The sequence below is a fragment of the Lichenostomus cassidix genome, chromosome 14, assembly GCF_008360975.1.
Source record: "Lichenostomus cassidix isolate B80296 chromosome 14, HeHo_3.0, whole genome shotgun sequence".
In the NCBI taxonomy this organism is placed as follows: domain Eukaryota; kingdom Metazoa; phylum Chordata; class Aves; order Passeriformes; family Meliphagidae; genus Lichenostomus; species Lichenostomus cassidix.
Window position 1 is genome coordinate 5899075 of NC_139495.1, and position 144179 is coordinate 6043253.

The window sequence follows — 144179 nt, forward strand, 5'->3', positions numbered from 1 at the left end:
CAGGTTTCTATTCCATGGCAGTGTGGTGATCATGCTGCTTTCTTGTGGCTGTGGATGGTGATGGGAAAAATAATTCGATAAGTCTGCAGAATGTTTTTATTGTCATGTCAACAAAATATTTTCTGCCTCCACAGACTGTGGAAGTACTTAGCATGCAGCATCCATCCAGTTTTGGAAAACACTTGAAAACCACTGACAGAATCTCACTATTCCTTTTTTTAGCTCTGTAATGAAAAAGCAAACAAGAAATATGCTGATTCCCAAAATGAACTAATTTTTTTTTTCTGAAGCAATTTAATTTTTTAGCTTTGATCTGATACCAGAACCCAAAGGACTTACTTGCTATTTCTAAATAATGAGTCTAATGTTTATGCTCTGAGCCTGAACTTTTCTGGTTTTGGAAAAAATGTGACTTTACATAAAAGTCCTTTGATTAAGAGATCTGCAGTCAGAGGAGTTTTCGATACAATAATGAAAAGGCCTTTCAGATCGCTCACTCGAACACTGCTCAGCACGATATTACTCAAGAAGGGAAGAAGCCGACAGAACAATCACACTATTAGTCTTTGCTTTGCCAAGTGTTGTGTTAGTCATATTCCTATGGTAAAATCTCCCAGAAGTGGCTCAGAGCAGTCCTACCCTGCATGGAGCAATGCATGCCTGCAAACGCACCCTGACCTGGGTGGTCTCTCACCCTGCCTCTCTCCTTTGATTGTTTTTTGACCCTGTCTCAGTGAGGCTTTAGGAGCTGATTGCTGTACAGAGGGGAAGTGTTTGGAGGAGAAACAGAGGCTATTTCCTCCTGCTAGGGGCCAAATTCCCCTGCAGCAGAGATGGTACCTCCAGCAGGCTGCAGCAGGCTTTTGTTCCCAGCAAGATCACAGCTCAAAGCCCAGCTCTCCCCTGCCTGATCCCATTCCCTGCAGTGCACCCACCTCTCCTGGGTGCCAGGAGCACCCAGTCCCGGGTTGAGCACCCAGGGGCTCATCCAGCCTCCTGTGAAGGTCACCCTGCTGTCCTGGTCCTGCTTCCCGAGACGTGGGATGGAAAGAGTGCCCCTGGCACTTGCTAAGTAGGTTGGAGTTTGGAAGCAGAATGCCTGTGTTATTTATGCAGAACTGACATGTCTCTTTGTCCTGAGCCATGTGGCCCAGATTCCAGCCCTTGTATCTACAAAACATTACTCATGTGAGCTCCTCTTTCAAGTCCTTGATTCCAGCGGGATTACTCACATGTGCACGCACACCCAGGGCTCTGCAGAGCAGGGGCAAACCCTGCTGCCTCCAGCTGCTTTACACCACAGCTCTGCAGATCAAAATCTGACACGGGAGCAGCTCAGTGGGAAAAGGAAAATTAGCCTGATACCTCCTTGGTGTTCTCCTTCCACATTCCCACCTCCACTGCTGGGGCAGCCTGCAGGAAGATCTGCTCCCCTCTACCATCAGGGCATTGCTGCATGCTAGGGGTTAAAATGAGAAAGCCCTTTGGTTTTGGAGATTTATTGCTTTCCTCCTGCTATATTTGTAAAGCTCATCATTAAGGTCAGCCATCCCCACCCCTGCAGCTGTCTGTAGATTTTTTTCTCTGGTTCTAGAGTTGTACTTTACTGAGGAAATCATAATTATTAAAACACACCAGGTCACGCTCTAGATGAACTTGGAAACAGTTCAAATATGTTTCAGGTTTGAAACTATGTAGCAGCTATGGCCAAGTGGTGAGTTCATAACAAAAGAATGGTTAATTTCACACTTCAGATAACATTTCCCCCCGGAAAGTGGTAAAGCATATTGGGACAGGAATTATTAAAGGTCGAGAACACTGGAGACACATAATCACTCATTAGTCCTGATAATTAGATATTAAAGGTAGGCTCAGGGAGTAGGCAGAGTGGTTCTGCCTGAATGAGTGTGTGTCCCTTACCTTTAAATAACTCTTTTTAAGTTTTTCATCTTCAGAAAGGCACCATGACTTTGTGGGCTCAGCGTGGGACATTTGAGAGCTAACCCTCAAGTGGCTCTCCACCTGCTGCAGGTCACAATTCTGGCTGTATGTCATCAGACAACACCATCAGGCCATCACTAGAAATAAAATTTACAAACTGTACTCTGAAATAGCAGCAAAGAAAACATGCACATCCCTCTCTCCCTGAGTCACCTCCCCCTGTGCCTTGGGATGGTGGGAGGAAAGCAGTGGCAGATGTTTCCTAGAAATCTACATCAAAGCTAATCACTGCTGAAAACTGCAAAAGAGATTTTGATACAACAGGCTTTGAAAGACCAAACCTCCTCTGCACAGACAGCAGCCTCAAATGGCCCTCTGTGAGCCTCTGTGAGTTTTGTGGCTAAACCAGGTTGATCTTTATTGGTTTTCTTCCAAAACTGAGCTCTGCCATGCAAACCTCCCCTACTCCATTAACCTGGATTTCAGTGTTGAGGCTTATCAGCAGTGCTTAAAAAAAATGACTTAAAATAATGTTTCTGTTGAACAAAAAACCCACCCCAAATCCCCCAAACTATCTCTGCCTTCCTGGACACTGACATCCAAAAATGCTGGATGTTCCAAACCCTCCCTCAGCAGCTTTTCCCTGGAAACAGCCCCAGCCCAGCCCAGGCTGCCCACACATCCTCCAGGTCTCCAGTATCACCCGGGACCAGGGGAGAACACACAGTGCAACTCAACTTGTGCAGCTGGGGCTGTGAAAGTCTACTCAAGGGGAAAATCAGGAGGTGTCTCACTTTAGGAGCACATCTCAGAGGTACATGCTACTGTCACCCTCATGTCCCACTGCCGGGGCTGGGGGGTGACACTGGGCTCCAGTCTGGGGCTTTGGGGAAATCAGTGGCACCCCCAGCTGCTGGGGTGGAGGGGAAAGGTGATGCTTTATCTGGGTTATTGCCCTAGCTGAGGGTCTTTTATTTTCTCAGCTGTGCACGGCCATGGACATGCCCACAGTCTGTCTTGGAATCGTGTCCCAGTGGTGGCTGTTCAGCTGCACAGCAATGAGGTCAAGAGGCTGAGCCTTACCTCTGAATTTTCCTTCTTTTCCAGGTATCATATTTTATTTATAATTTAGAAAGAACTTGCTCATGCCTTTGTGGGAAAAAAAAAGAAAAAAAAAGGAATGGTAGTGAGCATTCAACACCAGTTTCATTTTTCATCACCATTATCAAGGCTTGGATTTTAACTTAGGAATGTCCTTATCTAAAATGAAATCAAATAAGCACTTTGTGGCAGGGGGTCCTGCACTCCCTCCTCACTTCAGGGAGCTTGTGCAATGTGCAGGGTTTGCCTCTCTGCTGCAGGCTTGGATCAGCTCCCCAGAGCTGCCACATGTGCACACATCTGCCTGCAGGAGTGCCACTTGCACATCTGGCTGGTCACATGCATTATCCATGCTCCAAGGTTCACACCTGGGCAGGCTGCCCAGCCTCTGGGCACTGATAAGGACAGATGTGGCTGCTCTCAAACTCGTGGACAAATAGCCAGACAAAGAGGAAAACATGTAAATGCATATTTTAGTGACCCTAGGGAGGCCCATGGCTGGACACAAGGGCTGGGTGACCTGTAGGTGGACAGAGCCCATTGTATAAGCAGGCCATCCAGAGGAGATGTGTGTTTGTGTGCCACAGAGTGGACATTGTCAAGCTGGAGCTGGACAGCAGCCTTGGGTCTGGGCTTCCTTGGAAATTTAGGTGCAGACACCTGATTTTCTGCCAATCCCTTTGCTATTGTGAAAGCTTGCAAAAAACAGCGAGTGATCCCTGCCTCTGCTTCCACCACATGGGGGATGGACAGAATGAGCCCAAACATTATGTCATCTCATTTCTGAGGGGTGGGGAAAGCTCAGCTGAGTCCCACGCTTGGATTTGGGAGGACTGGCAGCCTTCAGACTTCTCAGCAGCTTCCAGGCTTTCTTTCCATCCTGAACCTAATGTGTGAATGGCAGCAGGATTTTCAAATGAGCTCAGAGGAGCTTGCTCATGAGAATTTGAATCCCTGGCAAATAGCCCACAAGAGCTGATATTCTTCCAGTTTATGGGGGAGAGTGTTTTCTAGTTATGCATATTTTTTCAACTCCCATAACCAACACTTTATTTTAATGCTAATTCCTCTGCCTCCCCTTTGGAACCATGTGCACTAAACAGGCTGCACAAGTGGAGCTGCCACAGGCTGGCAAAAAGGAAGGGTGGAACCTCCAAAACGTGGGTTAGTGACACATTGAAATGTAACAGTTGAAGGACCTGACACACCAAATGAAAAAAAGAATAAAAGCAAGAAGTGAGAGGAGGGAGAGGAGCTCAAAGGCAGGTTCCTTTCAGATGTGTTGCCTGAGCTGTCCTGAGCAGTTTGCTGTAAGCTGCAGTGAAGCCACTGCCCATCTGCATCCCCACCTCAGGACCTGCATGTTGCTGTCTGAGTAAATCCTGCTTCTCTTGTCTTTTATAAACATTATAATCTGCAATATTCTACCTTCGTGTCACGGAAGAAGAATGTTCTGAAAATGAACCATTGAAAACTACAGGCTTTATAAATACCATGGCCCAAAAGTCATCTTAAGTAAATCCATTGCCTTGGATAAAGTTGCTGCAAGGGTGATTCTCCCTCACTCTATCTTAATCAGGACCATTTTACTCTAATTTCTGTTATAGTTTGGAAGTAATGCTGGGAAAATCTCTAGCTGTTTTTTTTCCTTTCTTTTATTTTAAACAGGGATTCAGCTACATGAAAACGCCTTGTGAATTTGCCTCATTTTCTGCAGAATTGTTCACGCTGAAGCAAACAAACATTCAGAAAAAGCACCCTTCAAACCAGAATGTTTTGATTTTCCAATGAGCAAAAATATCTTAACTCTTGCCACTACCCTTAATGCCAGTTAAAAAAAAAAAAAAGAAATTTCTCAAACTTGAAGGCAAGCATAACATTTTGTCCCAAACAAGCTATTCTGTTGGTCTCAGTGCTAACTATAAATTTATTTGCTTTTCATCTTGTTAAAATATGTAAATCTTTTGTTTTCTGGGTTGATCCATTAATATTGTTTTATGAACTTGTCAGAGGCACTAACCAAGAATTAACAAGCAAACAAACAGTGAGGTTGTCTGGCCTTGCATGGAAAGCTGGAAAGAGCACGAATGAGTGAACTGAGTGGAGATGTTGACTTGCAGCACTCCAAACCCAGGGTGCAAGAGGGATGGGAAAATGGGACCATCTGGCCCAAAGAAGAGCTTCAGCAATGGGCTGACTTGACAATGCTGCTGCAGCTTCCAGGATGCTCCAGATGTGAAAAGGATCACAATTCACCAGTGCTGTTTGAATATATTGATTTTCAATCTGTGAAATGTGCTCCGAATCCACCACGTTATTTCATTCCAGCAGCAAGCAGGATTGTGTCAGTACAGCAACACAACTGCTGCAATCAAGGTAGATACCTAAAATAACCCTGGGGCAGTCATCTCTCTTCAAAAATCCTGGCTGCAAATTCAGCAGCAGTCTCTTGGTTTGGGAAAGGTGGGTTTTTGTTGGATTTCCCTGCATGCCAGGAGCCAACGTGAAAGCCAAGACCTCACCCTGACTGTCACACACAGGCTGCTTTGTTAGACAATATCAAAGTTTCACTCCATTGCTTCTCCTTCCGGAAGCAATGAACCGACTGCTCAAAGAGGAAAAGTTGTACAAACTTGTACTGACACACAATTTGCAGCACAATTTGCAAAGCTTTCCTTCAAACCGAGGATTTCCCCAGTCACTTGCACCAGGGCTCCTTTCATATCCCTTCCCTGCTCCATATCTTTGGCAATTCCCGTCAGTACAATGATGGTGAGGAATTTTCAATGTGTTCAGTTGGTGGTTCACAAGATTGGTTTTTTTCTTTTTAATTTTTTGTTTCTGCATATTTTTTGTCATCTTAAGTTCCCAAACTCATCTGTTGAAAATGTGCATTTTTGTTTCATGATCACCTTTGGTGGATCCCTTCAGGAGACTGGAAACCCAAGGAAAAGAGGAAAAATGGATGTATCTGGATAGAAGCACAGATTTGAAGGGGAATGTTGCCCCACTGCCTGCCCTTTATACAGCACTGCCCTCTTCAAAGAGCATCCCAGTCCCTTTGCAGCTTAAATTAACAACTGTACCTTGAGCTGCACCAGTGATGTGACACAAATCTGGTCTTGCTTACATTGCTGAGAGCATGACCCTCTATTCTCTATAAATTGAAATTAAACCATTACAAAAACCATTGAAAAGGAGAAGGTACTCTAAGCCTGTCTATTTTGATCAGGGCTGAAAATACCATTAATCTGTAAAATGTTGGGCAACTGTCTGCTTTTAGAAGACCACCTGGGTTTCCAGCTGGGCAGGTAAAATGTTGGTCAAGTTGCAAGGACAATACACTCCCATGACAGCTTCCTTCATTATTTCCTAGTTTCACACTCACTGGAAGAGCAAGAGAAAAGTATGGCAAAGAGAAAATGTCTCTGAAGACCAAACTCCAACACAACTTGACATAACTCTACCATTTCTCTATGGTCAGTTTTGCATCAGAACAAAATGAGTCGATTTAACTCATTGAAGAGGTGCTGCTTGACATGTGGGACTAATTCAGGATCCAAGGCAGGGAGTTACTTGCTTGCTGTGAGAAAGTAAAGCTCCATTTAAGTTAATGGAGTTACACTAATTTACCTCCATGGGGATTTGCTCCTGTTCTCAGAAGTATCAGCTCACAGTAGTTAATGGGTGCTTTGGCATGGATTTAGGAAAGCCTGGGTATTGTCCCAGTTAGTAGGTGGTGATCTTAAAAATAAAGCCAGGATAACATTGAACAGGGAAGCCATGATTTTAGTATTATTTAAGACATGCCATCTACAAGACAATTAGTCTATTAAAAATATACTAGACCTGGATATTCCAGGTACAGTCTGTGTTGTGTCAGCCTGATGACATCTAAGTGGGTTATGCACTTCATGGCTTGTCAATCCATAATCATTCTGCTGCTATAAACCTCTAAAATTGATCCAGTTAACTTGATCATTATCTAAAGAAAGAACCTGAGTGGCTGAACAAAGTGCTCTGAACTCCAAGGCTCCATCCATCATCTCGTCCTCAGGACCTTCCTCTCCCTCTCTTGCTCTCTTGGAACTGGCTGTTGTTCAGAGAGAGATTAAGCAGCATCTTCAAAAGCAAGATAAAAAGCAGAACTATAGGCTGTGCTTGGCTTTGTTCAGCAGCTTCCACCTCCTTTGAATGAAGGAGGAATGGCTGGAGAGCTTGGGTTCTGCAGCTGGGCAAGGCAAGGGGAAGAAGAAGCCAGAGCATTGCAGAGAGCAGGGTGTGCTGGTGTGCACTCACTTATAACTGTGCTAAAAGGTGCATGTTGTCCAGGGGAAACATGGGAATCAGGTTGATCTGCTCACTGTCCCTGGTTAGGTGTCCCAGCCATGTCCCTTATCCCTGTAGGAATTGGCTGAGCCACCACCTGCTGGCAGAGGGAATAACCTTTGTGAACACCTGTGCTCCTGGTGTCAGCCTGACCTTCCTCTGCTCTTTATCACTGTTAGCTAAACACATTTACTGTAAGGGAGTTCTAATACATCCAAACACTTCCTGCTGCCTGAAATACTTTCTGTCAAGTACAGCTGAGACAAGTGCAAAACTAAGAGAAAAGCCCGCAGAAATCAGGAATTTCTAATGGTCTGAGGGATGGTCAGCCAGATAAGGTGTTCAGTAAGGTCTTGCATACTGGGAAGGGATGCAACACTGAATTCTGGATATTGCTTAACACTGATGTGTGAAAAGGGAAATCTTTCGTAAAGGGTCACTTCTGTCTGCTGAAAGAACAGCAGTAACATTTATAAAGCAAACTGACAGCACAGTTAATGATGGATATTCACCAGTAAATCATATGATGGGCCTGATTTTAAATGGCACTCAGTTCAATGGTGCTGCTGAGGACAGCCCCAGGTGTGGGTTGTGTGAGACTGTGTGATCCTCATCACCTTTCCATCATGAAAGTTGGTGCCCTGGTGGGTTCTGGACAGACTGTACAGCAAATATTCCAGACATATACAGGCTCTGCTGTTCCTACATATCAGTTCAAGGCATAGTACATGTCAATGCATTTAAAATTAAAAAAAAAAAAAAGGAAAGAAAAAAAGAAAAAAGAAGAAGAAATAAGTAAATACAGAAGCTTAACTGTAATTTCTTCCTAACTATAAAATTTGGGACGTTGAAGTTTACCCAGCCCTCCCTGAGACAGGGTGAGGCAGGTCCTGCTATGTCTGCCTGGTAAGCCACTCTGTCTATGAACTGCATTGCAGCTGCTGACTGGTTTTCTCTTTGATTGATTTATATGGGCTCCTACAGTAATGATTAGTGTGTCTAAGCAGAAAATTAGGATGAGGTCTGTATCTTCCTTGAATGTGTTTTGCAGTTAGCTAAATGACAAATAGACCTTCAGACACCTGTTAAATGGTGATATAAGTCAATAGCCCACTAAATTGCCTTACTGATTTCTTCTGCTGTTTGAACACCTTCCATTTAGGCTCTCCAGGATATCTACAGCCCTTGAGAAATAAAGAATTCATTTAAAAGCACCAATACTAGACCAAGGGCACACAGAAAAGATGTGCCTGAGGAATGTGTTTTGTCCTGAGCAAGGACAAAAGACTCCAAAGTCCTGAAGTAAATGATGTCTCCACGGATGTCCAAGTCCACTAATATCTTTCCTCTCCTTATCCAAAAAACAACCATGAAACCCTGGGAGCATACCCCAGAGTTTCAGCTATTACACATTATTTTCATATGTGATTATTGTTAACCTGGCTACATGAGGCAGTTTCAATAGGCAAACCCAGCACTGTTTCTCTCTGCTCCTCTCTGAGCGATTTATGTTAATTGTTTAGGAAAACCAATATAAAAATACTGGTCCCTCGAGACCTTGGGCTTTGTGGCAGTCTCAGGCAGAGTACAAATAATGAGTTGTGCATGGTTTAGCAGTGGGCATGCACTCTTATGCAATTCAAGTGTCCAGGAGCAGAGTATTTTACTCTTTCAGCTTAGGGCATCTGTCCAGGAATTACATGTTAAAGGGTTGAGAAATGAAATCCACTGGAGTAACTGACGTGCTGTTTTTGTTGGACTCACAGGGAAAGATTTCATCCAAGATTTCTCCTCAGACACAGAGATCAATTTTACTGATGGCTCCCTTCTTGGAATCCTCTTCCATCGAACATTTGAACTGCAAACAGCTTTGTTCCTGAGGCAGAACCACACGGTGGCCTGAGCAGCACACACCTGTGGCACAGCCACGGCTGGGAAAGCTTCCTGCCAGCCCTGCATGCTTGGAATAAATGCTCTGCTGAGGTAAAATGGCAAAGAACCCCTTGTTTCAGTGATGCAATTTCAATTTCCAGTGGCTGTTTGACTTCTTCGGGGCTGTCAGGGGGAGGAAGGGCAGAGCATGGGATTTGGGAGAGAATGGATGGTCACAGGGGAGTGATGTGTGGGGAGCTGTCCCAGATGATGCAGTGTGGGCTGCTTTGGGGTGATTCTAAGCAAAGGCAGCAGTGGTTGTTAGCACTGACAGACCATCCTGCACCCTCTTCTAAGTGGTGTGGGTTTTATTCAAGGGCCGTTTTTAAAAGCCTGACTCAGGTGACATCTGATTTCACCCCAGCAGCTTGATCACCTCCTGAAGGTGTAAAAACATATCCTGCCAGCCAGGATGGATGTGGCTACCACTGAAGCAGTGGCAAAAGTCTGGCAGCTGCCAGGTGGTCCCAAGTGACACAGTGGAGTGTTAACTGTGCACTGGACCCTCCCTGGCAATGTGAATGGGTGACCAAAGGGTTAAAGCACTTTCCTGGGGCCTTTCCTGCTCAACCTGCACCTGTCTGCTTGCACATACCTCCACGAGTGCCTGGGACATGGAAATAAACTGCTTCCTGCAGGTCAGCCCAGATGGTGGAGGATGGTATGTTTTTATATCATTCCAACCAGTCCTGGAGATATGAGCTGATCTAATGGCTGGAGATAAGCAACATCAGGTCTGGTCAGTATGGAGATGAGAGACCTCCAAGAAAAACACAGGTGCTCCAGGAAATGCCTCTGCTGATCCAGCACTGCAGACAGAGCTGCTTGGGGCTCCTGGAGCACTGCTGGAACAGCAGAAAATCCCCTGGGAGAGCCAGAAATCCCTGGGACTTCTCAGGGGAATGGGGTGTTAACTCTTGTGAGTGTGCTGTCATGTTGAAATTCCACATGGGAGAGAGCTCCTGCTCTGTGCTTCTTCTCATCCCCACCCAACGCCTTGGTGTGACTGTGATGCCCTTGGAGCCCAACACCATCACTGTAGGGTGCTTGTAAGGGGCACAGGCCTATCAGACAAACCATAATATGCATATTTATTTGATTCCCGAAAATACAACCTGCATCCTGTTGTTCCTTGTGGCTGGTTTCCTCGCCTGCTGAAAGGGTGCACACTGTGCCAGGCACAAACCAGCCAACCTGCTCCACCCTGGAGGTGGGTGAACATCAGCCCTGAGTTTGTATTTCTGCAGAAGGAAAGATGATGGGAGTTTATTATTACCTCTAGAAATGATGTTGCAATATTGGTCAGTCACCACTAGCAACTGAAGTTGTAATGAAGTCATACTTCAGCTCCAAAGTACTGCTTTTTAATACTGCTGGCTGGTTGGGGTTTTTTATTATGATTTGTTTTGTTTTGTGAGGGTTTTTTTCTATTTTTTTTTTCCTTCTGCTGGCAGCTAATCTGGTATACAAATATCTGACCTTACCGGAACATTTGGGCAACTTATGTGTTATGAAGTCTCTCATTTGCTAAAGAAATGAATGTCGCAATTTTCCTGGTTCTGAGAATACATCCTTCTGTGAATTAACACTTCACAGAAGCTGCACTTATGTGTTTTGGAGGAGGAAAATATAGGAGGGAAAAAAAAGAAGTGAAGAAGACATTAAAAAAAAATCTCATAAATTGTCCATAGTCCTTACCAGACGTGTGAGTGAAAATGCACATAGTTTTGAATAAGGGAGATGTGACAGTTGATTTCTCCACACACACAAAAAATAGAGCTATATTATGCCACAAGGTAGACTGAACAGCAGCCCAGTTTATAGTTTAAATTACTTGGGAGCTTCCAGAAAAATCTTTTGCATCAATCCTTTACTACTATTGCCACCATGTGGTGAAATTCGACTAAAGGCACCATTAGCTGCCACACAATTTATTTTTTCATGATGATTTATTTCATATCAATGCATTTGGAGAGATTTAGAGGCCACTACATTTTTCAATAGTGTCAGGAGTTAAAGTTTATATCTTGCCTAGTCAGAGAAATGATGCAGAAAGTTCTGCCATGAGTCTGCAGTGAAGTTCCCAAGATGAGTTGGCATTTTCAGCTGGACTCAAACTCTGGGGATGAGGAACCCTCCAGCTTCCCTGCTATATTCCCCGACCCTTCCTAATTGTCTCAGGCTGTTGAAAATCCCCCTCTAACCAGCCATGGCAACAATAAAATCCATTTCCACTCGGGAGAGCTGCCCTAACCTCCCTCGGGTGAGGATGCAGATGGACACCCTGAGCAGCCCCTCCTCTGCCCACCCCCAGCACCTGGCTTGGGCACTTCTAACCAGGCTGGAGCTTTTGGCTGCTGGGAGAATCCTCACCACGAGTGACACCTTTTGTGCTGCTGGGGTGACAAGTGGTTGGATGAGAGGTGACCTGACAGAGGTGACAAAATGCAGGGCAGCTCTGGCAGCTGCCTTTGGAGCTTTAATTTGCTTCCCCTAAAATATGTCTCATAGAGATTTTTCAGAAAGAAGGCTAGTGAGATGCCTTATTACTGATGCAAAACTACCTTTTATTTTTTTTTTCCCCTAGGGTCACAAAGCCTGTATTTTGGTCATTTCAGCAGCTTGCCCAGTGTTTTAACCAGTGCATTGGGGAGTCTTCCTACAATGAATGTTCCAGTTGGATTATCATTTCTGTTTCCCCTCAGATCTCGTTCCTCCACTGTTATTAAGCACATTTTAGCAGACAAAACAGTTACCAAGCAGATAAAACAGTTACCAAGCATTTAATCCATACCTATCCAAATGCCATTTTTCTTTCCATTTAATCTTGTCCTCTGCCCTTCTCCCTTTTTTTTTTCCTTAGTCATTGGAGCCAGCCTGGTTTCAAACATTTAAACCATAGTACCAGTTTTGCCTTTGTCCCTTTGTGTGGCTGAGGGCCTGTCCTGATGGCAAGGATGAGAGCAGGGATTGTGGCCATGCCAGGACTTTTCTGTGCCCTGGGTTAGGTCTGAGAGCACAACAATCATCCAGCATTTCCCATCCCAACAGGTGGTCCAAGGCATCTCCTGCTTGCCTCATTCACTGGGCAGATTTATTGAAGCCTGTTTTTAATTCAGGCTGTTTAATGGATCCTTTTTTTGTGGTGTGAGAGCTGAGTTCACCCAGTTCAGTGACTCCATTCAGCCACCCTCAATCCCCTGTCAAAGTCCACTTATAGAAATGAGCACTTATAGGACTAAATTCAGCTGACCTGGCTGAGAAAGCTGAACCAACACACACAAGCCATGCTTAGGAGTGTCCTGGCTGGGTCTGGCATGGCACAGAAGGACCCAGAGGGCAATCCATGTGACACCACAGAGGTGCATATATCACTATATATATTGATATATTTGCATACAGTTCACTGCAATGAATTTCCAGACAGCATTCTCCCCTCTCCTTGCTGAGAAATGTCACTGGAAATCTTGTCTGCTTCAACTTTGGTTTCACTCAGCCTCCTGAACACAGAGCTCCTCCAGGCACCACCCAGGGGTGTCTCCTGAGCTGCCACATTGCTGCCCACCCTGGGAACAATGTCCCCTCACACCTTCATCAGAAGGGTGGCAGAGAACCCCCTGATGGACTGACATGGGTGTGAAAGACCTGAGGTGGTTCCAAAGCCAAACTGGAAAAAAAACCCCACACAAATCTGGGAGAAATTTGGTTGAAGTGAAAGAGGCTTGTGGAAATTTTTGAATGAAGTGAAGTAAGACACACACCCTCTTGCCCCCAGTTTTTCATTGTGGTTCCAGGCATGGTTTTGTTTGACTGAAAACTCAGTGTTGTCTTTAATTTTCAGGCTATTTATCCTTCTTGAAGCTTGTGAAGTGATTTTTACGAAAAGAAAACCACTGTTTGCAAAACAATTCAAAGGGTTGAACTTTGGGAAGCATCAGAATATGAACTGGGAAGTTTTTTCAGAACAAGACATTTCCTATACGGATAATTGAAAAAACCTATTTTGAAATACATGAAAATTATTCCCTTGCTGTTATTTTTTTTTTTTTTTTTTTTTTTTTTTTAACTGACTGGAAGAATTTCGGAACAACTTTTCAGCTGTATTTTGTTTTTCACTCATTCAAAAAAAAAATAGTGTTTAAAGAATGACCAGATTGGGTTTGTCTAAACCCTCCCATCCCTTCAAAAGGCAGGCATCTGTGTTATAGGTGCAAATGGAGCAAAAGGATGGGCTCAGGGGAAATAAAACCTCTCTGTATCTCTATTTACCTGCCCAAACCTCATCCTCAAGCCCAAAATTTGGGGTGGGGGTTGAATGTTTTTTGTTTTCTATTATCAAATGTATCCATGGAACCCTCAGAGTGCTGGTAACAACCACACAGCCCCATCCATTTACTACAAGAGCTTTCCCCGAGTCTCCTCAGAAGATAATGGAGCTTTAATCACAGCAAGACTCACCCTTTTGAACTGTGCTCTTGAGCAAAAAAGTACGAGGCAAACACAGCCTTTGGCACATCTACATGGAAAATCTTCATAGTGCTCCTCGGCTTGGCCTCCTGAGAGGGAGTCTGAGCTCTTGCTCTGTCAGTCAGATGGGATTTTTACTACTTTTTTTTTTTTGTTGTTGTTCTGTTGTTGGGAGAGAGAGGATCTCTAGCTGCCAGATACCAAACTGTGTATGATCTCCTCAGTGAAAAAAACATATTTAATTCCCTTTCTATAAATGGCTATGAGACAACTGTGGCTTTCTCCAGGGTTTAGTCTTCTTTAGGCTGGTGTTAGATAGGTTGTAATGACAGTCATTGAGGTTCATGATGGAAACTCAGGTCCAGGTTCTCAGCTCGAAAAAAGTTCCTTGCAATTAATGTCAAATTTACTCCAGAATCTCAGAAGCATTAACCAGGCTAAAGATGCTGTCCACAGCAAGGAAAGCCGCTAGTAATGAATTTAGCAGCTATTCCAGCTGAAATAACATCTGGGCTCTCTTTTTCCCTCTTTACGAGCTGAACTTCTGCAGTGGGACTCCAGCATCTTTCTCTTCCACTGTACTTCAGCCTGTTTTTTCTGTAAATATCTGTACATGTTAACATCACAGACAGAAGGTATGATAAACCCCTTAAGGGTTCAATGCCAGTAAATGAGGGGAAAAAAGCACTGAAATGATTATTTGACTTAAAATTCCCTGTTTGGCTCTGGCAGGGCGCCAAGGGACATGATCGCCAAGGTCACACACTTTGATGAAATTCCCTGGCACAGTGGGAGAGTTAAAATACTGTATTGTAGTTCCTTTTGCCGCGGGGAAATCTTACAAACGTTGTTTATTTGGTATCTTTCCTGCCTCCAGTTATTCCCTTCTGCAGACGGGGAAGGAATTAGCTCTCATGAAGTAAACAGGGTCAGAGCTGGTGGGGTGTTGGGATGGGAACTGGGTGAATGTTTGTGGCCAAATATTTCATTAGAAGAAAAGGAAAAAATGTGGATGAGAGTCCTCCTGACAGGCTTGCAAATTAAATCATGTTTCTCAGGTGCTAGAGCCAAGAGAAGATGATAACTAAGAGTAATTCAGAATAGTAATTCATTATGCTCTAATCTCACAGTGTTCTCAGGATGAAGCTTTGCTTTGCTTTCCTTTGATTCCAACATTTTTGTTGGAACTTTTGTTTAGAGATGGAGCTAAACGTGTTTGTGCTTCAAGGAGAGAGGACTAATGGAAACTAAATATTTCATAGTTGGTTTCTGCCTGAGTGAAATTTAAGGTGTTTTTTTTCCAGTCTCTGATTGTGTATGTTAAAAAGTCAGGTGGAACTCCCTGATTCCTGCTGTTCAAAGATAAAAATGAGGTGCTCTTTCCTGGGAGATATTCACCCCCTGGTCCTTCTTCAGGAAGCAACCAAGGACCAATGTTGGCTGTGACATCCTCAGACCTTCCAGATCTTTGGGTTTCAATGCAAATCTCATTGTATTTGATGTATAAAATGCCTCATCTCCTGGGGCTGATTCCTCATGTGACATTTTCAGCTCTTCATTAGGAGAACTTCAACACTCTGGATTTATGGGGAGCAAAACTTGCTTAATGTGTCCCAAGCCACTCCTCATTCTCGAAAGGTAAGCTTCAAATGGATAAAACCCAAAATGCAGAGAGGGTGTTGACCTGGGAGGAAGGGTTTAAGCAAAATTTCAGGTATTTTAACCAGTTTAGGGGTTTGATTCTTGAAGTGTTGGGTGCACTGAGGCAAGCAACTCCATCCTTCCCCTGGCTGTCCCCCAAATGTTGCAGACTACCCCTAAAGAGATGCTGGTTTCTTATCTGGAAGCATCTGCCTTGTATCAGCCTTTCCTGATTTTCCAGTTTGTTGGAAGGTGCTAGGATGTACCTTAGCACTGTTAATTTATATTTGTTATTGTCTCTCACGGTAACTTTATTTATAGTTGATTGAAGCCCTTGGTTAGAGAGGCTGCAGTCATACAAGCAGCTCTTGGCTGCTCTACATTCAAGCCAGGCCAATATTTATGGAAAACAGAATATGGCAGAAAACTTAGGGGTTTGTGGTTACTACAGAATGTCCCCATTGTTTTCTTTTCTGGTGCTCTGCCCTCGCTGCTTGCCTTCAATGGCCAGGTTTGCTTTTGTTTCTTCACAGAATGCCTTGCCAAATCCACTGTTTTCTGATTCAAATCACAGTCTGACAGCACTTTGGATGGATAGATGGAAGAGATCTTCTCCTGCTTCTTGAAAAGAAAACAATATTTCTCCTCATGCTCATCTCTTTTACAAGAATGGAGCAGCAAAACATCCATCTTTACATACAGTCAAAATCAAACCTGAGAGCCTGGGAGGAATAAGGAGCTTTCAGAAAAACTATGTACCCTCAAACCTAAATATTTCCCAGCTGGAGCACTGTCTTTATTTGCATTTTGCGTGCAGAGCTGTGGAGGAGCTGGAGATGTCCCAGATAGGGGGGATCATGGAGGAGGTGGTGCCTCTGAGGTGTCCCTTGCTCTTTGGGGACTTCAGTCACACCTGAGGCTTCTGTGAGTGAGTCAAGAACATGGTGGATGTCATGAGTGTCCCTCTCTGGAGGTACTTGCCTTCCAGGACCATGGTTTGCCCCATTTCCTGCCCCACAGATCCCTCCAGGCTGCCTCAGCCCGCAAATCAGCAACCAGAGCCCAAACTGGGGGCTCTGCTTTTAATTAGAGGATTAGTCTGAAGGAGGAGGAGGCATCCTTGCAGCTCTTCTAATTTTAACCATAGTTAGCGCCTAATTAATGAAACATTTAACTTGTCTGGGACATGGGCTCGGTGGGGGGAGAGATACACCCCAGGCCAATCAGCACTGATGTATTCTGTTTCCCTTCCACTGAGGCAGAGCATTTCCAAGTGATGTGTGTGTGATTGCTTCCAGATTTACGATTATTTCCATCCTTTTAATGCTGAATTAAAAAAAAAAAAAAATACTCCAAAGAAGTTGGTTTGGCATAATCTAATTTTCTCATGTGAAACAGTTTGTAGGCCAGATGACCCCAAACAATGGAGGAGTTTGTCTGAGCCTGGCTGCTCTTGCTGCAGGCAGCTTTCCTCTGGGCTGCCCTCCTGTCCCCAAATGTGACAATGTCCCTGATTTACACTCCTCAGGTCACCTCGGGGACTTCAGGTCTGCTGCCTTGGCCAGGCTGAGTGCCTGGCAAGTGCTGAGCACCTCACAGCAGGTGAGGCTGGATGTGTGTCCTGACAAGGATGGCCTCAGCCAGACTGAGACAGATCTTTTTCCCACAAACTAGCAGATTTTGGGAATTCTCTGTGAAGTTAGACAGGGTTTAAGGGATAAGGCCCTGGGCTGGTTAGGATACAGATGAGCTCAAGAGCTTTCAGAACCCATCTGACTGAACTCTGTTTTAAATATCTCAATTCATATAAGCTTCCCTCAGCTGGAAAACTGCATTTCACCCTAGGAGCTGCTGAGAGGCTTCTTGGCTGGCAAGGCAAGGAAGGTCTTCAGCACTTCAGGCTTTCATGTGGGGAAAGCAAGAGGAATTGGAAAGCTCCAGAAAACTCTGCTCACAGCAAAGACAATCTCCTCTGCAGGGTGTGACTCTACCAGTATATGGGAATTAGATTAAAAGGGAAACAAAAGAATTTATAGTGCTGAAGAACTGCATACCTGCCCTGCCCCCTCCTTTTATTTGCTCCACATATTAATTGTGTATTCCTTGGTTTTCATGCAGCAGCTCTGCCATCTAAAACTAGGCATGAACCTTGCTCCCTGCAATAAATCCAGACATGGAGGGAGGGACTGGACCTCAGTGCTGGTCTGGTTATGGTGCTGTAGATACCATAAGCTACTGAAGGGAAATAATAGCTCAGAGAACTAGAAAATAGAAAGAAAAAAGGATCCAAGTAATTTTTAATTCCTAATTAATAATTTAGATCCAGTTCCACTCTTCTGTGATCAGGGTATAAAAGAGAAACAGGGAATTAATGGTTTTCCCTCTCTGACCTCTCTGTGTGCTCTGTTTGCTTTCCTTCATGTAAAAAACATGGTGGCTTTTATTTCTTTGCTAATTGATTTATTTAATATATTAAATTAATTCAGCTAGACAGAGGAATTAATGGCTTATTCTAAAGTGAAAATATTCTGGATATTTGTATTCAAGCACCCCAGGATGGCAGCAGCAGGGCAAACCCCGGGGTTACTCTTTTTCCATGTTGCTGATGCTGGTATTACCACACCACAGACAGCTTCAGATGGGGAGGTCTGCACATAATTAAATGGGGTAAATTAAACACCAGAGCAGGCCCAGCGAAGCAGGAGGTGTCACTCCTGGTGTCTAATGTGAGACTGAGGGGAGGACTAGCTCATGGATGACTGAATGTTCTTGGATAGTCTATTGTATTGTATTTTTTCCTGCAAGAGGTCAGAAGCAAGCAATGAGCAGGGTACAGATCCTCACAGAAGGAATCTGTGCTTTCTAGTCCTGAGCTGGCAAATCCCAGGCTTTGAATCAGTGCCAGGGAAATCAAGGAAGCAATTTTCCAAAAATTTAAGAAGGAGGAAAAAAAAAACCCAAAACAAGGAAAATAAAAAATCCAGTGACATTTAACTTGGAAAATCTCACTGCAGTGATCAGAATGTTTTGTCTGAGATCATCCAGGGGTGAAGGCGGAGCAGGGAGGTATGCTCACCTTGAGCTGACTGCTTTGAAAGTCTGATACCTCCTGCCTGTCCAATCAACCCCATCCCCATGGGGGAGATGCCCAGCAGGGCACTCCTCTCCTACAAGGGGACCTCCACCTCTGCAGATTTTCCAGCCCTGTTTGTGTTACCCTTGCCATTTCTTCTGGCCCATGGGACAAGGCCATGGCCTTGGTTGCTGATAAAATAGTTTCCCTCTCTAGCTGCACTGTAGGAAGAACTCCCAAAAGTTGGTGGCTCCAGAGGTTCCCCTCCATCCAACACTGTTATTCATGTCCTTGAGATTTACTCTAGCCACGCATCTTTTTCTGCTTGCCTTTGTAGTTTATTTTGCAATTCTTCCAATTAGCATACAAGCGAATGACATTGCGAATATTAATATGATTTCCATGTATTTCCAGAGACAATAGCCATATGACTCAGCAAGGCTCCACTAATCTACGCTGAAGATTTCAGTGTTGTTGAAGCTGGTTTAAAAGGCATGGGGACTCATGGAGCAGCTCATTATGCACTCATTACAATTCCATCCTTGGAGGTGAGGAGCACTGAACATTTGATTAGAGTGCTGTTATAAATAAAAGCAAACGTATCTGAAAAGTCTGTGAATTGGTAATCTCACGTTGAGAGAAAAAGCCAATAATGAAAAAAGCCCCAGACAGTGCATGGACAGAGATTATTAGCCCAGAGATTTGCTCTTCTCAGCCAAATACACTGCAGTGTTTATCAGATGCCTTCCTGCAGTGGACCTGGGGCTCACGTTAGACTGCATTGCTTTGGATTACAAAGACGTTTTTCTGCTTCCTTCCAAGGACAAAACGCAGAGCTGTGGGAGCTGTCTGGAGGTCAGGGTGGTCTTAATCTCCTTCTGCATCTTTCCTTCTCTGCCTTGCTCTGAGGACCTAATTTGGGCAGGCTGTCCCCAGGGCTGAGTGCCCACCGAGGGACAAGAGAGAGTGACTTTGAAATGAGAGATGGTAGATTAGATTGGACACAAGGAAGAAATTCTTTGTTTTGAGGGTGGGGAGGTCCTGGCACAGGTTGCCCAGAGGATCTGTGGGTGGCCCATCCATCCCTAGAAGTGTTCAAGGACAGCCTGGATGGAGCACTGAGCAAACTTCTCTGGAAAGTTCCCTGCCTGTGGCAGGGGGGTTAGAATAAGATCATCTTTAGGGTCCCATCCAGTCCAAGTAATTCTCAGTCCATGATTTTGTGATTCACATTTGCCCTGCAATGTTCCTCCTAAAATTTCATATACAGGACAAGATAGATCTGTTAGAGGCAACTGAAACATTTCTGAAACGTCTCATCACAGTCATGAGACATTTGCAAGCAAATACAAAAATTAGGTAAGTAAGGACTGCATTTTCTCTCATCATAATATGTGTGCAGAGGCAGACAGACAATAAAATCTCCTTTTTAATGCTGATCAGGCAGTGGCTCAGAGCTTAAAGGCATAAAGATTTAAGATTTATCCACATGGGAAGGTGCTGCTTGCCCATCTCCATTGCTGACACACTCTGCCACTGCTGAGCTTTGAATGAAGAACCTTTGGACTTTTTTAAATGGACCAGGTCTTGTGTCCTTACACATCCTAATCTCACTAGAAGCATTCTGGATACCTGTTTGGATCAATGCCCTTCAGGAATTTGTGGAAAAACATTCCCAGCTGTTGGATCTGCTAAATTAAGCAGAAGAAAATGACTGTGATCTACCTGCCTGCCTTTAAAATACAACTCCCAAGGACTTCTCACAGCGATTACCTGCTGCACTGTTGTGTTTGTGATTCTCTCCAGGAAAGAAATAGGACATGAAGATTAAGCCAAGGATTCTGCAGTGGTTGGAAGCACAGAGTACTCCCAGCTTTGGCAGGCTCAGCACTCTGCCCACCCAAGCAGCAGCTGGAAGAAAAGCTCAGTAGCTCCCATTTTTTGGCTAATAGTGACCTGGGAGTGATGCTCCTCTTTTTGGGGACTTTTGGCAATTTCCTTGGACAGGTAAAGCTCCAAATGTTGGTTTGATTTGTTTATACTCTGAGCTCTGGTGACCTAATTCTCAATTTCACCAAGTGAAGAATTCAGTGGCCTCACATTTCTTTCATGGAGAGAAGTGGAAGGAAACATTTCCATGGGTGACTGTAATGATCTTTTTCTTGCTGTTTTGGCATCAGCAATTGTATTCCATTCTGATCTAATTTGTGGCATTTCCTCCTCATATTTGTTGTTTTATACTATATATTGAAATATGATGTATCCATAATATAGAAAATATGTTCTATATTTCTGAGCGCATTTATACAAAGGCTAATTCTTATGCTGTAATTTGAAAAACATGAATCAAACCCAAAAATTAAAAGGAAAATCTGCCTTAAACATACTTAAGGTAATGGCATAGTTTCAGGAAAAACAAGAATATATTCATTTATATACACCAAGTCAAATGTACCCTGGAAGAAGATCTGGATTATTAATGTTCACTTATTTTAAAATTGGTGCTATATTGTAACTTGAACAGGAAGAGGTAATCAATCTTTACATGGTTACATAAATAAAGCAAACTACTTAATTTGTTATAAGTTACAAAGACCTGGAATCCTAACAGGAATTGAGTGGATTTATGAATTTGTGTAACAAACATATCACTACCAACACCAAATTACATCTCAATCAATGTTAAAAGGCATCTGACATTTCCCTTTGATTTATGGATTAACCTTTACAGTTAATACAGTCTAGCATTTATTGTTTTCATCAGTTTGTGGTTTGGTAGCAACCCCACAGTTCATTGCTGGGAATTGACTAAATTAATAGCTTTTCCCACCATGATCAACCAGCTAATGAAAAAAGGTCTGTTTTGCACAGCTGCTGGATGCTAATATTTAAACAAACAAAACAAACCTTTAGGAAAGACAAATGAGTCTTGGGTCTTGATTCTGCCAGTCAAGTTACTTATCTCAGGAAACCAAGGTGCACCTATTGACTGGGGTTAAGCCTGGCTAAAATGTAATATATTAAACCCAAAGTGACATGAAGGCAGTCCCAAAGCAGCAGCCAGAAGAACACATATTATTTCAGGATCAATTTGCAGGCAAAAAAATTAGAAAGTTTGCATTCCTCGTTGTCTGAGATGTTCTCTCTTTGGCATGGAAAATATTGGGGAAAAAAAAATGTACAGGTAGCTTTGCCAAGTTCTGCTCCCATTAATACTGTTCAGATGCTGAGGGATTATGTATTAGAATGACAAAGCATTAAGCAATTATCTGCATCACTTTGTGGAAATAATTCAAATACAAAAGAGTTTTCTTGAATGAAGCGTAACACTGCCTTAAAATAACCCAGCTAACCTTCCAAATTGCTCCGATTGAGGACTAATTATCTTAGCAAGAAAAACATTCTGCAACTTGAACTGATCTCTTAGTGATGACAAGTCAGCTTACTGGGGACTTTTCACTTCAAGCATCACTTTGCACACATTTAATCAGCGTGGAATTCCCATTAACTTGGGCATTGCAGGCAAAAGGAGATCAGCTCCTGGTTCAGTGGGACACAGTCTGGCTCCACACAAGCCATGGAGGAGATAAACCAGGTTTGCCCTACTGCCAGATCCACTCCTATTCCACTTCATTGTCATCATCAAACCACGATGGTGAGCTTTGAGAAAATCCACAGGTTTGGTTATATTTTAACAGCTCTTCTCAACTTGTCTTATTTTTTTCCCTAGACACCTCATAGTAGCAGTGAAATTTCCACTCTGTCCCATTTGCAGGGAGAAGAAGTTCAGTAGTAAAAGTCACTTTCACAGCGTTTTGGCACGTCTGCTTCCTCAAGCTCTTAAATATTCATTTTTCTTAAGGTTCACTGAAGGTTTCCAAGCCTTAAAAGTCAGGGTTCATTAGAGCTAAGCTTTTGTTTGAATTGCAAACATCTGGCAGTGCAAGGAGACAGCAAGTGCTGCTCTGCATCCTTGCTGCAGCTCACTATGGCCCCAGCAGATGCTGCCTTGCACCTTCAGCAGTGGCTGCAGGTGGAAAATCTCTGTAATTACAGGCAGATTGATCTGTTTTATCCACACTCACAGCTAAGTTTTGTCGTGGCTTAGTCCTACATGCAAAGCTCCAGGGATTTCTGAAGTACAGAGGGGGGCAGAGCTCATTAATAAAAGTTTTTTTTCTCACAGGTCACACATGCAAATAGGAAAAAAAAAACCAAACCAGCAACCCAAACAACTTTCCCACTTCTGCTGAACTTTTCCTCTGAAAAGGTTGGCCTGCTGAGGAGCCATGATCCATGAAAATCCACTTTTCCTCCGTGTGGCAGCTGGCCACGGATCATTACCTCAGCATGGCACTAGGGCTACTTCTGCAGCAAGGGGAATGAGCTCAGTTTGGCCTGGGAAACTTCTCTGAAGGCAAAATCAGAGCTCTGGAGCCTGGATAGTTGTGATATTGCATTCTACTCCTGTTTGGAATAGCGTGGGGAATGTCACAAGAGCCAAGCGGGATTCTCCAGGAGATTTTGCATACTGTGGCAAAATTATTTTAGGTTTCTGCATGGATTCTTTGGATTTGAACACTTATCCTGGCATTATAGAGATCCTGTGAAGAGAGTGGTTCAGTAACTCTCTGCAACGCCCTTGTTGCCAGTGCCAGGGACTCCTCTTGAAATTACAGATGAGGTGCTCTCTGCTCATTTCTACTGCCAGTAGAAGGGGTTTTTGCAGGCAATCTCTTGAAAGAAATGCCTGTAAAATGCTCCTACTTGCTGTAAGAGCACAATGTTTGCTGGAGCAGTTGGCAGTGTGAGTTAGTATGTGACAGAAAGTTTCTTTCATTTAACTGGGGACAGGGATTCGGTTTACCTCAGCTTAAAAACCAGGAAAAAGAAGACTATTTTTTAAAAGTAACAACATTTCCAAGCCTTGCAACCTGATCCCAGTTCTCTTTATAGCTTCACATGTTTCTTAAACGTCCTGCTCCTGGAGTTACAGGAAATCAGAGAGCTGTTCTTACACAATTAGGCACCACTAGTGGTCACCAAAACTGATCTGTGGCACCTGGTCAGTGGCAGGGTGGACAAGATGTTCAAGCATTAGGGAAGATTAAAGCAGAGACAGGAAAGGTGACAGCAAATGGAGAGAATGTAGAAGGTCCAGAACATCAGTGTGCAGATCCAGCAGGTTTCTAACAAAACTCTTTGCAAAGGTGAATTCCCTCTGCTGCCTGGAGGAGACACAGAGATATAAAATGAGTTGCCCCAAGGCACTGCCCATGTTGGAGACAAAATAAACTGAATCTCTGAGGCCACAAGGTTTCAGGCTATTCCAGGGAAAAGGATGAAATACAGAAGAAAACAGAAATGTTTTCTTGGCTGTAATTTAAAAAAGAAAAATAGAATTTCCTGCTAACTCGAGTAAGTGCATTATAATCAGAGAATGGGTAAATCTAATATAGGAGTCTGTGTTTGCCACCACCAGCAATACTTCTTTTGTAATTGCCTCCAGCTATTGCTACTAGTAGTTCTGATTGCAATTTCCTTGTACCTTATGTCAATATTACTGGGTCACAAGCGAGGAAACAGGAAGCCTGATAATCAATTTCAGTAGCTGTACAGTCATTTAGCTCAGGAGTTTGGTGGTTGGAAAAATTTAGACTTCAGCTCCAGTAATTGCAGCCCTGAATTAAGACAGAGGTATCAATTTCATATGTGCTGTGCACATGCCCAGTTGGCTGTACAGCCAGGACACAGAAAACTCACTTGTGCTGGTTGGAATATTCCTTACAGGAAAAAAAGTTCTGTTGGGGTTTCAGCTCAAGTATTGTCTTCCCCCTCCAAATTCAGCTTATGGCGTTGTCATGGCAGAAATGATTCAAATTCAGGCAGGCTTAGAAGTAAAGCAAAAAGTTCATATCTATTCAGGTATACTAATTTTTCTCCCTGTCTGTTGTTAAGCAACAGGCCACAGCTTTATGATGCTTCAGCCCAGCCTTGACACAGTTACTCATTTTTATTTGGAAAATATCCACTAATTAAGACCTGAGCCTCCTCTCAGATAAACCTCTGTCAAACAAGGAGTGTTTCAGCTGAGAGGGCTTTGTTACAGACCCTTCTGTGCCCAGGAGTGCTGGTGGCCCTGCTGGTGGCACCCTGGTGCCTGTCCCTAACCCTGGGGATGCTCTGCTCCTTCCCATCACCCCATCACCCTGTACTCCTTGGGCTGTCACCTCATGGGTAGGGGCAGGGCAAAGAACAAGGTGCTGGGAGCTGAGATGGCTCAGGAGCACTTCCTGTGGCTTGTCCCATCCATCCAGCACTGGCAGATAATCCAGGTGACACCAGGCCAAGGGAAGGTCCTTGAGGCACACATGTCCCACGTGGCAGAGATTGACCAAAGAGTCTTCACAAAACAACACAGGAGACCATGCCTGTGGAAAATAGGTGTTTTCCACCCCAAATATGATGTTGCCTTAAAGGCAAGTGGGATCTTTTCTGGAAAACAGCTTCCCTTCTGCCTTGCCAAGGTAAATGTGCATCAGCAGAGGACAGACTCTCTGCCATCAGTCCTTGGTGTGGTTTTGTGGGGCTGAGGCTGGAAATCAGGCTGCTCCCCCTCAGTCTGCCCCTGGGGCTCCTTGCCCTCCCAGTGCAGCCAGCCTGGATCTCAGCTCTTCCCCCAGCAGGGCTGAGGCAGCAGTGGGAGCAGAACCTCCATCATCCTCCCCTCTTGGCCTGACCCCACCCTGCTCTGCCTGAGAACAGGGAACAGGCTGCTGCTGCCTTGGGGACATTTCTCCTCTGGGTGACAAGAAATCTGCCTCCTCTTCTCCCACCCCAGCTAACCTGCCTGGAAGTGAATGCCTGGCTGTTTCCTCCCAGGACAGCCTTGTCTTGGTTTCATGCACTGGGAAGCAGAAAGAGCAAAGCTTCCTTTTGATTTCAGGATCAGAACTTAAAACAGATTAAAATGTTGCTGCTTGAATTTTAAAATGTTGTTTTTCATGACATGATTATGTGACCTACCTTTGTTTATTATAAAACTAATACCACAAGTTACAGTTCAATGAATTCACATTTTATTTGAAATTTTTGTCTGAAGTAGCCTAAAGCTCTTCAAGAAACAATTGCACAAAACCATATGAGAGCTGCTAATTTACAATCTGCAGCATCACAGCACAACTGGCTTTTCATTTGGCTAAAAGGAAATGGTTACTTAGAACAACAAAGCAAACCATGTGTCCATAGTTTATATTAAATGCCCTTGGTATTTATTAGGGATACACAATGTATCATCTTGAAAATATTTATTTTCCTGTAATTTCAACAACAGCAAAACAAAATGGAAAGTAATACAGTGTTATATCTTTGCCAAACTGTAGCAGATCTTGGGACAGTTTCCTGTTGAAAGAAAATTTGAGATCCTGAGTCTGGGTATGAGCTTAGTGTGACTTGTTTATTCGAGTGTGTACAGCAGCCCCAGAACAGAGGTGCTCTCAAGGAACACACAAACATCTTTGCACCAGGAATCTCACCCCAGATGCCAACATCTGGTTCTGCTGTGTTCAGCCCTTGGGCTTTGGGGAACTTATTCCTCATTTGGACACACTTCCCATTGAATTAAGGAAGTATTTTGTCTGGCTGGAAGACAGAGCCGAAGAAACCTGTGGAAGCAAGCTGCTATTTTGTCTTGAGAAGACACCAAGTGACTGCTAGGAGGTATTTAATTTTCTCTGCAGTCCACATGGCCTTTAATCTGATTAATCTCTGGCCCTGGCAGTAGAAGATGAAGTTTTGATCCCCTGAACCCAATGGCAAAACTCTCATTCATTTCACGAGAGTCAGGATTCGAGCCATGTAGCCAATCCCAGATGCTCCAATGCAGAAAAATGTTATGGGCTGATTAGTGCTGAAGTGCCTCCCAGGGTTTGATAATTGCTCATACAGCTCTCAGCCTCGGAAAAGCTTGAGACAGATTAATCATGAAACACAGCTCATTGCACCTGTTATTTTCCACATCCACTTTTATGGGAAATGCTGCTTCTCTTCCCCAGTCTCAGAGAGGCTGTGCTGGAAGGAGGGGATGGCAGCAGAGGATGCTGGATGCAGGCAGCACCAGCAGAGTGTGATGCCTCAAGGCAAAGAGAGGAAGATGGGGAGCAGTTTTACTGTAGGGTTAAATATCTGTGACACAAATCCTCCAAAAGCATTTTCAGCTAGGGCAGCTCTTGCTTGAGACAGATGGCTAATGGTCAGCAGAGCCTTTGGGCCCAAGGGGGAAGTTGGTTCCATCCTAATTTTTTGTCCCACACAAGGAGAACATGAGAGTGTTTGACCATCAGCAGCTGTGGAAAGTGCAGCTTTGGGGGCAGTTGGATCAGACATGGGGCTGCTGGGGCCAGAGCTGGGGCTGACAAAGGGGTTTAATGACTGCCTGCTCTTTACTGAGCAAAGTAATTTTTTTTTTCAGGAAGCCTAGTTTGGTTTTGGTTGTTTTTTAAATTAGAACCACTGATACCAGCATGAAAACTGAACAACTTCCCAAGCCTATTAATTCTTTATCATGTCTCCAGTAAAGACCTAAGAGGGAGCAGCTTTTTGTGCAGAACATTTAGTCTGTGGAGCTGCAGCACTGAGAGAGCTGCACTGAGCTGCACCACACAGGCTGACAGCCAAAGAGCATTTCTGTTCCTCATCTTCAGCCTGCTCAGAGCAAGACAAGGTGCTTTGTGCCCAATGTAGGTGCTGATGATGGAGACCAGCAGCTCAACTTTGCACTGCAAAATATTTTTTTCTGGAATACTCTGGCTGAAGAACCACTCCAAAAGATGAAAGGGGGCTCCTGTTGCTGTCACAGCAGGGTTCACTGCCACCCCCTGCTACAAAGGGACAGCAAACCCACACAGAAACATGACAAAAAGAAGGTTGGTTTGGGCTTACTGCAACTTCTAGTTTCCTTCCCTGTCAGTGCTCTGCAAGGGCTATTTTCAGTTCCATAGTTATGGTGAGAAACATGGTGTATTTTGATTCCTAATTTAGCTTGTTTATCCTGAGAGATTCCAGGATCTTCATTTGAAAGATAAATTCAAACCTTCTTTTTTCCCTTTGCAGCCCACATTCCATAACAAAAACATTGCATGCCATACTTCATTACAGGGCTTGGAAGACCTTCATGACCATAAATTTAGGGACTTGTGGAACACAATGGACTTTAGGATGGAAACAAGCCAGTTGGCCTATCTGGTCAGGTCCATCCCTTCTGTTTGAATTAACAGCTGGATTTCACAGTGGGAGAAATCCGGCAGTTCTTTCTCAGGCAAAATTCTCACAGTTGGATTTGCCTCCAACCACTGCAGCAAGGGTGGGAGGGAGCACAACTTACTTTGTTATTTTATGTTAGCTCTCCGGGTAAAAAAGATTCCAGTGCAAGTTCCATAGGACTTGGACCTACCCTGCTCTTTAATTTAATGACCCTAAGTGCAAAAAGAAAGACATTCCCAGCAAAACAGAGGCAGAGGCTAGGTTCTTTGTGCAGAGCAGTGCAGATGGTACCCACGTTCTGGAGAAAGCAATTCAAAGATGGATGCTGAGGCAAAATAAAGAGGCAGCACCATTTGCTGCCCTGAGAATTCTACCTAGGAGAGGAGAATTCTACCTAGGCACAGTTTTGCAGACTGTGTGAGGAGAGATGTTGGGTATAATGTGCAAAGGTCTGTCTCACATGTGCTGCTTCAATACCAAAGGTAATTATGCCAAAGTTAATGGATTTGCAAGGATTTACACCCTCCCAGCAGGGAGGAGAACATGGCCCAGAGGAGCCAGAGAGGGGAGAGGCCAGCTGGAATGAGCAGCACAGGATTTCCATGTCTTGTCTTTGTGATCTGAAGGGCTGATCACAGACAGGGATTTGTGTTACTCTGCCAGAGCTGGAGGTTCAGGTCCCTGTGTGCTCAGGGGCATGTGGTCGAGGTTTCCTCTTTTCCCTGAGCTTGAGTGCAGCTGGACTTGGGGTATTGCTGCCCTCAGTTTACAGCAGGGACTTGAAACACAGCCCCAGGAGCCCTGGAGATGCACCACCAGCTCTGAACCACTGGAAGATGTGTAGCAGAGTTTTCTCCCCAAGGCTTGTCCCTCCTTTCCCTCTCAGTGTGTCTTCTCTGTTGGAAGAGAGTGGAAAGGACTCACAGGATTTGGATCTCAACAGGCAAGTGGTGCCCAAAAGGAAAAACCTTTGAGACCAGAAAACAGGGCAGAAATCTTGATTTGGTTTTTGAGGGAGAAACCAAAGCACAGCCATGGGGAGAGCCAGCTCTCCAGTGTGGTTTGACCTTCAAATGCTCCTCGAGCACAGCTTCTCTTCATACGAGGAGTTAATGGGTCTCAACTAATAAGATCTCTCTGACTGGCAGAAAAATAGGGGAACTTGGCTTTACTGACAAGGAGGAGGTTTGTTTTCAGCTCTCCTAGTCTACATTCATGCTGCCATAATGTGCAGGAGGTTCTGCTGAGGGAGAGGTCCCTGTGAGGGAGGTCAACTACTGGCCAGCCTTGGGTGTTTTCTGGTTTCTCTCCACTGGTTGTGGGGAGAAAAAAGTGCTGCATCCTTGCCCAAATACTTTGAACTTCATTCTGAGGCCGATCATAATTTTGCTGTGCAAAACCCACTTCTGTGACACCAATGGCAAAAGCCTAAGAAATTAAAACAGTGGAAGTGAAATCTCTGCATAACAACCTGGCGTGGCTCCATCAAGATCTTTGTTTGATCACGGGAAGCCTTCCTTTAGAAGGATAAATAAACAAGCCCCCTCCAGGGTCCCTCGGTGAGGCCAAGCCTTGCCTCTCCCCAGGAAGAAACCTTTCATGTTCCATTTGCAAAGGTATTTACGACCCTAAAGGGAGAGGTCTGAAGCCTTGTTCCCCCTCGCTGTGCCCCCAGCCCAGCAGGCAGGAGCTGCTGTCCCCCACCCTGCTCTGCCTCACCCCAGCCTGGGGACAATGCCAGCCCCAAGGGAGGCAGCTCTGCTGGGCTGAGGAAACCCATGGCTCATTCTGGGTCTCTCTCTGCCCTCAGGAATGTTCCACGAGATGAGCAATTGAGCCAAACACCTCTGCCCAGCCTGCCCAGCCTGCAGGTGGTGTTGGAGGGTGCAGAGCCTTGCCCTGCACTGCTCAGCCCTGATTTCAGCTCAGCTTTGAACCCCAAATGGGAGAATATTCACCTGCTTCAACACAGGGATGCTCCTGTGAGATTTTCTTCTTTTCTTTCATTATGGATTTATGCAAGTGGCTGGCAGGCTGTGATGGAGCTGAAGAAATAGCTCTGGATTCAGACAAGAAAGAAACCCAGACTTTTTCCCCCCTTTCCCTGAGAAAAAGTAATTTACGTAAATTTATCCACGACCGGCATATGGCAATAGCTCACAACTTTGTTAATGGAAACCTGGTGATCCATAACACTTGTGTGGGAGACATTTGCTCGGGGGTAATACAATATTAATGTTAATATCAATGATCGATCAGAGGATTTGCAAGAAAGGCATAAAGTATTTAATTATAATTACATTGGGAATGGCTTTGTAATGGCTACGACATTTGAATAAGGTCACGTCTAGCCCTCACCCCTGTTATGTTGTTCTATATTAAATGCCATTCACTTTAACTGCTGGAAACCTTTCTGGAGTCGTCAGAATATAATATACTGGGTAAATTGAAATATGTCCCTTCATTTTGCGAAATATGATTGATATCCTTTGCAAAACAAATGTTAACACCTATTTGTACACAAATTTCTTTGATTATATGTTAGGGAAACTAAGGTATGACAGTCTCTCCTAGCAGGCACTTTCCTGTGAGAGAAGGACATGGCTATTTGTGAATATTAATTCATCTTACTGAAAATGGCTTCGGATCTCTGCTGTAAATCCACTTGGGTGTATTTCTGCCTTTCCTAATGCATTAATTCTACATTGATTATTAGCCATAAACTGAATCTCCATCAGTCTCAGCAGCCCACAGTGTTCACCTTGCCCAGGTGTTGCTCAGGAGGAGCTTTTGCTGTCGCTGAGTTCTCTCTGGCTAACAGCACCAACCAAGAACACATAGTAACAATCATATTTGCATCTTTCACAGCGGAAAATATGTATTTCAAATATACTGCAGGTGTGCACTGTAACTATCAGCCCAACAGCAGCATTTAAAACAATCAGGAGAAAGATCCGTGATTTAAGCACAAATATTTATCTGTAGGCAGGATCCCCCAGGTGCACAAGTACCAACCCACACGGGAGTGCATGCAAACACTGAAGCACTAAATGAGGACTAAATGCTCTTCCCACACCTATTTACTACCGAGCATAAACACTAAAGGAGCAAATCCCCATCCCTCTTCAAATGAGAATCCATCTGTCCAGTCCCCCCAGAGGTTCTCTTGTTTTTCTAACATCAGTGTACACAGCAGATCAATCAGGTCTAAAGAGTTGAATTTTGCTTTCAGATAATCACCCAGAATAACAGCTGATTCACAGAGAATTGAAAGCTCTCATTTGAAGGCAGAATTTGGTCTCAAGAAATCATCCCTTCAAAGTTTGGAAGACATACAGTGATGTAATTGACATGATTTTCCATTTTCTCTTTTCTGAAGAAGAAGCAAAGACTTTTTGCATGCTGTAGAAGTGCCTGAAGATAACAAGTTTTATAGTTTTCCAAAAAATGAGCATTTATTACCAATCAGTGTGAAATACCACTGATGGTAAATTTTAAGTATATGGCAGGAGTTTCAGCATCACGACAACATACATCATGCATTTTTACAACATATAAGTGCAGTGATATTGCTCCCTTTCTCAATAACAATATATAAGAATATATAGTATAAATGTACAGTATATATTAGACACAATGTAAAATAACTTAGTGAAATGTCAAAGCTTCTGCATAAAAATTCAAGTCATGCCTGAGCATACCTCTATGCTGAATCTTATCTAATATACCTTCATTTACCTTTAGTTCATGTTGAAAAGATAATTTTATCTCTGCATTTAATTGCTTAAAACCATCAGAATTATTGTCTTTTTTCCTTTTATCTGCAGTAGGTGAAGGTTGTGGTATCCAAGGCAAAGCCAAGATTTTGTGGAGCTTTTACTAACACTGTTTATGTTCTGGGAAGCAATTCATTGTGAACAAGTTGTATAAAAGCAAGTTCTTAAAAGCTCGTTACACTTCATCATTGTCCATCAGGTTCTGTTCCAAAATCTCCCAGTGCATGTAAATGGTAATGAAGTGGCTTTCTCAGAAATGGAGCTCATGAGCTAACATTGATATCTGGAAATTATAAATCTCACCAGTTCAGATGAAATCGTATCAAGCACCACTTTGGTAATTGCTTGCGAGAAGGATCAATAAAAATCTATTTAATGGGAATATACAACTTGTCTCAGAGCAGGTAGGGGGAATTTTAGCTTTGCTCAACACTTGACACAGCTTCCTGCAATGTCGGGTTTCCCTTCACACTTGCTGAATGAAATATGGTCAAGGATTTTCTGCAGCATCTCAGGAAGATTTCTGATACCACAGGGGAAGAAGTGTTAGTTTTGTTTTATTTTTTTTTAACCAAGGCATTAAGAGACTCTGTGACTGCCCCATTTCCTATAAAAGTCTACTGGAATTCAGCAAACTTGCAATTAGGTCTCTTGGAATTATTTTGAATACAACTTCACTTCAACAATTTAAACAATCCTGCTCTGAATATAAACAAAAATATACTTGAAATACTTTTCAAGAACCACATTTTATAATGAATGATGAATTAAAGCTGCAAAACAGTTTGAAACATGAGGTTAAAAGAAAATATAAGGGAAGACAGGGTGATTTTCTGTGATTCCTTTTAAGAAACAAATTCCCACCCCTCTGCTCCCCCCACATTCCCAGCCAGTGTAAGTCGACAGAATTACACTGTTTTAGATCAGCTTAAGTTCTGACCTATATACTCCAGTGGAGTTAATCCTAATTTCCACCACTGAAAGTGGGATCAAATTCACTTTGTCTTTAATAAAGCAGTGGATGATAAGCAAGTCTCTTCTCCGTCGGATTCTGCTCGAGAAAGGAAATTCTTTGTGGTGCTAAATGATGTCCAAGACAGTTTACAAAATAAAGCTAGAATTTCATAAATTCCAGCATGGTGAAAACCAATATTGGTAACTGTTATTTATGCTTTAATCTTAGCAAAGTTCTTTGGGTACAGACAGAGCATCAGCTGGTGAGTCTGTAACCCTCTCTGAGCACTGGGGAGCAGAGCAAGGAGGCAGGCAGCTGATTTTCAGTGACAGGAGGCTGCTGAACACACTGGCACTCAGACTTCGTTACCACCAATAAATAACATCACATTGTCCAGAACTGCAGGTTGATATGCGGGGCCTCCCGTAGGTGATATTTATTTTCCTGCATGTTGTGTTGAGATCTCAGGACAGGCAGAGGGTCAGGGGCTGAAAGGATGTAATCGATGCTAAATTTGATTTCAGAATCCGATTTTGCTAAGGAGGAATTGCTTAGGCTCTGCCTGTTGGTCACGCTGTTTGGAGCAAACCCACACGGCTCCAGAAGTTTTGGGCTCGATTCAATTCTTTCGTGTTTACTTTCGGAAGAGGAAATGCTGTTCAAAGCAGAGTCCACAGAGATGCTGGGGGATGAAGGACTTTTCACTCTGCTTGGTCTCTGCTCCTTCTGTTCCCTTTTCACATTCCTCCTCCTCCGTCTTCGCCTGTAATTCCCATTTTCAAAGAGATCCAGCATGGATTCGCATCCTGTTGCAAAGCTCCAATAGTTTCCTTTCCCCTTCTCATTCCCTTCTGTTCTGGGAACCTGTATTTATTTAAAGGCAGTTCAGTATTTGTATGTGTTACAGATGCTGCTGTTTAGCATCTGCATTCGTTTACATTCAAGAATGGTGTAAACACATTTGACAAGACTTTTAAGCCTATTCTCTGTCATTAAATGAGTAAGATGTAAACCCCATCCTCTTCAATTTGTTATCTATTAGCACACATCAGACAAGGATATATTCCTTATCTCTGTAATTGACAGCTTAGAGAGGTTTTAAGTGATTTGCAGCTCAGCTGTTTGTTTCCCTTCTTTCCTAGTGATGAGATTATTGCTGCATATATTTTTTTAGCCATGCACAGTGTGTGTGTAAATACTCAGTAACTGATCTTACCTTCACAAAACAACTGTTAAGCGATAAGTTATGTCGGATGGAGTTCTGCCAGGCTCTTTGATTTGATCTGTAGTAAGGAAATTTCTTCATTATAAAGTCATAAATGCCAGAGAGGGTGACTTTATTTGAAGGGCTTTGCTGGATGGCCATTGCAATTAAGGCAATATAGCTGGAAAAAGGAAAACTTGCTGTTACACCATCGCCCTACTCACAGACTCACTTTTTTAGGACCACATGGGTACATGTGTGCCTATATCCTGCTTCCAAAATTCTCCCCGTGGATCTGCACCCTGACCCGAGGTGTCCCGGGGAGAAGTTCTGAGTGTGGTCACTCCCTGTCCTCCACCAGAGCCAGGTGACACAGAGGGGATCCAGCCAGGCTCTAAACCCCCAGGCTGCCTGCCCTGGCACTCAGTGCAGAGATAGGGGCATTGCAGAAACATCACACACCTCTCCAACTCCGGCTGAAAAGTTTCCCTGAGTGGGAAAGCTGCAGGGAGGCAGACCAGGCTCAGAGTCACTGTCACTGGAGACCAACCCTGCTGGTGGAGAGAACCTTGGATGTCCCTGTGAACATCTACACTGCGCCTGTTCCCACCACACTGGGATTTTCTGCATCCCATTCACCCACTGAAACATTTAATTCCCCTCTCCCAGGGGTCCTGGAGGTTGGGGACTGTCTGAGATCTGGAGGCTTAAGGGCATGCCAGAGTTGCTGTGACCCCTCATGGGAGGAAACAAATAATGAACACTTCACACACAGAAAGGGGGGAAATCTACTTGCACTGGGGACAGACCCTCTGCACACACCTGGCCCCACGCTCCCCTGAGAGCTCTGATCCCACCAGCCCTGAGCTCAGAAACCCCACCAGGGATAGGGGGACTTGGAAAAACTTCACCTTACCTGTACGCTGGTCTGGTGAATTTTTTCTCCTCGTCAGAACTACAGGTAGGATAATCATCCCCATCATAATTGAAGCAGTTATAGGGGTACTGCGTGTTGTCAAACATCGTCCTGCTCCTTGCTCAGCTCCTGTGGACTGAGAGAGATGGAGTGATGTTTCTCAGAGCTTGGACTCCCTCCTCCCTTCTTCCCTCCCCTCTGTCTGTCTCATTCCCTCTCTCCCCCCTCCCCACACTCCCTCTCCTCCTGCACACACACTCTCCGTGATGGGGTGGGGATTGTTTTTGCAATTCTCGCATCCCAGACAGCCCGTCTGTTCGGATATTATTTTTTTTTTTGAGGGGTTTATTGCTGTTCCTGCTGTTGCCCCCACCGGGGTGGCACAGGCAGGCTGTGGGGATGGTGGAGCTGGGGAATTGGGGTTTGGGGTGACCCTTTAGGGGTGTGCAGTGCCAGTAGCTGTGCTCAGCTCGCTGGGTGGTCCGGGCTGGAGAGGGGCCAGCGCTCCCCCCGCCACATCACAACGTGACAAAAGCAAACAGCATGATGCTAATAAATCATGCTTCAAGGTCTCCACTTGGAAATTAAACTTTGAGAAGGGAGAGCAGCTCCCCACGGCCCCCGAGTGCTCCCCCTCCGTGTTTTTCTCTCCCCAGCGGAGCAGGGTGGCTTTCTTATTTATTTATTTTTAGAAAACCGACGTACAATAAACAGACGTTCCAGGCAGTAATGCACGCTTGTCCTGATCTGCAATCTATAATACAGTATAATAGACATAAATTATATTTCCATGACTAAAGGAAAATCTGTATGTTCAAAGAAAGTAGAACAGAGGGATATGAGGGACTACTGTCAAGCAGGAAAGTAAAAGGAAAATAGCTGTAGGCAGGAGAGCTGCCTGTGTGGGCTTTGATCTGAAGGATGAATTAGACTAATAGCCCTGTGTGTTGGCATCCAATACTGTAACAATTTAATAGTTTTTCAATGCTTTGGAGTATTTTCCAACAAGTGATGTAAACCAAAGGCAGCACGCACCATTTCAGGGGGGACTTAAAAGGTGTGTGCCACATGATAATTAAATTATTTGAAGACAGCTCTGTCCCAGGAACTAGCCCCAGGAGGAAATGGGTTTTGGAAAAGAGAAAGCAAATTGGTGTGCAGAGAGTTTCCCTGGATGAAAATATAAAAGCAGAACCACTAGCAATGCAACTTTTGTTTTCTGTAGTATCTTTCATACAAAGTATGTCCCCAAACCCCTTTTGGAGTTAAAGGATACAATTAGGGGGAAATTCATCGGAGTGATAAAGAGCCCTTTCAAATGATGCTTTAGTGGCTCCTAGAGTTCTGACAACGATGGACATAAGAAGGCTTTTCCTGTGGAATATGTGACATTATAGCAGGACACAGGGGGATATACACAGCATGAAAAAAACCCTATACATGAGGTGTTTTCTTGGGAATATGAAACCGGAGCAGACATCCAAAATAAAGATTATCTCCACTCTAAAATACATCAATAGGCATATGCATGAGGCATCCACTGCAGAGGAGGTGTTAATTCAAAGGGTCAGCTACTGCTGCCTAAAGCGTCAGCAGGGCTTTAATATTGAGTTAGATAGAGCAGATTCAGTGGCAGAAAATGAAATATATGATGTCTGATCATCATTCAGACTCTGTCCAGCTGGACTATAAGGTTTAAAGTAAAGCAGAAGCTGTGTCCCAGATTTGGGAAGATTCTCCCTCACTAAAATCCATCATCATTGAGACACAAGTAGATGTCCACTTTGATTTTTAGCAGTGATTCTTCTCTTTGGAGATGTTTTACCTCACTGAAATTCCAGGAACTCAAACTAAAGGCTAAAAAAGGTCTTGCTTCTGATTAATAACAATTTCAAAAAGCAGAACTGGGCTGATTGACTGATTTTACCCAATCTGTAAGCACCTTTTTTTTCAGTTCTTCATATTCTATTTATGAAAACTGGCTTGCTAAGAAAGTCAGACAACACACCCTGACCAAAATCCTCACGTATTTACTGACAGTATATAATAGGTGAACTTTTCTGTAATGGGAATTGGAACAAATGACTGTAGTGTCATGTTTGTAGTAATGTTAATTATCTATTCCTGTATTTTCTTGCAGTGGTAAGTGTAACCTTGTCTAGCACTGCTGCAATGTGCATTACAGCTCATGGCCACTGCATTCCTCACCCATTTCAGTGGGGAATGGGTTAAATTTCCATCTCAGCAGTTGGTTTGTCAGACTAAACTGAGCATTAGGAGTTGGGCCACCCCAGCCAGTGTTGGTGTCCTTGGGCAGCACCTCAGGAGTGAGTAGGACCATGGGTGGATGGTGCAGGGGAGCTTGGCAAGACCCAGGAGACTCCTGCCATGGTCATTTGTGTCACACATCATCTGGGAACAGAGATTATCACTTCCTGAGAGCTGCAGGATTTGGTTTCTGACTCTGCAGATATCACTACATTCACCTGCTGCAAATTCATACAGACCCTGAGAAGAACACAGACTTTTTTTGAGTCCTACAAAATCAGAACCAAATTATATATGGTCTCTCATAAACTCGCTTCTGAAATCCATATACGCAAAACCGGCGGAATATTTCTCAAGGTAATATCGAAAGCCTTCATGCTGATATTTTATCCCCAAATGAATGTTTATGGTCTAATTACAATCCTTGAAGATGATATTCATGAAGGAATGCTACCATGCTCTTGTATGTACCATGGTGGAGGGAGCAGGTGCCATGCTTATGGTGGCACAACATGGTGAACAATAGCTTTTTCCCAGCATCTGTGCAGCCATTACAGTTTAACTAGAGCAACTATAACTCACCCCTGTCATTATCATAAAAGCATAATTTTGCCAGGCCTAGTGTTTTCTTATGCTGTATATTTTCGGAACACCGAGTTGTAAACCATTTGATTTGAGATAGTAAATAGGCAGTAAAAATGCCATGAAAGATTTGACTAATTTTTTAAACATTGATATTAAAAAGTTATTTGCCATTTTTGTAATTATGACAGAGATTATGAAAGTTGTACACGAAATTCAGACGAGTCATAAATCCAAACAGGGCTGAATTACTGCTCATTATGGGATAACAGAATAACAGGGAGCACCTCAGTGTTTAGGACTGAATGCTAGCATCCCAGTCTTCTTACTGGTGTAGACTGGTGTCTCCCAGCAGCACAACTCCTCCTGCTGTCTCTCAGACTTGGTTGCACTTTAGGACTTAATTCCAAACCTTTAAAATTATTCCAAACCTTTTAAATTCGCCATGTAGTCATAGAATTATTTGGAATGGAGAGGACATTTTTAAGATCATCTAGTTCCAACTCCCTTCCAACACCTTCCACTATCCCAGGTTGCTCCAAGCCCCATCCAACCTGGAATGGCACTCACCACCCTCACAGGGAAGAATTTCTTTCTTACATTCAATCTAAATCTACTCTCTTTCAGTTTTAATCAGTGGAGACCAGTGGTGGCCTTCAGCAGGCTTTGAATCCCTCAACAACCACCTCCACCTCCAGTAAACTGCTTTCTTTTTAGAACATTTTAGTACAAGAGCTGTAGCTCTGGCAAAGAAGAGAATAGGGAAATGCAGCTTCTTATGCAATTTTTCTCCTGATTACTTTGATATAGGATGAGGAGAAGGAAGTTTTCCCAAACTTGGATGTGTATTAGGCTCTCCCTGTGAGAGATTGTATGGCATTCAACTTAGTGACCCTAATTCCTAGGAAAGGGATGTGGCTTGCCACACTGCCCACCTGAATTTCACCCTAAATTTCTCTCTGCTTCACCCACATCCATCAGCCAAATTGCTTTGCCTTCTGCATCTCCTTTGTGTACACATGTAGAACTTCATGGAAATAAAATTTGCGCCACAATTTGTGGTTTTCTGCTGGAGTTTGGTGGGAATTGTTTATATTTCCTAGCTAGGGGGCTATTTGGAGAAGCATTCCTCATCTGCATGCCTTCTAGCTGCAGCAGTGTAAAACTCATGCATGAAATACAGCCTGTGCTTCTATTAAAACAGGAACATGGACAAGAAACCTTCAGTAAATTAATTCCTCTAGAGGTGGTAAATGAGTGAGCAACTATAGAAAATAGCTCAGACATATCATGTCTACCCTAGCTGGGTAAGGAGATTCACAAGGCACATGTGAAAATCTGTTTCTGGAGACTCTCAGTTGTGTTTTGGTAGTGGAAAACAGGAAAAGGAGGATTCCCAGGGTGAAAAGTCAGTTCTCCTACCTACTCTTTTGTTGTGACTCATTTGCTGTCACGAAGTCATGACTTCAAAGACTGTGTAGGGAGAATGTGGATAAGTCTCTAGCTTTTAGACACTTATTAAGTGAATTTCCAGAATTTTTTTAAACATATTTTCTACTCAAACCAGAATGTAATGGAAAGATGTCTTAAAAGCTTTATAAATAATCAGAGAAAAAAAAAATTGCTTTTGGTTGGACAAAATTGTTTGGGTTCACCCAAAAGGGCAATTAAAATTTTATATTCTGTCCTTGGCTGACCCAGCACCTTTCTGCTGGAAGGATGTTGGTGGTTAAAAGTACACATCCTCATCCCTGTCTTTGATGTGGATACATGAGGCAGAGGTTCAGAGTTTGGGTGTTTGTGATTTGATTTTCTCCTTAGCAGCACGAAATGAGATCCCTCTCTCTGAGTTTGCAGATAGAAACACAGGAGGGATGTGCAAGTTTGCACCAGAGACCTGCCCTGGAATCACAGAATGGTTTGGGTTGAAAAGGACCTTAAAATTCATCTCATTCCAGCCCTCAGGGACACCTTCCACTATTCCAGGCTGCTCCATCCCCTGTCCAGCCTGGCCTTGGACACTTCCAGGGATGGGACAGCCACAGCTTCTCTGGGCAACCTGTGCCAGGGCATCACCACCCTCACAAAAAGAATTCTTCTTAATATGCAGTCTATCCTTTATATTAGTGGGATTTTTCCTGCCTCAGCTGTGAAAGCCTCTGAAATCCTGACCCATGAGGCTTTTGGAGTCAAGCAGGAAGAGCTGGAGGGTTTGCAGTGAGGCTAAGTTGGGAGATGATGCCCATTCCTCACCACACAGAGCAGCTCCTGGGCTGCCACAACAACCACAGCCCAACTCAGTGTAGACTTCGTTTACCAGAAATGGACACAGCCCTGGCACAGCTGCTTCACCTCGTCCTTCTTTGGTCATTTCTCATCCCAGCTGTACAGAATCATTTGGCCATAGGCCTCCCTTCATACATTGTTTGAATTCTACACCAGGCACAGCTCATAACTCGGGCCAGGAAACTTGTTCCAGATGTTAATTAACTCCCTCTGCATTAACTGGAATCACACAATTAAGGCCTGATTATTTATAAAACCATTTTGTCAAGAGAATTAGGAGAATTAGAAACATCCTGGCTCACACTTTCACACAAATGTCCATGTGCTGTTAAATTGTGGAAACTGGCATGAACTGTCCCACACATTTATTTTCAGCCATCATCATTATTCCAGAGGAGAAAGGGCAAGAGTCAGCCAGGCGTGGAGGAGCAACACTGGAGCAGAGGAACAGATTCCCAGCTGAGCAAAGGTCTGCTCTTGTGGTGCCACCATCCCTCAGAGATCCCTATCAACTATCCCAGTGTCTCTCTAGGGCCATAAAGCTCAGTGATGAGCAGCCTCATGTTGCACAGCCACAAATTGCAATGTTTAGGAGTTTGGTAGCTGCTCAGAGGCTGGAGGGGCAGAGCAGTATCTGTGGTGCTTTGCTAGCTCTCTAGCACATATCCATTGGTTTAAGGGATTTTTCTGGGGTTCACACAAGCACCTGATAGATCCACAACATGGAGAACTTGGACTAATTCAAACCTGTCCCTCCCATCTGCCTTGCACACATCTCAGGGGATCTGGGAGGTTTTATTATCTGGTATGGATGAAAGGGACAAATCCAAGGCTGCAAGGAGCACAGGTTTTGCCAAGCTGGCTGGACACAAGTGGTCCTACACATGCAAAGGTCACTGTCCCAGGGGGATGCAGTTTCCCAGCTCCTGGATGAACAGGGAGGGTGCTCTGAGCAGCTGGAGACTATGCACAGCTTTTCTGCAGTGTCAGTGTCTCCAGCCACCAGAGATGGTCCCTGGGAACAGCTGTGACCCTCCAGGGACTGTTAGAGTCAAGGCTGAGTGGTCTGTTTGGATCAAGGACCCCCTGATGCCTCTCTTGGCCAAGCCTGGGAGGTTCAGGGTTGCATGCTGGCCCAGCAGCAGCAGGGCAAACTGAGCCATGGGTGGCAACTCTCTGCCCCTTTCTGTACCCTGCTGTCACCTCCACTGCTACAAACCCTGCACCTCAGGGAACGGGAGGGATGGGGAGAGGCAGCACTCTTGTGTTCTGCTGCTTTTATTTTCATCTGAAAGTAGTAATTCATTCCAGTTCACTTACTCATAGCTCTCTCCCACGCAGAAGTTTTGTGGGAGCTGCATGAACAATCTCAAAACAATGCAGATCAAACTGGCTGGGCAAAAGCAACTGGAAATTGGCCCCTAAGCAAGTGCTGTTATTTGTTTAGAGGAGGGGGATGGCAGGCAGGAGCAGCACCTTCCTTAGAGCTGAGCTGCAGGATTACCTCTCCCCGGGTTCTCGATGTACTGGTTTCTCTTTAGGTATAATCCCTTCTGATTTCTCACCAGAGGTGCAACCTGTGGCTGCACAAACCTCCTGGGATAGTTTTCCACAATACCCATCTTTATAATAGGATCACATTTTGTAATCTATTTCCCAACTCTTTATTACCAAGTGATAATAATATTTCACCATTACAAATATGATTTCTTTTTTCTTTTGCATAACTCGCCCCTCTTCACTCATAATTCTGATTTGATGTGTTTCTCCCTGTAAGTAAGTTCAATTATCAAGGGTTTTCTTAATTCTGAAAAAAAAAGAGTTCATGTTTTGATAATGCCAGTTAAACGACTCAACTTCCAGGATAAACACTTGCTGGTTAATGTGTCAGGGCCATGTGATTACATTTTCCTCAATGCCAGACATAAGCTGCCTTCTCTTCCTCTGAATTAGAGTGATCATTCCCAGTTCATCATTTATCATCCTGCAAGTATTTGGCTTTCTATCCCATGACAGCAGCAGAGCACCAGAGCTAACATTGTGTTCTGAGGTTATTGCTGAGAGCTCCTTTAAGAGGTGTAAGCTCCCTCCTTGATTTTCCCATCCTTTTCATCTTACGAGAGCCTTTCTGATGCACACAGCACAGGCTGAAGTGAAATAAGCTTTGATCTCTGCCACCTCAAGTGCATCCTCACCATCAGTAGTTCCAGGTGAAAATATTTGTGGTGCAATGCTAATCCTCAGTGTGGCTGTCTTCAGCAAGCTTGAGAGCTTTGCTGTGTGTCTATTTGTGAAGTCATGGTTTATGTTCGAGCTGGTTAAGTGTAATAAAAATTCTCCATATAAATATAAACCAGCTTTGTTTCTGCTTCTTCTCGTTAAGTTTTGACTTTAGATTATTTTTCTTCATCAGCTATTCAGTGTGAAATGTCTTTGGGATTTAGAAGTGGCTGAAGCCAAGCTGTAGCACTAAAAGTTTCTCATTTTCAGTGTCTTTTAGGCAGCTGAATTTAACAAAGTGGGACTTTCAAGAAGCTGAGTATTTTAATGGAAGCTCAGCTTCTTCCCATTAATCTGCTGTACAGTGCTTTTAGGAATATATAGGTAAGTTCTCAGTAAACCACATGTCTTGATTAAGAGTAGATATCCTTATTTGAGAGTCAAATCCTGTTTTTTTTCTGACTAACCTGTTTCTGCAACAGCTTGTTTGGTGTGCAAGCAAAGGATGTGTTATTCACAAGCACATCTCTCTGTAAATGAGTATTTGTGAGAGTAGTTTATTTTTCTCTAGTATCTTCCTTATTTTCCAAGTTGTTCCTCAATTCATATGAATAATTCTCAGGACTTAAGAATTCAGAAATTATGATCCTAATTCTTGAGTTCTGGATAGAATACTTTTAGGTAAATAAGAGAAGATGATTTGTAAGTATTTAACTACTGGTGTGAATTTCCAGGCAAACAGCAATTTATGAAACTTCAAGGATTCAGGGACTCTGTATTTGGCTGTGTGTGATCCAAAGCTAAAATATAGGATCTGGGAAATCACAGGGCAGCCAAGTCAGCACTTTTACCAGGGGAAAGATATTCCTAAATCCATCATCTTCTGTGCTCACCTGCTCCTGTAGAGGTGAGTAACCCCAAATTGAAGAAAGCCCAACATCTCTCCTTAGAGCTGCAACCCAGCTGTGTGGTGAAATTGGTATTTCATGAGGCACTTTGCAGTGTGAAGCTTCAAAAGCCACAGAGCCATTTTGTGCCCCTTCTGCTGCCCAGAACAAAGTGTGCAGCCACAGCTCCAAAGGCACCCAAAGAGCCCAAAGCTGGAAAATTGAGAAAAAATTCCACAAAGGACTGGAATCAATTGGCACCATGGCAGCTGCTGGGGCTGAGGGGAGCAGAGCAGGAGTTGTGTGGGTGGTGACAAAGGCAGTGACATGACCCAGGAAACAACAAGGAATGGATCTGCATTTAATTGCAGATCCTGTTGTTAATGATAGCCTGAAGGAGGAACTTCAGGGGTACCATGGGTAGGCTGGTCCTCAGCAGAGAGATCAGAGGGTGGAGGTGAGAAACTGGGATTATTTCAACCATTATTTCTTTAAAGCTGCTTGGGAGCCTTGACAAACTGTCCTTTATTTTTGTTTGTTTTTTATTCTTCAATACCAGTCAATTTGGAAAAAAAAAAAATTATAAAAAGGAATTTTAAAAGCTCAGGCACTGATGAGGAAGGTGCTGATCCTCCAAATCATGGATTGCCACTGCCCAACACCCAGCATCCACTGCAAGGAAGCAATGGCACAGGACAGTTCTGGTCATTTTGCCTCATGTCCCTAGTTTTATTGCACCCAAACAACACTGCCTATCCTGAATGATCAGCAGTGATCTGCAGCAGAAGTGACTCTGCTCTGCAAACTGCCTATTCCAACAGGATCCCCCAGCAGAGCTCTGGGCTGCCTCACCTGGGCTCCCTGGCTCTGGTGGGAATTACTCAGCAAGCTTGGGAAAACTCAAAGCAGCCTCTCTGCTCCCTGCTGGAGGCTGCTAAAGGTCATTTATGCTGTGGCAGCAGCCTACAGACAGAACCAATCTTGAAAATTGCTCATTGCATTGGTGCTGACAAAGGACACTGGGGTGGGAAAAGGGTTTCTAGAAAGCAGGATGCAAAGAAGACGAATTTTCACTTAAAATAAGCAGAGAATCCTATTCTGGCATGTGCTGCTGAGAGATCTGCTGGCAGTGCATCACTGTGCCCTGGTAGCTGAGAAAATTGGAGCATGGGAATTTTATGGGTCATGCAATGCACTTTGAGCTATTCTGCACTAACTGAGCTTGGGAGGAAACAGACCTTTTTGTTCATTTTGTCTAATAAGTAAAAAATGAGGCATGAGGATGAGAAGGTTGTAGAAGGGCTATCTGAATCATGAACTCTTATTTGCATTTTGAAAGAGAACTCAGTAGAAATCTTGGATCCCAAAAACTTCTAAATTTGGAGCATGCAGAATTCATCTCTTCTTTTTTTGTGGTTAATGGCCTATATATCTCTATCTTTTGTGGAGAAAACTTCTTCGAAAAAAGAAGGCATTGCAACTATTTCTGTTTGTTTGGTACAGGGCTGAACAGCATCAAGCACAGCGCCAGGGATGTATTTGAATTCATTCCCCTGGAATATGGGTGGGCATGGACATGTTCTTAATTAAATCTTGGAGTTTAGAGGATTGTTTCCCAAGGTTATTTTTGGTTGCTGAAGTCTGGATCTGAAGCTCATTGCCTGGCTCCGACCCCAGTGCATTCATATCTGATTTGGGCAGTTTAGAACTTAATCTTTGTTTGGAAGCAAAGAAGAGCAGCCATTCCCCAATTTCAAGGGATGTCCCCAGTTTTCTTCAGGACAGTGTAGAGCAGTTTGAGCCATCTGAGCCTTACAAGCCTCTCCATCTCACAGCAATCTGAGTCCTACAAACATCTCTATCCTGCACCTTGTCAGTGTATTTTGAGGGGTAGATCGGAAAACCTCTGAATTTCCTGGAGGTGTCTAAGGAAAGGACAACACCTTTGTGGAAGAGAACTCAGCTGAAAAGCTTTCTCATCCTGTTCCCCTACTCTGGCATCAGCCATGGTGTTCACATGGCAGGAACTGAGCTGTGCTGTGAGAAGTGATGGGAGGGGAAATGTTGGAATGGGAATGGCACCCTAATAAATAACCCCTGATCATCCATTTGGGGTTGACATGGTTCAAAGGGGCTGAACTGCTGTAAATGCTGAAGAGAGGAGAAGGATCAAGGTCCTGCAAGGTCGAGGATGATGCTAAAAATTATTGACCTGCAAAGTGAAGGTAATCAGCACTGTTCTAGCCATTTATTTTTCCATTTTCCTTCTACTCTCCCAGCCATTCACTGCTGGCCTGGGTACATTAGAAATGAGAACTGCATGCAGACATGGACTATCTGTGCTCCAGGAAGTTTCTTTCCTCTGTCTCTAGGCTTATTTCAAACAGTTCTTGCAGTAGTTGAGAATGTTATTGAATTAATATTATTAATGATTTCTTCATTAGCAGATGGGGAAGCTGAATTTGGACAAGTTGCTCACTGGATGTCTGAGACATCTATTTTTGCTGTCCAGTGAATAGCAAAGCTCTGCAAATCCACCAATCTCTGCCTCCAAAATGCAGGACCTAGTACTGAGCCATGGTAATATGTGCTAATAACCTACTAATAAACTGATTAATGGTTCGATATATTGGTTTTCACACTGCAGTGCAGGAAATACTTCCCTTGCCAAATAAGAGGTCGTTGTCAAGCTTAATGTGAATTTAATAAGAGCACCACACAGCTGCTGGCTCCAGATGGTGGCCCACGGGTCAGGGTCATGTCCTTTGCTCACCTTGACAGCAATTCACACAAAGACAGGAAAATCTTTTCAGCAGCATGAGTTTCTGCAGAGCTGCACTGGTTATAGCAGGGATATGGGAATATTTGCTGTGCAGGGGGACAGAGCAATGTCTCCATCCCTGGTACCTTCCTGAGCTGGGTGCTGCTGCTGCTGCCCTCTAGATGGTGCAGTCTGATTAAAAATTTGAGAAAAGACGGGAATTTGCTTTGACTTTTTTTTTTCTTTTTTTTTTTTTCTTTTTCTTTTTTTTTTTTTTAACTGGGTAGAGGTTTTTAAATTGCATTTACAGGAGGACAATTGCCAATGGCTGGGAACTGGAACACCAAACTGCTGGTAATTCCCAGGGGTGGGAGCTTGATCCACCTGGTTTATGCATATTTTGTAAAACACAGTGCACTGTACTGTATTGCACATTTCTACCTACACCATTCTACAGGATTTTTTTTTTCTTTAAACCAGGAGTCTGTGTCAGGAAATGCACCTCATTTTGGAGGTCAAGCTGGGAAATATCACAGACCCAAGTAAGAAACCTTGTTTAATTGTTTTGGGTATTTGCAGCTCAGAACCACAGGTTGCTGACTGCAAATTTTCGGTGAACAAACCCAGTAATGTATGTTGTGCTGCAAAGGAGATATTCCAATAAGCTGGTCACTATCAAGTGGAACTGATTGGAAAACAGAAAAAAAAATAAGGGGAAAGAAAATAGGAACAGGAATATGCCAATTCTTGAAATGCAAAATCTCCACCTCAGAGAGAAGACAGCAATTTGAGGTGAAATCTTGCTTTTGATTAAGTGATGAAATACATTCACCAGCTGGAGTGAAAAAAGCAACATACACCACATGGGACAGTGTGTGTGGAGGGATGGGCAGCAGCCAGCTCAAAGTGGAAGCCATCTGGTACAGAAAATGCATGTCAGGTGGAGATATATATCCAAAAACCCAGAGCAGGAAGGGTTAAGGAAAAAAAAAGAAGATATTTGTTTTCAAGAAAAAACATATCCTAGCAACATCACTGGCCTAATATTAAGTGGAGATACTGAAGCTGATGCAGCCATGAGAAAGGGAGAGGTAGCCAAAAGATACTTTCTGTATTTGGAAAAGCAATCTCTTCTCACAAACTTGGCTGGTGGCTCCTGGTCCATCCAGCTAGGGAAACATTAGGCATCATCTGCTAGAGGAAAAAGCAGATTTAATTATTCTCACCACTAAGCATCTCAGAGGAAGTGGCCAAGGAAGTCTCTGGCCCATGAGGAATCATTTTTGGGTAGATTGAACACAGTAAAGTCCAGGATTATTGGGATGCTACTGCTATATCAGTATTAGAACAGAGCCAGCCATTCCTTCTCGTGGGATTTTTTGTCATGCAAGAGGTGAACAGTGAATCCTATGAAGATAAAATGCATGGACAAGACTATAATTAATGCCAACCAATTAGAATTTTCTAGATAAGGCCTAAATTTACAAAGTTGCTAATTTCCCAGATGGGATCTGACTGGAGAAGAGGTAGACAGGAGAAGGTTTTCTTTTGATAAGTACCTGTGATGGGACTGTTCATGCATGGAGCGGTTTGGGAGGGCTGACAGGAGCTCAGGAGAGACTGGCACTGCCCAGCTGAAAAAGCTGAGCTGGAGGGAAAGTTTTAAGGGGCTGTGAGTGCAGAATGGGGGATGGAGAACTGCCAAGGGGAGCAAATCACTTTGTCATTTCCTTGTGGCTTCAAATCAGGTGTAGTTGCCTTTCAGGTAACTGCTTTGATCATGTCATTCCTGGGTCAGTCTGGGGATATTGGGTGAAATGTGGACAGAAGGAACATCAGCTTTACATCTAGTCTGAGGTCCCCCATGGCCATTAACTCTGGAGTGATGAAAATAATCTCTGAAGATTCATAAAGACAGTGCATGAGAAGAAGGGAAAAGCTGAAAGTTTTCTTCTTCCCCATGTTCACATAACTTGAATTTTCTTGCTTCTTATCTCAAGGTTGGTGGGGCTTGGGTATGTCCTCACCAAAAACCATCCTGCCCAGCAATGAATCAAAATAAAGCTGAAAATTTGTCTGAATTCTTTTTTGCGAGGTCTTAATTTTTTATTTCGAAATCTTTACATTTTCTTCTCAGTGTGCAATTGCTGTTTCCAACAAATTCTCCCTCCCCTGCCCTTTGAAGTGACTTTTGGTCAGTCCTGCATGTCTCTTCTGCTGGTTGCAAGGGGGACAGCAGGACTGGAGCAGCTGGGACTCCTTCAGACCAGGGTGGCAAAGAATCTGGATGGTTTTTGCAATAGAATGGAAGCTCCAGTCCAGTGGGTTTTTAAAAGTATTATCAGAAGTGAAAGGCTACATTTAAAAATGTATAAGCAGGGACTTTCAGCACTGCATGCCTTCATTCATAATTCACCAGTGCTCGTTTCTAAAGAAGATTTGATATTTTTACAAGGTAAATGTACTTTAAAACCTTTCTTTACTTTGCAGTGAATGTGCAATTAAGTGAACTTACTGAAAAGGAGAGGGAAGCAAGGTTTAGAATAGAGTCGCCTCGATAGCTGTGAAATTATTGTAATTTTCATGTAATTCAGCTTCGAAATGTTGCTGTACTGCCATGTTTGGGGCTGGTGGAGCAACTTTTCTGACAAGATCTCCAAATCTGTGGCTGGTAACTATTATTACCTACACCTTTATGCCTGCAGATCCATGGTGGAGATGACATGATTTTCAACTCACGTCTCCAGTTCAGCAGACTGGTCTGGCCTGGGAGCTGCACCAGTGTGTCCCAAAACCCAAAATTGTTGATAATTGTAGTGTTTGCCCAGAGCTGAGCTGGGGGAAGGCCTGAGATGTTTACTCTAAGCAGAGATCCCCACTGTTCCAGGCTCCACAGTAATTATGGGGGGCAAAGCACTTTCCAAGCACCTTCCCTGCACCTTGTACATGGGCACAGTGTGAGGTGCAGCCATTAATCAGACAAGCTGCTGGAGAGAACTGCTAATTGAGAGCTCCCTGAAGTTCCCTCCCTCTTTCCATCCATGCTGAAAGACATCATTTCTATTCCAGTTCTGCAAAAAGGGAAAAGTGGGTGGCTGATGGGAAGAAATTGGAGAATTTCCATGGACATTTGGATTGCAAATGGGTGGCCACCAGCATAAAAAGTGTTTCCAGCTGGTGTCAGGAAACTCGGCAAGGCTGTGTTGCAATGCCCTTTACTTCAGTGTAAGGAGATTTTTTGTTTTGCACTAAAAAATCCTCTTAAAGCCAGAGAGGCAGGTGGGGGAAAGTGCTGCTGAGCAGCAGAGCTCCAGAGCAGGACTTGCTGAGTCAACACAGAGAAATGAGGAAAAAAACTCTAATCACAAGTCTATCTGGATAAATTAAGTGGAAAATTCATGGAAAACACTGAAGTTCCAGCACAGTAAAACCAGAGTAAAAGGAATCAGCCAGGCTCTGTGTCCCAGATGTGCTACACCACACTCAGCAATCTCCAGACAAGGTCACTCCTACCTCAAACACCGTGAAACAGCACCTGCTGCTTCCAGCCAAAATCAACATTTTCACCCTCATCCTCACTTTCTGCTGATGGACACATTGTCCCCCAAGAAGATCATGAACAAAAGGTGTTATTAAAAACCACATTAAGTCAGGATTAACCCCAAGCCTTCTCTTTGGTGCTGGCTGGGGTGCTAACTCAGTTATTGGAAGGGAAGACTTTCCAGGGAAAATGTAGGGGAAAGTGTCCCGAATGAGGCCATTTGGGGACAGTGTCTGTCTAAGCTCTCTGTCTAAGCTTCTTCCCACGTAACTCTCAACTAGATCTGTGGTTTTTTTCTTCACTGCTCTGTTCTTCATCCTTTCAGAGCTGCCCAGGACTCAGGGATGAAAGCTTTCCTCGCTCCCTCAAAGGATCAAATCCATCAGGCCTGTTTTCCGACTTGATTGATGTTTATATCTATTAATTGTTTTCCCTCTCATTTTCTGATTTCCCACTGATATCACAGAAAACCCTGAAAAAAACAATCTTTGATGGAGAATAACATATTTCAGAAGACAACTTCCCACCTCCAGTGTTTGTGGATAATTAGAAGACTGAATATAAATGGCTTGCAAAGCTGCTTATTAACGTGTTTTTCTTACCATTACCTAAAATAATCCATTTCTCTGTGCATTTTGGACATCCCAGGACCTTTTCCATGCAAAAGGCAAAGGTCACTCCCTCTCTGCCTGCTGTCCACATTCTGCCAGCTGTGACTTTAAGCAATATCATATTTTTAGCATCTACTGTGAGGTGACTCCTGGTTTTTACGTGCTGCTTTATCCTCCACGTGCATTAGCAAGGAATAACTCCTGATTCTTCCCAAGGCATGTGGGTGCTGCCAGTTTCCAGAGGGGGACAGATGGAGGTGAAGAAAACCCACTGACACCATGAGATGACAGGAGAAATTGAGATGAACTCTGGAAATGGAGATTTTCCTCCCCAGTAACACTTGGCTCCTGATGAAGGGATGCATTAATGATGGGATGTGACCTTTTCTAAGCCAGGTTAAGGATTTTGACTTTGAACAAAGGCCAAGCTGGGAATTCAATGGAAAAATCTTTTGAGTCATAATACATGGCAAATTCATATTCAGAACAGATGGTATTTTCTAAAAGTAGCTGTTTACTCCTAGAATTACTCTTCTTCCTTCCTGTGGCATTTTTTCCCCATTCTGTGGTTCTTCTGCCCACAAACTTGTCTTTTTCAGTATATTTCTAGTGACAATTTTAACAATCTCTTTAAAAACCCAGCTATAAAAAACCTCCCTCCCTGTCAATGTCTTCTTACCTTCATGATCCTCTGGGGCAATATCCTGCCCTAATTATGGATAAAAGTACAATATTTAGCTATTTTGGAAAATGCCTTTTGTCATCATACAGGAGGTGTAATTAGAAGTTTAGCTCATCTTGCTTTTTGTCCAGCTAAATGCCACACTCTCTATTTGTGTTGCTGCTGCTTCCGACTAATAAAGGAAATCAAGAACAGATTGGAAAAAAAGATTAAAAAAATCTAACTTGGTGTTATTTTATTTTAGAAAACTGATTTCTGACAAATCCCCTCTGGATTTATGCTCAGCTGCAAATCAAGACAGAGCAGGATTTGGCCCAGCAGCCCCAGCAGGAACCAAGCACAGGACTTGGCCCAAACCATCAGGCACCTTATGGGGCAGAGCTAGACCCAATTAAATACCTTGAAGCTGCAGTCTGTGTCAGCTCACAGTCCTGTGACAGGGCTTGGCTTTTGTATTTCCTAGGCACAGTCGTGAACATTAGATTTTCTGTTATTTAAGCCATATTTTCTTTCAGTTTGGACGACGGCGGCTTTCCACTGGCACCATGTTCATTAAAAGGTCTCTAAGTCCACAGCAGTATTCAAAAGTGTTGCTCATTAAACCTTGGAAAGCAGACAACCTTCCTCTTGTGTGATGGAGAGGATGAAAGATCTTGTAAAAGTCTTCTTTATAGAAATAAAAATAGTCCCAGAAGAACAGCTATATTTTTATTCCTATTCCACACAGGTTTCTCTGTTAACAATTGCAGCTAATTTTGTCTCCTGTTATTTCTGGATGTATTTACGATAACCTCAGAATAATCTAACAGAGATTCTTCTCTTCATATAACTAGCCAGAATTCTCACAGTAGTGTCTCACTGGTACCCATCACCCTGGTTTCAACATTCATTTGAGATATAAAATTAGAGACACAGATGCTGAGTTTTGTACTATTCGCAATGCTACATTTTTTTTTGGTCTGCTTTTTTCTTTTAACTTTGCACTTCTTGTTAAATGAAAGACATCCCAACTCTCAAATTATGGAGCTGAACTTATTTTAGGGATAATGAACGGCAAATGTAGTTATTAACTTGTTTGCTTGAGAGAGAGAGAGAGAGAAAAGGTAAGAGAATTATTGTTGGTACAGCAAAAGAAATAGGAGAAAAAATCGCTGGCTTCAGATTACATAGAATTTGTGACTGAAAAAATGGAGCCAAGTGGGAGCCTGAAACACCAAACTGCAATTAATCCTGGCTCAGCACAGCTTGAAAATTTTCAGCTTGAAGATTTTCAGCTGATATGTGTTACCCAGCACCTTGATCAGGCAGGCAGCAGCTCCATTCCTCTGGCAGAATAGTCTGCAAGAGAGCAGAACTGATCTGTGCAGGAGACAGAGCTCTGGAGGTCACTCTGGGCTGTGGGAAGCCAGGCTGGTGGTGGCTTTGATCCTGACATGGCAGAGCTGCTTCTGAGGCTCTGCCTGCTCCACTGGGATTGGGGTGATGGGAGCAGTTAAACGGGGAAAAAAAGATAAAATCCACAGAGAAAATCCACACTTTGCTCAGCGCATAGTGCAGGGTGGGATAGGGGATCAGATGTCAGTGATGCAGGGCAGTGCCAGAGGGAACCCAAACACCCCAGCAGGGCAGCAGCACTGCCAGGGCACCACAGCTGGGCAGGAATGAACAGAATTTCCAGTTAAAACATTGCAAGGCCACGTTTTAGGAAAGAGTTGTGTTAATGAGCATTTTCAGCATCATCTTCTTGTCCTTATTAATTTTTCCCCTGTGAAAGAAGAGCTCTTTTCCTTACTGTTCATTTGACTTTTAGTCTTTGGAGCCCTGTTTTTTCATAACTATGTTGTTTAAGTTTAAAAAAAAAAATGGTTAGGCCTTTCCAGATAATGTAGGGATTGGGATTTAGGCAAAAAAATCCTACTTTTACTGTTAATTTAAAAAACTCAAATTATAGGATAACTCCTGAGGCTAAATTTCCATGGAAGAATTTGTCCATCTTCCTTGCCTGGCTGGGTGCATTCTCCAGCTCTCTTCCCAATGTCCCTGTTTGGGTTTGGTCTCATATTTCCACCTCTGCTTTGTGTCTCTGAAGTTGAATCATGTAGAGAAACTGCCTCAGACCCAGTCAGGCTTTCCCCATCAGAGCCTTTCCATAAATCAGGGCATGCAGAACTCCAGCAATCTTCAGTGCTGCTGTAGGGGTGGGAAGGAGCAGCTCCTTTCACTCACAAGCACATTTCTGCAGTCAGGCACAGAGCGATGGCCTCATGAGCAACACTTATTTCCACTGTTGCTCTGCTCATGCCAAAGATTAATCTCTTTGCCCCCAGCAGGCTCCTTGTGTGATTGATTTGTGTGTGTGAAAGGGACCCTGCCCTGGGCTCTGGCTCTGGGCAGTCATGGCAAGGACATCCAATTATCAGTTCATCATTTTATTTTGATTAAATGATGGTTCTGATGAGCAGCCTCACTGGGATTGTGTCCTCTGCTCTTTTGTGAGGCTGTTAACACATACCCAGCACTGGCTGCACAAGAAACCAGGCCTTGCCTGCATGCAAAGCCAGCTGGACTCAAAAAGAGCCTTTATTGTGACTTCAGACAACCTGGGAGGCAGCCTCTGATGTGAAGTATCACAAGCTGGTAGTCATAATAATTTGCTTTTTCAATCACAGGAAACTCCATGCTTCTAGATGCAACCAGCTCAAACAAATACATATTCAAATGAGAACACACCATAGGTGGGAAGAGAAATATAATTGCACCCAATTTTGCATCTTGCACTTGTCCTCCAGGAGCTAAAATGGGATTTTTTAATATACTTATTTTGAATATGTGCATCTGCTCTGTCATTTTTGCATAATGAGCACATTCCTGATACTTAAAGAATTAGCTTTCCCTCTTGCTAAGATATAGGCAAAATGAGGCATGCTGTTATTCATGTATTTATTTATTCATTCTTTTTTTTTTCTTTTTTTTTGTGTGTGAAGCATACTGGGCAATCCATCTTGTTCCCAGGAAAACCCCAGGGGACATGGAGAAGGCTCAGCATTCAGCTCTGAACTCAATTATCACAAATCTCATCCTATAAATTAGAACATGTTGCAGAGAGAGAAGAAAATGCAGCTCCCCTCAGTACATTCCCTGAAAGAAAGAAAGAGGGAAAAACGCTTTTGGACAGCTGCTTTGAGAAATGCAGGGGGGAGAGCTTATCCAGTCTCCCCCAGATCCATGCTGCAGGAAGGGAAGGGCCATTAGCTGTTCTTCCAAATATGTTTTGCCATGTCATGGTTTCCCAGACCGAGCAAAGTCCAAAGCACAGCAGTAGACATGGGCAACCTACACCAGCCTTGACTCCAGGATGTGTCCAGAGCTCAGACATGATCCTTCCCTCAAAGGAAAACAAGTTTTCTTGCTCAAGTGAACCAAATAATGAGCTTTTATTTCCTCCTTTAATGACTCAGGGGATAGCTCTAAAAATATGTAATTTCCCAGAGTAATTCAGATGGTAGAAACCCACCAGGAGAGCACCTACAGGGTATTCCTGCAGCAGGACTTAGTGACCCATGTAACTCCCACAGACCTGCCCCACAGCTGCAGGATGTGCACCAACGCCTCCAAATGCTGAGGTGAAGAGGATTCCAGAAAAAATATCACCAATCTCTTGAGTTTTGACATGTTTGCACCACCAGCCTTGCTAACAGGTTGACAGAGACGTTATTTTCCTTCAAGTGACGCTCGTAAGAAGATGTGATTCATAACCAGAATAATTGCTGTAGTCCTTTGGATGACTTCACTTCCAGCCAGAGCTGGACACCCACATGTGCCTGGAAAGAGGGGAGAAGGGTGTGCCAAGTGTGCAGGAGCTGCTCTTTAAAAATCACTGATATTGCTGCATTGCTGACTTTATTTACATAGTGGCCCTATTTAAACATGTTGCCTTGTTTTGCATAACTTTTAAAACTTATTTGGGTTCTGAATTATCCTGGGCATAGCCTTTGTGTCAGTGGGAGAGCACTGCTCCTGGTGTCCAGCTTTGCACTGAGGGTGGAAAACTGAGCAGTGGCCCTCAGGTGGCCAAGTGGCACAGATAACCTCCAGCTCCATGTTGTGCTGGTTTACTTGAAATACTGCAAAGTGGTTTGAAGGCTGATGAATGAATAAGAACCTTATTGTCTGGCTGAAGCAGTGTCTAACCAGTCAGTTCACCATCATTTCTAGCAACAGAGGAGACAGTAACCTGCTCTCAGGCTGCTGGGATGCTGATAGCTAGGAAACATCCCTGCAAATTGCCAGCACTCAACATTGGAATCATTCAGTCTGGGGTGCAAAGTGTGGAGACCTGGTAAAAAAGTGTCTGAACCTCTCAAAATGCTAACCAGCCATCACAGGCTTGAGGTAGGGTGCTCTAATAAGGGTAAAGATGTGTGAGATGCTCTCATAAATATGCAGCAGCCTGCCAGCTGGTTTGCAGACTGTACAGGATGGTGCAGTCCATGTATTTTAGTTCTGACTTCTTACCCTCCCTGCTCGGTAGGGAAGCTCTGTTTTCACCTGTTGTGAAACTGAACCCCAGGCAAACAGCTAAGGGGTTACTCTTTAATCAGAAAGCACATATACCACCACCAGGCCAAATAAAACACTTGCACAACTCTTTTAATTTTTAACATCCCTATTTCCAGGGTGTTTCTCAGAAGCTCAGGTGAGCAGCTCTCTGTCTCTGCAGCTGCTCTAGGTTGGATCCAAAGGAAATTGAAACAGCTGGGAAGTTTTCCATTAACTTCACCAGACTGAGTCCTGTAACAGGAAATATTCCTAATTTCAGGGTTCATGGGATGGCTCTGCCATTGCCTCTTTCAGAGGTGAAAAAATGCAACGTGGGGACTGCACATCCTGAACCTTACAACAATTTTTCCACTAGAGCTATAGAATCACAGGAATGTTTAGTTTGTAAAAGACCTCAGATCATCGAGGCCAACCATTAATCCAGCACTGCCAACACCACTAAACCATGTCCCTCAGAGCCACATCATTAAATCCCTCCAGAGATTTAGACTCAACCGCTGCCCTGGACAGCCTGTTCCAGTGCTTGACTGTCACTGAAATACGAGTTCCAAAAATTTTCTAACCTCATCTGAGCTTCTCCAGAAAGAAGAGCTTCCTTCCTCTTCCTGCATCAAAACTGAAGACTACCAGCAGGTTCCTTGTGCTTACCCTGCTCTAATCAGCTGCTGGAGCCTCCAGGGCAGCAAGGAATCAGAGGGAGCAGAGGGAACACCCCACAGACACACTCTGGTGTTTGAGCAAGGCTGGGAGCTCAAAACACCAGGTTCAGCACAAGTGCCAAGATAACAGCTGCAGTCAGGAAGGTCTGCAGGCACTGAGTCAATGAGATTGAGTTCTTTTCTTACACCAGACAAGGGGGTTGCTGGTGCCAGCAACATTTACAGTCCCTCCTGATAAATTTAAGGAGGAATAAGTAATTTCACAGGAGCTACAGAATTCTAGAATCGTTTGGGTTGGAAGGGAACGCCAAGATAATCTTGTTCCAGCCTCCCTAGACCACCTTCCCCTGACCAGATTTCTAAAGTTCCATTCAACCCTGCCTGGAACACCTGCAGGGATTTTCACACAAACTCCTATTTCAGTCTAGCACGTCACAAAGTGAGGGCTCTGTGGGCACAACCATTGTAAGGAAACTTTCTGCACACAGGAGAGACTAAAGTTCACTGCCAGCATTTGAAAGCAGCTCTAATTACAATGCAAAGAGTTGGCTATAGATGCCTCAAGTTATAAATAATGAATGTTGGTGTTTATTCAGGCAAAACCCACAACCATTAAAAATGGAAATCCAGTGCAAATCAGTGATGCAAACATCTAGAAATATGGAGAAAAGATAAACAATAATAATAAATTATTAAAGCTTATAACTAAGAAAGCCATGGGAACGTCAGGGAGACCATTCATCTGTAATTGGGGCAGTGAAAGAAGAAAATGCACCTTCATTCTGCATCTGTAAAACTCTCACTGACTTCACTGATTAGGAAGGAGTTGCTTAAAAATCAGCAGAAAGGGTTCTGATTTGCTCTAGAAAACAATGCAAACACCACTCAGTGGATGAACCAGAAATGGCTTTTATCATTGCTATTTATAAATGCTGCCCGTGGCAAAGATTCCTGGTGCTCCTCTTCAAGGCTGCACAAATTGTTATGGTGAAGGGCTACCAGGAAAAGCTACCAGGAATGCTGCTTGCAATTTTGGATAACCTGATTTGCTTAGTTCACAAATCAGATTTGTCCTCCATCTCCAAAGCTCAGCCTGTGATCAGAGCAATAAGTGCTGCTCCTGGCTTAGGTATTGGTGTTTATAAGAATGGATTTGACCATCAACTTGCCTCTGCCATTTTTGGATTGTTTCTTTCCCCCAACCTGGGCTTCCTCAGCTGCACTGCTTACATTTTGCTGATAGCTTTAGCTCTCATTTCTCATTTCCGTGTGCATGAGGGTTCAGGGGATGCAGGCAGACTGCAGTCCTGCCTTGATTTATGGCACTTTCAGAGTCACCCAGGTGCTCCAGGAAGCACAGCAGGTGCACAGGGATCACTGTGTGCCAACACCACCTCTGCAGTGACACACAGCTGGTGTTAGCACTGCCCCAGCAGCTGGGGGGTTCAGATTTCAAACTGTCTTAAGTCGCCCTGAGATGTATTTTAAAGTTGTGTTGAGGTCACCTAGCACATGGTGTAGGTGGTTTTGTGCATGTGCCTGTCAGTCAGCACCTTTCCAGAAGAAGCATCAGAGGAATTTATGATGAGACCCTAATGCTATTCATTGCTGTGGCCAAGGCACAACGTGACCCAGATTCCCACATCCAGAGAAGTGGAGAGTGCTCTGATCTGACATCTCCAATTTTGAGATGTCCTGATTTGGTTCCAGCTGCCAATTCCATCTGCAAGCTGCTGGGTTTGGGCCCCACCTGAGCAAGATTTGAGGCATAATGTGAGTTACTTGTGACAGGGGACAGGGCTGATGGTGACTGAGGTCATTTGAAAGAGAGGAGCTGATCTCCCAGCACATAAATCCTCATACAGCAGATTGGAGACAAATGTGAGCATTCCCCCCATCCTGCTCAGAACCCCCTTAGCTGGACATCATAATTACATCAGAGTTGCACAAATGGAAAACCTTGGAAAGTGTTTAATATATCTAAAAACATGGAGCAGCAGCTCTTTTCTAGACACAAATCTTTGCCCTGCCCTTGTGGTGGAGGAAGAGGAATTGGTAATGCCAAATCAACAGCCTCCTTTTTGCTTGTGCTTCATTTCTAACCATGGCCAGAACTGGTCTGACCTCAATTCTCAGGTCTTTTGATCCACCAAATTGAATTGCTTTTAATGTTTTTGCTAGCCAGCCCCCAAAAGCATTGAAGTGGTACTTTACTGATGCAAATGTAGAAGGGAGCAGATAATTGAGTTTGATCTGGTCAGACAGAGTTCTGGCTGGAGGCTACCTATGAATGACTAATAGTATAAAAATATTATTCTGAAGAAATCCAGCAGCTTCCAACTGGTAATAACTTGAAATTCCATGTGAAAACTTGTCCTACAACACTCAAACTTTCCTCCAAACACTCAATTTAGTTTCAGAAAAATGTTCCTTGTGGACACTAATTTGTGAGCATTGAGCCCCAAATACTTTTGCAAACAACCACCAGCAAGAAACTCCATAGAAACAACTGCTAGCTGGAATAATTTCTGGAAAATGAACTTTGTGGTTATGCATTCAGTACTAGAAGAAACGTTTGCTCCATCAGGATTCAAATTATCAAGGCTCTCATGTGTGTCCAGCTCCGAGCTGGAAAATCAGCCCTTTCAGGCTGGGGTCACACCAGCATTGATGACAGTCATTGGGTTGAGTCTGGATGTGCCAGGGGGACGAAGGGGACAATGCCACTGCTGCAGGGGAAGGTAGCAGGACATCCCCTTTGGACCCACACCACATCCAGGCCCACTAGGTGGAACCAGAACATCCTCTGGATGCTCCTGCCTGTGACACCTACGTGAGACAAGTTCACTTGCAGTTCAGTGCCCCAGGGCAGCAGCCAGGCTGAAATCCCAGTTTGCCTCCTCCTACACAACATCTTGCTGCTGCTTACATTGCAATCTGCTTCAGGCTGCCAGGCTGTGTGTGCAGCACGGGCTCTGCTGATCACAGCAGTGATACCTACCTCAAACAATCAGAGCTTTTTGCCTTTAATTTTCCTTTGATGCTTAAATAACAGAAAAACCACAAAAACAAATGAGGCTCTCCTCTGAATTACTCAGGAGAATACAGTAAGCTATTCCACGCTGTCATATACAGTTGTAATTAGGTGCTTTTAGAAATATATGATCTATTTTTATCTGTTATTTATTGTGCTGAATGCACTGTGCCCCTGACAGACTACTGCAGGTTTCTCAGTGTGTTAATTGCCTGGGCCCTGCTGCTACACCCACTTTTGAGATCCAGAGACAAACCAGTGGAATTCTGACATTTATTTATCTTCCTAGAGAGAATCTTTTGGCCTGGTAAACATGTAGGGCTCCTGAAGAGATGTTACATCACATCATACTAACCCTCCTCAGCTCCTGGATTACTGACCAAACACACAGTGACATCCCATGGGCTTGCATGGCAACATCCTTTGACAAAAGACATCCTAAAAACAAACCCATGAGGTTTTCAGAAGGAATCCAGACCAGCTGTGTCTTGGGGCAATGCAGATGCACCCCAAAAGTGGGAGTTTGCCCCTGCCTGGGCTGTACAGAGCCATCAGGGCTGTGTTACCCCAAGAACTGAAAGCAGAGCCCCAAGTTCACTCCCTGGCTCCAGTTTCCCATCTCTCACCCACTCACCCCTGCCCACATCAAAAAGAAATAGTGGAACAAGGCAATAATTCTTCTCCCTTCCCAAAACCCCAGCAAATGAACATGAGGCAAAGCTCCAGCTGCCTGGCAGCAGGAATGCAAACACTCCAGAGCTTCCTGGTAGATCCTGAGCAGCAGCTCCACAGGCTGTTTAATTAATCACCCCTTGAGCCCTGCAGCATCCTCCAGATCAGCCGTGTCCTCAGCTGCCCTGACCACAGGTGGGGCCTGAATTTAGCCCTTGCCATTCATCTCCTGAGCACCCTGCAGTGGATTGAGGCTTGCATGGCCCAGGTAAGATTAATTCAGCCCAATTTCTCACCAGAGACACCGAGGGAAGGAAATCTCTCCAGCATCTCCCTTCTTCCAAGGTAATTGCATGTCTCATGCCAAAGAAAAGCCTCCCCTTCAGCTTCTCTGTATGCCTGACTTAAGACTGGAAATTAGAAAGCATTTTTATAAGTCTAGAATGCTGTAGCACAGAGCTTACAAGGGGAAGGATCAAAGTCCAGGAGAGGAAGGAAACTGGAGACCCTCAGAACTCTTTACAGTGTTGTGAGGATTAACAACCTTCAGTTCTTTATACAAACACTACTTGTTCCATACTAAAAACCACTTAATCTACAAAAACACCATTAATTTTTCTTATAGAAATTTCAAATCAGATCCATAACAGGAAGTTCATATCCCTGACAGCACCAGGCAGCCTTCTGCAGAGACCTTCAACTTGAACCACCCTGCCAGGAGCTCCTGACCTCCACCAAAATTCTCAAGAGTCAAGACCTTCCCTGTATCTGCTCCCCTCTGAGCTAAGAGGCTGCCAAGTGCTACTTTCCAAAAACAAACCAGGTTTGCTGAGCTGACTCCAGAAGCAGAAAGCAGAGCTGCCCTGGGAAGGTGATTTTATAGCTCCTCTGCTGTCCTGGCACAACTTCATTGTGAGAAAAAGCTGCACCTGCAGGAAAACCACAGCCAGGCATTGAACATAGACCAAGGATAATATCACCCATTCCACCTTTTTACAATCTCATGTTTTGTTTTGTTTTTTTTTTTTTGTGATGGGGAGGGAGGACTGCAGTTCCAGAGGAATCCTTGTTATCATAGGTGGGTCTTCAAAAGTGAAAAAAAGTCATGGGATAACACAGAAATAGTTCATGCTCAGTTGTACAATTTGAGATATTCTGTTGTCTTTGTATGCCATCTATGTGAGAGCCATGGGAATTTGAAATGGGCCATAAAATATAAAAGACATGTTTTTTTAGTGATAATATATTAACCTAGGAAGTGAATGAGCCCATACAGCACCTTTTTCTCTCATCCATTATTTTAAAATGCTGAAATCCCTACATTTTACTCTACCTGCCTTTTAAAGTATATGGTTATGAATCCCTGAGAAGAAAGACATCAAATGAAACAAATGGCAGCTTTGAATTACAGTTGTGATGAACATTGTCATAATAAATTCTCTCCTCACCCAGAGGAGTGATGAGGCATTCCTGCTGTACCACACCATGTTTTCACAAGTCAAATACAGCCCCGTGGTCAATTTATAGCTCACTTTTGGGCTGAAAGTCTCCACACATCTTAAATGAATGCAGCTGAGCGTGATTCAGAACGATTTGGACAAGAATACCATGTTTCCAGCTAATTTAGGCTGAGATTTTCTGGGTTGTGCAAGGGCTTTTTGCCCAAGTCAGAGGCACTGGTGTTTCTAAATCCTCTGGGCAGCATGTCAAGGCATAATCTTGGAGAGGTGTTGCTCTACAGCTCTAATTGCAAGGAGAAGGGAGGCTGAAATGACAGTCAAAACAATGTTTTCATAGGAAAGATTAGCCTTTTCCAACACCCCAGCCCTTATCAGAGTTTCAGTGCGTATTAATCACCAATCCCCTGCTCCAGCTCCATTTGCTGCTGCCACAAAAGGGGATGACAATTTAAACAACCAACTTCTGGGACACTTGGCTGGTGCACAGAGCTGTGCTCTGAGCAAGATGAATGAATCCATTTAGACCAGGTGGCTACACATTTTGCATATCTTTATTGCACTTTTACCACGTTGCAAACAATTCCACAAAAATGCTGCAAAAGTAAGCCTAGAGCTGCTGAAAGCAGCTTTTTTTTACCCATATATGTATATATTTACACAAAACTATCAAAAGCAAAATTGAAAAGTAGCAGCTCAGCTATGATAGTCTAGAAAGATAAGAGCTGCCACCTCCTTATGGACAAATAGTACAACTTGTCATTTTACATCACTTTGTAAAACCAACATTCAAGTATTCCTGTCAAAGCACAATTAGTGAAATTCCCTTCTGGTCACCCCTGTATTTATTATCATTATTATTATTATTATAATCATTATTATTATTTTTTTGCCTTTAAAAGTTCATAATGCCTTAACCCTTTAAATGCTGAGTAGCGGGGGGGGAAAAAAAGCATTCAATTTAAATAAGATACAGTGGATTAGAGCACTTAAAGGGTTAACACAAAATACTAAGTGGACTGTCACCACAAATAAAGTGTGAGTCACAAAACTATGCTTGTCCCTCTTAGTTAAATTTGGAAGGTAGGTCTGGGGTTTCATAGATATACCATATATAAATACAAAATATTAAGTAAAGGCCTCCTTTCTATACAAAAAGGACAGGAGGTGTTTTGCTATCAGACTGTTGTCTGTCAATGATTGAGTATTTTCTGAATCTTTTCATAATCTCTCTTCAGGAACTAATGAAAAGCATCACATTAGACTTATTTTTCTTAATGAGCTAATCCTTTGCAGAGTCTACACTTTACCTACTTTGGGAACAATTATATCTCATTTCTGAATTCACTGAATTCACAAAGTGGCATACACAGTCTTTTGCAAGACTTATTATTTTTTATTTTTATTTCTTTTTCCTCTTTGAATCTTCTTGACTCGGCTGGTAAAAATGTAGTCTTGCCATTTCACTACCTCTCGGTGGTAACAGTGTTAACATCAGTGTTAAAGTCATTTTCAACCACGTTGTCATAACCATCCTTCTCTATGCAGTCACTGACAGCCTTGAGCACAATCCGCAGCCGCCTGTCCATCGCCTCCAAGTGAGGCTGGTAGAGGATTGGAGCTATTTTATCTTTTAGCAAAGATTCTTTCATCAGGAGACTGAGTTTGTATTCCTCCTTGGCTAACAACTGTAATCGCAGATAGGTAGACTTCCTTATTCTGAGAGAAAAAGGAGGGGGAAAAAAAAATGCAAGTCAGTTATTTCCATCCCTGCTGATCTTGACAGAGCTAAAAGGCTTATAGCCAGCATTGCAATATAGTGTAATGCAATAAAGAGCCTTATTCTGTGGTCTGAAATGATGAGAAGCAGGTGCTGTCACAAGCAGCTGGCAATGTCACCTGTCATTGATCTTAGGGGACCCTTGGAGTTGGAGAGGTTTGGGAGCACAGGTCACGGGGCAGTGCAGGCAGCACTCATGTCCCTCTCCTGGAAAGGCACCAACTGGAGCTGGTGCAGCATTCACAGGGTCATGTCCATCCTGGAAATGACATGTGTGGCACATGTGGCACTAGCAGGGACATGTGTGACAGCAGCAGAGGCTCCTCAGGCTCACCCTGCAAAGCTGAAACTCTAAATGTCACCTGAACCCTCTGAAAACCCTGGCCATGGGCACTGAGGAAAGCTGTTGAGAAGCACTCCAACAAGCTGGGATTTTGTCACTTCCATGGGATGTGTATTTTGTCTTAAAGGCTCTCCCTCTGCAGCTCATGGCCACATTCCTGCAAGGTCCTGATCACAACAGTCCTGATCCCATTTTATGTGGCAGCACCAGCACCCAGGACTAGCTCAGGCTAGGCTCCTTGGGCAGGGTCACACCATCTCCTCCTCTCCATGGTGTGCAATAAAAGATTCACTTGAACATTTTCAGTCCTGTTAGTGGAAAGAACTGTATAAACCAGGAAACAGCTCCAGAGGGGAAACGTACCTGCAGCACTGGTTTAAAGGCACCAATATGGAAAGTTCATCGTGGGAATATTTTCCAAACCTATTTCAAGATAAGAGCAAGAATGTAAAAAAGGCTGTTTTAAAGACTGACATTTTTCTTTTTTTTTCCCCCCAGGAAGATTATTAAAGGCATTTACCCTCTTCCATTATCTAAGTGGATAATAAAAGTTTCATTTCCAAACTTCTCGAAGGTTTCATAGTGGTGTCGATCCATGTTACCTGTGGAACAAAGAGAAAAAAAAAGACTATTTTCACTCTGGCTTGAGCCTGCAGGTCAGGGCAATGCAGAACCCCAGTGCTCCCCAAAAACAATGGCTGGGGAGAGCAGAGAAAGCAATGAATCTACTGAGCTCATTTGCTCCTACCATGGATAGCCCAAAGTGTGTGAACCTGGAAGGGCTGTTCAGCCTCTGGCAGCTTTTCAAGCTCTCTGCAGCTTTTATACTTAAGCTCTAAAGAAGCCATCAGGAGACCAAGCCAACCTTCCCTCCCTCCAGCAGCCCCTCCTGGGGTACACCAAGGAAATCTCTCTGAAGTACAACAGTATCTCAGCTGTTTGGGGAGCCTGCTGACCTCTAGGGTAGCTGTGTCTGAAGCCACCAGAGCTCCCTTCCCTGGTGGCAATGACCCTGCTGCTCAGCCTGGGGTCAGTAGGGCGTGTGGAGCAGACATGGCACATGTGACCTGTGCAAGGCTTAGCTCAGGGAGGAGAAAATGCCTGCTTTGAGCAGGGCTGTTAATCCAGATCACTTTGTTAATACTGCATTCACCTTTCTGGACCCCAACCAAACATCCTGGTCTTCCTCTAATAAGAATTTTGTCCCACTTGCTGGCTGCCTGGAAATCCAAAGCAGTGTCACGGCTCTGAGATATGGATCAGGATGGTGCTGAGCTGCCCAGCTGCACAGCTCTCCTGTGGGATCTGATTTTAAGGTCACTGTGCAGAGGAGAGCTGCCAAGCTATGAATTCTGTCTCCATGGCAGGGCTCTTGAGCTACTCATAGATGCCACATATGGTCCCTGAGCTGGGACTTGGCCTGTCCTGCTGCAGCCTGCTGCAGAAATCTCAGTGGGGGCAGTGGCACAGGATGTGTCCATGCTGGCATGTGCCCAAGGATCAAGGATGGCACCTTAGAGGTGTATTAGCTGCAGCAGAACAGTTTTTATATGAGAATGCCTCACTGTTAGTAAGCTTGGAATGGGCCACTATTACCTGGTTGTTAATAATTATTTTATTAAGTTATAGAAAAAACCCCTCCTGATACAATCCACAGCTGCCTTTGTGACAAAGCAATGCCCCTTCCCCCTCAGCACCCTGACATTTCAGAGAGAAGCAGCAGAGAACACTCCTGCAGGATGAAAACAAAGCCCCAGCAATGAGCAGTCCTCCCAAGTGCATCCAGGAGCCATATATTACAGGGGGAAGGCTCTCCCTAAAGCAAACTGTGAAGGAGACTGGCCTGACCTGCATTCATCACCACTCTGCATTTCTGAACATCTTTGTTCCTTTAATCTGCACTGATGGGAATACATAACCATGTAAATCTGCATTTTCTCATAATCATCTAGAGCAGCACATACAGTAAATGCAGCTTCAGCCAAGCTTTAGCAAACTGCTGAGCTATGCAGAGCAGTGCAGAAAGAAATGGTTCTTATTCTAATTAAATGTTGCATTTAATTTTTGAAAGAGATGAAACATACCCATTAGGAAATCAAAAACTGTCATATCCATTATATCCAGAATTCTGGTCCCACTGTCATACGGGGGTGTTTGTTTAACCTCTTCACAATAATCTGGATCAACTTCCCATCTGGAAAAGGCAATATTTTGATATTTTATGCAACATACAAAGCTCACTGAAAATGACAAAAATAATGCTATTTTGCAAAGATGTGGTTGTATCAAATCGATTGAGTGCAGGGTCAGGTAGAGGCAGCCAATTCCTCAGGCTGCTTCCAGCAATGCAGGCAAGCAAGGAAGATTGTGACTGATGAAAAAGGAAGAAAATCAAAATACTGAAAAGTATCTGGTGAGTAGCTTGAGGATTTAGGAGACTAAACTGCACCATCATAGGGTGTAAACAACTGAGACTTGCTTGGGGCTGCTGAGAGCAGTGAATCCTTCTCCCTCTGACAGGACTTAGAAGGGTCCTGTTGCATCCTTCCCATGGCAGTGGAAGGATCTGTCCCATGAGGGAATTTTGCCATTGAAGGTCCTTTTGGCTTCAGGACCAGAAGCTGTCCCTTCCCAGGAGCTGGAGAAACCCAGCTGCTCTCCAGGGGCCAGGGCTGGGATATTTCCCTATCACCCTGTGCAGCTTTGCTCACCACTACTCACTCTGCTTTCTTGCGCTTGTGGTAGGAACGTCTCCAGGGGTTTCTCCAGGTTTTCCTTTTTGCTAGAGACAAATCAGGCAGGAAAGCAGCCAGAGAGCCTTCGATCTGGTCTGGTTTTCCACACAGGGCGTGCTCTGTTGAGCAGTAGTAGGAGCATTCCCCATAGAAGCAGATGTTGTTGGCTGGCAAAGAAAGGAAAAGAGCCTTAAAACTTACCCTTAAATTAGTATTGAGAATTCATAAAAGTACTGATGTATGTAGGGGCAGAAGTAAATCCAAACCCCTGTTGCCACACATAGTTTTCCTCCACTGAAACCACTAGAAAGACATTTATTTCAGTGGCTGGGATTACGCCCTGTGCTAAGCTCTTTGTGACTATTTCCAGTCTATTTATATTCCCCAAACCCATTTTTTTTTTAAATCCTGTCCTTTCTCCTTTCGTTTTCCCAGACTGCTACATTTCTTCAGAGCTATTTGTTACCCCAGGCTGGAACCCCAAACCCCACAGCTGAACAAGTGGCACGTGCCCAAAATTAAATCACTTCTCAAAATCTTGGCACGTTTCTTCAGGAACAGAGAACATTTCATTCATTTCCTTGCTGGTATGAGAAGAACTGGCAGTTTTTGTAAGGAGAATTATTTACCATCAAGAGTCCCGTGGGGGTGTGTGTGGAAGGTGGAAATAGCATGGATGTAACGCTGTCAGCACACATCCCAAACACAAATCCCTTCCTCCACACCTCACGTTACTCCAACAACCCCAGAAAAAGAATCTGCAGCAGGTTTTGGGCCGTGTGTTACCTTAAAACCTCGCCAGCACTGCCAGCACATATTTCTGCACCGACAGGAACACCCACTCTTTACAGGAACACCCTGCCCACGGGAATTGCTGAGGGTGAGAGAGAGCAGCTCAGCCCCAGAGCCACCAACGCCAGACTGTGAACAGGAGCAGGAGAGCACTGCTGCTCTTGTCAGTGTGCTACAACTCTCTGACATTGCTCTGTGCACAGAAAATGCCATTAGAGGAAAACTGTGCCCTTTCCTAATGGTAAAGCACGAAGCTGGGAAGTCACATTGCTTCCTAATTCCCCACAAGCCTCTAAATGCAAGTGCTGCTGCTGAGCTCCTCTCCCTGTGGCAGGCTTGGTGTAAATGAGGCAGGAAGGGCTGGGAGCAGCAGGAGGTGATTTTCTGGCTGCCCCAGGAAGGGAAGGAGTGGCTTTGAATGGCAGGGATGCTCTGTGGCACACACCTTGCACATCACTGTGACATTCCCCAGTCCAAAGCTGCAGCAGCAGAGTGGAGATGGACACAGGGGAGATGGGGAGTCAGGGGGACAGGGGACAGCTCTGGGGATGGCAGTGGGGAGGGAGGAACAGAGCAAGGAGCTGCATTCAAGGAAAGAGAAGTAGGGGAACATGGAACAGCAATAAGGTCTTGTGATGCTTTTGATTAATTAGCTGCATTATCTGGGACTGGCTGTTAACCGTGGAATTACACCAAATAACCACATTATAAAGCTGAGGTGTTCCTACTTGACAATCTGTCCCAGCTTCCCACTGATGTCCCAGATTTCTCCATCGATGGCCATCAAATTTGTCCATGAAATTGTGATTACTTCACTCCAGAGACAGCTTTTGGCATCACTGCTGTGCCTGACTCACAGGGGCCACCCATCAATCCGTGCTCAGGAACAACTAACCTGAACTAGACATTTATATTCACAGGGTTGGATCATAGCAGTTAAATATATCCTGGCTAAGTCCAGAAATATTTACTCTGTGGCCAAAAAGCTTGTTGACAATTATGCAAGGAAAAGAAAAATATTTCAGGGAAGAGAAAATGAAGAACAGAAATTAAAAAAAGAAGGAAAGGATCACTCAACATATCTGTACTTCTGAGTTTGCAATTTAAGTGTTTTACCAAGCAGAATATTCTTTCTTAAAAACTGTGTTTCCGCTGATTTGAAGCTGCAGTGGGGCTTGGGCTTCAATTCAGCTGTCTCAGCATCACCCCCTCATCTGGGGAGGGAGGGAGGGAGGGAGGGAACCGTGCAGATTTATCTCTACTGCCTGAGATAAGTTATCTTCCAGGGTTTCTATGCCCTGACTTCCACCTGGCAGCAGGAAGCCAATGCTTGGTTATCTCCTGCCAGAACAGTTTTGTGAAGAGCAAAAGGCCCAGCAAATGCCCCCCATGCCACCCCAGCCTCTGCTGCTCGCTATGTAAATCTGACCTTTCAAGAAAAGGGAGTTGTACTAAACACAGCATTTTGCTCAGTGGGAAGATAAATACTCTGTTTAATAGTTTGCTTCTGAATTTAGCTTCGGGAACAATGAAACTCTGCTCTGTATTGCCAACAAAAGCACCTGGGGCTAATCACCCATCAGTAATCACACTCGTACCCAGGTAGATCTCGAGGAGAGCTCAGGGCTTGGCAGTGGTGATGTTTGCTGCTGCAGGGCTGTGCAGGGTGCACAGCCACCATCCCACTCATCCCTGCCACGATCTTCCAGCTCCTGATCCTCCAGGAGCCCCACTGCCTGCTTCAGGCACCCTGAGCAATGGCAGGATGTGTCCTGTCATTAAGGCAGCAAACTTGCAGTAAAACCACAAGTGTGTTTCTCAGTGAGAAGTTACTTTCAATGGCAAAGCTTTTTTTGCCAGCAGCTATTCTCCCTGGGGGCTCAGTCCTGTGGACCAACTCCCCACAGCTCCTGTCCAATTTCTCAGGACAGTAAAGCTGAAAGGATCTCAAGCTACTGCTGAAGAAATTAACTGCCTTGCTTGATACAGAATAGACATCCTATTATGTCTATCCTCATCCTTACATACCGGCAGTAAGATGAAGCAGCCTGAATTATCTGGGGAAACATTCATTTTTAAGGTTTCTTCAAAATGTAGGAAAAAGAAAAAGAGGTACCAAATATAGAAAACCACAGTTCTCATTTAAGACTTCAAGGTGCTGTAGCAAGGCTCTTTGAAACCTAAGTAGGTGACCCACATTCTGCACAGCAGGCTGAGGGTGAAATTCCAGCTAGAGACACAAACCCAGCACTTCATGGCAATCCCATGCTGAGAGCAGGGCTTGGCTTTCCCAAGTTAAAATAAGAGGGAAAGGGGAGATGAGCTCCCTGCTGGAGCATAGGGCTTCTCCTCTCATTAAAATTGCCGAAACTGTATGATCCTCTCACCAGATGAAGGTGTTTCTGCGTAAGTACACCTAAAAAAGAAGCAGCAGCCAGGAATTTGTGCTCCTGCAGGGTGGGCAGGAATGGCAACAGCAGCAGGGCTGGCAAACCAGGCAGGGAGGGATGTTTGCACATGCTGGAATGTTCAAATGCTGTGCATTTGCAGCATGCAAAATCCTTCTTCGTTATAAACCAAAACTGTTTCCCCAAAGCACCAGACAGGCAAGAGAATTTCGTGCTGCAGTGTCTGATTTTCATTATCTGAGGAGGAATGGATGTGATTCGTAATGAAATGCAGGCAAAAATTATGGTCTGGTGATCGAAACTCCAACTAATTACAACAATTAAGAAGCAGAGTGTCTGTGTACTCATCTGCACATTCCCTGTGCATCCTCCTGATAGCTGAACAATAATTCTTCTCGGGAAGAAAAGGAACAAGGGGGGATACCTTAAAGCAAATTGCTTGGCAGAGCAATTCTTTTATTCAGCTTTGCATGACTGTTAATAGAGGACATTTACCAAGCCTGTGCAATTGGAGTACTGGAAAGAATCCTGAATATTTACTACAGCAATGCATGAAAAGATCTTTCATTTACCTGCTCAAAATAATAGGTAATTCAGAACTGCTATTGTATGCTGAGAGGGAAAAAATCCATAATCCCTTGGAATTGGTTAATATGAACAAAAAACATAGTGCTTACTAGCTGTGTAACATTGATTTCTTTAAGCTGCTGCCTCAATTATTTCCAAAACGAAGGCTGACATCATTAATATGTCCCTTTTTTCCTAGCAAATTACTATTCATTTGTAAGAGTAGCAGGGCTGCTGCAGTCTGCCCTGCTGCAAAGGACGTAAAATTAATTTAAATAATTACTGACCTAATTCCATTTCTCATGTTCAAGTCCAAACTGCCTGGAAGTGCACTTTTCTGCAATCTGCTTTCTCTCTGAGTGCAGCCTAATGCATCCAGTGACCTGCCTGCTCACAGCCATTGTCACTTTTCCAGGGAAGCAGGGATGCTGCTCAGCACTGTGCTCTGAAGCCATGGCTGCCTGGGGCTCTCTGGCCCTGATTTTCATGCTTGACGAGACAGGAGAGATGGCCCAGGAGTGGAAATGCAGTGAGGTTTCTTCCAACACATCCCCACGCTGGTCCAGGAGGTAACACATGCTTGGACAATGCTCTTGGTGGGAGCCTTGAGGTGTCCTGTGCAGGGCCAGGAGTTGGACTTGATGGTCCTGATGGGCATCCTCTAACTCAGCTTATTCTGTGAGTCTGTGATTGATGAGCACCATCAATAATCACCCTCTGAGGGTGCAAACCATGGGCTCCCAGCCCGAGGGGAGGATCTGCCTATAAAAGCAATTTCATTTAGTGCCCGCCTAATTTCAAGAGCTGTGTCTGTGTGCATGGACAGGGATCTACTGCCAGCAGGCACCAAGTGTCCCCACGGCCATTAGTTGTCACTGAGCCCCACTGGGGATGGAGGTGCAGTGAAAAAGGAGTCCCAGAGGGTCCCTGGCAGCTCTGTGTTGGTGCACAGCCTGGTTAGTGCATGTGCCAACAGATCACACCCCAATTCCTCACCTCTGGAAGCAGCTCTCCCCCAAAACCAACTGTCCTTCCTCTGCCAGAGGGGAAATCAGCTTCCTCAGCCTTCCCCAGGCTCCCTGCTCCCTCCTCATCCTCACTCCCCAGACCATGAGATCACCCCAGCACCTCCCTCCTCCTCCTCTGCCCTCAATCTGCTGCCTGAGCTGCCTGCTGGGCTTGGGCAAGTTGTTTCTAAAAGCTTAATTTAGGATCTTTATTATTTTTTCATTAGGCATTAATTACTGTCTGCCTTTTAAGGTCAGTATGAAGTACAAGACAGAGGTTGGGCGTATGTTAATGAGAATCTGACTAATTAAACTGGGGACTTGTAGGGAAGAACTCTGACAAGTAACCAACGTGATTTAACCAAAGTATATTGATTCAGGAAATGTAAAATGGAAAGAAAAATTAATTGCTTAAGCATTTTATTCTCCAGAAAAGCCTGATTCATAGTTAATCAAATATTTTAATTGAATTTATCTGAGACCTCTAAATAAATTTGAATGAAGGATTATGTTTGGATCATCCCTTGGATGGCTGGAATTTCATAATGACAAGATAAAGATCTTCATCCAAACTGACAGCCTTAACTCTGTGTTGCCCTGCTATGGCTGCTGTAAGCTGCTCAGTACTTGAGAACAGTTTTTTAATTCTCAGAAATCGTTTCAATTCACCCCTAAATCTTGAAATGTAACCTGGGAAGACTAAAAATCAAGCAAACCAACTAATCCATGTCTCACTTGCCAAAATAAGAATAAAATGGCTTATGTTTGAAGTGAGCCAAAGCACCTTGTGCACAGTCCAAAGGTTTTTTTGCCATTTTTTGTGCATATTTGCTGACAAAGATCAAGGAGAAAAAAGGTACAGAGAGACAGGAGGAGAAAGCAACTGAGGCAAATGCAGAAATTTCTGCCCACCAGGTTTGGTGGACATCTACTGTGTCCAAAACTGGGCATGTAAAATTGGAGTGCTCCAAAAACAGGGTAAAACAAAACCTTCTGCAATTATGTAACATATTTTACAAGCGAAGTTCCTGGAATAAATAACTGTCTGCTCAACTGTGTCCTGCAGAGCTGAACACAAATATGAAGCTAAAAATAACAGCCGTAATAATGACTTTATTGGGGATCAGAAAAGTGTGATAAACATTTTAACAGCAAAAAGCTCTGCAACGACAGGGCTGTGGTTTCTAGCTGACAGCAATAAATTACAGTTACATCGGGAGAAACTGTAATTAAGTCTTTGGATCTCGACTTTAGGGATCTGGGATAAACAGCTTCTGGCCAATCGCGCACAGAGCAAAGGAGAGATCTCCAGAGGTTTCTGCTCCAGATTGCCTCTTACACAAGTCACAGCCTCAGCTCAGCAAGGCACATTTGCACACAGCCGAAAAAATACAAGTTAAGCTGCTGGAACATGGCACTGTGCTTTACACTGAACCTATAACTGATGTATTCTATATGTCAAAACAAACTTAAGCACTATTTTTGTGCCTTAACTCAGAGTCTTAATTTCTCCATCTCAGCATCCCAGGTGCTAAACAGAGATGCTGCCACTTTTTCCCACTCTTTGCCCATTTTTCCCTATTCCAGTTGTATATTCTGGTTAATAGGATAGGATTTTATCCTGAGCTTGTAAAATTCCCACCCTGTGGAGCTCCATCCTCGATGGGGTCCATGAAATATTGCGAAAGAGTGAAGAGTGAGTGGTATCAGCTTCTGGGTCAGCCCTCAAAGCAAGAGTGAGCACTGGGAGCAATTCAGGTCACTTCTGCTCTGCCCTCTGCCCAGCAGAGAATTTGAGCTGCAAGCAGGATATATTACATATCTATTTCCTGATTTTTTTTCCCCCAAACTCCTGTTGTAATAAAACCTGAATGACTCTGAGAAATTAGGTTTGGAACTGCAGTCAAAAGCAGAAATAAATGCATCTGACCAACAGAAGCGACAGATCACATTGCAGTAGGAAAAAAAAGGCCAAATAACTAATGGGCTGGGTAATAAGGTTTTGGGTAAACTGAGAGCACCAGAAAAAAATTGGTTTAGAAATTGTTCTACATAAAACATTTGTTGAATACATTGCTTTGGCGAACATAAAAGCCTCTCTCTGCGGATAATTTGTCAAGGGGAAAAGGCACTCAACTCAAAACAATAAAGTCTCCTTTGTAAGCTATGTCTCCACATTTATTTTTATTCAAAGGTCTGGAAGACAGTTTTATTAGAAATATCTGAGCAATTAAGCAATCTACACATCGTTTCCTTAAGTATGTGTTCAGCGGGATAGAAAGAATGGAGTGTTATTTCCAAGACTACCTGGTGAGATGAAAAATGTTCTCCAGAGCTTCTTGTCACGAGTAACATCTCGTATTTCCCTCGTCATGTTAACCAGTCTGCCTGCGACTGGGGGCACACGACGGAAATCCAGGATCCTGCAGGAGGGAGAAGAGACGTGGTTTATGTAAAGGATTAAAATGGAATGAGAGTTACAGGTTTTAGGAAGCTTCATTACACTCTGAAGGCACACTTATCTGTGGTCTTTAAGGAGTATAAAGCCCCATCAACTTTAAACTGGATAATCCCTCGTATAATGTATTACAAAATATGTCCTGAATATGATGAGCTGTGACTCGCCTACATAGTGTGGAGTAAAATGCAAGAAAAGTATGGAGGGCATTGTTCCATGATAAAAATGAAGATACATATGATCCCAAAAAACAGAGACAGCAGAAATTTATTTTTTTACTTTGTGCTACTTCATGATTGTTATGACACGCATTTTGCTCACCAGTTTTTTAAGTGACTTGGGGAATGGGATTTCAGCCTCTTTCTTCCATAAACACCATGTAATTCTTTTTCTGACAGTCTTAGTATGTGTTTGATTTATTTCCTTCTGCTCCTCTCTGTTTTAATACCCTTACACCAACCTAAACAATCTCCCTGAGACCAAAAATTTTCCCACGGGCGAAGGCTGGGAGAAGAGCCTCTCTTCTGCCCCAACTCCCACGCCTTAATAGATCATAAAAACCTCCCTATGAAGCACTGCTATTAGATACAGTAAAAGAGCAAAGACCCCATACAAAGTCTCCCCATAGGCAGGATTTTTATATCCACTGTCTGCTGTTCAGATTTTCTGCACTGGGTAGCAACTGCTTTTCCTTGCTTAGTGTGTGGATATTTACCATACCCCCTGTAGGAACTCCACTGATGTGTTTTTCTACAGCACCATCTGCTTTAAATGGCAATATAAAATATAAAGCTGAAGGGATCAACACCAAGGTCAACAACAATAACAGAGAGAAGATCCTGGAAGGATCTGATCAGGGTTGGCTCTTACTGGCAAACCTACCCTGTGCCACCCACTGACACGTTCCCATATCCCTGCCATCATCCCAGAAGGCAGCAATACTACACAAACACCCACAGCATTTGTGGCCCCAAAGCTTTGAGCTTTTGAAAGCTTTTGAAAGGATGTTTCTTGGCCCTTCACAGTGTGAAAGACACTTCAGCGAAATGCCATTGTTTCCAGACATACTGTTAATCATTAATTATTAATTCCCACCCCTAATCTGGGCAGACAGGGAGGGCTGCAGTCCCTTGCCAGTCTTGGGGAATCCACCATCCCTGCACTGACTCTGGAGAGTGGACATTTTCAGCAGCAGGAGCATGAGATAACCACCACTGCTCTCTCCTTCCCACTAACTTGTGGCCTAAATATGGTCCTGATGTGGGACAGTCCCAGCTTTTTGCTGTGAAACCAGAACTCCATTTCCATCTCAATTATTCCTCTCTGAATGCTCACACCATTCCCCACATCTCGGTTGGATCTCTGTGCCCTGGAGCTAATTGGGGTGAGCCTGACTCCCATCACATATTCCCTGGGAGATGGGTCCTCTCCATATGTACTTCAAGATCACAGGGGAAATTAATTTCTCTTCAATATAACTTCTCTTCCTTGTTGAGAATTACTTATTGCCAGGTTTCTCATTCCAGAGTAAGTCACATTTCCTAATTATTAACTTACTCTTTCATCATCTGCCATTTCATTTATTCATGACATTTGCCCACCTTTGTTCCACTTTCCCCTTTTAAAAAGTAATTCAGTTACAGGAATGGCCAAGTGCAGCAACTTATCTCAATATTTCCCCTTTTCTTTTAATGCAAATCCATTCTACTTGCCTGTCCAGATGAAATGCTGCTATTTCTGCATTATGCCTCTCATAGTCTGAGAAGTAAAAAAAGTCAGGCGGGGTTTCTTGTTCTCTGGTTTGCCTGCAAAGGAAAACAAGGGAAGTGTTTTAATGAAGGGTTAGCATTTCCAAGGAGCAGTGCTCAGTCATCAGCATGCTGTTCAGGAGTTCAGTATTGTTTGCTTAATGGAAGACCTTTAAATACCTCATTTGTTCATTATTTGCCATGCAGCCTTCATTTTATCTTCTTTTTTAAACTAACAAAAAATAGGAATTCAAGACTTGTGCAGGCAGTCTGCTGTCACAAAGCTGTTCCACTCCAAACTCTCGCTCTATTTAACAAGATCTGTTTTATCACTCTCAAACATTTCATTAGCGATAGCGGTGAAGACAATGTCATTTCATTAAATTATCATTAACTGTAATTATGAAATTTCCAAAAGGAATAACATTTTTCTTTCATCTCTGGCAGCCATGCAGCTCCCATCTAGAATATGCCTCTCCCTTTGTATCACTTAGAGCCAAAAGTGACATGTTTTTCTCGTTTCAGAAGGAACGGGATCATTGCAGTTTGATGGCCACGACACTTGTCATGTTTCAAAGAACATTAACACGACTGTGCTTGAGACAGGATGCACAGTTTGTTGTTTCTTCCGTTTAAGAACCAATAAAAAATGTCATTCTGATAGGAAGGCTGGAAATAGAAGGCTAAAGCTTCCATCCCACACTCCATGGAAAATACAAAGCTCTGTGTGAGAGAGGAGCAAATCTCTGCCTCACTTCAGCCACCTTCCAGCCCTCCTGGATGGAGCACAACTGAAGCAGCTGAGCAGTGCCATGTCTGGGCCCCACCTCAACCTGCACCATGCCCTGTTTTGAAGCCTTCAGCAGGAGATAAGCACAGCAAAGCTGCCTGCAGAGCATCTGCAAGGGAGGACAGCTCTCCAGAAGAGGAAAACAAAGCTCTTTCTCATTCCCCGCTGTCACAGGTGGCCCAGCTGACAGCTCATGTGTCACTCGTGCTGCATGCTGGCAGCTAAACACAGCTTCTGCACGGGGACCTTGGTGCATGAGAGCCTTTGGGGTGCTGCTGGTGCAGAGCTCAAACCCCCACAGAATTTGCAGTAAATCCTAATTATGAATTTGCTGGGGACCTGAAGCTGTGTCCACCCACCACTGTGACTGCCAGAGCTGCTGTCTGCCCACAAGCCCTCCTGGGGCTCTCTGCACTGCTGGAGAAACCAGATAAATCTCGTGATTTTTGGCTGTATGAAGACTTTGCTGTGCACCCAGCAGGGTTTGAAAGCCTCATATCCTTTCTCAGACATTCCTTTTTATATTAACGTCTTGGCAAGGTATTCTATCCTGCCCTAAATGATGAACAACATCAAGGTGTTTGGCTTGTGTGCAATAGAACTCAAGGTCAGAGTGGCCTTCAACACCCCAGTGATGCTCTGGCCAAAGCAGCACTGACCACTGTCACAGCAGTGGTCATGGAGGTGGCCAACTCTTGGCAGAAGTCCTGCTAGGGCACTGCTGTGGCCACAAAGGGTTCACAAGGACACAAGCTAAAAGCGAGCCTGGCATAAAATAAAAAATAATATTTTGCTTTGTCTGCATAAGAAATGAAAAACGTGAAGGAGCACGCACAAAAAAAAAAGGACTGTGGGAGAGCAGAACCTCTAGATGTCACATCAAGCAGACAAGACAAGAGGTAGGAGAGCTACAACCTCATTGTGCATATTCCCCTTAAAAATAAAGGAATGAGCTCTGAATATCAATTCAAAAGAAAAAAGATTAACCTATTTCTGCTGGACATAAAATTACATATTTGTATCTAACACCCCCTCCCCTCCAGATTTTAAAAGACTTAATTTCTTCAACAAATTCTCACTCCAAGATGTTGCAAATTTTATGCACATCAGCTGATAAATTGCACAAAATATTACTAATTAGCTAACCACTTCCATCTGCTTTTTATCTCGTGGAGACTTTAAAAGAAATCACGGCTGCTCCTTTACAAGAAAACCTTGCTCCAGAAAATCAGACTTGGCTGAGGGCTGGATCCCAGCCTTGCAAGCACAGCCCTGCCCAGCCCAGCCTGTGCTCCACACTCAGCACATCCCTGCCGAGACACTCTGCTTGCTCTGATTTCACTCTTCCCTGTTTCCCTGCTGCCCCTAGCCATGGCTGAGGATATTTTTCATTTGGGAGTACGTACAGCTGTCCTGCAGGCTCAGGCTTGTTTGTACATATTTTGCTGCTGTCATAATGTATTATTAAGTGGTAGCACAGCCTCCTAAGAAAATCGTGGAATTGATTGCCCTAAAACCTTCAAAAACAGGTACCAAATCCACAGTGCAATCTGGACAATGGAAATACCAGTATTTTTTGAACCTGATGACCATGAAACAAACTCCCAAGTTTCTCTGGGGCTTAAGGTGCTTCCCTCTACAAAAACCACTCTCCAGCCACTGTCCACACGGTCCAGGTTCATGTTGAACACATGGCACCCACTTCTCTGCCTCTTGAAAATTCCATGTTATTCAGAATGTTGGCTGGAAGGAGGATTTATCAACCCTCCAAGATGCTTCACATTCCTTATGTTCCTTTGCAGAGCTCAACAGAACTAAGACGCAGCAGATCCAAACATGAAAAACCCTCTTCTGAAATAACCTTGAAAAATCCTTCGTGCTGACTTACTCCAATCTTCCACAGATAGAACAGAAACCTGGCTCCTTGGATCTGACATTAACTAGACAGATTTTTATTCAAGCAGACGTTTATTTTTAATTCGATGTCTGCAGCAGTACCTGAAGAGGTTCCTTGGGAATTCCCCAGCCAGAATAAGCTGCCACACCACCAGCAAACACAAACATGTGTGTGGATGGATCAGAGCCCAAGGTACACAGCTGAACTTACAAAGCCACATGAACCTAACAGAGCTCTGAACCAATGCCATTAAAGGACTGATATGAGAATGGCCTTAACAGTATTAAAGGGCATCTACATCATAATCTAGAATTTTTATTTTATCCTACTGCATTGATAATTTTATTTAATAATGTTAAAAATTGCATTATTTTTAACTGTGCACAATCCAATCAAGTCTGTTTGGTTCTAATTCTTTCAAGGATCCATTTTGATGTTAAAATATAGAGAGGTGGAGGATCAAACTGCTCTCAGCAAGTCCAACCAGTTACTCCAGCTTTAGCTCATGGTAACTGGTCCTCAGTCCCTAAGTGATGGATTGGGAAAGGAGAATGAACTCCTGGACCCTTCAAGGTCACGTAAAGAATTTTTAAAACAACACTGGAATTGATCCACCATACAGCACCTTTTAAATCAGAATTGTATTTTTAAAGGGAAAAAAAGAAACCCCTACCTACAAGTTAGTTCAGTTTTATCACCTGATAGTCATTGAAAGTTATTTTCTAATAAAATTACACACATCACGAGATATTTGAGCAAAGAGACCAATATGCTGAGCCCTCTGCAGCAGCACACACTTGTGAGGGACAATGAATTCCAGCCTGAGCAGGGACAGGTTCTGCACAGGTTGCAGACGGCGGGAGAGGATTTCTGGCAGCAGCTCGTATTTTGCAAACAGTTGGAATCTGGTGATCCTCTCTTTGGAGAAGGATTTGGCAGATATTTATAACGGCAGGCTGGGAAGCTCTGGAGGAGAGACAGATGGAGGTCTGTTGATACTGCACACAGTTAAAAATTACACAGTGGCACCAGCCCAATTACAGCATGAGGAAAAGACAAATCAGCACGGCAACACGTGTAGGGAAGAAATGAGAACTAAGGGGAAATCAAAGCCTGGGAAGATTTTCCCACCATGGCACAACTCAGAAAAAACACAGGAAGCAAAGAATGATTTTAAACAGGACAGGGACACGTTTGTGTTGACACAAGACAAGATGCAACTGTGATGTGATCTGGTGGCTGTAAAAGTGAGTCATGTTTACAAACAGAAGAAATAAAGCTGCTCTGATAAATGAACAGTCATGAATAAATCTGGTGAGTCAGCTCCGTTCTCACTATGGTAGGGACCTGGTTTGGTGTTCAGTAGTATTTGGATAGGTCAACATAGTGATTTGTGTGCAGAAATAACTGCAAAGTCTCAAGCTTCTCTTAAATGCTTTGGTAAACATTTTTTGGCCAGTCTTGATCCCCCAGCTTCAACATTAATAACTTCTCAGGACTTCCCTCTTTGCTGCTCATGAACTAAATCACCACAGGGCGACTGCAGGCTCTGCAGACTCTCAGGTATTTCAGAAAACAATATTATAAAAACTAAACCTTTACCACAGAAATCTGTATTTAGTTTCCAGGATCACTAGCACACACCTGCATAAACCACCAGGATTAACACCCACCAGGGCCATGCATTACTCGAAAGAATCCTGCTCAGTGCCAGCCTTCCTCTGCTCTGGAGGGGTTCTATTATCTGTGCAGCAGCCAGAAAGCTAGAAAATAGGGCAAAGAGCCCAAAGTGAGCTAAGTGTTATCCTGACAGACACATGCTGTCTTGCTATGCTGCAGTCCAGAGACATCTCAGAGCCACCTCCTGTGTCAGAGCCACTTCCCTGCACTAATGAGAGGATGTGCTGCCGGTTGGAAAACAGCTCCTTTTAAATAGGTTCCCCTCGTGTTCTGACACATAATCAGGGGAATCAGCCGCTGGGATTAGGCATGATTAGGGAGCACAACAACGAGCTTTGCTGCGGCAGGGAGCAGCTTTGCTTGGGTCAGGCCATTTTGCAGACAGAGCCCCTGCCTGACCCAGCCAGGGGAATTGGGCAGCAGCAAACTCACTCAGAGATAGAAAGCAGGGAGGCTTTGTAATTGCACTGGCAGGGACACGACTGACACTGATAAGAGCATAATTTGGCTATCGGAACAGATAACAGGAGATTAACTGGGTCTACCCCTAGCTATAGGTTGCTATTCTTCTCCTTTGGAAAGCAGCTTTCCTCTCTTCCTGTGGAGGACTTAAGATGTTTAAATACCTGTCCTGAAGCTGAGTTTCAGGCTCACCAGTTCATATACAGTGTTACCTAAACGATAAAATATAGCTAACACAAGACTAAAAGGATATTTAATGCAAGATGAAAAGGTGGCCACTCAGCACCTTGCTGCTGTTTCCATTATTTTATGGCCTGGAATGGACTTGGGGATTTTTTTTGCATTTGGAAGCTCCACAGACAGCCCCTTGATCCAGCACACCACAGGAGCACAGATGCTCCATCAATCCCAGAGAGCCTTTCTTCCAACACAGACAGGCATGAAATCTCCCAAGCCCTCACTGATGAACTTCTTTGTACTAATGGAAAACTCAGACTGAAAGTCCGGTGTCTGCTTGCAAGATTTTCTCCCTCCCTTCCCTCCATGCAACACTTCTGTCAAATTGGATTGTGCAGCAGGGGGATCTAGAGCGCCCTGAGATCATCTAAAGCTTATTATTCTAAGTGAAGGAGGCAGCCCATGGGAAAAAAAAGGTGTCTCTGAGGCAGCTGCAGTCCTTAGGAAGGTGCTGAGCTTTTGCATGCAGAGCTGTATCATCTGGGAGGGTTTTCAATGCACTTGGCACTGGTTAGAACAGGTGGGAAAAATGCCATTTAATTTTATAATACATTTTAATGCCTTAGCAAGTCCTTAGGAAGAGAAATGATACTGCTAATGCAGCTACATCTACAGCAGCAGAGATATGTGGAGCCTATTTCTGACTCCTTATGGAGCCTTGGCAGCTGATGGCTCTGGCTTTATCAAAGCATTGTGCTACAAAGAGCACTCCCAGGGACGATAGGAGCTGTTTACAAGAGCAGAATATGGGCCAGAAAATGAGTGGCCAACGCAGGAATGCAAAGACATGCAATTTGAGTGGTACAGAAAGGATGTTTGGCCCGTTCCACCACTATCAACCAAATGACAGTATGGGCCCCTGCAGGATATTCAGGCTGCTCCAGTTTAAGTAGCAGCTCTGCAGCTCGAAAAAACGAGAGAATATTTACTGTGGCAGAGAGACAGAAATTCGCGCAGGGATATGATAGCAATAGGAATAATTAGCGAACTGCCAAAAGGATAAATACCCAGATCATGCTCTTGCATGCCAGCCCTGGAGTGCTTTTCTCCTGAGCAGACAGAGAGAGCTTGACAACAGCACATGCTCAAGGACCAGTTAGCTTCGTATAAATCATAAACTTCTTAGGCACAGAATGACAATAAGCTTTGGAAAGCACATCTGTGTATATAAATAAATAGTTACCTGGCACAGAAGGACAGCGTGGGGAAGAGGGAGAGAAAATCCCCAGGGAAACAGTGTATTAAGGTGGGTTTTCTTTCCATTTCCAGTGTAAAAGCAAAAGGAGGCTCAGGAGGTCACCTAGCCCCTTCACTGGCCCCAGGCTGAGATCAGCTAGAACTAAACCATTCTTGACAGACGTTGCTCTGATGTGATCTTCACAATGTCCTTTTGTGATCCCATGGCTACAGCCCTCTCATCCCAGTCCCCACGTGCTGGCCTTCCTCCCCTGCAAATTTCCAGTCTTGCTCTATCTCCTGTCTCCATGATCAAGGCAAAACCTGCTGCAGTGGGTCTGAGTGCCTTTCCAAGGGCAGGGCTACATGTGACAAACACACCAGGACAAGTGGCTCCTAGTCCTGCAAAGAGCATCCCCAAGCCACGACCTGGGAATGAAGACTTAATGCCTTGAGACTGCAGATTCCTCAGCTCAGAAGCCCCTTCATTACTAAGCACAATTAATTTGGTTTTAATTCATTAGAACCCCAAGCAACCCAGAGCCCTGGAAGCCTATTTTAGGCTTTGCCATTTAAACCAACACAAGGCAAAGAAGCAACCTCTAATTCCTCTGCATAGATCAGGGCATTTGTGAAAAGGGTGTGCAAAAGTAGTCCCTTGCTTGCAGCAGCACCACTGAAAGATTCCTGCCATACTGTGCACTGGATGTATCCATATATAAATATATATTTATATAAAAAAAGCAGATTTTCACCTGAACAAAACATTGAGTTACCATTCCTGCCTGCACAAGCAGATATGATATGAAGGGATGAATAATCAGGGCAAACAATATGATTCAAGAATATGAAAAATTCATTTTATTCTCCACTAAACTATAAAAATAATAATACACCCAGACATTTTCCTCTTTTGGGGGGCTTTTCTGTTTCTTTTAGTGGTATTAATATCTCAAAATGCACTTCTCTATACTGTTGCCTTTACTGACATTGTGCTGACAGTAAAGTCAAGGCATAATCTCCCCAATCATCATTTCATTGTCTACCAGCTCAGAAGAATAGCTCTTTTTTCATTCATTCTTTTGTGCTTTCAAATGCATAAGACATGAAGAGAATCTTTGATCAGCACAAAACGCATAAGAGTTTGATCAGCTGGGAAAATTTCCCTCTGTGATTCAGACTATTACTTCCAGCTCTGCCCAGTAAGTAGCTGACTGTCACCACGGGAAAAGCAAATGGAAAAAAAAGAAATCTATTAGTGTAAGCACATTTATCAGGATGTGTTCCCCACCTGCTCTTTTCAGTGTGACAGCCAGTGGTCCCCTTCCTGTCCCCTGGGAATGTGGAGACAGGCTGTGCTGGGTTCTGAGCTCTCACCCTGGTCACATCTCAGATTCATTGGCTGGTTGTGGCTCTTCTTCATTCTTATTCTTATTCTTATTCTTATTCTTATTCTTATTCTTATTCTTATTCCTATTCCTATTCCTATTCCTATTCTTATTTTTTATTCTTTTATTATTTTCTTGTTCTTGCTATTGCTATTGTTAATGTTGCTATTATTTAGGAGGTGGCTGTCAAGAAAGCCAAATGCAATGCTGGCACAGAGCAGGGAAGCCCCACAACACCAGAGAGATGAGCTCCAGTGCTCCCCAGCTCCAGATGGATGTACAGAGAGGCTCTTAATGTACAATCCAGCACACACAGCAATATCTTATTCTGCCTGCTGTGGTTTGGACATGATGTGACCAGACAACCAGGATCATTCTTTGTAACATTTGCTTGCATTTCCCTTGCACCCTGCAAACATTAGTGAGGTGCTGCAGCAATATTTTTTTGCCTTTCTTTAAGGAATCTTTAAATTTTAGAGGCAGCCACAGCGTTAGAAAGCACACAGGTGTAAAAAACACTTGAGGTAAGATGAGTTTTTCCAATATTATGGGGCTGATCTCAGTTATTATGGAAAAGCAGCCCCACTGGATGCTGGGGTAAGGGAAATAAAGATGCTTTTCATGACTGCTGTAGTAAGCTCTGTCCAGAGCTGCTTCTCCTGTAAGCAATGACATGCATGGCTGCTTTTTGGCCAGCAGTGGGGACTGAAGGGTGCATTTCCACAATCAGAAGCTCAGCTCTTCATACCCTGGTTTAGAGAAGCCTCCCCCTGCCCAGGCAGCTCAGCAGGAGGGTTAAAATCCACACTGGAGTGCTGATTTCACAGGAGGAAGCCCCCAGAAATTACAGGGGTGCAAGGATGGGAATCTGGCTGCAAACTCAGCTTTGAGATGCTGGAGGGAAGAGGGAATGTAGGACAGAGAACAGATGATGCCACAGTGGCTAAGTGGCAGTGCTTGTTGGGTAGAAATGTTTTTCCATCATCCAGAACAAGCAGGCCTTGTACAGAAAAACAAGTGAGTCATGATATGAAAAGAGAGGCAAGCTCTGGGAAGCTCCTGTCACTAATTTACTTTGCAGATTAAAAAAAAAAAATTCTTGACCCAGAAATAAGGTTTGGTTCATCCTTGAGATAGAAACCTGACTTGACATAGAGGAATTGAAAGATTAAAAGGTACTTGACAGCACAACAAAAGAGTTCCCAGTGCCAATGTTAACATGGTCAATGCTGTTGTCACAGCAGGGAGAAAAAAGCCTCACAGCAATTAAAAAAGCAGGAGATGTCATTAATGAGGCGTTGCAGGGATATTTGGTGCCTTTTTAAAGATATCTTCATTAAGAAATTATATCACTATGAATATTTTCTGCCCCTGCATGGCCTAGATTCTTTTGTGCTCTTAAGCAAGCAGTGTGAGCATTTTTGCCATGCCAAGCCCATGAGATCTGTCATCTTTCCCCTTGCTTTAGCCCTTTGAGGTTTCACTGTACATTGTCTGCTCAACACAAATTGCAAACATGAAAAATGATACAGCTGCAAAAACTATTTTTGAAAAACTGTCAAGAGCAAACAGAGTTCCATGTGAGCTCAGTCACCTGCAGCCTCCCTTCAGGAAAAAGACTGCAGAGTATCTTCTACAGAGGTTTTCCAACATATAACATTTCTAGAGGTCTGAGAGCACAGGAGGGAAAAATATGTGTAAAATTAGAAGTCTGAAGCATTTCTTCAGCCCTGAGAATGTTATTTAATATGTCTGGGGTCATTAAGGGTAGGGATTTAACGGAACAATAACATTAAACATATTAGAAGCATAGCAGAGCTCAAATTTCTTTCAGCTTTTTGGATTTTTTCTTCTCACTGTACGTGCTGTGTGTGCCCATTGAAATTCCTGGGTTCACAGTAGGTTTATAGGTTGGAAAAAGTAATTACTGTGAATCTGATATATTGATACACAATTCCTTCCTCTTTATTCATGAGTTTCCTTGCTATCATTACGAGAACCACGAACGCTAGCAAGTTTGTCCTCAAAATCTCCCAGGAAGCAGGAAAATATCAGCCCCATTTTTCAGCAAAAAAGCTGCAAAACACGGAGCTATTAAGGATTCAGCTCTGCCCTGAGCAAAGCACTCGAGCCTCATTAAGCACATGCTTAACTTTGGGCACACACAGAGCCAGTGAACTATGTGTGTCCTTGACAGTCAGGCACACACTGAATCCTCCCTCGGAGCTGTTTTGTGCTCAGCACTTTGCAAGAACAAGCCAGCCATCAGCACCAGATCCCTGCAGCAGCTCTGCCCACTGCCAGGCCCAGAGAGGGTTTGATTTCTTCTTCTTTTTCTTTCCACCCATGACAACAACTTCTTTGGGAAAGAGTGTGTCATCCTGCCCAAAGCAGGTTTGGCCACAGGCTTTGGTGGATTCCTGATGTCACCTTTCAGGTTGCCCCTGAGGCCTGCAGTTCTCTGGTGTGATCAAGACTCCTTATAAGTGAAACAAGGCTCAAATCCTGGCTTTCAGTGTGCCTCCTGCCCCACATGGGCAAATACAAACAGATCTAGAAAGGCTCAGACAACTTTTAAGAGCTCTTGTGTTCCTGAAATGCCTTTAGAGCTGTGCCAGGTAGAAGAAGGGGCTGAGTGCCACGAGGAACTTGCATGAGCACAATGTAGAGGCAAAACATTCTCCTCTCCAGGCCAGAAGTTCTCTGAACTTTTGTTGACACCACTAGAAGCACCGCAGAGTTTGCGTTCTGTATTCAGCACATTTGGCCCAGGCTCCCTCTTCCAATATTTAGTTGAGAGTTTGAATTTTTCCACCCCCATCCATCCCCCTCTCTCCCACTCAGGAAGTGTTGCAGTTCTTACAGTTCTCTAGATTGTGTAACAGGAATAAAACCTGTGGCTTGAAAGAATAAATAAAAGGATGCTCAGGCTTTGGCTATACAAGTGAAAAATCCTTTGAGATGTCACTGTTTTGTGTCATGGCTGTCCTATATATCTGTGTTTGTATAGGGGAGCTCTGCTTTCCCAAGAACCCCAAAACAGTAACAATGCTAATTTAGGGCACATTCCCTCCTCCCTTCCCACCTGCCCATGCACAACTTCAAACACTTTCTGGCTTTCTATTTCCAGTTTACCCTTCAAGAGCCACTGGACACTGAATTGTACTGAGTTAAGTGCCCAAGACTTTGCAGATAAATAACTACCATCAAAATCATTAATAGGACAGAGCCTATATTATGTGTGAACCAATAAATTTTAAAAAGAGCCCGAAATCCTCATTTGTAGAGCAAACTGCTTTACCAGCTACGCATGTCAAAGTTTCAGCAGAAAATGAGAAATAAGGGATCAGAGCATCTTGTGCAACCTCCTCCTGCAAACCCCAGACCTTCTGGGTGCCAGCAGAGAGCTCAGCTCCAGCCCCTGCACACCATTTCCCCAGGGAATGCCCCACAGAGGGGACAGAGGATGCACTGGTGCCCAGTCCTCCTGCCCATCAGAAGGGACTTTCACCCAGAGAAAACACAAGTTTTGCTTTTCAAGCTCGCTTCAATCCCAAATCCTGAGAACCTTCCATAATTATGCCACTGAGGACAAGCAGGCATGTGGTTACTGTGAGATAATCTCTCCCCAGGACTGAGTGTTTCTAATTCCTCGAGGGTGTGATTTCCCAATAAAGCACAAGCACCCCTGAACAGCCTTCCTGCTGCTGTTAACATTCCTCAACTTGGGGCAAAGGGTGATGTGCCTCTCTGAGCTGGAAAGGAGGTGGAATTGTCTGCCTCAGATTGCTTCATGGTTACAAAACAAATGTGAACTGCTTTGATATGGTGTGGTTATTTCATTGCTCTAATAAAGCAAACCTCTCTGTTTCCTTATTTATTTTAACTCCCGTCTGATTATGCTCCTGCCAGCAAACACAATCTCTGTGAAGAGTGCCCAACTTATTCTTTGCCCTAAGCTGGTTCTGCAGTTCGTGGGTAACCCCTCATTTTTTTAATGTGTTTTCTTCCCAACCAGAATTTTGCCTGAACAAGGAAGATGGAGCAGCACTGTGTTGCTAAGCTCTGGCACTGACCCCATCCCACTGCAAAGCCCTGCAGGTGACCAGCACACCTCTGATGATGATTTCCCCTCACTGACACATCTCCCACCTGGATTATTTCCATCTGCAGACAGTTTCATGCTTGGGAATGTGCTGATATCACCACTGTGAGCATTTCTCAGGGAGTTCCTGGAGGCTGCCAAGGTGACTTACAAGTGCAAATACTCCTCGGTGCTCCTAAACCACTCAAGAGCTTGGGAACAGCATTCCTCAGCCTCAGTCAGAGGATGCCTTAACTCCTCAGGTAGAACACAGCCCTGAATCATCTTAGTATTAACCCAAATGTTTCACTCCCTGGCTAAATTTGAGTTTGTTAACTGTATCTTCCTCAGCCTTGGTTGTTCATTTATTGCATGAGGAGGAGTGTACTAGGTTGAAAGCTTTTTTTAGTAGCCATTTCACAGAATAACCATGCTGTTTTACAAAACTATTAAAAAAAAAATTTACTTTCTCTCTAAACTTGTCTTCCAGGCTGGAAACCTCCCCTGCTAATCCACACTTTATATTAAGGGCACCACAAGTCACAAATTACACTGGAAACTACACCTCAGGGTCCTTTCAGCTTGCATGAAGTGTGGGGTTAATGCTCTGCAGCCCAAAGGGAGTCACAGGGCTATTCCCAGGGGAAAATCAAACCATATTAGCATCTCTTCCAACTTCTCCACTTCCACTGAGAAGGAGGATTCTAACCTGCTGGCCTCCATATGGGCCCTGCTGCTGGGGGGCTGCACATACAGTCCCTGCTTGCCACTGAGCATCATCCCTCTCCTCCTTTAATCCCAGTTATAGACACAGCATTTTAGGGAAAAAATGGAGGTGCTGGTTTTGAGGAGAATCAATTCAAATGGCAGTGGATGCAGGATTTCACAAGGCCTCAGTATTGGTCTAACCTGCTTCTCTTAAAATTAAAAAAGAAACAAACAACCCCCTTGAAATCTCTGAAAAATATCCCACATGAAAAAAGAGGCAAGAGTAGAGGACAAGAGAAGGGAGGAAAATTCTGCAAAAGATGTGCAGCAAAAGCTTTAGTGAAATTATATTGTTGCCAGATTTTTTTTTTGGTGGAGCTGATTTATGACATGCAGCTGCTGTTCTCTAACAGTGCGTGTCTGGTTACCTCTCCTTGAATTTTTAACTGTGTTTAAATGTCTCCAAAATGTGAAGCTTATCTACTGTATGTACAGTGCGATAGCTGTGTGTGTCCACAGCCCACAGGAGTTTCCTTTCAAAGACAGAAGATTGTTTTTCCCAAAGCCAAGGACACTTGTATTTCATTTTTCCTACTGTGAGGATAAGTATATGGCGGAGCAAAGCGATTGTGTGATTTAAACATTGGACGTCATTGTCCCATTCCTGCAGCACTTACTGTTTTTCCTCTGGGTTTGATCCAACTTGCTTTCTACTCAAGGAAAGGTCTCCTGTGAGTTCAAGGTGAACTGGATCAGGAATGACAGAGCCAGTTCATAAACTGGGAACAGACCTGCCTGTACTCAAATTTAAAGGGCAGTGAATTCATGGGAAATGCTTCCCATTGGCTCCAGAGGATTGTGGAACAGATGCAGACTAAACCAAATAATTAAATGACACCCCTGTGACAGCAAACACCCCGTTTTTGTCCATGCCTGGATGAGGGGACAGAAGACAGAACCTCTGGTTTTAGCATTTAGTTGAAACACATCCATGATATCCTCCACAGCTCTTGCCAACATCAAGGCGGATCATTCAGGATTAAGCAAGAGCAAGAGTTGAAGAGTCTTAAATTAACATTGGAATTTCAACTCTGTCTAAAGCACACTGTGTGTCTGACACCTTCAGGACCTGAGATCTCGGATAGCAGAGAATACACAAGCCATTTTCTTGTGTTTTATTACAGGTCCCTCCAGTTCCCTCCTTAAGCAATCTCCACTAGGCTGCTATTACCAAATGCCTAGGTAAATTCCAATAAAGTTGAGTGAAGATCTTCATCTTATCACAAATATTGGCAAGAAATTTTTATTTTTTCTTTTTTTCCCGGGTGCTGTTTTCTATGCGGCTCACAGGCAGTGATCGTATTGACAGAACTGCTCAACAGCAATATGAATGTCAGGAAAGAATTACAGGATTAGTTACAGACAGCCAGAGCACCTTCTGACTCAATTGGCTTATTGGTTCAAACAGGTGGAAGAGGAAACCAAAAGAAACAAAATAAAGTGGGTTCCTTGCTCTCCTCCAGGAAAATGAGGAAAATGACCCACAGGCATGAAGAAGATGAAATTTGACATTCCATTTTTTATACAAACACAGACCTTTTTTAGTCTCCTCTTTAAGAATATTAGCTCTACCCTTTGATTTCCAGCATGGCATCCGCTGGTGCCATGACATCACATCAACCATGTTCTCCAAATTGGGGATTTCAGCCACATAACTACTGTGCAGTCTAAAAGCATGAGATGGGGAGTCCCAGGAATGCCAGGGAATCACCATCTCCTACTTCCACCACCCAGCTCTGGCAGGGAGCAGGGGCCACAGCAGTGGGGACATTGAAAACCACAAAAAACCCCCAACCCACCCTTCCATAAAATCCTATTAAAATTAAACACTCAGTTGTTCCTAATCTTTTTCACCCAGAGGAGAAAATAAAAGGAAAAGTCAAGCGAAGTCAAGTCTTTTAGGACATATTTCCATATACACCTTTTCTTCCCACAACATGCATTGAGTCTTTAAATGACATCCCAAATCCCATTGCCTTTGTAGCAGACCAGTAAGCCCCATGGTCAAACAGCAGATCTATTTTTGATATCACCTGAACAGTTCAATCCTGCCATTAGGTACATGCAGCTCCCAGGGACGTAGCAAGACTTCCCCTTCATCTTGCAGTGTTGGTTGTGCTAATGATTAACATTCAGTTCTGTAAGTTTAATGAAGACATTGTTTCCACTTATCTACAGGTCAGATGGCAATTGCAAAGCAACTTAGTTGTTAGATGGCTGTGGATCCCCTGCTGATATGTCTGATTATTTATGCACAATGTGCATTTTTAATAGATGACCATATTAAATTATATGCTTCTGCCTTATTATTTCATGATTTTTAATGGTTTTCAATTCCTCTTCTTTAGAAGAAAGTAGAATAATGACTCATGCTAAAGATGTACCTTTGTATTACATCTGCATCTTTAAAATTATTGGAACTTCTTTTGAGAGGCGTATCAAAGACCAACAGCTTGAAATTGTTGATTTTTATCATGAAAATAAAGATGAGAAAGAAGATTGAGACCATTTTTTCCCCCACAGACAGCGAGATTTTTTTTCCTTCTGAACTATTCTGAGAGCTCCAGCCAAAACTTTTCCCAACGAGCTGAATTCCCTCCTGCACAAAGCCCCCCTGTGCCAGTCACACCCAACTCCAGCTCTGAAAACTGATCTCTCCAACACCACCGGCCAAACACACACACTCCACACATGCACCATCTTTGAGGGATGGGAAAACCTATCCTGGGCTGCCAAAGAACAGTCATGAGCCACTTCCAGTGTGGCTTCCTGTCGCTGTTGAGCTGCTAGCAGAGAAAGAAGACCCGGATTCTCAGCGTGGCATAAAAAAAGAGCGATTTTATTATTTAATTCCCACTTATATAGATTTTTCAGAGGTCACTCAGATTGGTCAGTCAGAAACCTCCCCCTAGGCCTGATTGGCCAGGCCTGAACTGTCCAAATCTCGAGACACTGTTTTTAATAACATCCAAACTTTATCTTTGTTTATAAAACACAGGAAAAAATTCTCATGGGAAAGACCTGTGCTAGCCACAGCTTCCAGCGAGCAAAACCCATCTGAGTGCACTGCAGAGCTGGGAGGGAAGGAGGAGCAGCACAAAGACCCACAAAGCTGCTTTGTGGGAGTTTAAATCTGTGTCTGAGCTGCTCCCTGACCTGCAAGCAGACAGGCAGCCCCTGGCAGGTGGCATTCAGCTTCTCCTCTGGGACACAGAGTGTGGGGACAGTGGGGATTGAAACGAGACCCAGCGAGAAAGGGCTGTGAATTGCAGGAGAATTTTCTCGCTTTGTAAATGCAACTACTACTGTAACGTTATTCAACTAAAAATAACCGAGTCACTCCTAGCTCCAAATGTGATCAGCCCAGAAATAGTCGGATAAACTCCTTCCAGGCACATCATGTACTTGATTTCCATTTGCAACACGTACCAAAGCTCTGCTTTATGCATAAGTAATGCCTGCGAATGGGAGATGGTAAATTTTCCTCCTTAAACACACAAACCACTCTCACCTTACTGAGCAAAGAGTCACGAAGCTGCTTTTGCTCACCGTGAGATCTCAGCTGTCTGAGCACTGCAAGAACCACTGCTGGGTTTGTAGAGGGGAAGTTTGAACACCTGGATTGCTGATTCCAAAAAGCAACTTACGCTCACAGACAAGAGCAAGGCAGTGAGGAATTTATGGGGACTTTAAGAGCTGCTTAAAAAGGTTCCATTTTCACTGTGCTTGTCAGCTGTGTGTGTTTGGGGTCGCTGGGGAGCCTACAGAACTCTTCATTTCCCTTCACCCTTATTTTGCACTTCCAAGTCCTAACCCTGGGTTACAAATTCAGAGTCCCTTTGATGGATCACAGTTTGGCTGCCATGATGTTAAGTTAAACAACAGTATCATTCCACACTATAATTACTGCAAACAATTTAGTCGTCTAAGGGGTGCTTTGCAAGGTTATGCATTAGCTAATGGTGCCTCTGTCATTGTTCATCACATGAATATTCTCTTTACCTGCTGTGTCTGTGTGTGCCTGAAAGAACTGTGGCATTTTTAATGGCATAATTTCCTGGGATGAACTGAAAATCAGCACAGCATGGCCTGCATTATTTATATGCTGAGTTCTACAAATGGCAAGGAAAATACTGTAGATTTCCTGGAAATAAATATATTCATTATCCTGAAGCCTTTTGCACAGTAGACTATAAGTCACTGAAAGAATTTAATTACTACCTCAAAAGCATCTTCATTTTGCTAGATTTGTAACAAAAATAGGATGTCTAGACACATTATAATTCAAAGACAAAAGACTCCTTACCCACCCAAAAATACCCCATGTTGATAAATGTAGAAATATGCCCCACTGTTGCTGCTAATCAGTAGAAAATTCTTAGCATTTTTACAGCATGAAATAAATTGTAGATTGAGCCAATTGGGAATACTAATGACAGAAGCCATAAAATATTTTGTAACATCAATTATGACTAAAGGAAAAGGACTTGCACCATAGATCAGCAGAATATTTTGCAGCCGTGCTTCATTTAAGGCTGTGATTTCTGAACATGATTTGAGAGTTGATTTGCCAAGAAGAATGTTCAGGAATATATAATTGGCAGCTCTGCAATCGTGGTGCTTCTGCAATTCAGCTGTAGCTGCAGAATAACCTTTGATGGGAGGCTGCAGATCCATGGAACCTGACAGATCACCACACTCCAGCTGAGCTGTCCAAATCATACTGGAATCAATAATAAATCTGATTTTTTCTAAAGCCTTAAAATGGTTACGCTATGTTCTGTCCTAAACTAAAAAGTGATCTGAGAACTAACAAAACACTCTTCCCTAAAACTCAGATTTCTTTTCACATGCCCAGACTGTGTCTCTGACCACACTCCACAGTCAGATTCCAAGGCAATGCCAATTTCTGCCTTTTGACAAGCAGGTCTTATCAGAGGAGGCCACTATTTTCTGCTTTACACTTTGTCACATATTTCAGAACATCATTGCAACTTCACCAGCTTGTTTTTTAAAAACCTGCTCATAAGGATCCTTCCATCCTGATGGAATTGCCATTTTAAAACCAGAGATGATAACCAGAGAAATAAATTGAAATGGGGACTGCGACAAGGAGAAAAGTTACATAGCAAAAAGGAAAAACCAAGCTTATATTTTCTTCCCTTCTTCTTCTCCTTGACACAAAAAATGATTTCCTTGCCCCAAAATCAACCAACCAGCAGATTCGGAACCAACAAATTTGAAAGCAGCTGCTCTCCTCCTGGTGCAGATAAATTCCCAACAGTTATACACCACAGGAAAATAACTTCCCACCCCAATACCACTTGCATTCCTCACAGCAGCCTTGCTGCCGCTCTGCATTAAAGACAGACAATATTTGGTCACAAGGTGGTTAAATTAAATCTTTCCTCCACACAGAGGAGTTATCCATGCTCAGCCTACAGTGTTCCAGCCAAATAATGCTTTGCTAATGATGTCTGCAGTTAGATGACAAATCAGGCTATTTAAATTGCCTCGGCACACACATCCTTTCCAGGCAGGGTATCCAGGTAACCATCCTAGCACGGCTTCCAGGTGGGAGGGAGAAAGCAAGAGCTAATTTCTCCAGCTAGGTGGAAAATTAATCCTGAAGAGATCTGTCTGGTTTGTAATGGTCAATTTAAAGGAAAAATGACTTAAAAATAATTGTTTAAAAAGTATTTTTAAGATACGTAGTTAAGCAAGGAAGGACAAAATGTATTTCAGAAATACAATAATGGCCAGTTTTGTTTCTGAAAATAATTAAATATATTTAAAACCCCTCAATAGGAAGGTTTTTTTGTACTTTAATACGTGTCAGCATCAACATGCTTCAAATGTCAGGAAAGTATCAGTGTGGAATATTCAGATGCTGCAACCAAACATCTTTTTGGAAGTGTAACGCCGAGTAAATTATAAAATACTGGATTCTCTTGTTGTGGTTCGTTTTCCCTGAGAGAAGCTCAGCAATACTTTCAATACCTGGTTAAGGAAATGTTATTTCTGTATGAGATGCTACTGTGGCCCCACTTGGGCAATGTCTGTTGATGTCCTTGAGCACCTTTGAGAAGGTTTAGCTCATCAGAAGTGTTGGTTTGGGTGGGGATTGGAGGGATATGGCAACTCTTTGGTGCTCTGGGCAGATCTCTTCAGACAGATCCAGATCCAGACAGATCTCTTCAGGATTAAGCCTCTTGGCCTGAGGTTTGTTCAGTGGCTCAGCAAAAGCTTCTCTGCCAAGTGCCTCATGGGGAGAAGCTGAGACAGCCTCAACCTCCCCTATGGGCTCCAGCTTGGGTGCCCTGAATGTCTTCGGACATCCTAAATATTTGAGGTAGGGGAAGGGGATTCCTCCAGCTGATCCACACACAGAAATACTGAGATAAGAGACCAAAATTTGTTTTCTCTGGAGGCCAGGAGGGCTCAGCATTTGACCCCACACAGCAAAGGGGTGGGACAGGGAAGGGACCCCAAGGCTGGATTCTGCCCTGCCAAGGCAATGGAACCACTCACACCCACTTCGTGTTCCCCTTGTGATGCAGACCAGATTTAAAGCATTCACTAAATCCATTAAACAGGAAAATACAAGCAACTTCTGATATCCCTTTCCTTGAAAACTATTTTGGAAAATATGACTCATTTACTTCTCTTCTAAACAGGAGAAGTAATATTTTCCAGCACTCCCCGAGGATGCATTTAACCAGAAGCTAAGCCAGATGTAGAAAAGTCTGCAAGGGTTTTCATTCCTTTTATAAAAATAAGAGAGGGAAAAAAAGTAAGGAAAACTGTAAAAGAAGAGTCAAGGTATTATTGGGTTTTAAAGCACTGTTGGCCTTTTGATTACCCTTAATCAGATCAGATCAGATCACAAAGAAAACACAGCATAGGACCAGCTAGAGAAGGTCACATTGCAAAAGAATGCAGGTGGTCTCAATTTTTAGCAGTGAATGCAATAGAAGCACAAATCTTCCAGCCACCAAACAGCCTCTCCTGGCTTGGCAATTGCCATGTATAATATCTGATGAACTCTGATGTCTCACTGCTCAAGGATAAAATCCCAGCAGGCAAGGGCTGTAGGAACAGCTACACAGTCACAGGAAAAAAATCTTGTATTATTACAGCAACCACTTATTTTATCCGCTAGAATTAAAACCTCTTCACAGACAAAAGTGGGGATTTTTTTTTTTATCCCACAAAGCAATTTTAGATTTCTATAGAATCATTCAAAAGCAATTAAAATCCTGCTCCTGTTGATGGATTTGTATTCTTTGCTTGCAGTGATGTCAGGCTTTGAAATTCAGGGCTGTTGAGTGTAATTCTTTGGGGCTTTGGAGTCACTGCTGAGTGCCAGAAAATCCATTATTTAAGTTCACATATATTAAATGGCTTTGGTTACACCAAAATAGTTTCAATACATGTAGCTTTAAAATCTAGAAGATATTGCAATAAAGAATTGATGCAATATCAGGCACTTCAATGTACTTTATAGGGGAAGGGGAAAATGAGAGAATCCAATAATATAATAAGGGTACAATTAGCTAAGAGGGATCAGGGAGCTTTTCCAAACTGTCCCACTGCAAGAGTGACAGGCTTACATTGCCAGGGAAAATTTAAAAAAAAAAAAAGGAGACAAAAAACCCAAAATCCTTCACAAACAAGTAAACAACACAAACCCAGAATCTACATAAAAATTACTCATAGTCCTCATCCATTTAAAGGTCTGTGTTATTTAAACCAGACAGTGAGCCTCCAACTGCAGTGTTTGCTTTGGCATCATTTCATACAACAAAGGAAATTGTTGTTAAAAATGTAATTCAGATGTCAGCAACAGGAGGCCATTCCCAATTGCAGAGCCCCAAAATGGCAGGATTAATACTGCTGGGCAGGAATTGCATTGGAGGGATGAACACAGATTTCCAGCCCTGGATGAAAGGACTCAGCCATGCCAAGCACCAGGGGGGCACCTCCTGCATAGAGGTGCCATTCTGATCACTGAGAAGGTCCTTCTCCTGCCAAAGGATGCAGCACATAATAGGAAAAGTGTAGGGTCAACACTATTGGCCACAGAACCTTGCCAAAACATCAGCAAAGCACTGATCAGTGATTATGACTATTGGCTTATCAGCACCACTGATGTCTTACTGAGACTGGCATCACCCCAAGAATCTGGTGTTTGTGGGTAAACAGGGCAATTTCTGTCCTTAGGCCACATTTAGACTGCAGAATTGCTGCATTGTTGCTCCTTGAAAGGCAAATGCTGACAAAATTAGTGAAATGAAGCTATAATCATGCTGCTGCCTGACACAGGAGATTGCTGGTGGTCACTGGGCGGAACTGGCACAAGATGTGGGCTGGCTGAAGACGATGAGAGCAAAATAAAGTCTGCAAGGACACCAGCAATGCCCAGCTGAAGTCAGCAGGAGAAGAGCTGTCCCTTGTGCTGCTGTTCTGGGTGTAGCTCTGACCTTCAGCACAGTTTGGGCTTGGAGAGCTGTGGGGAGGGAGGGAACCACGATGGAGCAAACAAGGAGAGGCAAGAGTGGTTTCCTGTCCTAATTTTGGCTTAGGTAGCACGAGCAGCCTAATGGCAGGGATGGGACCATCCACACACAGAACCTGTGTTATATCACAGACACATCCTTTATCCTTCCCAGCATCACACCCTGCACAGCAGGGAACAAGGGGAGCCTGAAAGGCAACAACCAATTCTTCCTTTTTTTTCTTTCCCATTTTTCTCTTCCTCTAAACTCCGAGTAATAGATACAAATAGCTGCTCTCCTGCAAACGATGTTTGAACTGAGGCTGCCAGGAAATGAAGGGGGCCTGTAGAAGGTTGTTCATTAGTCCTGCCTTCTTTATGAGCTTCTTCAGTCCCAAAGCCAGATGGGTGTGGGAATGCAGCAGAACAGGGGACTCGTGTGCTCAAAGAAATGACAGGATCCAGCCCTGCGAGGAATTCCTACCCCATCCCTTCAGATTATGGGGTTAATTAATACCAGTTAATTAATGATGTGTCAATCACCATGCGGTGAGGAAAGCTGCCCCTCAGGGTGATAAGCATGAAGGCCTTCCCTGGAGAAAGCCCTTGTGACAATTTCTGCGAAGCCTCGAAGAGGATGTTTTAATCCCTTTATCTCAGGATTCACTTCTGGCGAGAGCCAGACTCTCACAGGAAACCACCTAGCCGAGGTAGTTAAAGAAATAATTGCTGTGCTGTTGCCTTCAAGGTGATTCCCTGGAGGACACAGGGCAGTGGCAGTTGCCAGGGCTGAGAGCATCTCAGAAACAGCCTTGTCCTCGCTGATGGAGTAGCAGGAGCCTGGGGCAGAATGTGGGGCATCATCTCTGCTGTGAAACACCCCGTGCCCATGCCAGACACCCCACGTGCCTGCTCTTCCCAGGGTAACTTGGGCAGGGACTGGCATTTGGACAGGAGTGCTGAGGAGCTCTGCTCGCCTTCCCCTCTGCCAGCTGAGCATCCCAGGCTCTTGGCTGCCAGGACAGCCAGCCCATCTGCTCGCTCGGCACGCTGCCCGCTCACAAGTTGTCAGACAATTTCACGGCTGCCAAAAGAACCTGGACTTGAATAGGTGGCCTGGATATGCTGCAAAATCCATCTCCTCTGGCTGGCTGCTAACAGAGCAGGGCCTGTCTGTGCTCACAGTGCCCGGAGGAGCTGTGGGCTCGCTCTGGACTGGCACTGCCCCTCCACGCTGCAGCAGGAGAGCTCTGCCATGCTCCAGGCAAAGCAGCAATGCCCTGAGTGCTACTGCAGCACAGAAAAACCAGCTTCTGTACCAAAATAGCCAGTGCACGCCAAGATGACTTCAAGGCACAAAAGCCTGACTCTTGGAAGCAAAGCACGAGTGGAGCAGAAACCCCCACAGCTCCCCACAGGCAGAGACAAGTAGGTCAGGCAGAGCAAAAAAAGGCATGTTTTGGGCTAAAATCCCAGTTACCCTCCTCTTGTACCTGAGAGGCTGCAAAAAAAGCCTTGGAGCTGGCTCTGGGAATAGGGAAATTAGACAGGCAATGGGAAAAGCACTCTGCCCTCCTGGTGGCATGGGGTCAAGCTGAAGGGACAGCTGCTGTCCCCACCTTTTCCGGGGCTGGCACAAACCTTTCCTGCTACACCCCATCCTTCTGCTGCCACCAACTCCCAGCCCCACATTTCAGTGCAATAGAGACAAACAGGATTTTGCTGTCAGTTGTCTGCCATTGTCAGCCCAGAAGGCAGAGCTGGCGCTGGAACTGCAGCACTGCTCTCCCTCCTCTTGGCTGGGCTCACTCAGGGCCCTGACACAAAACCTGGGTCTGCAACATGAAAGGCTGAAAAATCTCTGTGCTTTATGTCCTGAGAATCAGATTTTCTGCTTAATAAACCCCCTAAAGAATCAGATGCAAAAGAGGTTTGTTTGAAAATTTTGGCTGGGTTATCCTAGCATGGTGATTCAAACAGGCACAGAATGCAAGGGAACACAAATATCCTGGGTCAAAATTCTCTTCTTGTGTATCATGAAATAGACTCAAACTAGATACAAGTCATTCATACTGGAAACTAAAGAAAATTATACCAATTACTGCCAGATTTCCCATTAAACCTACAGATTTATTTAACAGCTTGGTATCTTTTGCTGCTTGCTGCCAGCTAATCAAAGCAGTTTAAAATCCATACCAGCGTTTGCCTAGCTGAGGTTTGTGTGCAATATTTCTGCCATTACAGGTCTCCATGGCCAGCCATGGCATGATGTGTCCTCTGGCCAGGTGAACACCGTGGCATGAGGAATTTGGGCTACCAATTAGCAAGGTTTACAAAAGGGCCTGAAGTGCTAACAGGATCAGCTGGATGCTGCTGCTGAGAACAGTATCTGGCTTATGTGCTGGCTGGGGGTGTTTTATTACCCACAGCACATAATCCTGCACTTTAAGCTGCTTCTATTTACAACAGTTTTGCTGTCCCCCCGCTACTCTCCAGCTCCCACACATTTGCAGATGCTACTTACTCCGGGCTTCTGCTACTTCTTCACATGCAAATGAGTCTTTCAGGCTTTCTCACTTTTATTTACCCACATGCAGAACACTACAGCAGGGTGGAAAATTATAAATTAAGAAGAAAAGTTCTAAGATTATTGAACTAGACACTGAAAAGGGGAAAAAAATAAAACCTCAGAAATGTTCAGTGTGCCCTAAATCTGTGTTATTAACAGCTATTATGGCTATTTGAAACACACTTCTTTTTTTGTTTATTTGCAGCAGTGAGTCACCCAAAGCCCCATGCCAAGGGTGTAATTTGGATTTGTGCTGTGCCCTCTCTCCTAAGCTTTGCCAAAATATTCATGTCTTGACCTGCAAGACTCTGTTACTTTGGCTGTGGGTCTGTCCTGAAGGTCACACCACCTTTGCACTGTCACTGACCACGGGACTGTGCTGCCTGACCTGGTGACCTCGGGACAAGCTGGACACAGCTCCTCCATCCCACACTTGCTGTTTCATCAGATCCATTTCACTGCTGCTTATCTCCTGCCCCTTTGGACAGGCAGCAGCCATAACTCAAAAACCTCTGGAAATGTTGAGGGCTTAAATGAGCTGACAAACTTCAAACAAAGCTTGGCTCAAGTGGCCAAATCCTCTCTGCCTCCTCCAAAGCGTTGGGGATCCCCAGAGCTATCTCTGTGTGAGATAAAGACCAGGGGCAGAGAAAGAGCAATTTAGCTCCACAAAACATCCAAAAATAACTCCTCCCAAGGGGTGAGATGAGCACGGTGCAACTCATCTTCAGGACAAAGCTGTGTGTGCTGCTCCAGAGAGAAAACAGCCTCAGCCTGTGGTTTACGCCACAAGTCTTGCACAAATCATTTTCCCCTCCCTGAATTTCAGTCTCTGGGGCCTAGTTTAAGGATTATAAATTGCAGAGAAACGGAGACAAATTCCCATGGAATGTTTCAGGGTAGCAGTATCTGCATATCCCACCAAAAACATTGTGGACACATTTTTTTTTTGCTCAGATTTACTAGGATATCTTACCTCAGTGCTCCACCAGTTCCCCTGTGTGCCAAGCCCTGTTACTCAGCAGTAAATTACAGACTATGCATTTCATGCCAGCCCTTCCCTCAATAATGTTTGCTGCTTTTCTGCGCCGTTGATACATGGTAAACTGTGTGAAGTAAGGAACTGAGGAGCTAAAGTGCCTCTCTGATTAAAAGACAAAGCCACAGGACTGCACTTCTTGGTACGCAGAAAATTAAAGTGAAGAAGTGGCTTGATTAAAATCAGACACTGAAGATGGTTCTTTCCTAATATACTGTGGTAATGTAAAAAAAAAAAAAGTTAGCTGCTGCAATAACTGCCTTTTAAAGAAAAAATAAACACCAGCGTGTCTTTGTTCCCAAAGACTAATTAGCAGGATTCTGCAAGCACCTAGAAGGCAGCTAATCAAGCAGAGACAATTCTGTACTGTAAAATGTGACTGCAGACCCAGGTCTCCCTTCAAATAGTGATAGGGGCAGGTACAGGCAGCACCTGTGGCCATTTGTGTCTGTGTAAGACAGGAACAAAAATAGATATTGAGCATCCTGTTCTCATCTGCCGAAAACAGCCCACCAAATGAGCCAGAGAAAAATGCAAGGCTGGAAGGCTGTGCAAAAAAACCCCCAGTGACAGAGACCATGGGGTTGGCATTTCTGTGAGCTGGAGAGCAAATTGTTCTCTGTCAGGAGCTGGAGATGCCATGGAGAGAGGCAACTGTCAAGGGAGAGGGATTTTGGGGATAATTCAGCAGCATGGTGGATGGCAGCTTCCCAGTGCAGGGTGGGATGGGGCTGAGCCCCATGGACATGGTGATATCCAACAAATCAGCCCTGGTTTTAGGGGGAAGGTCTGGTCCCTCCCACCCCTGGGACTCACAATGTCCAGTCCTGGCTTCCAGCAGATCCTGCCTGGCTCCAGGGGGGAATAATCCAGGGCAGCTCAGCTTGGGACAGCACAGCAGAGCTGCTGCCCAGAGAGAGGGAAGGAGGTTTGTCTTCCCCTTCCTGGCTGCTGGCAAGGTGAAATCTGCTGTCACAGATCCCTGCAGATCCTAATCCAAACAGACACCCTTTGAGCTACCTGGACTTGCAGACTTTGACTCTGGGGTCACTCCATAAACAAGTTTGCAGAATTTGAGAACAAATTGCTCCTGAGCTGGATGGGATTGATCAATATTCCGACCAGCAGCTGCTGAGCTGTGGCAAGGGGAAATGCAGTGCACAGTGGCAGACAGAGAGTGGATTTCAATGCTGTCCAGGGCCATCAGTCAGCCTCAATCCTGATCCAGCTCCCCTTGAAGTCACCACAAATTTTCCAATCTGCATAAATGAGATTTGGACCAGAGGCACTGCTGAGTCCTGAAACACAATTTGCACTGAAATACTGAAGAGGTCTGATCTGATGAACAGGATTAGTTATAAAAGAGAAAAACAGTTCATGCATAATATACCAAAAGTTAAAGAGCTAAAGTACTACACAGCAACCTCCAGTGTCCTTATTTAGGACCACATTCAGATGTCATGCACTTTAAATATCAAAGGATATAATTCATCCAGTTAACTCCAGATTTATTCCTGATATAAGTACAATCAAATCTGCCTATCAGTCTCATTCAGGTAAACATTTCAGCAGGGATTTGCCTGGCAAGGGTTTGAATGCCCTTAAAAAGCCCCAAATCTCATAGATGAGGCCCATAGAATACCTGATTACTGATTATTCCTTCCAGCAGCAAAGAAAGCATTTCTTCTTCGTAATATAACGAGGCAGCATTCCTTGCAATTTTAAAATACTCCTGCATTAACTGAGTTCTGGGATTGCCAGTTTCAACCTTTCCAACCAGTTTATTCAACCCTAGGTCTCCAGTAACCCACCTTGCACAGAACCAGTGACTGGCACAGCAACACTGCTTAAGCCAAGGGACAAACCGCAGTGGCTGGGCTGTACTTTGACCACTGACTGCCCACTTGGGTTTCACACAGCACATTCCAGAGGGCCAAAGTGCTAATCCTGGAAGGCTCCTAGCAAAGCAGCTACTGGATGCACATCTCACTTCTCTAGCTGCTCAGAGAAAACATTGCAATTTGATTTAATTGCTGTGTTGACTTATAACAGTATGTTTATACTGGATGCCTGCCAGCTCACATGCAACAGGTTGGCAAAACGTATTTCCTCAAAACAGCATGAGATGCAGTGTAATAAGGAAAGCAATCTTTCAGGCAGCCTCGATTCTGGAGTTCATTTCAACTCCTCTGACTTGGAAGCAGTGCTGCCACTGCAGAAGGATTACAGCACCCTAATTGATATGATAATCAAGCCTGGAGGCTGCACTTCCCAGGTACAACAGCCCCAGCTTCAGAAAGGGAGTAGAACTGTAGGAAATGAAAGTGATTAACAGTTGTTTGTATTAAGGGGATTGTTTGGACTATTTAATATCCCTATCAAAGGATGCATTATTTGTTGAACAGTCCTAAAAGCAAATCAAAGAGAAACTTGAAGAATGTTGCTAATCCTTTGTCACTAAGTATGACATCTAAAAGCCAGTGAAAAGCTGTGCTTTGCCAATTGAAACAAAAATCACAGAATCATTTAATAATTTAAATTGGGAAAGACCCCAAAGATAACTGAGTCCAACCACTAACACAGCACTGCCAAGCCCAACTCTTAACCCAGCACAGTGCTCACCTCTGAACCACATCCCCAGGTGTCACATCCACATCCCTGAGTGCCAATAGTCATTTTCCTATGACCTTGGCTGCTCGATTTCAGCCCAGCTAACAGCAACTCTGTCTTTGAGCCTAAAGATAGCTAGAAGAACATGGCAGAATCTGAAAGGTGGGTGTGCTTGTTTCCCTCCTGTGACTGCCAGCAGGTTTTGTGGCTGGCACTGGGATGGGTCAGGGCTCTGAAGGCTGCAGGAAGCTGGAGATTTGCTGAAGCAGCAGCAAATTTCAAGAGAGTTAGTGAGGGCCAAAGTTACAAATAACGTGGTCAGCAGTGTTTGATCACTTAATGAATGAGATGCCTGCCTGTGATTCAAGGGGACTGGATTTTGCAACCCCAAAAGCCTCTTCTGGCCTGGTATCCCCATAATACTAATGGATTCTACTTTATTAAAGACTTCAACTGCAAACTTCATCTATTGGAAAAACAGTCATGTGGCTCTTTCTAATTCTGTACTGTGACTTGCAAAAGCAGAGTAAAAGAAAGGAGATGTTAAAAATATCAAGTAAAATCTAAAGTTGGAACAGAACCAGCTTTTATCTGTTCAGTCAAAAGTGAGTTCACTAGATACAGTAGTATTTCTTTGAATGGAACAAATAAGCCTCAAAGATTTTATAATGAATACCCCTTGTACACGTTTGTACAATGCAGTCTATAAAAATGGGAATGAGAGATGTTGTTCTTAAACACAGACCACAGGACACTTTTCTCACAACTCCGATAACAAGATATAATTTTCTATTTGATCCTATTTGGCTTTTCCATAAGGAACTGTAAAAACCTCTCTCAAAATCCTGGCACCAGTGCCTGCAAGAGGAATCCTAACACTAGCTCTGCTGGAGCAGAATTTCCCTCTTCAAGAATAAAGCTTTGGGAGGAAAAAAATGGCCTGTTGGTTTTGTGGCTGAGCCAGCTATTTAACTCCACAAGCCAGCAGAAACAAAGGGAAACCAAATAAAACTACAAAGCTACAAATGTTCCTTTTGGAGAAATGAGCCAAAACTCTTTGACATTTATGGCTCTACCCATCCCTACCTGATAAGCCATACAGAAAGCTGCAACTGCAGATATCAGCAATCACATAAATAAATTTTATTATGCTGTATGTACAATACTAGTACAGTTAGATACACTAATCATGGGAGGAGGGGAGGTTGCTATTTTTTTCCTGTCCCATATGGTAATAATTTTGTATGATTGAACTGTTATGAGCTAAATAAAAGTACACATTAACTGTAAGATACATTGCAAACACATTAAATCTTCCCAGGAGTTTTAGCAAATACGTGCTTTTTCTATCATGCATTTGGAATTAGTAAAGGAGTCTACACTGGGCCATAGGATTTATAAATAGATTTGGCTTCCTCTGCAATACTTTATGGGCAATTATTTCAGAAATGAAGATGCAGAGCCACGAATAAATAAAATAATTGCAGCTGATCAGGCTTTATTTACTGCTGTCACATTTCCCTGACTGCTACACTTCCCTCCTTCATTTGCCCCACTAGCCTGAATCAATGACCAGATGAAGAGCTGTCAGTTAATGTCAAACACAGAGCACAAAAGATGCCAAAGGCTGATTCTCATTTCCCCATTTCCAAATTCTGCCTGGGCCTTTCCGGAGCTGGCTTGCTCCCTGGATAAATTCAACGTGGAATTGGGAGGCTGGGAAAGGGCAGAGGCAGTCAGATGAGCTCTGCAGTGTGTTCAGCAGTTTTCCAGGGAGCACATGCTGCTGTGACTGACCTGCCAAAGGTCTGGAGAGCTCCCCTGCCATGAGCAGGTCAGGGAAGGGCTGGCATGGTCCTTCCTGTCTGCTGCAATCCCACTCAAACAGGAATTCATTCCATGTGGAGGATGCTGAGCTATGTGTAGCAAAACCAGCTTTCCAGGCAATTCCAGTGAATCAAATCCAAGCAGAGAGTGGCTTCATATCTACATAACACCTCCTGTGTACCTCACACCATGCAGCTCTCAGTACCTGAGATCTCAGACAGGGAGGGAAACTCTGCATTATCAATATTCCTTGGGATCAGCCCTGAAATCCTACACTCAGCCCTGTCTAACAGTCGTGTCACCTGAGGTTCATGAAGAAGGTTGCTTGTCTGAAGATTATCAACTCGTGAGGAAAAACAGTGTAATTTGTGCTGCATTGAAAAGCCGTGGAGCTGAAAACACAGAAACAACAGAAACACACAGGATGCACCAAGTGGAGACAACCTGACTACCCAGTGAGCAATGACCTGATCTCACAAGCAGCCACCAGGATGATGTTTAATGGCTCTCAAATGAAACTCTTAAGAAAAAAAAAGTCCTGATGAGCAGAAATGTCTGGTCCTGATCTGTGAGCTCTTGAGAGCCTCCTGTCTGTCCATCTTTGTGAAACCTGGATCTAGAGGATATTGCATAAAAAAGAGGGAGCACAGGAAACAGTCTGTAAGTTGCCTAGGACCTGAAGAAGATCCTACAAGCAGGAGTCTCCTAGATTTAAAGCCTGTTTTTTATTTTTATTTTTTTATTTCATTCTAGGTTGGCTATTTCTATATCAAGAAATGATGCTGCAAACCTCTCCAAAACTTTGTCAACCACAGTCCATAAGCTGGAGAAAGAGGCCAGTGAGACCAGATGCCAAAGGAGGTAGGAAGATTTATGCTAGCTGAGCATCTGGCTCCCTGTTCCCTCTTATCAGAGTGAAAACAAATGCTTGCAAACACCCTTATTCAAAATCACTAGTGTGTCCAGCCACGCTCAGCACAACTGCAGCAGAGCTGCTCCTGGAAGCTGTGCTGCCTGGAAAAGCAGCTGCTGAATGCTTCTTCCAGGGCTTTATGCAGTGCAAAGAGCAGTGAGAAAACAGGGTGTTGCTGCCCCTCGAATCAAGCCCAGGGAAAGATTAAGACATCATTTTCTGTTATTTTTCTAGCAGGTGGTAGTAATTGCTTCCACACAGGAACGTGGCTACACCTCTGCTGTCATCCATCATCTTGCTGAGGCTGTGCATTGTGCAGTATTTTGATTTGACCTCATTAGCATTCTCAGAATTACAATGTCATACCAATGATAAAGACTGAGATTATCTGCCTCTGAGCAAGTGGAGAAGGAACAAATCACACACTGTGTAAAAAGCCAACAGCACTGTGTAAAAAGCCAACAGCACAACCACAGCTCTGCCAAATACCCAAAGGTTGCCTGAATCCCCCTGGTCCTTGATTTTGCAAGTGGGACAAGACATGGTTAGGAATTGTTCCTGTATGCATCAAACTTGCAGATAAAGGGGATGGGCTCATGCACTGGTGATCTAAACTCTCAGGGAGAGCACAGGGAGAGGAAGGGCAGCTGTTGGAGTTGATGTTCTCTGGTACCACCTTCCCCCTGAGCTGTCAGTGCTGTCTGTGCTTCCTCCAGCCTCTCCCAGGAAAGCAGTGAGCCACTAGAAACATGGGGAAATTTGTGTGCAATTTGGGAAACTACTCAGAGGCATCTTGGCTTTGTACAAATGCCTTGTGCTGCCTGGAAATTCACAGGGTTTTCTGGTGATTCCCAGGATAGAGGCACAGAGAGAGGATTCCTGCTCAAACTTTGGCTGAAGGAAAGTCAGACCATTTTTTTGGCCCTTCTGGCAGCCAGATAAAATCAAGTCAAATCTGTACTTGTCTGAAGTCACTCTATAGCAAAATCTGTAGTGAAACAGGGAATTTCTCAGTCTCCAGCCAGCAGCTTCCCCCCTGAGCTGTGCTCCCCACTGCAGCTCTAACTCAATGCCAACACATATTCCAAACCACTCATTCCCAGTTACTTTAGTCTTCTATGGACCATCTTAGAGGAAATTAACTGAGCTTCCCTACAGTGGAAACCAAAGAAGGAAATGAATATATTATGCCAGTGGTACCCTTGACACAGATACTGTGTAGCTCCATTAAACATTTTGCAGCCCCAAGAGTCTTTGCTAAACCCTCTACAATAAGCATGGAGTCATTTTCCTTCTTACGACACAAACATCCAGGTCAGGATCCAGGAGTCTGGTTTGTATCTGAATGACTTCTCTCATCTCAGTGGGACCCAGGGAGGCACAAATTAAGGCTCCATAATCCTAGTCCTTCCCCTTTCTCTCCAGAGTCATTACCTTGCAGTACCACTCTTGGATAAACTCATTTTCACAGACTCAGCATAGCCCCAGCCAAATGACTAATACAACTCTTTACTGCAAACAACAATAAATCAACTGATTAAATTCTAATTTATCAGACAAATACTCTTTAGCTCTTCCCAAAGCTGTTCTGAATTATCTCTCTTGTCTGGCCATATTCCAGAGGAGCACTGACTCTAGATAAAGCTCAGACCTGTGGAATAAGTTTACATAAGGTAGAAATGCTGAAAACATCCCGTATTTATGATGGGAGATTTCACAGAAATCAAAGTGAATAACATTTCTAGAAGACTGTAATGTCTCTGAAGCCTCCCCAGCATCTCTGCCAAAGACCACTCTAGCAGGACAAGGTATTGACAGACCCTGAAGCTCCAGGCTCAGCAGCAAGGCTCAGGAACCAGACACATTAACCTTGCCAGATTCTACAGCAAACTTTGAACAGCCTAGAAAATGGCCACTCCACCACAATTTCACTTCAAATCACAGACTTGTTTGACTTACTTCATTGGTTTAAACAATGCTTGTCCATAGTTCTGGAATGTCATGATCAGCTTCAGCTGGGTGCCTCCTGATTTCATTGCTGCAGGGAAAAAACACAAAACAGCTTTAAAAGGAGACATGTGGATCTACTTACACTCATCTTCCTTGAAACCAAATCATATCTATTTTTCTCTGTATCAGTTCAGCACTGTGGTATCAGAGCATCAAACAGGGTGATCCCAACAGATTATTTGGCAGAGTTCAGGGAAGGGCTTTGAGCTGTGACCAGGACTAAATGTGGGTTGTATCTCCTGACACTTTGTCATCTTCTCCTGCCCACTGTGGGCTCCATAAGCACCCAAATGAACAGCACAGGTAGGAGCAGACCACTGGAGTCTTGTTTTCTCCAAATCCTATTGCTTTTGGGGTCCCTTTTAACCAGGGACACACTGGGAAAGGAGAGGGGAGTGCTTTCAAAGGCAACTGCAGCTGGGAGGAACAGCCCAATGCACAGCAGACATCTCCTTAATTAAAAGGAAGAGCAGACACTGTGGCAATCTCTGATCTGTGCTGCAGTTTTAATAAGTGTTTCTGAGCAGCAGAGATATGTAAATTCACCTCCTCTGTGCACAAGGGAGAGGAATCCAAGCCCAGACATTAACTCCAAGGGGTCCCAAGGTGGTTCACACAGGAGGGCAGAGCTGTGCAGAGCAGGACCCTGGCTTGGCTGAGAGGGCAGGAGAGGACATGTGGAGGCAGCAGGGACAGTGCAGGTGACAAGGACAGAGCCTCACGTGGCTTTGCTAACCTCCCAGCTGGGAGCTAATGGCAATTTAGGACAGTTACTTATTCATACCAGTCTGGAATACTTGGACAATATCACACTAATAGCGAGATTCTAGTGTCTTTAAAATTAGGATTTTTGTTTTTAGTATATATAAGAATTCATAAAAATGCATTTTACTTGATGATAAGGCTACTTAAAAAAGATAGACATATACATAAAAAAAAAAAAAAGCTGCTTTTCTACTGCCTCAATCAAAAGTGTTCTAATAAATGGAATGACCTCCAGCCTGACTCCTAAATGCAGCTCTGTGTTGGGAAGGCAGGCTGTGGCCAGCAGGGCTGTGTGGATGAGGCAGTCCTTTAAAGATGCTTTCTACAAATCATCAGATAATCAATCCCTTTCTTTGAGTTATGACAAAACCCATGTCAGCTGGAGAACTCCATAAATGTCAAGTTATCTTGCTCTGTAAATTCTGGCTGAGAGCTGCCCTTGTTCCACCTATGTAGCTTGTACATGTTTTTTGTCTAACCAATGCCATTAGCTGCACATCCTTCTAATTACTCATCTCTGTGCCTCATCACTGATAGGTCATCAACTCTCTTTCTGCACTTGTAATCTATATTTTTGCAACAAAATGCTATGCAAATCTGGTCAGTGTAATTACACTTCTAGAATGAAATCCCTCCTGCCCTGCTGTTTTGCTGATCCCAGCCTTTCCTTGCCTTTCCACTTTATCCCAAAGGAACAAATAAATAATTAGAAATTACAAGGCATTAAGCAATTTGCTCTGACCAGGTAAAGCAGAAGCACACAGTCACCACCACAGGCATGGGATTTCATAGAAACATGGAATCACAGAATGGTCTGGGTTGGAAGGGACCTTAAAGATCCACTAATCTACACCCCTTGCCATCACAGCAATGCAAAGAAGAAGCAAAAAAAGGATGTCTCAGCACACCCTTTTCTAAGCACAGGGTTTCAGATACCAAAAGCACTGGTTTCTCAGCAAATTGAATCCACTCAACAGATAATGATTTTGTTAGCAGCCAAACTCAGCAGCGAGGATGTCATCACCAAGCAGGGAAATGTATGAAGAAGATTAACAATTCAGAATAATTCCTCCATGAGACACGAAAGCCTGGTTTCCTGTCAGAAGGAATTGAGCTGAAGTAAGACAAAAGCATCTCCCTCTTCTTTTTAAATCCATCTCATTGTATTGCCTTAATTGGTTGCACCAGGAGCCTCACCCCAACACAAGTTTTGCTGGCATGAGTTGTTCCTCTGCTGCTGCTGGGAGCAAACTTTGGAACTCTGAAAACCAGAGGAGGACATTGGTGGGAATTGTGTCCCATTGTGGTCTACAGCAGGGCATGGTGGAACCCACATGGATCACAGAAAACAACCCATGCCAGAGCTCCAGCTTGGCTTCCCCCCATCATCCAGACCCACTGGTGCAGCTATTCCCACTTTGTCTGCTCCTCCAGGGACACAGATGTGATGGCCAGGCTGGGCCACCCTCCAAATGCAGGCTGGTTAGAGCCCAGCATTGTCATCCCTGCAGAGATGGAAACACCTAAGCTTGGACTGTTCTTTTGAGCTTGACAAGACCCTTGCTGTACCTGCAAACTAAGCAGCCTTGGAGCAGCCCAAGGTGCCCTAATTTTGGGAATGGCAATGCCAGATCTCACTGGAGTTGATCCACTCTAGGTCAGATCACTTCCCCTGCCCTAACTCAGAATCATACCTGCACACTGGCTTCCCTCTCATTTTCTGAGCTGTACTCCTCCAGGAACTCCCTTTCCTGCTCAGCCTCAGTTAATCATGTCCCTCTGGCCATTATGGCCTGTCATCTTCCAGGGGTTTATCCCAAACAAACACTGGAGATATCCTTGTGCCTTCACCTACTGCCCACAGGCATTCCTGGAGAATGTCCAGCACCCAGAAGCAGCACATCCAATTTTCCAAGGAGGTGGAGGATGCCACACCATTGCAATCTGTCCCATCTGTGATCAGCAGGTTTAGGGATTTTTACAAAAGCCTTGCAACACAAGGCTGTACTGACTCCAGAGGAACCACTAGTCACACTCTAAATTCACCTTTTTTTTTTTTTTTAAAGTATTTTAATATACTGTAACACCACAGGTCACAAACAGCTCTGTGAAGGCTTTATAAACCTGCTAGCTCACAGCAGGTACTTCAAATCAAGTCTCACACAGCTCCTGGATGTACTGGCACACTGCTAAAAACAAATCCCAATGCCATCATTACTTTTCATCTTCAGGCAATTCACAGCCTCTCTTTTCCCTCCAAAGTAGAAGGAAATGGAAAGCAGCATTAACCTTTCCTGTTAACCCAGTGTAAGGGCTCCAGGGTGTGATCAGAAATCTTCCTAACTTCAGGAGGCTTTGCAAAAAAATTCCCTGAGATATCTTTTTGCTTGAACGTTTGGGATTAGAGTCTTGTCCAAAGATTAGTGAAGCTGGTGGGATTCCTTCTGTTTCCACTGACAGACTTTGGATCAAGCCTGCAAAAATCCCCTCTCCATTTACACCTGTGAACCTCCTGTCACTGCCACATGCTATGTCTGCTACTTGCCCACCTTGTCACCAAGACAATCTTCAATTCCCTCCCTGCACCACAGGCACCATCCAATACAAAAGATGTCCCAGCTATCCTATCTCAGTTTTAAACTGTGTGCTGCAGGGTTCCTGGGTACTCTCTGGCACTAACAATGCTGCCCAGAGGGATTTGACCCAGAGGGATTTGAAATTCCAGCTGGTCTGGCTTTCCAGCTCCTCTGTTTTGCTCCATGATAGCTCTGATCCTACCAATCTGTGGTTTTCTGATGGAGAGTGAGAGTCCCGACAGATCTCTGAACCTTTTCTGATTCTTTTGGTCAGAATCCAACAAACATTTTGAAATGTATTTAATTATGCAGTGTTAAAGCCTGAGAATTGAGATACAGTCACAGTTAACATCTGAAACAGAGGAGGTTCAGATCCATTTTGGATTCCTATTTATGGATCAAGCTTAAATCTAATATAAACATGTTGATTTGCTTTAACAAGTAATGTTCTGCCCCAGGCTAGACATGGCTCTGTACAAGCTGTAAAAAACATATTTTGAAATAAATTCAAGCCCCCATCATCTCTTAATTTGTCCTTGTTTGGCCAATTCTGCTAACTAGTTTTTAAAGGACTTTCTTGGTTTAGTCAAGAAAGTAAAGATTTCTGCAGGGGAAGAGACCTGCAAAATTATTCTTAGGCTTTGCCCTACATTTTAAGTCCACTCCTTTCATCTGCAATTGTACATTAAATCAATCTGTTGACTCTTGGCAGATTCATTGTTTTCTTACACTGTAAATCAAAGGTGCTACATTTCATTGTTTCTCACAAGTTCTCAAAACCACTTCTTCCTTTCCTCCGGATGAAATGTTTACAATTGTCTTCAGAACCAGAATTTACGCTCAATATTTAGTGCCTTGTCTTTTCCTTTCCTCTTTTCTCTCCCTGCCTGGAAGCAGAGTCCACCTCAGGTAATTGCAGCTTTTATTCCCAGCGTGAGCAATCTCACACATTTGCTTTCTAATTACTGCCTGTACAAACTGAAGGCATCACAGATTCAGAAATTACCTCAGTCAGGCAGTGTTTCCAAACCTTTACAACCAGAGAACTTAAAGAATCAAAAACCAAATCCCAGCTAAACAGAGGAATTACAGAGAATCTCCCCTGGACAGTGAGACCAAGGCCACAGTGCCTCTCCAATGCACCATGCCAGAGCTCATGTTAAACTGCTGACAGTGCTGCCACAATTATGCACAGACATCTTGTAAATATGCAAGAAAACAGCTAACTATGGTTATTTATGCATGCAATAAACAGTTATGAAAGGCAAAGGAAATGTGCAATTGCCTGTGCATGTGCTTCTGAAAACCAGGCTTCAGTGCTCAGTGGAAAAACAATTCTCTCCAGGCTCCTATTTATGGCAAGAGGAAATTTTCAGTGAATTAAATCGAATTAAGAGCTATCCCTTTATGCTGAACAAAATGAATAGGAAATATAAATATATATATAGAGAGAGGCAGGGCACAGAAACATCCTGAGCCCGAGGCTGGCTAACCCTGTCCTTTTCCAGGCCAGCTCTAGGTGTCACTGTGGGAGCTGCATGGGATGCTCCTTCCCATCCATGGATTTGTTCCATTTAAACTTTCACATCAAGAAAATGTCACCTTGGTGCTCCCAGCTCTTGGGAATTGCTTCTGTCACCGTTTTCATTTTAAAACACCACTGCACATGACAGAGTTGTGTGAGGAGTTCTAACAGATTTGGGGGATCAGTCTGGTCCCCACTCTGCCCCACAAATAATGCAGGGTGAGCAGAGAAATCACAGCATGGCCAAGAATGCTGTTTTGCTGCAGTTTGGATATAATTGCTGTAGGTATCAGGCAAATCATCTAATTCTGCTAGAGCCAAAGTAAATCTGAACACTGGGAAGAAACTGGATAAAGTAATATCCAGTTTCATCTAATGCATGTAACCCTGTATATTTAATTGCCCTGCTTGCTAAAAGAATCCTGATGACCAGGCATTATCAAGGTTTCAATTTATTTTATACTCCTAAGCTGACATCTTTCCAGCTGCCTTAAAAGGAAAAAAAAAAAAAAAAAAGCAGCAAAAATTGACCGTAAGGAAAAAACTCAAGGCTAATTAGAAGATAAGCAGGAATATGCAAAGAATGTAGCAGCCCTATAAATGTCCTTTGGTCAAGTATATTACTCTTTATTAATCAGCTTACATGCTTTTGAATCCCTCTGCTGCTCTGCAGTAAAGCTGAAAACTGGCAGGAATTACTTTAAAACATGTATTTTTAAACATCCAAAGAATTTGCAACATAAAATATGAGATGCTGCATTGTGCAAAAAATAATTTTTTTAAAAAGTATATTAGCAATATGCTCTTTTTTTCTTTGCAAGCTGACAAAGCTCCTGAATCCCCACAGGGTCAGGCAGTGAATGCTACCACCAAAATTCAGATCCTGGCATCTCTATATTGGCAAAAGTCCCCTTCCAGTTCTATATACTTGATTTTAGACTGGGATTTATGTGTAGGAATATTTCCCAGTCAGTTCCCATAGTGGCCAACAACAACACCAAATACACCTCGTGGTTTAATTCATGGAAATTATCCTGATTCATTGCTAGAAACCATGGCTCTGTGTTTTTGTTAGAGGCATAAGAGGCCCTACCATGCTCTTAAGAGCCTTGTTCAAACATTAACAGAGACAATCCCAAAGGGAATTGCTAATAGCAACCATAAATCTTCCTCTGTGGTCCCATGGCCCTTTCCCCCTATTGATCTGAAAGCTCTCTCAAAATCAGAATTAATGGAAACCCCATGATACATCTGCATGACACATTAGGTGAAATCATGGCCCTGGGGAAGTAAATGGCAAAAACTTCCACTTACGTCAGCGAGGTCAGGATTTCATTCCCATTTTTCATGATAATAATTTTTTGCTGCTAGGCCACCTGTAGCAGAGAGAGGTGAAGCCACATGCCCAGAAGCACAAGTGAACACCAAGCTCAGAAGATCAAGAGAAGAGTGAGAACCGAAAAACTATTTCTTGCTCCTACCTCCCTTTTCCTTCCACCAGCTTCTATGTGCCCACATCCACCTCAGCCATCGCCCTGCTCTGCAGAAGGGGCAGAGTTTGCTGAGTTTGCTCTCCTCCTGAGCTCTGGAGTGCTGAGGAGGTGAGTGGAGATCAACACTCAGCAGCCATGTGGCACAAACTGCTACAGCCAGTGCACTTTGTGTAACCTCGAGAGAAGGGCCAGGAATGGCTCGGTTGGGCATCACCTCTGCCCCTCTGGGGACAGCCTGGCCACTGCCTGGGCACTGCTGCTCTCTGTGGGCACACACTGCATCTGTCCCTCCTCAGGGGATGTGCCCAAGGAGCAGTTTGGCACACATTCACACGTGTCACCCAAGGAGCAGTTCACACACGTGGTACAAGGTGCTGGCTCAGTCCCCATCTGCACGTGCCACTAATATTCCAAAAATTGGTTGGTATTGAGGGCGAGGTCAGGAAAGGTTGTGTCAGGGAGAAAATCACCCGGGCTGTGCCTTACAGTGCCCTTGTCACCCTCCAGAGCAGAGCAGAGCAGAGGAGCATGGGCAGAGTCTGCTGCTACCTGCAGTGTCACCTCTGAGCTGGGGAAGGGAAAACACACAGCGTAATGGTCAAACATAGCCCCCTTAGTGAATTATTCCAATCCAGACTTTCGGGGATGGAAGACCCATCCCAGGTTAATAAACAAGCCCATGTTTGTCATCTCTCCTGAGCTACATGCCCACTGGACCCTTGACTCCATGTGGGATGGCACCTGAGTACCACAAACTGCTTTGTACGAATTGCTGCCCCAGCAGAGCAGTGTGCTGAGCACAGCCAACACACAGCAAGATTCACTGAGCTGAAGGTCCCCTGTGGCATCCTGCATTTCACACCTACTCCATCCCAACCAGCTAAATCAGCCCACTCTCCATGACCAAGGATCTCCTTTATTCCTGCTCAGCAGCTGCTGTGATTCACACAATGGAAAATGTAAACCTTAGGGCTGCTTGAGCTATTCTTGCCCAGGCCATTTCCTGCTGAAGCCAGGGGAATTTTTGCCTTGCAGGGTTAAAGACCTGCTGACCTCATCCCACACTGCCAACACACCATCAGCACTTTCACAGAGCTCCTGCTATTTCATCCCTCTGAAAGGGACTTTGCAACTTTGTGGTCAGCACAAGTAACTTCATTTTCTGCCTGGAGCATGGAAACCACTGCCTGTGCTGCAGCTCCCTACCTCTGGAAACCACGGGGTGTGCACTTGTTTAGTATCCCAGGGCTTCCAGCTAAGGTTGTGTCATGTTTTTCCCTGTGCAGCTAAGCAGCTAAATTCAAGAAGACACACACTGCCATTAAACGACCCTGGAGAAAAGCCCCGAACGGTGTCACCTTGTTTAACCAGAGCCAGAGGTTGACGGGGGCACATCCCCGTTGTGGATTTACAAGCAGAGTAAACAGAGCTGAACTCTGCTCGGCGGGAGGCTGCCTTGCCTGGAGCTCTCTGCCATGCCTGGGGAAGCTGCAGCTCCTGCAGCCGCAGAGCCCGCGGTGCCGGATGCTCCTGCAGCCACTCTGCAGGGCTGCAGGGCAGCCTCTCCTCCTCCCTTGGCGAGGGAAGCACTGCCAGACACTGCCTTTTAAATAATAACCAGCCTGTAATACAAATCTAGCTCGTGCAGGATGCTGTCTACTTTCTGCCAACCCTTTTTTTGTTAGCGTATTTTAAATAACCAAACAGGGCACTTTCAGCCTGATTGTGACTAAAAGGTCTCTGACATGAATGGGGTTTGCCTTGCTGGCAGACTTGGCAATTATTCAGGTGGCAATATCTCTTGATGGTTAGCTGGGAAAATGAGCAGGGAAGTGGGAAAGCAATGTTGTAGGGATGCCGGAGAGAAGCCATGCAAAATATTAATAATCATATAGCAGTGAGATCCTGAGCAAAGAGCAAATCATGATAAAAAAGTAACATATATCCAAACATACCAACACTGGTTATCTTTTGGGAGACAAGGTCTTGTAGTAAAGCCTCAATTGCAGGATTATGTCGGGAATACAACTCGTACCGATTAATGCCAATGTGGAATTTTAACCAGTTTGGGTAGGAGTCTATGGAGGTTTCTCCAGTTGGCAAAAATTCTTCATGCTGATCTTCATTTTGCCTACCACCAAAAAAAAAAAAAAAAAAAAAGAACACAACAAAAACCCAAAGTTGAGGAGAAAGAAATAATGTTACAGTTTGTAACACACGTCAAGAAACAGGGCTTCAAAATGTGACAACTTGGAAAGGCAAAGCTCTACAGAAGGGACAGAGGTTCCTCCTTGCACCAGGAGCCTCCTCCCACCTGGGGCTAATGGGGAGATGGATTCTCACCTCCTCTCATCCTGTCTAATTTAACACCCATGAAAGTCAGGGGCAAAACTCATCACTGAGCATTGGCAGAGGCCCTTCTACAGCAGAAACACAGAGCTCAAGTTTTACCTGGTGTTTAGGTTGCATTACACAGCTTTTACAGGTCTGACTCTAACAACAGCATCATCCTGAACTTTTATTTAACAGGGACATGGGGCAGGAAAGCAAGAGTGCAGCAGAACCTGACCTGTGGTACCCAGTGCTCACACTCCCTCCTCCTCCTTAAAGAGAGAGAATGAGAAGGAAGTGCATCACTGTGAACTAGCTGCTGAAGAACTGGCTGGGTTTGCCCCTTCCTGAGCAGTAGGATACTACTACGGCAAAGAATTGTTAAAATTATTATTACCTTCTAAATTTCGCTTTAGTTCTGTGAACTTTGGCTGTAGCCACTAAGGAAAATAAGTACAACAGGCAGCTGCATTGTGGATTTCAGTGCTGATTTCACTCTTCACCTACTGAACAGACTAACCCATATTTTTGATCCAGAGTTCTCTGTGTTTACAGTCATCTCCAGATGTTCAGGCATTTGTGACTTTTTTTTTCCCCTTTCCTCTCAGAGAAAGCAGAACTTTTCCAAGCTATTTCCCTTCACAGTCAGTTAGGATTATTAGATGGAAGGGGCCTGGACAATTCACATGCTCATGGGGCGGAAATCAGAATTATTTATCCTCTCTTTCTAAAGGTTTAGATCATGCTGGCTGCTCTGCAGCTTGACAGAGCTTTTGCACGGTACAATGCAGCTGTTTAAACTTTACAATGTCAGTGTGTTTGGAAGAGGGTGCTGTTGTATTAGACAACCCTTTTGATTTTTCAGTCATTGAATTTCTCAGCATTTCTTAGGAGCCAACAGGGCATACGATTCACAGAGCCAACTGACTGCTTTGAAGGCTGGAGAGCAGCGGAGGTGCAGGGCACTGGGAATTAATTGAGGATGAAAAATGTAGCACAGATCAGATGCTGAAAGCGGAAATACCTGCCAGGATGAATGCCTTTGTGGCACTAGACCTTGCTTTTGAGAAAAGTTTATGTATTACTGCCTGGCCTCACTGCTCAGCCCCTTCACCTCTGGGTGGGAGACTGGGAAGGTGCCGGAGAGGAAGGCTCGCCGTGAGCTCACCCTCTTCCTCACACCGTTCTGGCAGCATCTTCCACGGCTGCAGCTGGAGATGGGGCAGACCGACCCCGTGGCCTCAGCGCTCCAGCCTTGCCGTGCTCCGGTGTTTATTCTGTATCTCACAGAGCACCCTGTTAATTTCACAGGCATTCATTTGCCGGAGGAACACGACCGGCCGAGCCCTTCTCTTTTTTTCCCAGTGACCCCGAGTCGCTCGGCTCAGCCCTCCGCCCATCCCACCCAGCGGAGGGCAGCGCCCCGGGGGCCGCGCCACGTCCCCACCCCGCCCGGCGCCGCGTCCCCCCGGCCACTCACCACTCGGGCTGCTCGGCCGCCCGCGGGTTGAACCTGATGTCGCTGTTGACATTGAAGAGGAGGTCGCCGTCGGCCAGCGGGGGCAGGGCGCTGCGGTACAGCGGGTGCTCGAAGAGCGCGGCCAGCGGGGCGGCGTTGGCGGCGGGGGGCGGCGGGCGAGGCGCCCCGGGGCCGATCAAGCGCCGCGCCCTCCCCGCCGCCGCCGCGCCCCCGCCGCCCGCTCCGCCGCCTCCCGCCGCCCGCTCCGCCGCCTCCCGCGACTGCGAGGAGAGGTTGGAGGCCGGCTCGGCGCTGAAGTCCTGCAGGATCCGCAGCGTGTGCTTGCTGGGCCAGCGCGGAGCGGCGGCGCGGGGCGGCGCGGCGGCGGGCGGCGGGCAGGAGCAGCCCGGGCGGCTCTCGGGGCCGCGGCGCTCCAGGCGCGGCAGCAGGTCGATCATGATGTGCATGGTGCAGGCGACGAGGAACACCATCAGGATCAGCACCCGGAACTTGCGGACCAGGAGCATTTTCATGGCCGGGGCGGCTGATGAATTACCGGGGGAGGGGGAGGGAGGGGAGGCGGACAGAGCCCGGGCGGGCGCGGGGCTGCCGGGCCCCCCCCGGGGCTCCGGCGTGCTCCTCTCGGGTCGGGAAGCGAGCGATCAAGTCAATAAAGTTACCTCCATAGGCGCCGAGAAATAAACAGCCTAAACCCGATAGGTCCTCATGTCTCAGTATCATCAAGAACTTGGGAGGGGGAGGGAAAAAAAAATAAAAGGGAAAAAAAATTGGGGAAAAAAAAAAAAAAAAGGAGCTCCGAACCGAGCCTTTAAAATCAGCAGGAAAACAATGCCAGCGGCATGGCAATATAGAAAGCCATCTGTTCACGATTTCTCCCTCTTTTTATTACAGGGATCACAACAAACAGGGAAAACTGGCTCTTGGAGAGAAACCGGCATCAGACACAGGCGCTGATTAAATAAAATTGAAAAAAAAATACGGGGAGGAGGAGGGGGGAAAGAAAAATATTAAGAAAACCTGTGCGGAAAGGCGACAGAAGAAAAAAAATCATCCATAATATTTGGCTGTGCTGGAAACGCTGACTCCCTTCCCTTGGATTTGAGCAGTGATGCAGCAGAAGCGCTCTCCGCTCGCTCTCGCTCCTCTCTTCTGTCAGACTCTTTAAGAACATTGGCTGGAAAATCATTTTCTTAGAGCGGTTCCAGTTTCTTCATCCATCGCGTCCAGTGCTTGGGAGAGATTAGTATGTTCAACTGAGATCGAGTCTGGGTGGCTGCTGTATCCGAGCTGGGCTTGTGCTTTGGCTTGGGTTGGCTTTTTTTGGCTGCAAAACTGTCTGATGGCACAACTGCAACATAAAGGTTAAATATGGCACGGAGGAAAAAAAGCGGGGGGAGAAGGAAGGATTAGAGGAAAGAAACTAATATAAATCAGTAGAGGTTCTTTTTAGCGAAGAGGTCTTTGATCTCTGCTGGGTCTTACAGATCTTTCTTTTAGAGAGAGAGAGAGAGAAAGGAAGAGAGAAGGGGGAAGAGAAGGGAAAAGGGGGGAGAGATCTTTGGCAGGTGCAGAGTGAAAACCTCTTTCAGCTACACTGAATTCTGGAGACTGGTTGGACTAGTAGCTCTGCAGCTCCAGCTTTCAGTGGGTGTGTTAAATATTATGAGCGAGCCATGATTCCTGCCTTCCTCACGTCATAGTTAGGAGATTGGCTAAATAAACGCTACAGTGATAGTAACAGGAAAACCTCAACCAAAAGCGGGTTTTTTTCCCTCCTCTCCTCCCTCCTTCCCACCCCCCCCTTTTCATTCTACTGCAGCTCCAACTGGGGCAAGGAGAGGGCGTCTGTTCCACAAAGGTTTGGGAAAAAAATACATATAAAGGGGAAAAAAAGAGAAGCGGTGGAGGAGAGAGGAATCCGCACGGAGAGCATTGCGAAGCAGGAGCGGTGTGTGTGCCGGGCTGGGATCAGCGGTGCCTCCCCGTCGCTGCCCGGGCTGCAAGTGGCGCATTGCCCGCTGCGCTCGCCCCCGGCCCGGCAAGGTCAGCGCGGGGAGCCGCGCCTCCGCTTCCCCCCGAGCAGCCTTTTTCTGTCTAATCCGAGATCCTGCGGGCTGTGATAATCCGGGAGCGTGCTGCCCTCCCTGCTGCTGCCCTCCCTGCTGCTGCCTTCCCTGCGCAGCTGGCTCCGTGTCCGGGTGGCCCAGTGGGCTAATGGCAGGGGTGGCCTTGGGGCCAGCGCAGCCCACAGAGTGCTGCTGGCAGTTGGCTAAGGGCGAGGGCACTCTGGAGGAAGGAACAAGCTATTCCTGGTCTTCAGTGATCAGGAGGGATGCTCAGAGCTGTTGATTTCTGTCGTTGGGCAGGGTTTCCCTGGATTCTATGGTCCATAGCAGAGCTCAAACAGTTGTTGAGCTGGGCAGTAGGAGGAGTGAGAAAGGTAAAGGGTTTACTCCGACCCACTACCACCTTTCCACAGAATCACCTCAATGCTGGATGTCCTGGTCCATTTTTCCTTGCATTAAGCCACAATAAAGTATTTCTTTTTCTCAAAAAGTGTTCCCCCACCCACCAGGCTCCATCCATCACTGCTCCCTTAGTGGCTCTTCTGCAGAGCCCCGTGCTCTGCACTCCTCTGAAGCACATCCATGCACTGTTACAGTGTCACCATGCTTTGCACAGGGGAAAATCACTGCAAAATGTTTTGCTACAGAGCCAGGAGCAAGGCTTTCTACATTTTCCCACGTTTTTCACCACGATCAGCTTGGGCAAGGGCTGTCTGGACAGTTGGCTATGTGTTCAGTGATGCTGGTTCCTTGTGTGTCATTGCCTCCCACCACTGTTCAATATCAAGTGTGTACGGTCCAGTTTGGAAAATCAAATTGGGTTCATAAATTAACTACCTCTCTGTGCAGTGAGACGACATTCAGCTTATTTTAACCTAGTTTAGGAAGTTGGCATTTTAGGCCCATCAGGAAGAACCTTGCAGTTTTGGTTCAGCTGGGGAACCCACAGCTGCTGGAAGGGGATGTGACACCTGGTGCAGTATGAATGGCATGTGGAAGATTATCTCTGTGGTTTTGGGGTTCTTTTTTATGCCTGTGGCTGCAGCCTTTCTCCTGCTGCTGTTTCCTAGGGAAATCAGCTGAGCTGGATTATCAGTCAAGGCCCAGGAGACAAAAGGGGGCAGGTGGAAGCTGGATGAGGGCAGCCAAAGCCAGCGAGAGGTGACTGCAAGGTACCTGGTTCCCTGTGTATCATTTATGTTATACTCTGCTGTGGCTTTTTAAGGAATTCTGGGGGAGCTGTTTGTAGCACTTCAAGTGAGGATGGATAATATGACACATTATCTCCTTTAGCATGGCACAGTAGAATTTGTGGGCTGCGAATTTTAGCTGCGTGGATTTTTTTCTCTTAGTGTTTGCCCTACTAAAACTCAGGTCTGTGGTGTAAGATGGGGGTGAGACTTAACAGGTCTGAAAAGAAAGTTGCAAATTACTTAAATGAGTTCTTTTAAGTTGTTTGAATTTACTGTACAGTAAAAGAACATATTGTCAAGCATGTTCTAACTCCATGAGTGAGAGTTATATAATGAAAGGAAGACTGGCTTTGAAATATAATGCAAGCAACTAGATGTAGTTAATTACATGACTTTCAAGAGGTGAAAATGACAATACTGGGAACAAGTAACTAATTCCTCAAAACTACATGGTTTGGTTTTCATCAGTGTAACTTTCAGTGCATATTGGCTATTTAGTTTGCATTCAACTTACCTCCTCTGGCTTCAGTCGTTTGCCTCCAAGACTTGATAAAAACCCAACAATTGTTGGTAACTGCTGATTATTGTTCAAGGAGGCTTTTAAGTACCAAACTTGTGTGTGTAGAGCCACAGGGTCTTTGTAATCATGCCTGAATTGGGCAGTTGTTAGTTAGAAGTAGTCGTTGTTTATTATTTAACTTTCCAAGTCAACTTGGTCTCAGTGAGGAATATGTAAATATTTCTCCTAAACTAAACTCTGTGCCTTCATATGGAATTCCAGTATGTGGCAAAGAGCTTTTCATTTCTGCTGTGCTGTGTGTTGGACCAGCATTACCCCTGTAATTGCTGGCATTATGTAAACAAGAAAATAATAAGTTCTTAATGGAATATTATGACATTAATAAGTCATTGCATACAGCTCATTTCAATAATATAAATGAAATCAAGTCCCTTACATCAACTCTTTATTTTCTTTTTGGTCACTGAATTGAAATCTCTCCTCTTTTTTATTGAAGTACTTGAATGTTATTGGGAATTTCACATTGAATTGCTACAATCACAAGCCAAGATTTCTTTGGATCTAACAGGCTTTTTAATTTGGTATTACAAATTGGCAATCAGCACTTCTTGGGTTGGATGTTCTACCTTTGCTTCTATTTAACAACACAATCAAGAAATCAGGAGGGGCTACTGTCGTATATCCTGGCATTTCTTCATTGTTTTGTGCACGAATTAATAGCTTATCTGCTGCTGAAATCTGTGTAGATGTTTATTTCCCCCGTTTTTGTCTGCCTGCCTCACTGAGCAGCTACAATGGTCAGTGTACGTGATAGTGTATTCAGGTAAATAAATGAAGCATGGTTTTGGGTGAGTAAACATACCCAGCTATTATTTTCTGTTCTAACGGTTTACAGCCTTCTGATGTAAAGCCTGAATGCAGCAGGGCAAGCTGTAAGTCAGGCCTGATTGCACTTTTTGAATCAGTGTAATATTTTTATTGTTACTTCTAATGGAAAAATGGATTTTCCTTTCTGAGAGCCTCTATCTGTGATGCTGGTAGTCCTGAGGGCATCACATGCCTGGCTTGGCCCCTGTGGCCATGCTGCCCAGGGTGCTCTTCCTGCTCTCCCTCTCCTTCCTCCCTCTGAAGATTCATGTGCTGACCTAATTTATTGGTGCTTTGCCTTATAAACACAGATCACACTGGCAATCTAATGGGTACTGCATATTAACCTCCCACACTGCCCAAATCACTTTTATTGCTGAGGAATACACTTGGTGCTGAACAGGAGGTAATTCCATAAGCATGATTTCACTGTCAATTTTTCATGTGTATGAGGAATCAGCAACACATGTTTCAAGTGGTGTGCTGGGGGTTTTTTTGGTTTTTTTTTCTTAATGGTGCATACTAATGTTTTGTCTGCTTTCCAGCCCAGGATTTTGTTAGGTATTTGATATTTTTTGAAAAAATCTCGACCAAGTCTTCGCCCCCTAGCCATAGAGGCAGTGTGGCTCCTTCCCACGGTGGCTTTGCTAAGGTGGTCTGGAGGGGAACTGAGCTGCAAGCTTGAGTGAAACAGTTCTGGAAGGAGGGGCTGGTGAGCTGGTCCTGTCAGATCATCAGGGCTGGGCAAAGGGGGACTTGTCCTGGAAATGCATCACCAGACTCAACTGATTTCAGAAAGCCAAAGCTTCCAGCTCCAGCCTTTTGCTTTTGAGTGTTTCCCTTCTTTAATTTGGGATATAATATTCTGGATGCTCTAAACCCCCAGCAATTTCTTGATCAACCTGTTGAAAGCACTGAGCTCATTATTCTGTCAAGGCAGTGGAACAGGAGGTTTTTTTCCCTGCCTGCCTGTTACTCCTCAGCTGTTGCTGCTGCAGATCAAGGGTTGGCTCCTCAGCTGGTATCAGCTGGCCCTGGTTTCAATGAAATGCCATCTAATTATATCAGCTGAGGATCTGGTCCACAATGCTTAATTCTTCCACTGTTTGGAACAAAGAGCTGCCTGGCCATGCAAGAACAAAATTCTTGTTGTTGCCAGAGCGATGGGTTGGGCCTGTGGAGGGATCACATTTGCTGGAGGCATTCAAGTGCAGTAGTGATCTTGCATATAGCTACACTACAGAGGGGCTGAGAAATTACCTTCCTAAGTGGTAGGATGTCATAAAGAAAATTAGTTGTTAGGAGGTTGTGTTCTTATCTAAAAATTAGCGCTGAGACCAAGTCAAAACAAATTATCTTGATGTGCATGACATAAGAGCATGCACTGCTTGAGTTACCATAATTTCATCTTTCTCTAGCAATTGATTCCTCTAAAAATAATTGTGATCAAATAGCCTGTGTTCCTTGTGGACTTTGTTAGTGCACGAATCTTTATGAAGGGTAGAAAATGTGGCTTGTTAAATTACACAAAAAATAATTTTGCCATTTCAGTGAAATTAAGGAAGCTACATGATTTATACCTGGAAAAAGTGCATCCTGATGCTAAAACAAGATGTAGCTACACATCCACACAGGAAGCTCCTGCCTGCTGCAGTGTGCAGTCACACACAGACCCATTTGAGTGCATACAAAACTGTGAACAGCTTCATTGTATACCGAAGAATCTCTTCTGGGAGTTCTTCTTTTTTTTTTTTTATAGTCTAATTTTGATCCGTATGGATGTTTTGACATCTCAACTTGAGCTCTTTTACTTTTGGATGGCTAATTTTTCAATCAGATAATTAAAAAAAAAGAAACACCTGAGAAAGTAAGAGAGCAAACCACAAGACATATTAAGCATGTGACAGCCTGAAATAGAAATTAAAATACTAATAGAAACCCTCTTGGGAGAGTCTTACAACTAGGCAGTGTATCCTAACAGGCTGTGAATTACTCTGCCCCTGGGAGACACCAGGACTCTCCCCAGCTTGGATGCTCCTTGCCAGTGTGAATTCTGAGAAGTTGTTTCACTTCTGTCTCCTTGTCTGATGGGAAGGATACCCTGGAGCATTTTGAGATCTATTAATAAAAGCCACTAGAGGAGGGAAATGGTATTTTAGGTCTTGCTTCTTTGGAGAATAATTCATACTCCTGATTTTAACCCCATGAGAAACTCAGAAATTTAGGAATATTCTTTATAGGAAGGTCTGAAGCACTGGGACTTGGGGGAATCCCTGAGTCATGAAACCCTTTAAACTTGTCAGTGGCCTTATTTCTTGGCTGGTTGTGAGCTGATGAATTGCCACTTGCCCTGGGCTGTGGGAATCTCCTTGCCCCCTCATTCCAGGGCAGTCCAGTGCTGCTGTGGCCCTGCTGGGGCAGCTGCTCCATCCCCAGCCTGTGCAGTTCCTGCCACACAGCCCTGAGGTCAGAACTAACCCATTCTAGCCCAAATTAGGGTGGTTCCAGGGCTGGTTTGGCCTCGATGAAGATGTGGGGTCAGCTGTTATTTTGCCAAGGGAGGTGGTGAGGTCTTGGGGTCTCTCCCTCCCTTCCCATCGGCAGGATGAGCTTTCCTAGAACTCTTTTGTTATCAGTGATTTCCACTCTGCTAGTCCTACACTTGCTTTGGTTTCCCTAAGGTCTTTCTTTAATACTGTCTCCCTTTCTGAATTGTTCTTTTGCTATGTTGCAATAGTAAATTTTGGTGATTAGATGTGGCTATTTTGTATTCCCTATTGAAGGCTGGAGGTGTGTAGCCCTTGTGGTAAAACAGCTGTGCTGTGATGAGGGAGGGATGATCTATGAGTTTGGGAAAGTGTCAGGGTGCTGGGGGCAAGTTTGAGTTCTGCATCCATTATTTCTTGTCAGGCCTTGGGCTTCTCCAAGGCAGGGGTTCAAACACTTGAGACAATTTAGGTGCCTGAGCTGGAGGCATAATTGCCATAGACTCCCTTGCAAGTCAGACCTAATTGCCTTTAGGTTTGTCATGTAGTTGAGAGACCAGCATGGTTTTCCATATATAGGTTGGTATAATAAGATTTGATTTATCTGCTCAGTCTCTTCAGAGAGGGATGCTTTGAGGCAGGGTGTCTCCTGAGTTCTGAGTTTGTTCAGAGCCTCCAGCAAACAAGCAGTGTCTTCAGGTGAAATACAGGTTAGAAAGAGGATAATATCCACACACAGCACCTGTAATCCAGTGGTGAAAGGAGCTGCTCACTTACCTTCACTGCTGGAAGATAAAACTCCAGGCAGTTGCCAAGAAATGTGTCAAGGTTATGACTCTCAGGTGGGCTGGAAACATGAATGTCAGACATGCAAAGCAAAAGTGGTTTCAAGTGCAGGCTTTGTCCTCCTCGGGTTCTTTGAAGGTAGAGGTAACTTAAAAAGAAGGAGGCAAAAAAAGGTTTCCATGGAAATTTTTGAAGCCAGAGGAGTGAATATTGGTGTTCGCTTTGTTCTGTGTTCTTCACAGCTGATAGAAGTCACAGTGTAAATGGACTTAACTGCTGAGTGACCTTTGACAAAGCCAGATAGGAAGTCTTTGTTGTTGTTGTCAGTGACGGTAATTTCCTTTTTTTTCCAAGGTAAGAAGTCTTTTTCAGTGAGGTGATTCACTAGTTTTAAGTGAAACTTTGAGACAGAGACATGGTGACAAGATAGTGATTGCAGTGAGTAACAAGGCTCAGTCAATTATTGACCAGCCCATCTCAGCACCTTTGTTTTCCTTGCTGACAAAATATCACAACCTTTATACAAAGAGCTGAGCCGGCAGGAACCCAGCATTGCTCATTCTGGATGTCATTGTGAGAAATGAACGTTTTTGTGTTATAAAGTGAATTGGATTCTCTCCTTGCAAAGTTCTTCCCATTATCTTTCGGATTAGTGCTCTGCACATGGCTGTCTGCTCTGATTTCTGTCCTTCCTCTTAGGAAAATATGCAGAAGAGGCACAAGCCAAGGCAGTGGCTGTTTTCTGAAATGTTTTCCAGGACATCCTAGCAAAGCCAGCTAGAGCAGGGCACAGATCTCAGCTGGAGCCCTTCAGACACGACTGCCATACATGCAAATGCTAATGTGTTGACTCATATTTCTGAGTCCTCCTTCAGGTGGCATATCTGCTATTGCTACTGGAGCTGATCATTTCAAGAGCACATGGGCTTTGCAGTGACAGTGGCTGCAGAGCTCTGCTGTGCTCACATTTGGTGGTGCAGAGGTGTGCAGCTCCCTTTCCCCTTTCCAAATATAGATTGTGCCCTTCTGGCAGGTTAGTCAGGGCATAGGGATGAGACTTTTCTGTGCTTTTTGCCTAGGTGTTACTCCATTCACCACTGATGCAGCACTGAAAATGGGTTAATGCTCAAGATCCTTGAAGGAGCAGTGCCATGGCTCAAAGCTTTTTGCCTTGATGTGATGGGAAGAGGCTTTTTCAGTTGGATCTGACCTCTCACCTCAGCTTGAGGAGAGCCAGCAAAACCTGCCTGGCCTCCTTGTTTGCTCACTGGAGTCGACAGAAGTTTGATATTCAAGGGCTGAACAGATTGCAGTGAGAGGCTGGTGAAGCCCTTGCACATAATTCCATCACCAGGAGCAGAAGTTCTGCTCAGCCCATAGTGAAAAACTCCACAAATGTGAGCAGAGTTCCTGCTCAACTCACTAACCATCACCACTTTGCCGGACTGAGTTCTGCAAGTCTCAAATTAATGATATTGGAGACCTTTATATAAGGCCATAGATATTTTGCCTGTTATCCATAGGGTCCACTTTGGAACTCCAGTCTACAAATGGAGTTGAGGTGGGCAAGTCAAGTTCTAGGGGTAATAAAGTGTAAATTAAATATAATAGTTAGTGTGTGCAGTGATGCAATAACATTCCTGGCATTTCCTATTGCTTCTGTGCCACAGATAACAAATAAGCCAGCAAGAAAAAGTTGCATGAAGAGCAAAGTAGCAGCGAATTCAAAAATGCATCAAAGACAGCACATTGAAACTGGCAAAGTTTACAAAAAAAGCTTTTGAAAAAAAAAGTCATTAAAAGGATAAAGATCAAAGGAAGAACAAAAGGAAATAGGGACAAATAAATTAAAGAAGAAAATTATGAAGCAAAAGAGCAAAATGCCTTATACAGAAGGCCTGAAAATGAAGGACACACAAAAATAATGAAACAAGGGAATAACAAATAGTGAGATGCAGCTTTGAGTATCATTTGTGTAGGTGTTCGTAGTGCAATATGAACACTTCCTTTACAATTCCTATTTTATTGTTTCTCAACCCAGAAAAGATAATTATAAGCTTCTTCTAATAATAATTACAGGTAGGCTGTTCCTTCTGCCTCTCGGATATCGCAGAAATAGCACTGTGGGTAGTCAAGACCTGCTTGGATGATTTGCTGTATACCCCTGGCAGAAGTGGGTGGGGGCTGCAGATGGCAAAGGGCAGAGCCCTGGAAAATGCTGGAGTTCTGGGAGGACTTTGGGGGTGTTCATGACAGTCGGGTGAAGGATGGGGAGGAGTCTTTGATGGAGGTCTGACAATGTGTGACTGGTCCCATCTGCTGCCTGGGGATGGTGCAGGGGAACACGAAGTGCCTCTGCAGTCCACAGGGTACTTTATGCACTGAGGAAGATGCCATTTTCCAGAGTCTTGTCTTGTAGCTGTTAGTTGGAAACTCCATGTGGAGATCAGCATATAAATTGGGGTCAGAAGGTCCCCATGTGCATCCCTGCCCTGGTGCTCAGGCACAGCAGCACTGGGTGAGGGCTGAGGATGCTCCAGGAGTGCCTGAGCACACTCCAGGGCGATCCCACTGCAGAAGCAGCACCAAAGTCAAAGATAAATCACTCTATTTCCCACCTGTTTTGTACTAGAAACCTTTGGCAAAATGGGAGTGAAGTGGCCAGTGTATCTCATGAGTCCAGCTGGACAAAAACCATTTTCCTTGTAAGGGAACCTTCCCCTCCACACTTGGTCTGGCATTTTGGCTTACTCTCAGAAGGGAGACATTGGCATTGCTGCAAAATAGCTCAGGAGGGGTCAGGGTGGTGGAAGGCACTGAAATACAAATAGTCTGTGTGAATTGACCCTGGATGGACACCAAGTACCCACCAAAACTGCTATATTGTTCCTCTCCTTAGCTGGACAGGGGAGGCAAAATATAGCAAAAGGCTTGATGGTTGAGATAAGGGCAGGGAGAGATCACTCAATCCATGTTACAGGCAAAGCAGTCTCAGCTTGTGTAAACAAGTTTAATTTTTTGCCAATTAAATCAGAGAAGGATAATGGGAAACAAAATCAGAACTTAAATTGACTTTTTTCTGCTTCCTTTCTTCCCAGACTCAACGTCACTCATGTTTTCTCTACCTGCTGCCCCCACAGGGGTACAGGGAGACAGGGAATGGACTTCATTCCCATGGACTACAGGGAAGTCTCTGCTCTGACATTTGGGGCACCTCTCACCCCCTCCTCACCAACCTGGGTTTCTGCAGGGCTGTTGCCCTTGAATAGCCTCTTCTCTCTTGGCTGCACTTGGGAAGTTTTGTGGGGTTATTCTCCTTCTCAGACATCCATCCCAGAGGTGCAGCACTGCTGATGGGCTCAGTGGCAGGTCCCTCCCTGGCTGGCATTGGCTCCCCTGGACACAGGGGAAGCTTCTGGCAGCTTCTCTCTGAATCCACCCCTGCAGCCCCCAACTACCCAAACTTTGCCATGCAAACTGAAAATATAACCCTACCCCAGAGGGAAATGCTGGCAGTTTTTATGCCCTGGAGCCTCTTTTCCACCATTAAATTTATCGAGGCTGTGCTCTGGTGCAGCAGCTCATCTGCTCCTGCTGTGGCAGCAAGAAATAGGTGAGGACTGCAAATGTGCTGCTGCTTGAACCCCACAGTAAGAACCATCTGAAGGGATTTTGCTCTTCACTTGCTGCCACCTGACAGCCAAGAAGGGCTGAGGAACAAGCTGCACTAAAGGAGAGTGAGGAGAGAAAAAGGACTGAGTCTTGAAGAGGTGAGAGACACAGCAGTGCCAATCACTTCAGAAGTATTTTAATAGAAAGGTCTGTGGAAAATAATTTTCCCCTTTCTTTACTCCCAACGTGCAAAGGGCAGGGACAACTCCAATTGCTGCCAGGTGGATCCTCCAGAAGTGTCATCCTTCCAGCTTGGGCAGGCTAATACCAGTAGTGTGAAAACATACCCTAGATGCTGAATATTCACATTTGCATTCTTGAAACCCAAGCTGAACTTTTATTTAGTCTGAGTCATGATTCGAAAAATAAAATATGCACGGATCACAGTTGTGAAGAAAAGCAGCAGAAAGGGCTTTTTGGCACAAACATATGCAAGCCATATTTCTCTAGAAGTAATTTCCCATGGAAATTTAACCTCTGAAGGACACTGAAGTTTAATTTAACTGTAGGTTTTGTAACATAAGATGCTATTGTGAGTCTGGCAAGTCTGGCAGCCATGGAGGAGTAACACAATGTGAGAGAAATGGTACACCCGTATTTAGAGCTAAAAACAAGGAGCTTTTCCCAGAGTCTGCATTAATGTTGCCATCCCTTTGTGACCATGGCCATGTCATTTAATCTCATTGCATCATCCGAAAACGGCTGTGAAATTAGTACCATATGCAGCCAGCACATAAAGGCCAGGGGAATAAATCATAGTGAGAGAAGATCACATTGTCCTTAAAGAGGAGAACTTTGGGAATGTGCACATCTGAAGCAACTGCACTTTGTCATTTGCCTGATGGGTAGAGTGGTGAGGGCTCGCCCTGGTTGAGGTGAGGGAACCCAGTGGCACCTCTGTCGTGATCTGCCACAGAAGGTGGATGAGCCCTGTGGCTCCCCCAGTTGCTGGCAGCTCCACAGTGGTGATGGTGTGGGACCTGTGTGTGCTGGGGGCTGGCAGTGCCCAGGCTGGCCTGGCCAGCCAGATGTGCCTCTGCTAATAATAACAGGAATTGCCCTACGAGCAAAGCTCCATCTGGGTCGCTTGTGTAAGCGCGGGGCATCGGCTCCTCTCCTCCAGGACAGGTTATGTAATCTCATCAGAAATCAAATATACTGTTTGGATTTCACCTTTTTCTGAACATCTGGCTGTTCACGTTTTAGGCCTGCTGATTTCATAGGGATCCTGGTTAGAAATAAGTTTTCCGTGCATGCAAGCATGGCAAACAAATGTTGAAAGGTTGCCCAGACAGTGACCTTGGAATTAATTTTCAAATTCGAGCAAATATCTTTATATTTTCTCCACTCAGCTCAAAGTTTCCGTAAGAGCAGTGCTGTGGTGTGACCTCTCTAGCCCTAACTCAGTGCTTATTTTAAAGAGTCCCTCTTTTCTCTAATGCTGCATTGCTGCCTTTGAAATCAGCAGAGAGAAGGGCACTGGAGCCCTGCAATGAGATGTGACCTAAAGCTGGTGGCATCTACAAAGAGAGTCCAGTTGACTTCAGCAGGCTTTGGAGTGAGCTTGTCAAAGGCTGATGGCAGGGCTCTCTGTGGTGCCTTTGCAGTGTTTTAATTTCCTCCCTTTGCTGGTCTCAGATAGTGTGAACCTACTGACCTCTGCTGCATGCTGATCATCTTCTGTTTTTCACCAGGGAAGCAAAGCTTGGGACAAGTTTTGCTGGAGAATTGTCAGAGAAGTGATTGCAGCTTTTAATTTGCTTGGCTTTACTGGCTGAGGTCCATGTTGGCAGATCCTTCATAGCTCGTTAGTGTTGGAGGTTTCTCTCCATGGGTTCTCCTTGCAGCTGGGCTGAAGGGATCTGCTGTACCCCAAATGTGTCCCCAGCCTCGGGATCCTCTTCTCCACTAAGCAAAGTCCATGGGATTTTATGTCCCAGCAGCAGCATGTGAACATAAAGAAAGATTTCACAGCCTTGTTCGTGATGGTTTTGAGTCCAGGGACTTCGAGGAAATAAGTGTGATAGTCTGCTCCTTCAAAGTCCCCACAGCATTTTTAACTGTGTTTCTGATCATTGTAGTAGATGATAAATACAATACATGCACCCATGCACATAAAACAGCATTATTTTGTGCTTAGTCCATGTGTTTCATGTAGAAATCTGGATGGCAGCCAGATCAGTAAATGACTCTCATTTCTAATGGAAATCAGAAACACAACAGATGTACTGTACACTGAAAAGAGTTAAAAATAGCTGCTTGCGATCTCTGTGCTTGCCTTTAAACAAAATACATGATATAGAGCAGTGGTGGTTTAGCATATGGAGGCTTTAACATCCGATATTTCTGAGAGTTTGCCAGGTTTGTGCAGGGAGGTCCTGAAATTAATGGCAAATTCCATAGACAGGATTTCTGCTAACATCTTAACTCTCTCCATGGTCAAACCCTCTGGCTGCTGTGAAACTCTTTATGACCACTTGCATGTTGCAGTAATTTTTGGGAAAAGATATAAAAATGCCTGATGAATTTGGTTCCCACCCCTGCCCTACTCAGGAGCTGGGTATTTTTATTTGGTTTTTATCTGGATAAATTGAGATGTTAATTCTGGCTCGCTCAGCAAAATATTTCTAATGCTGGTGTCTCTTTCTTATGACTGGTAGCACTTCTTATTACAAATCAGAATAACTAGTGCAACATTACATGGGGGATTGGCTGCATCTGGCAAAACTGGATTAATTCCAATGTGCTGCATAGCTCCAGACTGACTGCAAACCTTGGGAGAAAAGGATTTGCCTTTAAGAAACTGAAGTGCTATCCCAATGTGTACATCTTCCAGTGTGCTTGGCCTCATTGCAGTTGTCAAATGGTTGGGGAGCCTTTATGTAAATCATTTTGATAATACACATTTGTAAGCTGGTGTAAAGAAAACATTTTATTGTGAATGTTATGTAGTGGAAGAGCTTCATCTCCACGTCACACTTATGCTTTAATGCACCACAGCTTTTAGTAGTCTCTGTTTCAAATGCTCTGTGTAGACTCAGAAATAAGTTTTAGAGAGCAATTACCCAAACTACCTGAAAGTCTGATCTTTTTAAAGAGGAATTTTACCTATTTCTGCTGACTTCCGTACAGTACATTTTTGATTCAATGTGTTTTTCTTGTTTAAAAAAGACCTTGTTTTCCCAGAGTGCTAAAAAAAGCCCTTTGAAACACCATGAGACTATAGTGATGAGCTCTGCTAGAGAAACCAATATTATATATTTCATCATTTGTCTGGTGTCCTTGCCAAACTTCTAATTTAGCAGCGCACAGTAGTGCACCAAAGTGAGTCATGAATTCTTCAGTATAATTACCACGCAGTGCAAAACCAAGGCTACAGGAGTCTGAACCTTTTCCTGTCTCTCGTTTTTCTCTTCTACTCACTTTTGCAGTACCATATGCAGTGCAGGAAAGCTGTGCATTGCATCACAGCTTCAGCCCTGCTCTCAGCAGATATGAATAAAGGCTAAATTTTGCGTTAATAACTAAAAGTCCTTTTCTGTGGGACAGTCAAAAAAAAAAAAAGAGAAAAAGGTATTTGATTTCTTTACTTCTTTTGCAGCTAAAATGTGGGGTTTTTTTAGGGAAAACACCCTGGTAGAGATAGCCACTATGGAGTTGTAGGGCTTGATATGAGAGCTGAGTAAATGCTAAGAGATAGTCTTGTTGACATTTTAAAATTAGTTTTTCCTTGAATTGATTTTTTTATGTCTTCATATTTGTCATTTTAGAAAGTGAGCCTTACACAGGTGAGGTAGTTGCAAAGGGCAATTGGAAACCTGGTGGGTTCATTCAGGGTTCAACCCCATGAATAACTCAATCCTGTAGGGTGCTGATGACTTTCTGTGTTATCAGTGAGATGTGAAGGTGTATATCTACAATCTAGAGTTTCGAAATTGCTGCTATATCCAAATTCATGTGCAGTTCAGCATCTACATGGAGGCTCACGAATTTTTACCTGTTTATAATTGCATACAAAGGCTCAGATTCTAAAAGGGCATCACAAAAACAAAGATTTTCAGAGTTGCTGACAAACGAAGCTTTTCCTCAGAAAACCCCATTTCTGGTCGGTTTTGAAATTTTGCATTATTCAAGTTGCTGTGCATGACTTGTACACTCCAGACACCTTTTGAAAGTAAGAGCTTAGAAACTCAACTTCTCCAATATTTGTTTCTTCAGTGGAAAAACTTCAAGATGACGAATCCTGTTTGCAAACATTCAAGCTAAAATGTGTTGATATGTTAAATATTATCTGTGTTTGAATTATTCCTGCCTCCCTGCCTGTGTTATGGGATAGTTTCAGCACAAGTTTTACCAGAGCACAAAGAGATGAGACAGACAGATCTGGGGGATTTTCCCTCCTTCAGCTGCTGGGAGGTTGGTCACTGTTCAGTGGCATTTTATTTCTAGGTGTTGTGAAAAGCTGTTTCCTGAGCAGTTAACTGCAAAATTTTGCTTCCTGCAGAAGACACAGGAAAATGAGGTTGCATTTCTGAAGGCAAAGTTACGTTTCAGAGAGCTACTACAGAAATACTGCCATTGCAAGGTTCAACTGCATGACCCTCCACACCTCCTTCTTAATATTTCTTTCTTTTTTCTTAGTATTGAGAAATAATAGTATTAGTATCTTAGAAAATCGTATTTCCCTATTTGCTAGGGAAATGTGCCTTTCAGACTTAGGTCTGCTCATAAGCTGTAGATGAAATTATTGTTCTCTAAAGGTGACCATGGAAAAATATAATGAAAAAGATATTACAAACCCCCCTTGCATTTCTGCCAACTTCTTCCCCTCCTTTCCAGTTGGTATTTTGTTTGCTGTATCTTCTGTTTGTGGCTTGTGGCTCAGCCTTGCACTTGTTTCATGCTTGGATAAATGCAGTTAAAGCAAAGGCCTTGCTCATGTGAGAAGGGCTGTACAATGCAGAGCACTCTCAGTTCACTGTCACTGTTCCCTGCCCACACTCCTCTCACAGCTCTCAATCACCCTTTTTCAGTAATTGCATTAACTAAATGCAATAGTCTGACAAATTCCCAGACGTGTCATTTTTTCCCCCTTTCATAACTGTGTTTATAGGAACACACTGTGGTGAGAAGTTAATTCTACATCCACGCTGAATTAGTTGGGCTGGTTTGCTTTTTTTTTTTTCCCTCAAATGTTATGTTTCAGGACTGCAATGTAAGAGCTTATATGGAGGTGAGATTACTGTGTCATTGTGGGTACAGTATTCCTTTGCTTGGCAGTTGAATAATAAGTTATGTATCTAAAGAGGGAGACAGTTCAGGTTCTGGAGATTTTAGTTTTGTTTTGTCCATTGTGTGATCTGCTCTCTTCAGTTGCTGCAGCATCAAAACATTTCTCCCCAGTTAATTTTTTTTGTACTTCCACAGATGCACAAAAAATTGCAAGAAGTAAAAACACTTTCTAAAAAAGCTCACAGCCTAAGCTTGAATGTACATCAGGAAGAGAAAATAGCAGGTGATGGAACACACTTGGTATGAAGGACTACATCATTCTGTGGTGTGATCACTGGGGCAGGTGAACAAATCGGGTGTTTTGATGAGTGTTGGATGGAAAACTTAGACAAGAGCTGCTGGGAAAGGGCTCATGCCAGGGATGAGGCACGGTGGATCAAATCCAACAGGACACTTTGGGCACCGGGACAGCATGAGCCAACCCTGTGCTGCTCCCTGGGATTAGAGCAGCAGCCTGAGAGAGATGGGCTCAGTCTGAACGCTGCATTACTTTGATTTTTGTCAATTAAAGCCTGATGCAATTAGCTGAAGCCCTTGCTCTGCGCACTTGACACTGCAAGATGCTGAGGAGGCTGGCCTTGATCCAGCAGAGCACTTAAATGATTCCATTAGTTTAAATGGCTCTACCTGTGTGCTTAAAATTAAGCATGCACTTAAGTGCTTTGCTGGGTTGATGCCAGTGTGTGCAATGGGTGGCAAGAGCAGATTTTTAGTGACCACCTCCAGGTCTTGCTTTGGTTTTTGCATGCAGGGGAACTGTGAGGTTTCGTCCATTGCCTCTTTAGCTCGGCTTTCTAGGCTGTGATTTTGATGAAAATAAGTGGCAACACGAAATAAATCACCCCCAAAAAGTGCTTCTCTCACAGAATTTTTACAATGCATTCGATCAGAAACTGTCCAGCAAGAGTACTGCTAAACTGAGCCATTCCAGTGAGCAACACTGAAGTGTCTGAGGTAGTTAAATACAGAGACCTGATGCCTTGTAACCAGTGGATGTGTTTTTGGGAGCAGTTGAAGACCATTATTTGAAATGGCTGATGCTCTTGACAGAGTGAAGGCCACAGAGCCAGATGCCTAATGACATTCTTGGATTAAATGGAGCTGTAGTCTGTGTATAATTGTGATAAAAGTATATCATAAAACACTATCATTATAATCACGAGGTTTATATGCTGTTCTTAAAAAAAATCCCAAGGCACTGTTAATTTAGAATTAAGCACAGCCACTAAGTCTGGAAACTTAGAGGTCGTACAGGTGCAAGACTATATGGAGAAATTTGAGATTATTTACCCTAAATTAAAGAAAATGGGCTTGGAAAAGACCTGAGGAGTTCACTTAGTTCATCTGCCTCTTTAAACGACCAACACCATCTACTCCCCAGTGTCCCTAAGCTGTCTGTTTCAGGACATAGCAGTCTTTACCATTAGAAAGTATTTCCTGATGTCTAAATTGAATTTCCCTAGCTGTAATTTTATCTCATTATTTCTTGTCCAACCTACCATGCACATGAAGAATAGATTATTCCCTTCCCATATGCAGCATCCTTTTACAGCAGGCTCAGTGCTGAACTACTGTTCCTCCTGTGATTCTTCTTGATTGCTTATTTTCCCCCATTTTTGCACTTCTCTCATTTCCATCTCTAGGATCTCACTCTAGACAGCCACCTGTGAGGGGCTAAGAAAGAAGCTGAGACTGTGCTCCTGGGGTTTTTAGGCATCAGGAAAGTCTGGTGGGTAGAAAAAATTCTGCATCTCTGCTTTCTGGATCTCACCAGCGTGTCAGAGTGCTGAGTCCCACTACACAAGCTGGTGCATGGGTCTTTATTTGGATGGCTTTTTTATTAGAGAAGCATCTAATGATCAAACTCCTGATTTCTGTCACCTCACAGTGAGTGAAGGAGGACACAAAGCTGTGGTCAGACACAGCTGGCACTGGCAGGGCTGTGTTTTCCTGGGTGGTGGATTTGCATTCCTGCTCTCTCTGGGTGACTCCTGACTTGCTCCTCACAAAGGAGCCTCAGTTCTGTGCCTCACTTTTGGTTCTGTTGGGCATCACACAAAAGGCCAAGACTGGTGCAGTTTGTGAGCCACACTGTGATTTCTGCAAGCTTTGGCTGGTCAGCTCTTAGAGAGAGACCAAGACCTTGAGGCGAGGTGTGAAAGAGGAAAAAAGAAGTCAAGCAGCTCCTGAAAGCCTTCTGCACTTCTTTAGCTCAAATCCAAGAAAGACTATTTCAGGCTTGGGAAGTTTCAGTTACATTCCAGTGATCGATTTTTATTTTTCTGCTAAAGATCAGGTTTTCTGAACAGCCTGGCACACTCGATAACCCTATCTCAGCATTTGGGCACACTTTAGGTGCAGGATTTTTTCTCAGACAGCTCTACCAGTATTTAAAACTTTTTTCCCCCAGGCATATCCCTGAGGACAGGCTGCACACATCAGGAATTCAGAGGGCAGCTCTTGCACTGCCCATGCTTACTGAGCAGCCCTTCCTTCCATGTGCTGCTGCGCTGCTCTTTTTGTGATTCCCAAAGCACCTCAGGAACCTCGTGCAGCGCCCAGCCCTGCCTTCCCTGGGCTCTGATAATGCTCCTGTGGTGACAGATGATCCTCACGTGGTGCAAAGCCAGTTATATTTATATTTACACTCTCCCAGGAGGCTCCATGCAGTTGTCACAACTTGTCAGTGGTCGGGGCCCAACGGTTTGTGGTCGGCGTAAAGATATTTTTCTGTTACAGAATGTGGCATGTTTAAAAAGGAACTGGGTGACTGTGATTATTAAGATGTAATCAAATGCATTAAGGCAGCTATTTCCTTCACCATTAATAATGAGAAAGCTGGCAATATAATCTCCCCTTCGTTCTCTTGTTTCACTTTTGTGGTGAGAAATGAAATGAAAGCAATCAGGAGCTCCAGGAGCCTTTTGGCACTGTGTATTTTTGTTGTCATAAAAATCATAATGTAAGTACTTCTGTCATGTATTTTTAGTTTGAAATTTTCCTGGAGAAAATCTGTCCTTTATCATAGCTCCTAAGTGTTTCCATAAATAAGAATTAGGTTCTTAATTCATCGAGATATTTTGGAAAACTCTCCCTTAAACCACACTTGCAGTTATGTCTGTCTCCTTCTCAGGTAATTTTCTTCAGTTTTAGTTTCCTATATGGTATATTTATTTGTTTACTAAAGCTTATATAATTTATTTTAAATCCTCCCTAAGAGTTAAGGGATTGGAAAATGATGGGTAATAACAATAATTTGAGATCCTGTTTAATACCTTAAATACTTTTCCACTACAGCAGGTTAAATAGTCACCAGCCCTTACCTTATAAAGCCTCATTTAAACCTAATGCTCAAAGAGAAATACTGTATAAATTACCATTTAACACTTGTATTTGACATGGGTTTATGATGTTTTCTCAGCTGAGGAAAATGAGAAAAACTGAGTTGAAACAGTTGAATTCCATTATCTTTGATTCTGCTCTTTTTGAAAACTGATGATCTTCTCACAGTTTGTCTAATGACTCCCTCGAGTTTGTTAACCTTTGTAATTATGCCATTTAATTTTTCATCTATCTCTTTAATAATTTTTTTTTTAGTCAAATCAAGACAATTTCTTCATATTCCAGACTAAAGCACCGTGTTCCCACTAGAACCTGGAGCTCTAATTAGACCTCCAAGGCTGAGGTCTTCTGATGTGCTCTGCCAGTGCTGGTCTTAGGCTTCTCTTTCTGTAATAACACAGCCTGGCAATTCCCACTGGGACATCCCAAAGGTGATTCAGTCAAGGAGTGGAATTTATTTATGCTTGCTTTCCAAAGTGATGAAGTGAGTGAAAAGGAAGGTGAAATGACTTGTGCAAGATGAAAGAGGTAATCCAAAAGTCCTCGTGGTGAATGGCAAAACTCCACTTGTGTTAGTGGTTTTGCTGCTGGTCTTCTGAATCCGACCAAATGAGGCTCAGTGGATAAATCTTCAAAGGCTGAATGATGAAAGTCCTTGTGTGCAGCCAGGCCTCTCCCTCCTGATTTCACTTAGGCTGAGTCCATCCCTCGTGGGGATTTCTCATGGTGCTCTCACTAACTTGAAGGCTGAAAACCCTCAGGAACATGCTCTGTTCTCCAGTGCTTCTATGGGCTCTCAGTTCCTTCTCCTTGCTTGCTCACTCTGGGGAATGAGGCCATGCTTTTAGCCTTGCAGCAGGAACATCCTGCCTGTGGGCCCAGCAACAGCGGAAAGCCCTTTATTCAAGGACAAGATGTGTTTTTGCTCTGGATCTGCATGCTGACAGTCCCCAAAGCTGCCAGTGTCTCTTTTATGAACTGCCCAGCTCCTGTTAGCTGGGGAGGAGCCCTGCTTCTCACTTTAATCCCTCCCAAGGCAGTGCCAAGCCATATGGAAACAGCCCTGTTCCCATCAGCTCTTCACTGCTGCCTTTCCACCAGCGCCAAGCTCGTGGTGGCAGGGAGACCTTGCTCATCCCCCTGTGATCTCCTGTTCCTGGGCAGCTGTCAGGATGGCTCCTCCAAGCCCCTCATCTCTGTTCCCAGAGATAAATCCTGGGATCCCTCTTTTCTTCCAGCAGCTGGCATGGCTGGGACAGGCTGGCTGCTCCTGGGGGTGGCTCAGTCCCTCTCCATGCCTGCCTGTGCCAGACAAGGGTTGGGGAGGCATTGCCTGCAGTTTTCTCCTTCCCAGCCCATGGGGGTGATGTCCCTGCAGAGCTGTGGCTCCTGGTGGGGTTTGCTGCCCCTCCTGGGTTGGCAGAAGACCTTGCCATGTTTCCAGTCCTTCCCAGGTCTGTTTTGGATCACTCTTGGTCTCTCCTCCTGCTCCTGGACTCTGCAATGCCTGACTCTGCTTTCCCATCCCCTGGAGCTGCTGTAGAGGTGGGCTGGGATTTGAAAAGGGATGGTTTTTTTTTGAAGAGACCGTATCTTGTTGACCTACAAGAGAGGAAAAAAATAATGTATTCTCTGAGTCTGTATCACTGCATTTGTTTCCCAGTGTATGGAAGAGCATTTTTAGGGACAAGACCATCTTGGGCTCTGTCAGCCCTGCCTTGGAGGGTTGTACAGAAATTGTCTCATCCTTTCAGGGAATGGCTTTCTCCAGATTTTTTCTGCATTATTTTTTTTTCCTCTCCCCAAAACACCAAGCTGCCAGCCCTGTCTCTGACAGAGGGGCAAAGAAAAAGCGCTTTTTCTTAATTGTTGCATAGAAAATCAGCTGCAGCACTGCAAGGATGAATTTATTCTTCAGCTCTTTGGCTTGTACTTTAGTCACACTTTGTCAACCAGACAATGCTCATCACTTATATATAAAATCCTTCCAGAGAATATAGAGGTAAGAAGAATACATGTATAATGAAATAACAAGTTTTGGCATTTTCTACAGAAGCAGCCAAACATTCAGCTGTGATCAGTTTTATTAAGAGGAGAAAATGCTGGAAACAATAGTGTCCCAAGTAACTGATGAGAGATGAATTTGATCTCTGGCTGGTGGCTGTAATAAATTTCTCTTGTCTGCTCAGTCCACTTACTGCAGGTAGGAACTCTGTGCAGTGATTAAAGAAGCAAAATATTTTAGGCATAACAGAATGTAGCAGTTCTCCCAGTGAACTGGACAAAAATAGCTCCACAGGTAGATAAATGGAAGGGAAAGTGCATTTATTTGAAGTCCACATTAAATTAGGGAGCTGTTATTTTTGTTCCTCACCCCTTGCAGCTGACAGTGAAGCAAAATGATTTTTGGGATATTGCCTTGAACAGACTCTGCCCAGCCTTTTCATTAGCACCTCAGGAGCTGAGGCAGGGAAGGGAGATACCTTCCCTTGGTGGAATTGCTGGGCAGGAGAGGAGGTAAGGTCAGGCATTGCTGCAAAGGAAGGGAGGGAAAGCTCAGGCTTTGGTTTGCTTTAACTCTGGATGGTGTTGATGACCTGGATGTGCTCAATCCCAGCACGAGGGCTGGCCAAGCCCTGCAGGACACAGACAGGGCATGGGATGGACCCTGTGCTCCTGCCTTGGGTGTAAAAAGATACCAATGCTTTGATCTAAATGTGAAGTTGTTGGGGGTTTTTTTGGTTTTTGGGTTTTTTTTGAGGACATCGTGACTGCAACCCAGGTGACCCAATATTTTAAAGAGTATTAGGCAGAGAAAGCCCCATTGCCTTCCAGCAGGAAGGCAATATAGGACTAGAAAGCACTATTAGGGCTAAAGACAGCAGCTATAAATAACTCCTTTAATCTGTGCAAGAAAATGAGTAAATAACAACATTGTCCTACGAAACTGTTATGTTTAATGTTTCATTAATGTTTTGCGAATGTTGATAATCCTTTTTATATAATTTAGCATGCTGGGCTCTTTTTATCCCTGGAGTTCTTTCCAGATGGGATAGTTCATCCCAGAGAGCGAGGAGTGCCAGGGCCATCAGCATGTCATTAGAGTTAATGCAGGAGTTGTCAAATGATGCCTGTTTGCTGCTGAAAAGCTCTGTATTAGCACAAGGCTGCGAAACTGCAACATTCATCACCAGGGAGGATTATTTGGAAAGATCATTTAGTATCTGTCAAGGCTGCTGGAATATTTTTTTGGCCAAAGAATTTAAGTGGGAAGATGTATGTGTGTGAGTGTGTGTGTGTGCTCCTCCACTTCTGATTAATTGTAATCTCACATAATGCACTCCTCAGCTTGACATTCTTAAAGCAAGGGGTAGGTTGGTTGATTCCTGAAATTAATTATAATTCAGATTTTGGAGTGTGAAAAACGGATAGAGAGCTTTCCATAAACCTTTTAGACACAGCTAGAATTTGGACTGATTTATTATGCACTTCCACTATGCTCTGCTGCTCATATAATGAAATCTTTAGGAGTTTATTGCAAGAAAGTGTCTCCTTTTCACAAATTTGATGCAAGGAGAAGATGGAATTGGTATTTTAATTGCATTTTGATGAGGAAAAACAAAACCAGTCAGGGCTTTGGCCCTTTGTACATCTGATGAATTGAGTCTCTGGTATTCCTAACTCAGTGTAAGAGAAACTTATATCTGCATTAATGCCTGTGTGAAACTTTGAAAAGTATAAAACCCAGCTTATGCTGGGTTAGTTTATTTGCCCTTCCTTGCAGGAATAAATTAACAAAGTCAAAATACTTCCCAATGCTTCAGCAGGAGAGAGTTTTGTTGGTTCTCCTTTGGGTGTTACACTCATTAATGCATTTCTTTAGAAAGATTAAGTGGTCTCCAAGTTCTCCTGAAACAGCAGAGATATTAAATTCTGAATTAATGCATGCCCCAAATAAAGGTCTGCCCTGGAGATGATGCTTTGGAATGACAGCTGTCTGCACAAGGACTTAGTGAGAAACAACCATCACTGACTGTTGTTTTAATCTGAACTACCTTTCATGTACAAATATGGTGAACTTTATCACACTCAACAATCTCTAACATTCATGGAGCAAGTTTCCAGCTGAGGAATCCAATAACACCTGCGTGCTCAGAAGTCCAGAAGAAGGGGGGAAAAAATATGGTGAAATGCTGTCTGGGCTCTTGTAGAATAGCTCAGAAGTGTGATTTGGATCTCAAGGAATGTTTGTAGCAGTGTGATGAGTATCATTGTATCTCCAGCGGGTATCAGTGCCTGGCTGGGAGCTGAGAGCAGATTGTCCCTGAAGAACAATAGGGTTTTTTTTCATTTAGCTCTTCCCTGTTGGCTAAGATAGATAAGAAAGCCTCCTCCCCTACTTGACTCATGCAGGAGATAAGATAAAGATCTATAAATGAGATAAAACTTAAGTGCAGCAGGAACTTGGAAGAGCCATTTTCTAGGAGAAAAAAAGCTTAGCAGGCATCAGGTTTTAAAACATAAAATAGACATGGATTTGCACTGTGTTATAGTGAAAGCAAAGCCCAGTTGTTGGCTGAGTGTATTTTCTGTTGGAGCCTGGATTGTAACCAAGGCATCATCTGCAGGTTGTGATTCTCCCCTCCGGAGCTTTTGGAGCTGGGGAAGTTCAGTTGTTTGCTCTCAGACAGCTTTCATGCCACGTTAACAGCAGTGGCAATCATCTGCAAAAACTGCTGACCTCAGCAGCCTGCGAGGTTTGTGTCTTATGTGGATGAGTATTTCTTGAATTTCCTCCTTACAGGGAGCTCAAAAAGACCTTTTACAGGTTTATCATTGCTGAGCCTTACCTAGTTGCTGCAGTTGCAGCATTCCAATCATTGGGAGAACTCAAAACCAAGCAGGGGTTTTTCTTTTCTGGGAACACTGCCTTTTCAAAGCAGTGACAGAGCAGAGGAATTGTCCATTTTTTTTCCCCTTGAAGAACTTATTTCCATTTTCTCTTAATTATCTGCACCACTGGTTTCTGCCTGTATGCTGGTTTTGGCTGGGGTAGAGTTAATTTTCATCACAGTAGCTGGTCTGAGGCTGTGTTTTGGATTTGTGCTGGAAACAGCATTGGTAAGTCAGGGATGGTTTTGCTATTTCTGAGCAAAGATTGCAGAGTCAAGGCCTTTCCTGCTCCTCACCCCACACCCCAGACAGGAGGATGGGGTGCACAGGGAGCTGGGAAGGGACACAGCCAGGACAGCTGACCCCAACTGACCCAGGGGATATCCCAGAGCACAAGGCTTCATGCTCCAGGTTTAAAGCTGGTGGAAGAATAGAGAAGGGACTTTTGGAGTGATGGTGTTTGCCTTCCCAAGTCACTGTTACAGTGATGGAGCTCTGCCCTCCTGGCATGGCTGAACCTGCCTGCCCATGGGAAGTGCTGAATGAATTCCCTGTTTTGCTTTGCTTGGGTGTGTGGCTTTTGCTATCTGTCTGACTGATTTTTTACTATCTGACATTTGTTTTTTCACTTTTACCCTTCTGCTTCTCTCCCCATCCCATGAGGGCAGAGTGAGCAAGCAGCTGCTTGGGGATGGATTTCTGTCTGGGGTTAAAGCACGGCAGCACATTATCTACCTCACTGGCTCTCATGAATAAAGATTCCAGGGATTGTGCTAACACATTTCCCCTTGCTCTGCGCTTTGCCAGCACTCTAATAGCATATATGGGTCAGATTATATATTACATTCTGAGTTTGCATGATGAGCTCTGACTGAAGTACCTAGGGACAAATAACCCAAATACAGGCCTGTATTCCTCCAGTAACTTGGTTGTAGTGCAGTGCTCATTATGTGAGTGCTTGAGTACCTATCCCTTCATGATTAAAGATATGCAAAATATAATTTAGGTGTTCCCCTCTCTGCTATCTCAGGGAATATTTCCCTTCCAGGTGGATAAATTCCTTAGCTTGAATAATGCAGTTACAATTTCCATGTTACCCAAGTTTGTGGGGTTTTCTCCACTGCCTTCACCTTCATTTAGGTACACTGTAGGTTCTGTAGAAGGAATTGTACCCTGAAACCTCGGTAAATTTCAGAGGAAAAATATCTGAATAATAACTAGATTTAAACAATGTTGGAGCACACACAAAACTCTCTATTAAGCAGCTCTGCATTGGGTCTCTGTTAAAAAATGCCCAAAGAACCTTTAAGGGAAAAGAACACATGAACCAAAGGAGTCTTCTGTGCTGGGCAGTGCTTGACTGAGGCAAAGACCTGAGTAGAAAAGATGATTTGCTCTTGGTTTTGTTGGATGTGCTTCATTTCAGGTGTGTCTGTGTGCTGGAGTCCCTTGCTGCAAGAAAGTTGGGCTGGCAGCAGATAATTAATGAGGGAATGAAAGAGAAGGGTATTCAGGTATGATCATCAGGTATTTTTCAAAATGGATTGTAATAGAAAGTGGCAGAATATGCTGGCAATGGAATCCAAAGATGAAGTGCATTCATTTAATCAATTAAGATCGATTAGTGGAATCAAAGGTACAGGATGGGTAGCAGCTAATGCAGAGGTTAAAGCATTTTATCACTAGTAATTATAAATTGGCTCAGTTTTCTATTTGAAATCTTCATGTTTGCTGTAAGCATGATAAATAATAGAAGGATATTATTTATTTAATATTTCTCACCCATCTTGGTTGCTTGAATAAAATCATACTGTACTTTAAACCATGAGCTTTTCTCTCTAGTTCTAAATAGCCAATTTCCATCACCTTTTTGTAACCTCTCTTTAAACCTATTTCATAACAGTATCCACCCATGATTTCATTCAATAAAATGAGAAATGATCAGGATTACAGACCTTTCCTTTTGCAAAGCCAGTCTTTTTTTTTTTGTTTTTTTCTTCAAATGCTGACCCTCACTTTACCACTTCACAGAAGCAACATTTTTCTTCATATCCCTGTTTTAATTTTGGATAAAGGCCTTAATGGAGACAAGCTTACACAGCAACAACATCCTTTTGCTGTAAGAGCTGCTCTGCTCAGAGCCAGCCTGAGCTCTCCTGACAAATGAATTCTTTTATGGGTGTGAGCTGTATTTCCCTCAGGGGTGTGTGCACTCAAGCTGTACCAGCACATCCTTGCTAATGCAAGCCAGCCCCAGGCTTGGGGGAAGAAGCTGCACAGGGACAGGGACC

General features: G+C 44.0%; 2 protein-coding genes and 1 long non-coding RNA gene across 4 annotated transcripts in view; all 3 read right to left on the reverse strand.

The window, feature by feature from the left end:
• The window catches only part of LOC146430721 (uncharacterized), a 4742-nt gene extending 3627 nt beyond the window's left edge, over positions 1-1115 (reverse strand). The window contains exons 1-2 of the long non-coding RNA XR_014855085.1: positions 936-1115; positions 1-48 (exon numbers count right to left, since the gene is read on the reverse strand). The exon at positions 1-48 is cut by the window's left edge and continues 82 nt beyond it. This is a non-coding gene — a long non-coding RNA (uncharacterized LOC146430721). The remainder of the gene's footprint in view (positions 49-935) is intronic.
• Positions 1116-13336: 12221 nt separating this feature from the next.
• On the reverse strand, positions 13337-118497 carry FAM20C (FAM20C golgi associated secretory pathway kinase). 2 transcript variants are annotated; one of them, XR_014855086.1, is made up of 11 exons: positions 116772-118497; positions 114916-115091; positions 106551-106629; positions 74619-74711; positions 72756-72871; positions 65661-65841; positions 65024-65133; positions 63460-63541; positions 63303-63362; positions 61356-62535; positions 13337-13369 (listed from the first exon to the last, which is right to left on the reverse strand). XR_014855086.1 is itself a non-coding variant. In XM_085074634.1 (10 exons), the coding sequence occupies exons 1-10, from the start codon at positions 117281-117283 to the stop codon at positions 62283-62285; spliced, it is 1662 nt and encodes a 553-aa protein (XP_084930760.1). In that variant the 5' UTR covers positions 117284-118497; the 3' UTR covers positions 61353-62282. The 2 variants fall into 2 exon arrangements, 1 of the variants encoding a protein (XP_084930760.1); XM_085074634.1 differs by lacking the exon at positions 13337-13369 and having other exon boundaries at positions 61353-62535.
• FOXL3 (forkhead box L3) lies at positions 30009-34778 on the reverse strand. Its single transcript, XM_085074633.1, has 3 exons — positions 34597-34778; positions 33693-33861; positions 30009-33340 (listed from the first exon to the last, which is right to left on the reverse strand). Exons 1-3 carry the CDS (start codon positions 34701-34703, stop codon positions 32861-32863), a joined length of 756 nt encoding a protein of 251 aa, XP_084930759.1. The 5' UTR covers positions 34704-34778; the 3' UTR covers positions 30009-32860.
• Positions 118498-144179: the final 25682 nt, after the last annotated feature.

What these genes read in the sequence shown, in the direction of transcription:
- FAM20C (XM_085074634.1), bottom strand. Translation starts at nt 117,283, where the DNA reads ATGAAAATGCTCCTGGTCCGCAAGTTCCGGGTGCTGATCCTGATGGTG. An exon ending in CCAAAAGATAACCAGTGTTG is followed by an intron (nt 106,630 to 114,915) that starts GTATGTTTGGAT and finishes TTTTCCCTGCAG; the next exon opens with CAATGAAATCAGGAGGCACC. An exon ending in CACAAGCGCAAGAAAGCAGA is followed by an intron (nt 65,134 to 65,660) that starts GTGAGTAGTGGT and finishes TGCCTTTTCCAG; the next exon opens with ATGGGAAGTTGATCCAGATT.
- FOXL3 (XM_085074633.1), bottom strand. Translation starts at nt 34,703, where the DNA reads ATGTTTGACAACACGCAGTACCCCTATAACTGCTTCAATTATGATGGG. An exon ending in TTCACCAGACCAGCGTACAG is followed by an intron (nt 33,862 to 34,596) that starts GTAAGGTGAAGT and finishes TCCTTTTTCCAG; the next exon opens with CTATATTGCCTTAATTGCAA. An exon ending in TTAACAGTTGTTTTGTGAAG is followed by an intron (nt 33,341 to 33,692) that starts GTAAGATCAGTT and finishes AAATAAATACAG; the next exon opens with GTTCCCAGAACAGAAGGGAA.